Source organism: Microplitis demolitor, chromosome 1 (assembly GCF_026212275.2).
Source record: "Microplitis demolitor isolate Queensland-Clemson2020A chromosome 1, iyMicDemo2.1a, whole genome shotgun sequence".
NCBI classification, from domain to species: domain Eukaryota; kingdom Metazoa; phylum Arthropoda; class Insecta; order Hymenoptera; family Braconidae; genus Microplitis; species Microplitis demolitor.
This window is the reverse complement of record NC_068545.1, coordinates 15751794-15854148: the sequence shown is the minus strand read 5'-3', so window position 1 is coordinate 15854148 and position 102355 is coordinate 15751794. Positions and strand designations below refer to the sequence as shown.

At 34.2% G+C, this 102355-nt stretch overlaps 1 protein-coding gene across 2 annotated transcripts; it reads right to left on the bottom strand.

Moving 5' to 3' along the window:
• Positions 1-27680: 27680 nt before the first annotated feature.
• On the bottom strand, positions 27681-102072 carry LOC103576039 (uncharacterized). Of its 2 annotated transcripts, XM_014441143.2 has the most exons (11): positions 101484-101546; positions 100345-100447; positions 100140-100258; positions 99800-100045; positions 74430-74545; positions 73190-74362; positions 47081-47302; positions 46904-47013; positions 46578-46792; positions 29208-29452; positions 27681-29140 (listed from the first exon to the last, which is right to left on the bottom strand). In XM_014441143.2, the coding sequence occupies exons 3-11, from the start codon at positions 100157-100159 to the stop codon at positions 29058-29060; spliced, it is 2430 nt and encodes an 809-aa protein (XP_014296629.1). In that variant the 5' UTR covers positions 100160-100258; positions 100345-100447; positions 101484-101546; the 3' UTR covers positions 27681-29057. The 2 variants fall into 2 exon arrangements, with proteins under 2 accessions (XP_014296629.1, XP_014296628.1); XM_014441142.2 differs by lacking the exon at positions 100345-100447 and having other exon boundaries at positions 101484-102072.
• Positions 102073-102355: the final 283 nt, after the last annotated feature.

Here is a 102355-nt window from a genome sequence, read left to right as displayed (position 1 = left end):
CTCACGGCAGGTGGACGTCCGTTAGGCTTGTCGGCTCGATCGACTCTCTCCGATTTTGCTGCAGTCCTGTGGTTATATATTTTCAGCTCGGCCATTTTTGGCAACTTCCGGAAAATGGCCTCCCCACTTAATTAATTTTGGGACAGAAGTCCGAGCTTCTTCAATTAGCGCACCCGGCGACAAGTCGAAAAACTCTAACGGGTACTTATTTGGGGTAACGGCTCGGGTAACTGACCAGCCGTGGAAAACCACGATTTTCCTTGATGATAAATTAAATTTTACCCCATTAAAAACATAAAACGTAGCTGATTTAAGCTTGAAAAGCTCATCAAAAAGAGGGAAGCAAAGATATTTTCAAGCTCTAAGAGCTTGAAAATTTATTTATGCTAATGTTTTCGAGCTCCTTGAGCACGAAAACAGTGGAAGTTTTGGAGCTGATCCGCAGGGCTAACTGATGCCCAGATTTTCTTTTTCGTAATTCGCAAATATTTCAAGTCTACTCGATCAAATGACTTAAAACGTCTAGGGATGTCGACGGCCAACAAGCTCTTTCGATTGCCGCCTTAACCATCCAAATCGGTTCGTTAGTTAAAAAGTTACAAAGAGTTTATACACACACACATACACTCGCACATCATTTTGAAAATAATCAGAATAGCTGCCTAGGGCCTCAAAACGTCAACATCTGATGAAAACTCGATTTTTTAAAATCGGGGTGAAAACAATATCTTCTCGAATTTTTTTGGAAATCATCGATTTTTCAGTGGAAGTCAAACATTGAGCCATCGACGTTCTCGTACCGTTGGTAACAGGGTTGTGAAATTTTGTTTAAGTACACGAGAGGCTGCTGCAACAATTGTATCTTCGCCCATTTTGCCTTGTGAGAGGATTGCTCCAACTGCATAGTTAGATGCATCGGTCGTTAAAATAAACGGTTTCGAAAAATCGGGATATTGCAATATCGGAGCTGTACATAGTTTGTCCCGCAAGGTTTCAAAAGCTACCTGATGTTCAGGCGCCCATGAAAATTTTGCGTTTTTGCTTGTAAGATCAGATAGGCATTTAGAGATTTTTGCGAAATCCTTGATAAATCGCCGATAGTAACCAGCAAGTCCAATAAATTCTCTCACTTGTGTTGTGTTTTTAGGTGTTTTGAAACATTTGATCGCTTTAATTTTATCGGGATCAGGCTTGACACCGTCGGCAGATATAAGATGGCCTAAATAAATTACTTCTTTTTTTTAGGAATTCGCATTTATCGGCTTGTAGAGTTAAATTCGCACTTCGGAAACGTTCGACTAATTTTTCGAATTTAGTGTTATGTTCTTCTAGAGAACGTGCGTAAATGACTATATCGTCTAAGTAAACAAAGAGATCCGCTTCTTGTAACCCGCGTAAAACTAAATCCATTAACCTTTGGAACGTTACTGGAGCATTTTTAAGTCCAAATGGCATTCTATTAAATTGATAATGACCATGAGGAGTTGTAAATGCTGTTTTGTGCTTATCTTTAGGATCTACTTTTAATTGATGAAAACCCGATTTTAAATCAAATACTGAAAAATAAATCGCACCACCTAATTGATCAAGAATATCATTTATCAACGGTAGTGGATATGCATCTTTAACAGTTTTATCATTTAATTTACGATAATCTATATCTAAACGCCATCTTTTATTGCTTTTAGAATCAGCCTTTTTGGGTACGATCCATAAAGAGGAATTATATGGTGAGGTCGAAGGTTCAATAATATCCATTAACATTAGTTCTGTTATCTGTTTTTCTATTTCATCTTTCTGTGCTGGAGGGTGTCTGTATTGTCGAGTATTTACGGGAACGTGTGCAACTCTAGGCAGTGAGTGTCTCTCTTGTGCCGGTCGGCGCGCCGCGAAGCCGGCAGCTCCCCACTCTCAATCTTATGTCAGGCTCGTACCATCCAGACCTTTTCCAAATTTTAATTTCTAGAAACGGCGGGAGTCGGGGCCCCGTAGGATACCCACTCGGCGTGGGGACAATGGAAATGCGTGGGCTGAGAGCGCAGTCGAATCAAATTCAAATTTAATTACTAATTTACAAATAAAATTAATTTATTTTAAATTATCCCTGTTATACTCCTGTAGACTCTGAAGAGTAGTAGGATGTTGGTTGAAGGCTCTGCTGCTGTAGTGTGCGTAGCTGATAAGCTAACAAGGCCCCGATGACGATGATAATGTAGACAAATATATTCAAAAGGCTCCGATGACGTTGTAAGGGTGAATGTGTGATGGATTGTATTATATTTTCACAACAAAACTTTTAGATTAAGCAATTTTTATTCTTGATTTTAATTTTAATTTCATTTGATTTTATTTTTATTCGTTGTCTTATTAAATCTTAAATTAATATCAACTTGTGATGTTTAATATTTATTATTATTATTATTTTTATTTAATTTTTATTCAGTTATTTGTTATGATTAAAAAAAATTTTCACTATTTCACTTCCCTGCTTAAAAAATACGATAGATTCTCATAAAAAAATTTTTATGAGACTGAATCGGTAAAGTGTCCCATCGAAAAATGATAGTCCATATTAGAACCTATGAGAATATTCAAACCCGAGCATAATCCGATAGAAACTTACCAAATCCTTCAACTTATTTCTCATTCATTCTTATATAAAATTTATTGTACATGTTCACATTTTTATCGGAATGATTAGGAATGCGTCGTACTTATACATTTCGTAAAAAAATCAATTGAAAATATAGACGTCTTGTTTCTTCTTGTTGTAAAAGAATGAATGGGGAAATAGTTTTATTTTTTCACGTGAATTTGTTATGGGGTTTTATGAGATAATAATAAAAAAATGAGAGAAAAATCGTATATTTCTGTTTCTTAAGATAATTAAAAATTATTTGGAATAATTTAAATTTTGAAATTATTTTCAGTTGAATTGAATAAGAAAACAAAATGATTTATTTCTTTGTTAAAAAAAAAATAATTTAATTACTAGTTGACAACTCATTTTAACCCACTGAGAGTTATGCAGTAGACTATGGTTATAAGTTACATCGGACGCTCTACTCACTCTCACGTCAATTTCATTTTTTCGTGTAAGTAAGAGTATAGACAGAAATATAACTTATAACCAGAGTCTACTATATATTATTTTTCAACTTCGGTAAAGAAGAAATCTTTAATTATTTTCCAACATGTGATGGGACTCAAACTGACGACCCTTCGATTGAAGCTCTGAAAACAGTTCAAGTCACGTGCTTTAGCCCGCTCGGCCACCACATGCATTTGAAAATCGAAATTTATTCTTTTACTTAAAGCTATCCAGTCCTATATATGGCCAAGACTAAGCTTAAAAAAAATTATTTTTATTTATTATTGAAATTTTGATAATATGATGTTCTCTTTATTTTTTGTAATAGTTTTAAAATCATTTAATGCACTTTTTTAAAGAAAGTTACTCGATTGTTTCTTTTCTTTTTTCATAATCTTGAAAAATATTAGTCTTAAACTTTAATAAATTGATTAAATTACAAGAAAAAACAGAAAAAATTCGACTCGAATATTCCTAAAATGTTTTCCGATAAAAAATAAACACATGGTTGTTTTTAGTATTTAAAAAAAAATATAGCGTAAAAATTCATTTGTTTACAACAAATTGTTTGTTTAATAAACAAATGAAAAATTATTAAAAAATTATTTTTTTATAAAACAAGAGAACATGATAAATTATGATTAAAAGAAAAAATAGTTCATTAATATTAATACTAAGCAACAAAAAAAAATTGTTAATTAGCAAATGCGCTTTTTAGCAATAAAAAAATTTTTTCAAGGAACGATTTTTTTCTTAAAAATCATTATTTTCATCAAACATCATATTCCCAAAAAAAAAAATTTTTTAAATCTTATTAACAATACATTTGTTTATAATAATTATTTGAATGATGTAAGTAAAAATTTTTTTTAAATTATTGTTAAGTAGCTTTTAGCAATAAAAAATCAAACTAATCAAAAAAATAAAATTCCTTGAATGCTTTATTTACATCTTTATTTTTTCCATTCCTTAGGTCGTAAATAAAAAAGTGAAAAATCGAAATTTTTTAATTTTTCCAACGGCGATTTTTTCTAAACCCTTTCAAGAACAGCTCTACGAAGTGAAAAAACATCCTGGATTCTTAGTTTAGAAATAATCAGGGTTTTTATATAAACTTTGAACGAGTAAAAATGAACTAAATAACAAAAGCATAGTTAATTGAAAAATTGAGGTAAATTTTTTTTTTCGGTGGATTATTATTAATCCATGTGTTTAGAAAGAACCAAATTTTTTTTATTTCTTAATATTTATATTTAATCGGTAAAAATAATTTTTTTCGATTATGCTATTGATTCTATTAACGCGCGTGCATGCGCCGCAACCTGTTTTTAGTCCCATTTTTGGAAATTTCCTGCTCTTTGAGGATCTTTTCACAGATTTTGGATATCTCAAATAGTTATTGAACTATTTGTAAAAAATTACACCACTTTTTTTTTTTTTTTTTACTAAATTGTTAACAACTTACAATTTTTGCCAGGCCCAAATTTCCACTTTAATTTTTTTTTATAGATGCCATTTCGAATCAAATCAGACCTTAATCATAATTTTCGGTGGTCTTGGACAGATTTTCGTCAAAAAGGCACTTGTTGACTAGACTAATATGTTTTTATGCGTAAATACTGTAACTTACATGAGACAACAAGTCATTGAACATACAAACGGGAATATGATGAATTTTATTATTTTCTCATAAATTTCAATTATCAATGACACGATCATTTTCTCATACGTTCTTATTGAAACAGAAATTTTGTAAATTTTATTATTTTCTTTTAGAATCCAATTGTGACTGATAAAAATATTTTCGGATACGTTCTCATACAAACGGGAAGTTTATAAATTTTATTATATTCTCATAGGATCTAATTATTAGTGACAGGATCATTTCCTCATATATTCTCATTAAAACAAAAATTTCGCTAATTTTATTATTTTTTCATAGATTCCAGTTGTAAGTGACGAGATCATTTCCTTATACATTCTCATCCAAATAGAAATTTTGTCAATTTCATTATTTTCTCATAGAATCCCATCATTACTGACGGAATGATTTCTCCATACGTTCTCATTGAAACAAAAATTTTGCTAATTTTTTTATTTTATCATAGATTCCAGTTGTTAGTGACTAAATCATTTTCTCATACATTCTCGACTGAATAGAAATTTTGTAAATTTTATTATTTTCTTATAGATCCCTATAAATCCCGTGAATAATTTATCTCATCCAACCTTATAAAAACTCATTTTTTATAAACATTTGTATTTTCCGATAGATTCTTATAAAGAATCCCTTATCAGAACGTATGAGAATATAATTTTTTTAAATACCTCCTATACAATCTCATAAAATTCAGTAAGTTCTATGAGAAGAGGACTCCCGCTTCCCATAGAACTCATTGATTCTCATAAAATTCCTATGAGAATTTATAAGAAGCTATCGGATCGTATGAGATTTTTTAAGCACGGTTGTTACTTGGAACACTGAATTTAAATGTTAATTTATTTTTTTCACTTCTTACTCAATAGAATTTTTTATCTTGAGTTGATGTTTTGAGTTGATTTTTCTTTCCAACGTAAAAAAAATTTTCAGATTTTTGAAAACTCACCAGGAACTTCGGAGCTGGTCGAATCCGATCGCTGCCACCAAATTTAATAGAAACTAGCTGTTACGTTTTCGCTGCACGATATTGATGTTCAACTCAGCTCGATTTGTAGTATTTCTAGGTATTGGGTTCTCGACAGCAAAATCACCTCACGGTGACCCGAAATAACTGGTTTTGTATTAATACATTACGATAACTTTATTCACAAATGATAGTTATAGATTTTAGAAGTTGAAAGTATACACTTATAATACAAATTAAGTATGTTCAGTAATCAAACTTACAGAAGGTATGACTATGGACTTGATAGTTTTTATAAATTCTAGTTTGACTGAGTCTAATCTGACAGTGAAATTAAACGAGTGTTAAGAGCTGTCTTAATAAGAGTCATGAGAGTTAAGCCCCTCCTGCTCACTGAGCAAGGGTTTTTATAAAGTATTCTAATCACCAAAAATAGTGGGCTGAGAATTATTAAGTGGGGTTTAATTGTTGATCAGAGTTCACACTCATTGGTCATTGAACTCGTCATTGCTTATCAGCGCGAGGCGTCTGGGCATAAGACCCATGCGTCGAGCGCGAGAAGGGATTTAATCCTCGGCTGATGTAAATTTCTAAGAAAAGTTATTTATTTGAAAGTCAAAGTCAATTTTCATATCATCTGCGTTTGTTACAAATTATTACTAATATTTTATACAGCTGTGTTTTAAAATGATTAAATTATCTTCAGTTGAATATACTTTAGGATTAAAATGAAAAAGGTTCTCATACGTGGGATTAAGTAGATCCGGTGATTAGTTTATTATTTGGTTATTGATTTGAAAAATATACGTATGTTAAAGATATTCTTATGATATACAATTCAAATGATAGAATAGTTCTTATAATATATAATATACTCTTATACGTTGTTATAATTGTCTACTTAAGGTACTCCAATTGTTGGTAATTAGGGTGCCTTATTTTGGAAATAGACTATAGGTCGGTAAAATAATCTAGTGAGCTGAGAACGGGCCCTGCTTGACAGCCAGGATATAACAGTAGGATTGAAAAGAATGAAAATGAATTGACATTTTTGAATCTTTCTGAATCCTTCTCAATACCAAAATAATTCCATATTGGAAGGTATTGAAATGATGAAAGGTTGAATTTCTTTCAATACTTTTGGATTCTATTTTAAGTATTACAAAGTATTCAAATGATCAAAATTTCAGTTCCATTCAATACTTTCCAAAACCTCTATATGGATTGAAAAGAATTGAAATAATTTTTAATCCTTTTCAATGAGTATTTGTAATCAGGGAAAGTCTGTTTCAATAAACTTATCTATGTAGGCTTTTTCATTCTAGATTTATCTAAAACATTTATTTATGATTTTCATTATAATTATTTAAAAAAGAACTTTCAGAATGATGAGTCCAAATTAATGTATACAGATACAGACAGTCTCATCTATTATTTTACTGTACCAGATGTCTATAAAATCATCAAACGTGATATCTCTAAGTTCAACACCTCAGACTACCCCGCTGATGATGTTTATAATATACCATTAGTTAATGAAAAAAGTCCTGGGTTTAATGAAGGATGAGAATAATGGTGAAATTATGACTGAATTCATCGAACTCAGAGCTAAATTATACGTAGTTGAAACATATAAGAAAAAAAAAGGCCAAAAAGCGAGCAAAGGGAGTCAAGAGTCCTACTTTGAGAACAATCACGTTTGATGATTTCATGCGATGTCTTGAAAATCATGTGAATTTAACTAAAAAACAATATTTAATAAAATCAAACAAACACAATGTTAAGACGATTGCTCGAAATAAAATTGTACTGAGTTGGGCTGATGATAAGCGCCACGTAATTGACGGCAGCCACGATACCCTACCATGGGGTTATAAAAATAATAAAATGATTGTAGAGGATGATGATGATGATAACGATAAAACAATAATTGAAACAAGAAAACTAATGTAAACAGTTGTAAATAAAAAAAAGAGAACTTATGTAAATAGTTGTAAATTAGTTTAAGGTTTGTAAAAGTTATTTCTAAGTTTTCGTAAAATTAGTTTTAAGGTTTGAAAATAAAAAAATGTACATATACAATTGAAAATTTTGTTTTTATTTATTGAAATATAAATTTATATAATAAATTTTACAGGTCTGATTTATCAATCCAGGTGTTGTGAGAGCTGTCGAAGCCAAACCACTTTACATATAATTTATTTCCACGTTATTTTATAATTTTTTCTATTAGATAGGCATCTGGATGCTTGACTTTGAAAATCCTGAGAATCCTGAAAATCCCTTGACTCTGAAAACCCGCCTTCAATTGGCTTATCTTAATAGTCTATGAGTTTGTATATTGTTGGATTTGTATTCTGCACTGTCTTGATTGTAAAAATTTCAGTAGTCCAGTTGGCTGTGTAGTAGGGTGATTCAAAAAAATCAAATATTTTTTTTTAACTTCCGACATTGAAAGGTTGGTTCTCAGACACCTCTAGAAAATGTTCACCAAATTTGAGCGCTTAATATTAATGGGAAGATCATCCTCATCACAGTTTTCTATTTTCTCTTCATTCCCTTATATAAAAGACAATCTCTCATTATTCATTGATGTTTTTACCAAATCATCATACACGTTTTTATAGGAAATTGAATGCTATACAGAAAAAGGTTTAGTATGTTCAAACGATAACTTTCACCATTTAAAAGATATTTGAGATCAAAAATTGAAGAATTTGTTAAAAAAAAATTTTTTTTTTAATAATTTTCTACATCATTGAAAAATGATTATACAGTCGAGTCTCGTTATGAACCCGCATAAAGGGGTGTAGGGGAATATAATTCTAAGAATTTGTGTACCCCCACTCTGTCAGCGCAGGCGACAGTCGTGAGTTTAACTTCCCCTACTTTTTAAGCGTGTGAGTGTGTACGTGATTGTTTCCAGTATCTCGTTATGAGTCCGTTTGACTTGAGTGTTATGTTTCTTATAGTAATACAGCTATACAGTGTCTTGCTTATAAACAAATAATAGGACTAATATGATAAATAAACTCTTAATTTCTTTTCATGAATATACGGTCTCATATCGAGACTCTGAAATTAATTTTTTTTTCACGTTGTGGAGGGGGAAGGTCTTCCGTGGAAATCCTGGTTCACGGACTTATAACGAGCGGACTCATAACGAGACTCGACTGTATATAAATGAGCGTCTAGGGTGTTTATTTGATTTCTCTAACCATTTAGAAGATATTCCTTGCCGAATCCCAATGCGTTTGAATTTCAAAAGTTTTTTAATAACTTTTTTAGATTCATTAACTTAATTCATGAATTTTAAAATATTCCCGGGAACAAATGATTTTACCGAATTATATATAATTATATATAATTACTTATATATGATCAAATCCAAAAATTGGTCAGATCTGTTTATATATAATCATATATGATTAGATATAATCATGCATGAAGGAATATAATCATTTTTAAAAGCTCATTGAAAATATCTGAAAATTATTAATTAAGTGATTTAATTAGGATTTATTGTCTTCATTAATATAAATTTCGGTTAAATTTAAATTCAAAAAAAAAAAAAAAAAAAAAAATTACTATCCGTTGACTACTATTTTACTACGAGATCATCCGTCCAATTAATGTCCCACATCAATGCTTCTTAACTTTGGTTATCGATGGATTATAGTCTGATCCTTTAGTCTCCCGGACAGGAGAAATTATATATAATTAGAAATAATCATATATAATTATATAAAATTCTATATAATTTTATATAATTTTGTATAATTTTATATGAACATATCTAATTTTTTAAAATTTTTATAGTTAATTGTATATAAAAATATATAATTATATAAATTCATATATAGTCTTATATAACTATATATATTTATATATAATTATATAAATCTTTCTAATTTAATAATATAAAAATATGTGTAATCATATACTTTTATATATTATTTTATATAAATATATTATTTTATATTTAATCATACATATTTATACATTCGGCCGGAAATTTTTTATATAATTTTATGTAATTATATAAAATTTTATATAATTGAGGTCTAAGAAATTCTATCTAATGGGAATTTCTGAGAGAATAATATTAAGATGTACGGGTAGAATCATAAAATTTTTTGAAATAATTTAGATATGATGAAATAATGTAAGATTATTCGGAAGAACTGATTTAACAATGATTTATAACATTTTATAAAGTCTATAGAATTGTTTTAATTTACCGCATTGATAAATTATATAACGTATACAATTTTTTTTCAAATTTCTTAGAAATACATTAACAAAACCAAAATCAGTATGACACCGAAAAAACTTTGAAGATTTGACAATGAATTAAGTTATAAAAAACTGAGATATAAAATTTAAAAAATTTTAGTAAAGTTTAGAAAATTTAAATTTCTGATTTTTTTTTTAATTGACCAAAAGAACTAATTATTGTCCTGCTATTAGTGGGTATACCGCTAATTGTTTCTTTACTTTATGAACAATAATATAATTTACTACAATGCTAATAACAAAATCAATCATTTATTGATGTCTTTAATTTTCTTAAGTTCATTTAAATTTAAATAAATACAATTAACTCATGATGTTGTGAGATACAGCACTGTGGATAACAACTGAGACTTCGAACCAGAAGGACCCGGGTTCGAGTCCATGAGCCGACAGGATTTTTTTTTGTTTTTCATGACAATTATTGTATATATTACTTTATAAAGTTATATATAATTATATAAAATTATATATATATATATATTTAAAATTAGATCAAACCAAAACTCATATCTAATTTTATCTAAGCATTTATATAAAATATTATATAATTATGTATAAATTTTTTTTCCCGGGCTGTTACACACTTATAATTAATAGAAGTTTATGGCATTACTTAACTTAAATAATCAAATTGATACATCCTTCGTAAATAATGCACCTAATGATGAATTTGGTTTTGTACATAAATTACAATAAAATTCATTAGATACCTATAATTAAATCGATTTATCTATAAACTTATGAATATTCATATATAAATCGATATCGATTTATACTTTTAAATCGCTGTCGAAACCTTTGAACATTTTTTAAGTATTGGGGATTTAAGTTTGATTGATAATTGACAAAATAAAAATTTGATAACATTGATATTAAAAAATTGTCATATTATGTAATATATATGTTCAGTCATGAGCTTGATTAATTTGAATCAAGCTTCGTGCATTTCCGCTCGGTTCGGGAGTTGCCGAGCTCGCTACTGACTGAAGGTCAGAATAGTGCCGGGTCACTCGCTATTTGGGCCCGGCACATACAATTTCTAACCAAAATGTAAAATGAGCGAATAAACTAATTGGATCTGGTTTAGGCGAGGTGAATTAAACAATTAAAAATAAAATTCAAAACAAAAGTTACCAAAATTGGAACTACTTGTTACCTGGGTCAGCTACAGGAGCGTCCTGTGCTGGTTTAGAAGCAGCACCATCGTCAAGGTGCGTCGACGTGTGATGTGGCTGATCACAATGGCGGCACTTCTGCTTAGTCCTGCAGTCAGCGTAGCGGTGGCGTCCCAAACAGTTGAAGCAGAGACGATAATGCTGTACAATCGTTCTTCTGTTCAGTGGCGACGCCTTCTGGTAGCTGGGGCAAAAGAGAACAAAATGTTTCTCCCTGCAGATTGGGCACATGCCCGGTTCACTCGTACGGTCCTTGGGAGTGAAAGCAACGTAGCTAGCGGAACTGGTAGATGTAGATGGCGCTGCATTCGCTACACAACAACGCTTCCATTACTATCCAAGCCCATGTGCTTGCTCTCTTGACGGTAAACTTACCGTCATTTACGCTAACTAAGAAGAAGAAATGGCCGCATATAACTGGGCTACAACTCGCTGATCCAGACTTCTTGACATCACGACCTATTGACATCATTCTGGGTGCAGCACCAGCTGCACATATAATCAACGCTAAAATACGAAAGGGAAGTGACAATGACCCAATCGCTCAGTCAACATCGCTTGGCTGGATCATATATGGATCTGTGGCACCGCTACATCAAAATTGACAGCTTATGGTCATCATGTCGCTGTTGATGATCAACTACAAGACTTGTTAAGCAAGTTTTGGTACCAAGAAGAGCCACAGACAGAATTCGCTACACGCTATACTGAAGAAGAAGAAGAGTGTGAACAACACTTTGTCAATACACATTACAGACAGTCTGATGGTCGATATGTCGTTCGCTTGCCGCTTAAATCTTCGCCAAGTCAACTGGGTGATTCGCTCAGAGCTGCACAATACGCTTTACTACGTCTTCGCAAACGATTGGAAGCTGATCCAGTCTACAAGAAGTACTTCGACTTCCTGAAGGAGTATGAAGACTTGGGACACATGAAACGTATGAAATTAAAGGATCTACCACCGAACAGCTACCTGTTGCCTCATCATGGGGTTCTGAAAGAGCAGAGCACTTCCACCAAGCTCAGGGTGGTATTCAATGGGTCCTGGAAAACAACATCTGGCGTATTTATCAACGAGATACTTCATGTGGGCCCAAAGATTCAAGTTGACATCAGTGATGTACTTATTCGCATCCGCTGCCATCGCTATCTTTTCGCTACTGACGTAACAAAAATGTTTCGTCAGATCGCAGTTGACAAGGAAAATCATCATCTACAGTGCATACTCTGGTTTGACGAAGATGACATCCCAATAGTATTTGCACTCGCTACTGTTACTTATGGAACAACGTCGGCTTCATATCTCGCTGGAAGAGCACTTTTACAACTCGCTGAAGACGAAGGGAATAAATTTCCGAAGGCTGTCGAACCGCTAACTAACACACGCTACGTTGATGACATCTATGGAGGTGCAGATGAACTCGCTGAGGCAATCCAAGTTGCTCTCGACACAAAAAATATGTGTGCCACAGGATGTTTTCCGCTTGCCAAGTGGGCAAGTAATTCAACTGAATTACTCTCTCAAGTCGCTCCTGTTGAAGCCCAAGAAGATACACCAAGAGAGCTTGGGGATACTACCGTAAAAGTGCTCGGAATAACCTGGAATTCAACACAGGATAAATTCCAGTTCGGCTACTCGCATCCAGAAGCATCACCAACAACTAAACGCATAATTTTATCTGAAATTGCTCGCTTGTTTGACCCACTGGGGTTTTTGGCACCGATCATCGTGAGAGCCAAGATGTTCATGCAGAAGCTCTGGCTGCAGAACTTTGACTGGGATGCTACGCTATCACCGTCGCTTCTTCAAGAATGGAATTTGTTTCGAGATGAACTACATCAGATCTCGAAGATTCAGATACCTCGCTGGAATCATGTGAAAAATGGTGTATCAATCGAATTACATGGATTCTCTGACGCTTCACAACTCGCTATGGCTGCTGTAGTTTATCTAAAAGTTACTGACGCTACTAGAAGCTCCAATATTTCGCTAGTGTGTGCCAAAACACAAGTTGCACCACTGAAGCCTATAACTATACCAAGAATAGAGCTCAATGCCGCTGTCTTACTCGCTCAACTGGTACTCTACGTCAAGAAGGTTTTGAAACTTGAAAACGTTCCAGTTTTCATGTGGACAGACTCCGCTGTATCCTTAACGTGGATACGGAACAACCCAGCTAGATGGAAAGTCTACATTCGCAACAGAGTTACCAAGATTCAAGAATCGCTACCAAGTGTCAATTGGGATTTTGTTCCTGGAAAACTTAACCCAGCTGACTGCGCTTCAAGAGGTTTAACAGCAGCCAAACTAGAACAGCATTCGCTATGGTGGACGGGACCAAAGTGGCTCAGTCAATCAAAAGATAACTGGCCATCGTTTGATATCCCTACGCAGACGGTATCACATCTTGAAGAACGTCCAGGTCTGGTTTTTACCATCTTTAAGGCAGATTCACACCCGCTATACACGCTACTAGAAAAATTCTCTAAGTTGTCACCTTTACTTCGCACTCTTGGAATCTGTCTTCGTGCCATCGCTAAATTTAAAAAAGTGCCACAGTCCTCACTGGCCACACCACTCTCTACAGCTGACCTGGAACTCGCTAAGACTTTGTTGATCAAGTATACTCAAAGTCAGTACTATTCGCGAGAGCTGAAGCTATTGAAAGATGGTGATTCTCTACATCGAAATCATCACCTCGCTAAATTGATTCCCTACGTCGACTACAACGGAGTACTCAGAGTCGGCGGTCGCTTGAAGAATTCGCTGCTGGATGATGAACAGAAAAATCCAGCCATTTTACCAAGGTCATCACGCTTAAGTACGCTATTGATAGATCATTCGCATCGAAGAACATTCCATGGGGGAACTCAATTGACTCTCGCTAATCTACGGAGATCTGTCTGGATAGAAGGTGGTCGAGTTCCAGTCAGATCACACATTCTTCGCTGCGTCGTGTGCACAAGACATAGAGGTGTTCGTGCACAACAATTAATGGGACAATTGCCATCCGCTCGTGTAAGACCATCTAAAGCATTCTTACACACTGGAATAGACTACGCTGGGCCAGTAACCCTGAAGACCTTCCAAGGTCGAGGTGCCAAAACCTATAAAGGATGGATCGCTGTGTTTGTATGTCTCGCTACGTTCGCTATACATATTGAAATTGTCACCGATTACTCTACTGACGCTTTCGTCGCAGCATTTAGAAGATTCACTAGTCGAAGAGGCGCCTGCAGTATCCTATACTCGGACTGTGGTACAAATTTTGTAGGAGCAGACGCCACGCTCAAGAAAGAATAAAGTCAATCAAGTTTCATCTCAAACGAACTATTGGTGAATCGCTATTGACTTACGACCAACTCGCTACAGTCTTAACACAGATTGAGGCTGTGTTAAATTCAAGACCGATAGCTCCGCTATCTGAAGATCCTGCAGATTTAACCGCTCTAACTCCTGGACACTTTCTCATCGGTGAACCGCTAATCGCCGTACCTGGGCCCTCGCTACTGGAAAATAATTCAGCTACGTTGTCACGCTGGCAACAATTACAACAAATGTTCCAGAGATTTGGGAGTAGATGGTCATCAGAGTACCTACAACGTCATCAATCTATTTCGAAATGGCATAATCCGCAAAACAATATCAAACTGGGTTCATTAGTCTCGTTGACTGATGAAAGATTCCCACCATCGAAATGGCCGCTTGCTCGAGTACTCGCATTACATCCAGGCAGAGATGGCCTGACTCGAGTAGTCACGCTAAAGACCGCTACCACGGAACTTGTACGACCAATCGCTAAGCTGTGTGTATTGCCAGTTCACTCTCCAGAGGACAATCCAGTCGACACCGTCGCCAGCGCTGGGGAGAATGTTCAGTCACGAGCTTGATTAATTTGAATCAAGCTTCGTGCATTTCCGCTCGGTTCGGGAGTTGCCGAGCTCGCTACTGACTGAAGGTCAGAATAGTGCCGGGTCACTCGTTATTTGGGCCCGGCACATACAATTTCTAACTCAGGATCGTGTCAAGACGTCCTGAGAACCCGCTACAAGCTGACCAATCACAAAATTCGTTTTATATTGGTCAGCCCATGAGAGAGCTCGCTATCAACTGATACCTGTTGGCGCGCTTTTAAGCCAATAGGAAAATTCGTTATATGCAGCAAGGCTGCCACGTCGACACCAAGCTTCTCGACAACTCAACGACGCTACCAATATTCATTCTACAACGTGTCTTTGCTACTTGCAACCTCGTGCTTGAACCGCTTCAGTAATTAACTTGTGTGAAATTATAACTAAATCGCTACGCTAAATTATCCTCAATATTTAGACAGTATATCAAGGCCGCTATTTATTGAGAATAAATAAATTGTTCTTTCGCTAATAATTAATTGTTAATTAATTATTGTTGACTTAACCGTTACTGACCACGTGTAAATTTATACGTGAATAAAATAACTGTGAGTTTGCATTCGCTATCGCGTATTAATTTCTAGTCGCATTCGCTTGAACATAAGTTCTCATAATTTTTAAGGTCTAAATAAATGTAAATAAATCTATAATTTATTTTGTGATAAAATCTGTGTAATTTTCCATTGTTCAATTCACCTCGCCTAAACCAGATCCAATTAGTTTATTCGCTCATTTTACATATATATATATATATATATATATATATATATATATATATATATATATATATATATATATGTAGCGACCACGTCACTACTTTTATTATTTGATATTCATAATTTCGGATAAGTCCGTCAATAATTGATCGTCATCGATCGCCGAACATTTTCCCCCACGCGGATACGATATTCGGTAGCAACAGTACACACAAGTACATAGTGTAACGGGGTAAATTTGTATTTACCGCGTTCAATTAAGTTCAAAATAAAATCTATTATGTGTACTGTCGGTCATGTGACATTATTACTCAGGGTATTCCGGGTAGGTAGCGACTAGTCGTCCGGAAATGGAAATTTCACTTGCTCTCCCGTCGACCCCACTTAGAGTTAAGTAGGAGAGAAAAGGACAACCAAAGTCAAGAGTGCGTGAGCCATTATAAACGGGGACCGGAACGAGAATCGGGCATTAACCATCGGGACGTCCGAATAGTAGAGACGTGGGGAGAAAACAACGAAGTGACGCGATAACAGACGCTAAAACAGACGCCGTTAACTTAATTTTACCAGGTAAATTTTAATTAATAGCTTGAATTTACTGTGGAACCAAGCGATGATATTCTCAATTTTTATTAACAAATACTAGGCAGGTAGCCGGTATTTCTTATAAATAGTACTGATTGCGTCCGATTATAACAGGTTGAAGAAGAGAACGGATAGAGAGTTGAAGGAGAGAGAGAGAGAGAGGAGAGTATAGAGAGAGAGAGAGAGAGAGAGAGAGAGAGAGACGGAACCACAATAAGACCAAAATTAATTACGAGGACGATTAATAAGATGAGATCCGGACAAAGACACGACGAGAAAAGGATCTGGAGAATTTTAACTGTAGAGGTATTTATAAAATTTATTCCAGGCGGTAAGCCGGAAAATTTTATTAAATACTTAGTATACGTCTGGTAGCGTCGCGTCTTAACCCAAATTCTCGCAAATTAAATAATTAATTTCGTAAAATAAAATTATAATTTAAACTCTGAAGTAATTATGAAAATTAAGTAATTAATTAACTCCAGGCAGGTAGCCGGAGCCATTGCGTTAGTGGAATAATTCCAGGCTGGTAGCCGGAATTATTCTAGAAGTTTCCAGGTGGGTCGGGCAACACAGGCACCGGAAACTGTTGAATTTAGTCTTAGCTGCTAGTCGAATATTAATTAATTAGAAGTAAAATTAATAAAATAAATAAAATAAAGTAAAATTAATAAGAAATTATCTCGGGGAAATTATAAAAAGGTCCGCGGTCAAAGTCACGCAAAAATTAAATAAGAATAAATAAATTTAATTAATCAAATATAGGAACTAATGAAAGAAAAAGTATTAAGAAAAATAAGAATAATTATTGCGATGAGCCAGTACCTGAAAAGGAACATGTGATATAAGCGGAAAAGAATAATGGCGGAACTTGAGTTCGAATAAATTTGGTAACGTCGCGAGGGAATGACTGAGAAAAAGTCGTGTGGTAGTGAAATTACAAGTTATTGGTGATAAATGGGATAAAGGAATAATAATCAACAAAGTGGAAAAAGGAAAATCAATTAATAAATTAATTAATAATTATATAACTTTCTAAATTAATTAATTTATTTATTGCGGGAAAATTATTTTAAATTCAGTGTGTGTAAAATAAGTCCAGGGGACAGAGTGAGTATGTGAGTAAAATAAATAAAAATTTTAATGGAAAATTTAGTAGATAAGTATCGCGAAGGTTAAGCGATTTTTAGAAATTATTGAGTGAGTGTGTGAGAGAAAATAAATAAGGAGTTAAAGGAAAAATTAGTAATTAAGTATCGCGAAGGTTAAGCGATTCTTAACTATTGTGCGTGTGAGTGTGTGGAAATGCCAAAGGTAGTTGGCTAATTTTAGTGAAGATATTATTGCGGGAAATAAATAAATTAGTAGATTGAGTGAAATATTGCGGGTAAATAAATAAAAGGTTAATTAAGGTTTAAGGTTTATAAGGTATAATATTAAAAGGTTTATAAAAGGTTAATTAAGGTTTAGAAGGTATAATGTTAAAAGGTTTATAAAAGGTATAATGTATAAGGTTTATAAAAGGTTCTAAGTGAATAAGTTTATAAAGGTCAACAAAGGTTAAAAAGGTTATTGGAAAAATAAAAAGGTTTAAAGTGTCAATCAGAGAAGTAAATTATTTATAAGTTATCCTTCCTCATCCTTCTCTTACAATTAAACAAACTACACCGACCCTGACGATTTAAGATCCGGTTCTGGGAGGCCGTTATCACTTCCAGTGGCGCCCTTAAAAAGGTAATTTAAGGACGACCAGAGTAACAGCATAGCCCTGTTATAACAGTATAGTACACGTGTACAATTTGAGACATACACGACAACTAGCTAACACGTATCTAATGCGACCAGCATTATTTTGTATCATATAGTTAATTAAATAAAATTAATTATTTATTATTTTGTTAACACCAATAATTGGAGTCAGATAATTTATTTATCGTATTGATTCAGTTCCAAGAACCTCATCCTAGTCACTATATATATATATTGTGACGTTATTTTTCGCATAGGGGTCGAATCAAAGTGAAAGTCACAAGCACCAACTGACTTTATTGTAGTTATGAGTATGGTAACTCAAGACTTAGAATTTAGCTTACAGTAATTTTCGATTTTGATACAGATTTTTGATTTAAGATATAGTTTGAGAATTAATACAAAGTAACGTTTGGCTACAGTTATGGGTTTTTAATAAGAAAAATTAAGAATTAGAATCAGAAATATAGAATTTGAGTATGGAATATGGTTATGATTAAAGTTTGAGATAATGAAAAAGTTGAGTTTTGGTTTACAGTTTAGGAATTTTGAGTATGTGGAGGTCAGTGTTACTGTGAAGCGGGACTTGAATTAGTCACCCGGTATCATCTGATCATAGAACCTAGTTCTATCCCTATAAGACTTCTTGGTAGATTGCATAGGTCTAGCTGAAATGTTAGGGCTCCAAGATATAAGGAATCTGATGAATGAAGATTGGGATCAGTTTGAGTTTTGGTTTAGCAGGCCTCAACAGTAATTTTGTGACCGTTGCTGTTGTGGAAGCCGTTTAGTCATTTTTAATATTTTAGACTGACAGGCCTCAGAAGACAAGCTATGACCACTTGTATCGCCGAGGAAGTCATAGGTCACAGTTTTTAAGTTTTACGATCCCAGCTGAAGTCTGTTCCAGGAGAGCAACTACCAAGGATATCCATACTCAAAGTCAGGTTTAGTAAGTACGTTTGGTAAGGTATAAGCCTCCAGTTACCGATATAGTAGAATTTGGAAATTGATTTATGGATTTAGAATATAAAGGTCAATTATTGATAATGATAAGATTTAGTTTGTTATGGATTTTGATTATTGAGAAAAGAGAAGTCGAAGGGAGACTTTCGAAGAGTACGGACGTAAGCATTCGGCTCTGGTCGCTCAAAACGAGCAGACGTGTCCAGTAATGGCGCTACAGTATCATGGCATTGCAGAAAGCTACAGATTGAAATTATTATTACAAAAGTATTATTTAAAACAGTGTAAGTTGTTACTTGATATTTTATTCATCAGTAATTAGGTATGAACTAATTATGATAATTATTAATAATTAATTGAGTTCGAGTCAAATTCTTGAGATATCATACTACTGTTTTAATTAAAGAAAAGATTCAAGAACTGAAAGAATCATGAGAATATGGTTACAGTTTAGAGTCATGTTCACGATTTATTGTTAATATTATTTTATAAAATAATTATAAGAAATATGTTTAATTATTAAACCACTTGTCGTCTAATTAACATCAATATGAGACCCATGTACGTTAGTTTTAGTAGTTAGTTAAAGAAAATGTTCTAGAATCTTGATTTTATAATTTATTGTTTTAGTTACCGAATATTATTAGATTATTGTTTAGCTCTAGTGATTAATAAATTTATTTCTGATGTATTGTTACGCATCATTTAGATGTCAATTCAATTTTGTTAAGATTAAACTTTATTATTATTTGATTCAGTATTTTGTTATAAAGAAAAATTATTTGTACGATGCTACAGTAGTTTGTAATTGTTAAATAGAGATTTGAGATTATTGTTGTTAACTAAAAATTGCAAATTCACTAATGATCTACATCGATTTTGAATGATGTACTCCGGGCCACTCCCTCTCTCCATAAACCTACACACTGAGCGACACCATGGCATACCGTAACTCTGGTTTTAGTTTTCCAGTCTCTGTTTTTGTTTTTGCTTATAAGTTCTGAGCATTTTAGTTTAAGTTTTTATTCATGCGTGATTTTGGTGATAATTCCACAGATTAAAAATTATCCAGTTTTATTTATGCGTGGTTTTGAGATAGTTCCACAGATCGAAAATTCATCTAATTCTTAATAGTCTAAGAGCCGGTGGGAAATCGACCTTCACCCATCGGATAACCAGATGAGACATATTTTTTATCAAATATAATTTATTAACAAACATGCCTATGATGGCTTGGCTATCAAAAAGTGTTCATGGCTATTTTTAATTAAATTAATTTTAATCAATTTTTTTTCATCACGTTCACACTTTTGATAACCGAATGAATTTCATTTCAACTGATAGTTTTTAATACACAGAATATGCCTTCGTAGGCTTGTCTATTTATTTCTGTGCATGGCTACCTGCCAAGCAGATGTAAACAGGTAAGTCAATATAGGAAACTGTAGTGTTCTGATAACCAATCGAAATTGGTATCATAAGTAAGATATTTTAATTACAAAACTAATCGTATAGGCTTGTCTGCAAAAAATCGTTCATGAAATATTATTGTCAGGCTACAAAATTTTAAAATTGGAGCTATTTGATAGGTGCGAGAGAGAAAGTGGAGCGGCCGAGGTCCGTGTAGTAGAACAAGACACAACATAGTAGCTGCACGCTACCTGACCGCTGAATGTGTCCGAGTGCGCATGCTCAGGTAGAGTCGAAAATAATTTATTAGTAACAAAACAACACGTGCTAAATAATATTTATTAAGATGTCAAAAATTAGTAAAAAGTGTTTTTTGTGTGAAATGAAAGAGGATAAATTGACTTTAAAGAAAATTCTTTTAAAATATGTCATTTAAAATTGGCTTTCTGTAACGAGCAACCTGCAGTCACTACGTGACTACCTAAATATCGGTACGAAATTTATAAAGTACACAGAAAAAAAAGATTCCTTGCCAGAAAATTAAAATATTAATTTAAATAAAGAAAATAAATACGACCGTCTTTTTTTCCCGCGTAATTTTAATGTAATTCGAATGATATAGATAAATCGCTTTATCTCAATATTTGTCAATAAAAAAGTGTTTAAACTATAAAAAGACACAAATTCAAGTCAAGATCTTTTTAACGATATAAAATTTAATAACATTAACTCATTTTAGCATGTAAATATGGCGGGACCAAAATCTTCCTTATTCTCTTAATAATATAGATTATTCTCTATAATATATTTTAAATAATGAATATAAATTTTTTTATAATTTTAAAATTTTATAATTTAGCTGCAAAATGAAAAAAAATTTAGTTGAATTAATTTTTTTTTATTATTAATATATTTAATAATTTATTTTTCATTATTTTAAAGTCGTAAGTATTTCTAATATAATTAAATTAGAGTTATAATAAATTAGAGTTTAAAATTACTGTCGACTGTGATAAATCAATGCTGTCTCTGTCACTCACATGTATGCGAGCATGCGCACTCGGATACATTCAACGGTCAGGTAGCGTGTAGCTGCTATGTTGTGTCTTGATCTATTACACGGACCTCGGTCGCTCTACTTTCTCTCTCGCACCTATCAAATAGCTCCAATTTTAAAATTTTGTAGCCTGACAATAATATTTCATGAACGATTTTTTGCAGACAAGCCTATACGATTAGTTTTGTCATTAAAATATCTTACTTATGATACCAATTTCGATTGGTTATCAGAACACTACAGTTTCCTATATTGACTTACCTGTTTACATCTGCTTGGCAGGTAGCCATGCACAGAAATAAATAGACAAGCCTACGAAGGCATATTCTGTGTGTTGAAAACTATCAGTTGAAATGAAATTCATTCGGTTATCAAAAGTGTGAAGGTGATGAAAAAAAATTGATTAAAATTAATTTAATTAAAAATAGCCATGAACACTTTTTGATAGCCAAGCCATCATAGGCATGTTTGTTAATAAATTATATTTGATAAAAAATATGTCTCATCTAGTTATCCGATGGATGAAGGTCGATCTCCCACGGTCTCCTCTACTATAAGATTTACTGGTTTGGTGATTCCAGCGATAAAAATTACCTGGCGCGCTGTTAGTATTGAGACTGGAGGCTAAAGATAGAAAACGAAGTTGTAGCGTAAAATTTAGCGTATTAACGTATGCATAGATAGATTTTGTGTTATAAAATTGGCGCCCAACGTGGAGCTCCCAAAACAAAAGGCCCACAACACCTAAAAGCCTTGCATCATTTATCCATTTTTGTGTATATTTGTTTGCAATTTTTAGTTCTAGATTTTTCGGTTAGAATTCGTTATTCAAGTAGTTAAGTAATTTGATTTTTGAATTAAGGAATTATAAAGAAAAATAATTCCCGCTACAGAATATTAGTCATTATTAATCTGACAAATAAAACTATAAATTCCAGTTTATGTTTAGCTCATACCTTTGTCTAATCCTTAGAGTTTACAAAAATTCCGATCATAAAATATTATTTCATTTTATTTTGTTTCACTTTATTTTATTTTATTTTATCTCTAGCTTAAAATATTATTTAAGTTAGTCAAGTAAAAATAACATACATGGGGGATTAAATTATATAAGGAATCATATTTCGTACTTCGAAGTCTCGAAGAAACAAACATAAGTTAACGATTCTGTCATAATTCTCAGTATCGAGTGTAAAAACAAAATTCTCATTGTAATACACTCAAATAATCCGCTAAAGAATACCGATGAAAATATTCGTCTACAGGTCGAGGAACTACAAAGAGTCTCTGTTAAGTACTCGAGTTACAAAGGATTAAGACGTTACTGCGTCTATAAGTTACAGTGTTGTAGTGTAAACAACAAGTTGAGGCATGTGAACCTCTCACCCCCTATGGTTTGAGGTGCAAAGTCGAAGACATCGACCCGTGCCGCTACAGTTAGAGCGAGAGGCTCGCAATTCCAGAAAATCTCGGAAGTTGGCGGGGGAACGCAAGCCAGCCACACTTACCCTTAGGTGGGGTAATACTAGTAGTGGGTACTAGGGCCTCTGAGAGTCTCTAATTGGCTAAGACGCTCGGGTAGAAACTGATAACCAATTACAGACACCCAAAAGAATAATTAGGGGTACAACGAACATATCGACACCACCTGATAGAGTCATCGATTGTCCATCATTCCTTGGTGATTTTTCGTACACTTCAGACGTGTCTGCAGTTTCTTAAAAAAAGTTTATCAAAGCTCTTTGTGCTTAATAGCGTCTATTCTTCCGTTCAATTACGCTTAATACAGTTACTAAATAGTTATGATAGGTGGTGAAGGAGCCCGAACTGCTGATTAGCACTCTGAGTAAAGGAAGGGTGGAACAGCTAGTAAGCGCTCGCCCCTTATAAGGTTCTTAGACAAAGATTTATGCAAAGGTTTAAATTTAGGTTTTATTCCTTCAAACCGATGGAGACAGGCAAATCAGTCAGTTAATTGTACAGAGTTTTGTGCTCTTTGAGATCTTGCGATCAACTAACTGATCCTGCTGCTCTTCGATTAAATACATTCATCAAAGTGTTAACGGTGCATCTCAGGTTTTCTATGAGAGAATCATCGTGGCCCAGATCTCATGCATCGTCATCTGTTTAGACTATCTGCGAGCTACGGTAATTTTCTTTTCGCAAGAGATTTCCGTTACATTGTTGGTGATGGATAATATAATATCGCCAACAAAGTAACGATTTATTAATTTATTATTTATTTATGATTCTAAGAAGTGTCGAATCGTTTATTCGCCCGCCGTGGCGAATAAATAATTCGAAACTTCAAAACAAAAAGTTTCTAAAAATTTTATTTAAATTTAAGTAGAGCCAGAACGTAACAAAAGTTATCAAGTCTAGCAAAAGTAAGTGCTGGAAAAGCATTTGCAACGATCTTGACAATGACCCTTGGGGCCGCGCATACCAGACCGTCTACAGGGCCTTGGCAAACAACGCCCAATAGCCCCCAATGGACCCAGAGTCTGCGGTCAACTGAAGACACCGGTGCTTTGAAAGAAAAAGAGACCTGCAATTAGCCCAGCTGATGGACCGGAGAAAAATGTGCTGCGGCAGCTTGACGGCACTTTCACAGTCGTCACTGCGCATGGGAGAAGGCAGCGCACCAAAAATGGTGAAATCGAAGCTGCAAACCAGAAAACTCAGCGGGAGCCGGAGTCAATTCAACAAAAGCAGCCGGAGGAGGTACCATTTCAACGGGTGGACCGAAAGAAAAAGAAGAAGAAAAAGAAGAGCAACAAAAAGGAAGAGGCAGCCATGGTTCAGGGTATGGTAGACGACGGAACCAGGACCAGGGACGGGGCCGGGACCAGGACCAGGGACCGGACCAGGGACGGGACAAACGACAGCAGCCAAGGATGCCTAGAGGTCGAGAAGGAAGCAACGACCGGAGGCAGTGCTAACAGACCCAGGTAAGTCCCAATCCTCTGGTGAAATTCTGAGGGCTTTGCGCTCGGGGCTTTACCCGGAGGAATTGGGCTTAGGGGCTAAGGCCGTAAGGACTGCCAGAAAAGATGGTCTTCTTATCGAGTTCGAGAGATTTGTAAAAGATCGTTAGACATTCGGTAGAAGGATTACTGAGGTAGCCGGAGGAAGCGTGGAGGTGCGCCATCTCGTTCCTACCGCCACGGTGGTAGTAGACGGGCTGGACGCTGCTACGACGGTTGAAGAGGTCAAAAAGGCCCTGATGAAAGCTACCGATGGGAGTGTGCACGGAATAAATGTGTCTATCACATAAACCAACAAATGGGGAGCCGTCTGCGCTCTCATCGAGGCTGCTAAGACCTTGGAGACTTTGGGAAAGGTCAAAGTCAGCTGGTTGATTTGCCGAATCCGCGGCTGGGAGCGACTTGAGCGGTGCTACCGATGCCAAGAACTGGGTCATTTTGCGGGCTCGTGCAAGGCTGAGGAGGACCGGGGCGGTTGCTGCTGGCAGTGTGGTGAAGCGGGTCACCAGTAGAGGGCCTGTACCAAGCGTCCGCGCTGACATCTCTGTGCAGCAGTAGGGAGCGGGCGAACCTTTGAGCACATGGCGGGTTCTGGACGGTGTAAAAATGGCTAAGGTACTGTAGGCAAATCTACAACGATGCAAACTGGCCCTTGATCTGCTTTACCTGAGAAATCGTGACAACAGAGTTGATATTGTTCTTATTTCAGAGCAGTATCACTCTGTGTCTGGACCGAATTGGTACTGTTACCAATCGGGCCCAGCGGCAATTTGGATCCCAGATCAAAGTCGCCTTTCTGTGCGTGATAGTGCATCGGGGACGGGCATTGTGTGGGTTAAAACACCAGCAGTTACCGTCGTGTCGTGTTATTTCACCCCAACGAGCCTATTGCTAACTTCCGAAAGAGGGTCGACGAACTCGAGAGTATTCCGCAATCTTGAAGGAGAAACCGTAATAGGTGGTGGTTTTAATGCAAAATCGATCGAATGGGGCATGGAGTATAGCGATACGCGGGGAAATGAGCTCCTGGACATGCTGGCAAGCCTCAATTTTGACATCTTGAATAGGGGAAATACACCAACTTTTCGGAGATCCGGTGTGCGTTAGTCTATCTTAGACCTAACGTTTGCTACTGAATGGATAGTGGGTGTAATCTCAGACTGGGCTGTATTGGAGGAGTATACGGCGAGCGATCATCAGTAAATTTCGTACACGGTCCATAGTATGGGGGTGACTCTCCTACTTTTAGTTTATGAAATTGTTGATTTTATCTAAGTAACTATATGTTTCATATTGTTTTAGGGTTTACATTGCAGAATACAAAAAAAGAAAACCAGATGACGACAACAGAGCTCAATAGATGTGTCACATTGTTCTTGTACAATTTAAAAAATCCAGCGAAGAAGAATCAAGTAAAAGCATCAGAGAAATGAAAGATTAATAAATAATTCAAGATTAAAAATGTTTTTTAGTGTTATAAAAAAGTAATAAGTTTAAAATGTTGGCTGTAAATACTTTTATTTATTAATAAATTATTAATTTTGAACGTTATTTTATTAATTATCTAGCTAGTGATATTGCTGATTGTTTTGCTGCGGTGTTCTTGCTGTTTATTTTGCTGGTAATCTTGCTGTTTGACCTAATTGACTTAGTGGTTATCTAGCTGACCGTCTTACTGATGTCTTGTGAGTTATCTTGCTGATGTTTGCAGTGGTCATCCTTTCCAAGTGACGAAGAAGTGATGTAGGTAACGACGTGGTGATCTTGGTGAGCATCTCGCTGAAGGTCCTGGCAATCATCTAAATGTTTATCACGCTGGTAGTAGTGCTGGACATCTTGTGGACCATTTTGCTAGATACCGTGCTAGTTATCTTTTTGATAGTCATGCTGTTTATCGCAAAGATAGTTTTGCTAATGATTTTTCTAATGATTACGTAAGCAATATAGCTAATTAATCTGCTAGTATTTTTACCGATCATTCTAGGAGACGTCTTGCAGGTGACCTTGCTGTTTGTATCGCTGGTAATCTCTCTAATTAGCCAGCTAGTGATTTTGCAAGTATTCGTGCTGACACTTTTGTTGCTTATCTTGCTGATCGATTGCAAGATATCGGGCAAGATTGCCATCGAGATAACGAGCAAAATCGTCAGCAAGATGTCGAACGAGATCGTCAACAAGATGTCGAGCAATATCGATAGCAAGATGACGAGCAAAACCGTCATTTTGATGTCGATCAAAGCGTCACCAAGTTGACGAGCAAGATGGTGAGCGATAGCGTCAGCAAAATTATGAGCATGACCGTCAACTGGACGACAAGGGAGACCATCAGGAAGATTACCGTGCTACACCGAAAGTATCTGAAATTTTATAAAAAACATTTTTGCTTTCTATTTAAGATTTAATTGATATCACACTGTTAAAAATCGGAAGTGTATTCGAAGTGATCACGGATTTTATTTAAATCCGTATTCACTCCTTGGGATTCGGAGTTTAAAAAAAAACCACTCCGCATACAGCGTGAATAGGAAGTTTGTATTTTCTGCGGACTGATTTCGGAGTGGATTTTATTTAAATCAGAATTTTCTCTGATTCGGAGTTTCAATATTGAAATAAACTCACTTTCGGAGTAAATTTCATTCCGAAGAGGATTTAATCCACGTTAACTCCGCAAATTATTCATAGTAGCAAGTATTTTAAAATCTCATTCACTAATTTGGTTTGTTCGAAATCGCGATTGAAATAGGACAACGGTAGAGAGTCAGTCGAGCCGACAAGCTAAACGGACGTCCATCTGCCGTAAGCCTTGTCCAGGAGGCCGGAAACCAAGTGAAGACTAAGGAAATTCAGATTGACGCCAAGGGTAACATCCAGTGAAAAGTGCAAAATTTATTGTTAGCATAGTAGTGCTGTGGGTAAAATAATTCTCAGCAAGAAAGCGAGAATTAGTAAATTAATTAACACCGAATGTAAAGTTATAAGAAGCGTTAACAATCCTGTGTCTTCAATAGAATAAGTTTTCGGCAGGAAAGCCAGAATTAACTATTAAATTAATTTATTATATTAGGGACGTAGCAATTAATTATAAATTTTAAAAAAACATTTCATTAGAATAATTCGTAAAGTATTATTTTTTTTTATTTTTATTTACTTGTATTACTCATAGTGTTTTACAAGACTTTACTACATTCAAATTCTCCCTTTTCTCGCCTCTTTTTAATTTTTGCGGCTGTGGCCCGACTTGTGCTTATGATTGTACTGCATCATTACGATGATGCCCTGCTACCTCCCTCGTGCAATGGAGATGCAGTGGCGTAGGGAAACCACAGAGAAAACCTAGCCAGTACAGTTTCGGTTTGGGTGAAGTTCCAGTGGTCGATGAAATTCCCATTTTACCGATCAGTGGATCTTCATCCCGCGCCTAACGATCAGAGACCTTCGTTCGAACCCGACGCGTGGCTAAACGGTCACCCAACCAAGTAGTGATTCTGCTCGATGCTACTTAACTACGGTGATCACCTGAGCCACGCGCGTACCGAACGGCTGCCTCAGCCGCTAATAATTCGTAAAGTAAAAATTATGGAAATTGAGATTGGATGGAAAGTCAGTAAGTGAGTCCAAAGTCTAAGAAAAAGAGTCCAAAGTAGAATCATCGGCTTCACGTAAGTTTTCACAGTACAATAAATCCAAAAAGGAAAATTTACGTGAAATTCAAACGTATTGATAAATTATCGTATAGAATTACAATAAAATTCATTAGTGGAAAATTAATAATAAAGAAATGTAGTCCGTTGGTGTAATGAAAAAAGTGTGTAAAAAGGGGAATTTAGTATATCGTAAAGCGTGTGTGTGTGAGTTAAGTCCGGTGGACAATTAAATAGATAAATGTGTGTGTGTGAGGGAGGGGGGTGATAGAATAATTCCAGAGGACTTAAGTTTTTAAATTAAGATCCAGGGGATCAGGCCGGTAGGCAATTAATAATAATTTAAGTCCAGGGGACATTAGAATTAAGTTCAATAAAGATCCGGTGAATCAGGCAAGGTGCCGTTAGTAGTTATAAGAATGATAAGTCCAGGGGACTCATTAGTAATCAAGGAATAAAAGTTCAGTGAAGAAATTTTATAATAATTAGAAGAAGAATAGAAGCCTGGTGGGCAGGTTGTTATTGGTTAAATAAAATCTGATTTATTATGTTAATTAAAAGTTGTGTTAAATAAATTTAATCCCTCATCCTCTCTCACTCTTGTATATTTCAACGGCCCAGATTTTTTAAATTAATATCTCCGGTTCTGAAAAACCGAGTATTATCTTCAAGGTTAAGATATACCCTGTTATACTTTTCAGGTATACTTTTCAAAACATTATAACTTAATGAAAACGAGTTTATGAAGTGATAAATTTTATTTTAATAAATCATTGATATTTATATGTTGAAGTCTTGAAACAGTATAAATGCCCCATCATATTTGAATTTTCAAAAATTATTGTTCTTCAGTATAATCTATTATTTTCAGGCATTGTTGTCAAGTAGAATGCCGTTAAGTTGTCCATATCAATTATTCGAGATAGTGAATCTATTAAAAATAATCTTAGTATAGGCGTTTATAAGTAAAAAATTGTAATAGAAATTTGTATTCAAACCTGAAAACCCTGCTGAATGATGTATGTATCGTACTGGACGAGCGTAAATCTGTTTAATTGTTTTTCTGAGTGTTGAAATAAAATTACGTGTTGGATTCCATGTAGGGCTCCAATCTTCCACTGCTCCAGCATTGAATTCTTCTGATAACTCAGTAACAGGAAAGATACTTATTATTTTATATTGGTTTGTATCAACGTTCCACATAAATTGACAACCCGTCATATAGCTTCTTCTTTCTTGTGAACTAGCAAATATATTATATTAGTTAATAAATGTAACGAGACCGAGGTCTGCCTCCATTTTACAAGAGACTGTTGCCGCACCCTTCTGGGCATACACGTAAAATATATTATAATATTAAGGTCAATATGATTATATAAGCTGTTAAATTATTAATTTTGCATTTTTTTTCATTTCTAGAGCCATTTCCACTTTTGCCTTTCAACCGCAACTGTTTTCTTCTCTTACTCTCTGCCTCTATCGTGCGGCTGTAGCCCGACTTGTGCCTGCTGTACTGCATCATTACGTGATTCCCTACACCCCACCTTGCAGTGGGAGTGGAGCGGCAAGGGGAAACCACAGAGAAAACCCATTGCCAGTACAGTCGACACACAGACTTCTGTTCAAGCTCAACGCGTGGCTAAGCGGTCACCCAACTAAGTACCCTAGTGGCAATTTATCAATTCTAGAGCAAATCTTGAGCAAGTCAAGGAGAATACAGCGAAATATTATATCTGTATATACTGTGATTTCAAGATCTTGACTAAGATAGCTACGAGGGTAGTAACCCTGCTTAATGCTACTTAATTTGGTGATCGTCCGAGTCACACGCTAACCAAATGGCTGCTTCTGCAAACTAATGAGTCCCTTGGACTTTTCAATCTTATAACTACTAACGGCACCTTGCATGATTCACCGGATCTTTATTGAACTTAATTCTAATGTCATTATTGAGTAAATCATTTTTTTAATGAGAGGTATTACATTTTAAACTTCTCGCTAAAAAAATGGAAATTTTCAATAATAGAGGGAAGTTATTGGTTTCAGTTCGATTTCCGAAAACCGAGTTTTGAACACATCTCGATGTTTTAAGTTCCTAGGAAGCTATCCTGACTATTTTTAAGAGGATGTCCGCGTGTATGTATGTGTGTATGTACATACGAAAGTTTGTAAATATTCTAAAACTTTTGAACTGATAAACCAATATAGATCTTTAAGGTGGTATTCGAAGCGGCTTCTTGAATCCCAGGTGCTGTAGAAAAATGAGCTTGATCAGCCGGTATGTTTTGAGTTATTCAAAAAATAGAATTTTATGAGAAATGTTTTTTTTTTGGACAACTTTTAGTATACTTTATGGATTGATTGCAAAATCTAATTAGCTCTATTACTCAATAAAACGTGCCAAATTTCCTCCTGAGATATCAGCAGTCAAATGAAAAAGTATCCTAATGTCTTTGATTATCGATATTTCAGCAACTATTGGTCACATAGTCATGTTGAGGACAGCTCTAGAAACTAGAATGAATTCCCTTACAAGCCTTATTTCTGATTTTTGAAAAAAAAAATCTGAGCGACGGTAGGCCCTGTGGGCCAGCCCAACACCTTCCGGCTGTTTTCAAGCTCAAGAGGCTCAAAAGAATTATTGGGATTACATTCTCAAGCAATTTACTTTTACGTTCAAGTTTGAAAATTTAAAAATCAAAAATAATTAATGAACAAGCGTTTTTTTAATTTTTATTCACGATTTTGTTCAACGAAACAATTGTATTCAGGCAGAAATTCATATAACTGATCAAAATATAGATTAAAATGAGTTTTGACTCAGATGAGAGCATTAATATATAAAGTATTCAAGGAAAATCTTCGAAACGGTGATTTTTTTATTTTCTTGCCGATAATATCATTTAAACTAAAGAACATGGTGCGTAACATTATGTGGTGATCGAGAAAAAACATAAAGACGTAGAGCTGGTATGATTTTTGGCCTATGAGGTAAATTATATTCGGAGTTATCCGGGAAAAGGCGGTAAATTGTTATTTTTGTGATTTTACCACGCCCATATCTTTTGATCTGATTAACCGATTTTGACGTTTTACGTGATAATCAATGCATTCGTTTGTTATAAAGCTGCCTAGATTTAGGGATGATAGGATAAGTCACTTCAAAGATACCGTTTTTCTCTATTTCTTTCGCCAACGATATCTCTCGAACGAATTAACCAATTAAGATGGTTGAGGTGGCATTCGCCACGCTTTATTATGTTCCAGAGCTGATTAGATTTTAAAATCAACCAAACCAGCCGTTTCCAAAAAATTGAAAAAAAATAAAAAACAAATTTTTTTTTGTATTTATTTAATACCTTGAAATCGATCAATCTGGAATTTTCAGGAAAATAAATTCATTTGAAAAATATAGAAAGTTCAAATCCACACACACACACACGTGCGCGCGCGCGCGCATACACACCGATAATTCGACATCATTCTGAAAATAGTTGGAATAACTTCCGAGGACCTCAAAACGTCGACATCTGATGAAAATTTGATTTTCGAAAATCGGGGTGAATACAATCACTTCCCGAATTTTTGAAAATTTACAATTTTCTTAGCGGGAAGTTCAAAATTATTTTCCATCCATAATATCGATTTGAAAAACATACAAAAATTGACTTTTTACGGTTTATTAGTCACTCCACCGCTACTTTGCTAATATTGATGGAAAGGTTAATGTTGCCACGTGTAGACTCTACACTGCCGAAGTGTACAAAATTGATAAAAATAACATAAAAATCATGCAATTTTCCAAAATAAATTTTCTAATAATAATAATAATTTATTTAATATCGTAAGATGGACGGTGGCGATAGAAAGGATCAACTAAGAGTTTAAATAATTTGAACTCTTGTAATAGAGAAAAACTGGCATATTTTTGTTATTTTAATACTTTCAAGGTGTATAACAGCTCACCCAACACATTTTTGCAAGTAGTTTGGAATGTATCCGTCTTCCCTTGCTAGTATAGCGTTCGACTGAAGCTCACAACACAGTTTAACGCCGGTGCGTACTAGTAAGAGATGTAGTCTAAGGCAAGAGTGCGTTAACATAGCCTTACTGACGAGTCTGTTAACGTACTCAGGACACTACAAAAAATCATGCAAGTAGGCATATACCTTGGGTTCGGTTGTTGATTTATGAGTCAATACACTAAAAAACAAGTAATGTATGTAAAAAATGCAGTGTAGCACGGAATAAGTGCATAACATATTGATAACTAGCCAAAAAACCTTAAAATATAAAAAGTTGGTAGGTTGGCAACACTGTTATTGATTATCCGGGAAAAATGACATAAAATGTTATTTTTTAAACTTTTCATTGTCGATACCTTTTGAACTAATTAACGAATTTTGACGTTCAATGTGACAGTCAACGCGTTTTATTGAATTTTAGAGCTGCCTAAGTTAAGGAATTGATTAGATGAGTTAATTCCAAGATAATTGGAAAATACCGTTTTTCTCCATTTTTCTCACCAACGATATCTCTCGATCGAATGAACCGATGGAGATACTTGAGGTGGCAATCGACGCGCTTTTTTTTATTTCAGAGCCGGCTAGATTTTGAAATCGTGCCTGAAAAATTAAAAAAAAAAACGAAAAAAAAATCTTTTTTTTTTATTTCTTGAATGTCTTAGAGTCGTCTAATCAATCAATCTGAAATTTCCAGATAAATAGACGGCCAACAAACTCTTTCGATTGCCGCAAGAACCATCTCAATCGGTTAATTCATTAAAAAGACATGGAGAGTTTACATCCACACACACACACACACACACACACACACACACACACACACACACACACACACACACACACACACACACACACACACACACACACACACACACACACACACACACACACACACACACACACACACACACACACACACACACACACACACACACACACACACACACACACACACACACACACACACACACACACACACACACACACACACACACACACACACACACACACACACACACACACACACACACACACACACACACACACACACACACACACACACACACACACACACACACACACACACACACACACACACACACACACACACACACACACACACACACACACACACACACACACACACACACACACACACACACACACACACACACACACACACACACACACACACACACACACACACACACACACACACACACACACACACACACACACACACACACACACACACACACACACACACACACACACACACACACACACACACACACACACACACACACACACACACACACACACACACACACACACACACACACACACACACACACACACACACACACACACACACACACACACACACACACACACACACACACACACACACACACACACACACACACACACACACACACACACACACACACACACACACACACACACACACACACACACACACACACACACACACACACACACACACACACACACACACACACACACACACACACACACACACACACACACACACACACACACACACACACACACACACACACACACACACACACACACACACACACACACACACACACACACACACACACACACACACACACACACACACACACACACACACACACACACACACACACACACACACACACACACACACACACACACACACACACACACACACACACACACACACACACACACACACACACACACACACACACACACACACACACACACACACACACACACACACACACACACACACACACACACACACACACACACACACACACACACACACACACACACACACACACACACACACACACACACACACACACACACACACACACACACACACACACACACACACACACACACACACACACACACACACACACACACACACACACACACACACACACACACACACACACACACACACACACACACACACACACACACACACACACACACACACACACACACACACACACACACACACACACACACACACACACACACACACACACACACACACACACACACACACACACACACACACACACACACACACACACACACACACACACACACACACACACACACACACACACACACACACACACACACACACACACACACACACACACACACACACACACACACACACACACACACACACACACACACACACACACACACACACACACACACACACACACACACACACACACACACACACACACACACACACACACACACACACACACACACACACACACACACACACACACACACACAATCGGACATCCTCCTGAAAATAGTCAGAATAGCTTCCTAGGACCTCATAACATTGACATATGATGAAAATTCGATTTTCGAAAATCAGGGTGAAACTAATAAGTTCCCAAATTTTTAGAAATTTACAATTTTCTTAGCAGGAAGTTAAAAAAAATACAAAAAAAATGTGTATTGAGCGGCTAACATTATCAGTTGATTCAATAGATGGATTGATCAATCAACAAATCAACGTTTCTAAAATAATAACAAAAAAAACAGCTGTACTAGGACGGTAAAGCGCAAGCGCCTCTGGTCGGATAAATGTACATAATAGGAATAGATATATTACAACCCATGTTAATTTTACATAGAAATATGTAGATAAACAGTCTCTTGATTTTTTTATTCAGAGTTACCTAGCTATTCACGATAGGTGATTTACAATTCTTTCGAAGAATTCAAAAAAACAAAAAAATTTGACTCAATTGATAGATTTTTCGCAAGTTTCAGTCTATACGGGTTTCATACACTTGACAGACAGGAAATTTTTTTAGACTATTTTGATGTTCTTCTGTTTTTATTGCACTAAAAAAAATTTTGATAAGTATGGAATTAATCTCCATTAAATTATCATCACAATAGTATGTAAGCTATCTTAATTCCGTGAACTAACAAAGATATAATAATTGGAATAGTTGCCGAAGTGAGGCAAAAAAAAATTTTTAATCGTAAAGCACTCTCTGATACTTCGCATCATGCGTCCTGCAATATCTCAAAAACTATTATAGATACAGGAATGGTCTTTTGTTCGTTTTAAAGCAAACGCGGGGCTATTGAAAAATAAAAATATTTTTGAAAAGAATTTTTAAGAATAAAAAATTTATAGAATTTTGACTTTTTAAAAATTGTCAAAATCGTATGGCGACACAAAATTTTGGGCTCAAATTTTTTACTACAATACCTTTGAAGAATTTTAAGAGATCCTGAAAATTTCAGAGAAGTTTTTTTTGTTTCAAAATTATGAATTTTGGGAAAAAAAAAATGATTTTGTTTTTAGCCCTGAGTCCAACATATTTAAAAAAAACATGTCATTTTGAGTCAGAATAAATTTCGTCGGGCCAATATGGAGTTTCCAGGAAGTCGTGGCAGGTTGCTCGACTCTCCACAAGAACCATAATCCAGAGTATAATAGCCCATTTGATTCACGTGTATCAGTCCAGTATATTCGTGTGTGTCAGTCCAGGGGACTCGTGTGTGTGTGTCAGTCCAGCAGACTCGTGTGTTCACGAGGTCGCTATAGTGACAGGTTCCGCTCCAGTAAGAGAAGTTCCCCGTCATAAATTCCCGATACCAAGAAACCTCAAGCAGATGAGAAGATTTCTTGGTATATCATCTTAGTACTGATGATTTATAGTAGAGTTTGCTACCGAGGCTGAACCCCTGACTAGGCTGACCAAGAAAAATGTTTCATGCCACTGGGCGGAAGAACAGCAAAAAGCTTTCGAAATCTTTTATCGATAGGTTTTCTGGACGATTCATAAAATTTGGAATCGATTGTTACCTATATTGTCAAATCGATTTTTTAAAAGTTATTTAGGTCTTTAAAAAAAAAAAAAAAGAATAAATTACAAAAAAGATAAAAAACCAAATTACTCTGAGTATCTGAGCGGCCGCTTACTATTATTACTATTTGCTTTACATTATTATTATTACCCCGATTTTTCTCCGACAACGGTTTAAGGGGAATGGCGCACGCGCACTATCTCGGAGTTGAGTTCAAGTCTCTGTAGAGCTCATATTTATTTAAACTTGTAAGCTAAATTTTTTTTTCATATCAATTCCTTGGTGGTGGCAAAATTTTTGTATGCAATCAAAATATTTTTTTTCTTATTTTAACTATTTTTTAATGCAGAAATTCGAAAAACTCAATATAATTCAAATAAATTCCAAAAAAATTTTTGGAGCTAAGCTGATTTTTTCCCTTATAGCAGATAACAATAGCTGTAATTCGAAAAAAACGAAGTGAATCAAAAGATTTTTCGAGGAATTACAGCAATTTGTTTATAAGTGCTCGAGTGGAACCGCGTTTTTTTTTTCATTAAAAAATTAATATCTCGAAAACTAGTGGTCGTAGAGACATCAGGTTGGGCTCATTTTGTTCGTTATTCAATTCTCTAAATTTCATAAGCAGCATGTCTCGACTACCTTTGAGTAGTTTCGGAGATATTTTAATTTAAAGCTCAACGCAAAAATTCTATTTTTTAAACAAAAAAAAGCACACCTTCCTACATACACACAAATGTTTAGAATATTTTTCTGAGTATAAAAAAAAAAAAATCCAAAATCGGACCATTTTCTCGAAAAGTTGCCAATAAACCACTTTTTTCCAGGCCGACTGGACTAGGAGGTACGAGACCCGTGGTATCTGCGTAAAAGCCGAGATATCACGCGGGCGCCCAATCGATTTCCCGACTGGCGGGTATCACCACCGGCTAAATCATTCCATCGACAATGAAGTCGACGCCTGGAAATTGGTGTTACCTAAAGAGATGAGAGAGAGCGCTCCAGGAAAATCATGAGACCCTGCAAGCAGGTCACCTGGACGTGGATAAGACTCATCACCGTTTGGCCTTATACTACTACTGGCCAAACATGTTCCGAGATGTGACGAAGTACGTGCGAAGGTGTGATACATACTCGTTTGCGATGCTCGAGGAAGTCAAGGTTTGCTAACTTCGGATATCACGGGGAGCGACATTACGGGAAGACCCGTGAGTCTACAGCTTATATGTGGTGGGGGAAGAATGGATGGAGAAGTGAGGATGTGAGAGTGACTGAAAGTAGTAGAGCGTGCGAGTGAATGAAGTGGGAGACTGGAGAAGAGTAGTTGAGGGAAGACCATGGTGTCAGAGAGTTGGGATGCGGAGTCGTTCGAGTACGAGCAGATCCAGTAGTCGAGTTGGGAGCCTTGGAGCGAGTGGTGTGAGTCGGAGAGCCGCCAAGGTAGGCCTCGACCACACCCTTGACTGATGTCGTTTTGGAGCTTGTGGCTCTGAGTTTAAGGTTCTTGGAGCTGTTTGTCGTGATATTTGTCGTCCTGATTTACCGCATTAATTATTTTATTTTATTATTTATCTGGAAGTGTGTTAAATTATGTGATTCGTCGTCCACGAGAGGTTCCGGGTGTCTTACTCAGGTATTTATTCATTTAATGGACCGAGAGTAACTCGACCGCGGACCGTTTAGGCCACTTCATTTAGTTTTCTTTTCTTTATTTTATTTTAATTAAATGTAATTAATCGACTTCTTCCACGTCCTAAGAACCGCGACCCTCTCTCTACAACCTAGCATACTGAGCGCACCAGGACATGCCGCTATCCCCGTTCATTGCTCTCATATCCGAAGGATTTAGATATTAGGTTTTAATTTACGTGTATGTTTAGACCGGTTGCCGATACCGGGGAAATAAAAGTCAGCTGGCGCCTGTCAGGATCTGGAGGAAATGAGAGGAGTGACCGGTGGGTGAAGTGTAACGTAGCCCGGTTTGTGTAATTTGAGTTCCAGTAATTGAGTAATTTGATTAAATAAAAATTTATGTATAATTTTGCTGAGCTTAACAAGTACCCGAATGTTTTTTTTTGTTTATTGCACAATTCAAAAAATCAAATTACTGACGATAGCAAAATTAATGTGTCAGTCGTGATATTGGTGTATTACAGAGTTATTTTTGTTTTTTGGTGAGTCGAATAAACGAAATGTGTTATTGTGCGGTTTAGATAATTGATACTCTATAATTACGCATGATAAAGGAACGACAACTTTATGTGATCGAGTTACGGTGAAAAAATATTGCATTCTTTTATTTTATTTTATTTGGTGCATTTCTGAAAATTTTGAATTATCTGTATCTTATTTGCTACGGCAGTCAAGCCCGAGTGTGTATCATATTGAGACGTCATTCGTCAGGTATTAGATTAAGACTCACCGTTGTATGTGTGGGAGTGTGCAAATAAAAATAAAATGATATTTTATTTACTTTCGTTATCAAAAGTTTTGTATCGAATTTAAGCGAATCGTTTTGTTTACTAAAACTAGTACAATTATAATTTTGTCTAATATTATTATCGTTGAATAATAATAACCGAGAAGTACGAGCGAGTGTTACCGATTTGTGTGATCAATTTGTATGATAACTAAGATGTGAATTCATATAGGAATTCATTCAAGTTTTTATTCAACGCATATGCGCTATTCACGTTTTATCATGCCTAGAATCTGAATCCTAAATGGCCGTTTACCGACTGGTAAAAAATTATTTGTCAAAACGCAATAAAGATGTCTACCATTCCGGCCATTGTGACGTAATAAAAATAAACGCAACTATCTTTCGGACTCTAACTGAATATTGGGCAATTACAACTCCCTGTTGTTATCCATCGAGCAGCCAAGATCGTGATGTCCAATGTTTTTAACGTGGAATTAAAACTTTGACATTGAATTTGAATTTCCGTTAAATTAAATCAACATCCCTGTAATTTTGTCATATTCTTAATATTATAAGTTTTTTTTTCACCATGTCACTAAACAACTATTTAGGCTTCGCATTTCAGGCAATTAATAAAACGTTAATAGCACACATGAGTTGAATAAAGTTATGAGCGAAACATGTAGGTTTAATCATAATCCGCCATCCGCGATGTGTTAGCACTCGTCTCTAATGCGCAGTATGCGTTATGAATAATTTACCCTACTAGTTACGCCAATAACTATTAAAGCTGCCCTTAAAGATATCGATAATCGAACCAACGACAAAACGATATTTTTTCATTTGAACGCTGATATTTCAGCAATGAATTGTCGTACAAAGACAGTAAATGAATTTGCTAACCAAGCTTTTCATTGGTTTTTTTGAAAAAGTTTCCCCAAGCCTGTAGACCAAAAAAAAACAAATTATTTTAGAAAATTTCTGGTTCAAGCTATTTCAAATAATTACGCAATAATCATGGCCGAAAGAAAAAAAATTGCTAAAGGATCTTCAATCTAGAGATTCCAAGCTTAAATTTGATTTCTTTAATTTTTTGATGCGGTCGGAAGTTTGGAGGTCTTGCTCTTAATGTCATTTTTACTTACTAGAGTAATAAAGAAGGAATAAGACGCTGAACGAAGGCAAGTTGCAGTGTCCGAACCTCTAATCTCGTAAGTGGTTGGGGGGCGTAAGGAATAATAATTAAAAAGAAGAAAGCTCGAAAGCGAAGACGGATACAATCCTGAAGCAATGCGAAAGCGGTCCCAGGGTGGTGAGTCCGTGCCAAAATGATATCTCCTGGATAGCGCGCTATCCCTACGCCAAAATAAAAAAAAACACACATACATACATACATGCATACATACTACAAGGTTGGCCAAAAAGGAGCTTAATAGAGCCATCAAGAAAAGTAAAGGCAAGCTGTGGACCGAAATCTGCAACGACCTCAATAACGATATTTGGGGCAAAGCCTACCAAATAGTCGCAAAAAAGCTTGGTAGAACCCTACCGGAGCCGCCAAAAAGCCCAGCCATGATGAACCAGATCGTTGCCGAGCTTTTTCTAAAGCATTCAGCGCGGGAGAAGGGTCACCACAGAAATAACGCTGAAGTGCTGCAGTTCACTATTTCGGAACTGCAAATCGCAGTAAAAACCCTGAAACTCGGAAAAGCCCCTGGTCCTGATAGTATATCAACGCAGGTAATTAAACTAACTGCCCAGAAATCCCCCTACATCCTGTTAAATAAATATAATGCATGCCTTGTAACTGGAACGTTCCCTCCCGTCTGGAAAAGACAAAGACTCGTCCTTCTCGACAAAGGAAAGGGACCTTCGATCATAGCGTCATCATACAGACCGCTTTGTATGCTGGATATAACTGGGAAGCTGCTTAAAAAACTAATTCAAGCCAGACTCCAAAAAGATGTCGAATCCACAGGAGATTTTTTCACAAATCAGCACGGTTTCCGGAAAGGACGATCTACCATCGGGGCTATCAATGAGGTTGTAGAAATTGCAACAAGGTCGTGGGTGGGCAGCCTAAAGTCTAGGAAAGTTTGTATACTCCTCGCACTGGACGTAAAGAACGCCTTCAACAGCGCATCCTGGGAGGATATCCTTAAAGCGTTGGGGAAAAGATTTCAGGTTAAAAGTGATATCTTGACCATGGTAGACAGCTATCTGGACCATCGAACACTCATCGTGGAAACCACCGAAGGAACAGAGAGCCACAAGATAACAGCTGGTGTACCACAGGGCTCCGTGATGGGACCTGACCTTTGGAACACCGACTATGATGAGCTGCTCGGTATTCCTTTACCCCGACAGGCTCACAGCGTTTGCGGATCATATCGCAGCTACTATTGTCGCAGACAGCGTTGAGGAGGCCAAGGTACTGGTCAATTTCACCATCGATGCGGTCGCGCCCTGGCTAGATCAGCACCATCTGAAGCTAGCCAAACAGAAAACGGAGATGGTAGTATTAACACGCCAAAAATGGTTCCCTGAACCGTTTAGCACGACCGTCGACGGTCTGACGCTAACGTTTAGAAAGTCAGTCCGCTTTTTGGGCGTTCACTTAGACGCAAAACTGACATTTCGCGAGCACTTAGAACGCACGTGTGCAAAGGCTAGCAAGACCGTATCTAGCCTATCCAGAATTATGACAAATATGATCGGCTCGTGTGCCAAAAAGCGGAGAGCTCTCCTGGAAGTGGTCCACTCAGTGCTGCTATATGGAGCTGAAATATGAGCACAAACATTGGAACGAAAGACGTATCGCAAAAAATGGCAGCAGTGCAGCGGTGAGGAGCCCTTAGAGTAGCTTGTGCCTACCGCACAGTCTCCGAAGACGCGGTGCTTGTCATAGCCGAAGCTCCGCCTATAGACCTACTGCCGACTGAAAGAGCCAAGCTTTACGACCTGAAAACTAATGGTTGCGACCCAAGAGAAGCAAGATCTAAAGTAAGAAAAGAAACCTTGGAAAAATGGTAGGGTAGATGGGAGACATCAGTCAAGGGCAGATGGACAGCACGCCTTAACGTGCAAATACTGTCCGGATGAAGCCGATGATGTCGAGCACACCTTCTTCAAGTGCACGCCCTGGAAAAATTTAAGGGACGACACAGAAACGTCCCTGGGAAAAGCCCTAAAACCGCAAAGCCTCATAAACATCATGCTACAAAGCGAAGAAAACTGGGTCAAGATCACAGCGTATGCGCAGCGCTTTTTAAGAGTGAAAATCGCTGAAAGGGACCAGTAAGACCTTGAGCAAGCGTCATGTGACTCAACGCGGACTGGGTTGAAGTAATGCTAACGCGGTTCCAACCCAGTCTTCCCTGCTTTACGCAGGGAACGAGAAGAGGAGGTTTTTTATTGAGTAAAAATCTCACACTACCAACCATCATCTTCAACTTACACCCGTCGGTGTCTTTTGAAGATTTTTCCTCCCCCCCCCCCCCCAACCCAAAAAAAAAATGCATACATACAACCCTTAGGGGCTCACACCTTGTGGGTACAGGAACTGGCGATCCTAGGGTCCCTAGCTAGATTTACGCCATGCTTCACCTTGCCTGGGGCGTAATCTTCTTTTCTTTCCTGTCTGGTCTCTCTTGACCAACTCTACCTTTTCCATTTCTACCTTCAACACTAACTAAGATCATGAATAGCGCAAGTAACAGTATTCAATTTACGGAGCAGGGGAGGGATACCCCAGCCGCGGCGCTGAGTGGTGATTTAACAGGCCACTCGGCGTCGATATTAAGCGACTGTTTGACGCCCTTGGTGGGTCACTTGGCCAAGGGACAAGTTAACGTCATCGCATCAAGTGATGAAAGCGGGATCTGCGATAAGCAGCCCAGCAGCATCTCGACTGACATGCAGAACGTAGAATACATGCAGGAAATTCAGAAGCTTGAGGCCAAAGAGGCCGCTACTGTTGCGAAGCTCGGCAAGCGTATAGACACCATTGTGAAAAACTCGAGAAATGTCTACAAAACTATCTGTGATGCCATTAAGGATGCTACAGTGTATATACAACAGTTGACTGATTTTAGAAGCTTGATTTGGGAGGCTTTGACAAAGGCAAGGAACGTATTCCACCAAGACCTTGACCACTTTCCTGAGCGAATTGAGACGCGGTTAAGGAACGAAAACGTGTGCAAGGTGGCGACACCTACGGAAAAGGTATAGAAAGAAGCCAGCACTCAAACTACTAAATGAAATAGACCACTTCGCGTCTACCCCAGTGGCCGAGCTGGTACAACGCCGGATAAAATACCACGTGGGAAAAACAAACTCGATGCGTTTCTTGTCAATAGTAACCAAGACCCAAAGAAAAGAAGGGTCTCAAGCCCACCCGAAGCTCTGAATGAGAAAAAACGGAAAGTCAGGAACTCTGAGTCGATGACTACTCTGGGTCAATGAATACTCGGAAAAAGCAATATAGAAAGCAATGAAAGCCGGAAGCTGTAGCGGTGAAGCTGAGAAACAAAGAGTCGTATGCCGATGCCTTACGTAAGATCAGATCTAACATAGACCCACAAAAATGCGGGATCCAGATAAGCGGTATACGACCACACGAGCTGGAGGGCTCCTGATGGAAGTTAAGCAAGGCTTTGGCAATATTTACGAATTTAAAGAAGCCGTAGCAGAGGCCATAGGAGATGAAGGATAGGTACGGACAGTGGAACGCAGAGTTATATTGGAAATCTTCGAGTTGGACATTGCTACAACCAAGGCAGAAATTCTAGAAGGAATCTGTGATCTATCAAGCCACGCACGCTCGGACCAGACCAGTCAAATCACTACGTGAAAACTTAGACCGCACACTGAAGGCTATTGTGCTTACCTCTATCGAGACAGCCGATACCGTCACCAAAGCAGGGAAAATACAAATAGGCTGTGTATTATGCCGGGCAAGAGAAAAACCGATAGTTAAGCGTTGTTTCCGATGTCTAGGCTTTGGCCACACATCTAGCCTGTGCACAGGGGAAGAGACGTCGCAAAAGTGTAGGCTCTGTGGAATAGAGGGACATAAAGTAGCAAACTGCAAGAATAGTTACCACTGTGTTATCTGTAGCGACAATAAGGCAGAAGGAGGGGCAAACCATATATTAGAGAGCTCGAAATGTCAGTCTTACAAGGCTGAGGTTATGAAAATGCGGAGATGATTAACTGCCTACAGATCAATCTAGGCAGAGGACACGCAGCTCAAAACCTGCTAATGCAGATATCTGTCGAAAAGCAAGTAGATATTCTATTTGTCTGCGAACACTATAAAAAGGCAAATTCCGGGAAATATTCGGAAGACTCTACTAAAAAAGCGGCTGAGGTTACTAAACCTTATTATGTGTGAGCTGCAATACTAGGAACCAGATTCTACAGCTGCTATTACCCACCTAGTCTATCAGTGAAAGCCTTTGAGCAGCTGATCGATGACCTTGAGGATAATATCAGGGCAGCTACTTTGGCCAGAATCATCGTTGCGGGGGATTTTAATGCTAAATCACCAGTGTGGCGATCAAGAAGTACAGACCGTAAAGGAAGTCATTTGGCTGAAATGGTAGCATCTCTTGGATACACGGCCCTCAACGAAGGTATCTCAAATACCTTTAGAAGAGGCATGACGGGAACCATTATAGACGTAACATTTGCTTCACCAGGACTTTCTCGGTATACATCGGATTGCAAAGTCTTAGAAGACTACACACTTAGTGACCATCAGTACATCGAGTTCAAGATAGCACTAACCTGCGGCAAGGAGCCCTTTACAAAACCATCGCAAGCAAGAGGTTGGATACTTCGGAAGCTGGATGAAGGAGCATTCAAAAAGACCCTGACGGCTAAAAGCCAAACTGGTAAACTAGCCCAGCTAGCAGACTCAGGCAATCCTGAAGAAAAGCTAGAAGGAAGATGCAAAGAATTAAAAGGAAGAAGGACACCGCACAAGCTAAACTAGAATATAAAGAAACAAAGAAAATTCTGAAGGCAGAAATTGGCCGAAGCAAAAGAGAGTGCTGGAAAAATCTCTGTAAAGCAATCGACGATGACTCCTAGGGACTCCCATACAAGATAGTAACTAATAAGCTGAAGAACAGCCAACCGACGCCAGGACTTGGCAAGCTAGAACGTATGGCTGTTATCGGGGGCACACTCTTTCCTCAGCATCAATCCCGACCACAGATGCGTCATGAAGAAGATATGCCAGCCCTATTCAGCCTCTCAGAACTGCAGAATGCTGCCAAAAGACTGCCACCACGTAAGTCACCCGGGTTAGATAATATCCCTGGTGACATATTAAAAACCGTAGTGGAAATTTGGCCACAGCAACTACTAGAGACCTTTAATGCTTGCCTTAGCAAAGGGGAGTTCCCAACACCATGGAAGAGACAACGCTTGGTTCTTATTCCGAAGCCAAACAAACCACCTGATGACCCGTCATCGTACAGACCTCTCAGCATCTTGGACGTAATAGGAAAGCTACTTGAGAAGCTACTGCTGGCCAGAATGGAGGAACATCTCAAAAACGTAGATGAACTTTCGTCCAGACAATTTGGTTTTACCAAGGGTAAATCGACTATCGATGGAATTAAAGCCGTGGTAGATATTGCGGAAAAAGCTAAGCAAGGCACGAAGAGAAAAAAAGGTTACAGCGCAGTAGTAACGCTAGATATACATAATGCTTTTAACACAGCCCGATGGGATAAGATCCTTGTGGCTATGGCGAAAAAAAAATTTCTACCGCACCTGATACAATCAATCGACAGCTATCTGACAGAACGGGTCTTGTTCTATGATACTGATGATGGACTGCAGAAATACAGGGTCACTGCAGGAGTTCCCCAGGGCTCGGTACTTAGCCCTTTTCTATGGAACCTAATGTATGATGAGCTCATTGAAATCCCATTACCTGAAGATACTCTTATAGTAGGATTCACTGATGATATAGCGCTAGTGTTGTTTTCTGACACTACAGCGACACTAGAAACACAGCTTAATCATAGTCTACGTTGGGCAAGCTAGTGAATTAAAGAGAATGGGTTATCTCTGGCAGTAAACAAGACCAAAGCGATCCTCGTCACAGACAGACGCAGTTATAAGCTTCCGGAATTCCACCTAGAAGGCTGCGATATTGCCCTACAAAAATCGCTGAGATACCTCGGGGTGCAACTAGATTGCAGGCTTACCTATAAAGAGCATGTAGCACAATGTTCGTCTAAGGCCAGTAAGGTTGTAGCATCCCTGACCAGAGTAATGATGAATGCGACAGGTCCTAATTCCCAAACAAGGAAATTACTGAATAACGTGGTGCACTCCACAATACATTATGGATCAAAAGTATGTTCAGAAGCCATGGCAAAGTCAAACCTACGGAGAATGGTAACATCGGCTCAGAGAATGAGCATAATTAGAGTGATCTCAGCATACAGAACAATTTCGATACTTGCAGCACAAGTAATAGCAGGCATTCCGCCAATAGATCTCCTGATAAGAGAAAGAGCGGACATCTATGCAGAACTTCCAAACCATGAAACGGACAAATGAGGAACGAAAGCTGGCAGATACAGGAAGTAACCTACATTAAGACTCCGAGGAAGGTAAAAACTAGATAAGAAGTGCCACTGCCTGAACTCCTAATCTCTATGAGGACGGTAGACGTAAGGTAAAGGGCAAGATAAGAAGGAATTCTTCTTCCAAAAAGCAAAACAACACACACTGAAGTAAAGCCTAAGGAGTCCCGGTGTTGCTGGTATCTGAGGGTTCACTTGAGGATGCGAGCATCCTCTACTCCCGGAGAAAAAAAAAACATGCATACATACATACATACAACACATGATTTTTTTCACGTGAATCTGCTTACGATCATCACATATTAACATCAGGCTATTCACGCGATTTTTGATTGGTATTTCTGTTGTTGATCACAAACTCCTGATGAATTAAAAGTAGGAAAAAGAATGAGATATAATTAGTTAAACTAAAAATCCTTTTACCCGATAGTTTTTATGTAATTTTCATCAGCTTCAATTTTCATCATAAGCATGCAAATAATGTCACCGCTTATCGCACACACTTCTACTATTTCAATGTCATAGTCAATGCAGTGCCAATATTTCTTTTTAAACTTTTTGCATATCCATTCAGCAATATGATGTGAAAACGTTTCAATGTCAAAACTAAATTGATTTATTGATACATATGGCAGCATCTAAAATGAAAACATGATCAATTTTAACGATATTTGCATACATTTAACAATTAGCGATTAAAGTATGCGACAAAATATATAAATAGATCAGTATGAAAATAAAAACATTACTAATTTTTCTGCCTTGTTATTGCTAATCATTTGCATTCGTACATATCCTGATCCGTGTACGTCCATTGGTAATACACATTGATAACTGACGTTTTCTCCCGTTTCATCGTCTGGAATATTTAGCTTGGCTAAAATTATTTTATTTAATGAAATTCACAAAACTGTATTTAAACACACCTTCAACATCAGTAATTACTGATTTTATTTCATCATCCGATTCAATATAAATTCGCTTAAAGTGATTTGTACATTTAATTATTGGATAAGGAAAAACGAAATTTGAGGTCAACAGAGGATCGTCCCGGGATGAGCAATCATACTGAGTATGAATTCTGTTATAAGTGTTCGCAATACAGTGCAATTGGTTCTGGCTTATTAGTCGGAGTACTGATTTCTTTACTATGAAAAAAAAAAATAACATAATTTAATGATTGTATATGTTGCAGTAACTGGCATCTTCAATTAATATCACTCATACACTATAATAATAACACACTTATATTAGAAATAACAACACCACAATTAACAGTATTAATAGAAAGCAAGAGAGAGATATAGTATATTGAATACAGATGTTTGCTGTTTAGTTGTCAATATAAGACTGACTGACTTTAGTTGCGTATCTATAAAACAAGAGAAGAAGGCATTTGTTTTCTAGTTATTCAAATATTTTGAAACATCAGTTTCACATCCTTATAATATGTTGCGGGTGTGTCAAAACTAAATTTTTTTTTTTAACTTCCTGCTAAGAAAATTGTAAATTTTCAAAAATTCGGGAAGTTATTGGTTTCACCCCGATTTTCGAAAGTCGAGTTTTCATCAGATGTCGACGTTTTGAGGTCGTAGAAAGCTATTCTGACAATTTTCAGAATGATGGCCGAGTGTGTGTGTGTGCGTGTGTGTGTGTGTGCGCGTGTGTGTGTGTGTGTTGAATATTTCTCTCGGATATTTCATATTTTATTGTTTCTGATATGAGTCAAAACTTATTTAAATCTTGATTTTAAAATTTTAAACTTCAGCATAAAACGTAACTTACGTTACGTAAAACGTTAGAGCTTGAAAAGATCATTAAAAAAACCGCATGTAATAGCATTTTCGAGCTCGAAGAGCTCAAAGATATATCTACACTAATGTTTTCGAACTCCTTGAGGTCGAAAACAGCGGGAAGTTTTGGGGCTTTCGGCAAGCAGGGTCAACCAACGCCCAGATTTTTTTTTTAGGTCTCATAGTCTCAAGAGTTTTTTCAGAAACTAAAAAAAAATTCTCCTAACCTCGATATCTCGAAAATGGAGCTGGTGGTTTAAATGTTCATTTTCCCATTTAAAATACACGTAAAAAAATTATTCTTCAGTTTTTCGAGGAAAAATCAAAGAAAAAATTTTTTTTCCGATTTTGACTTTCATACCCTCATAGGAAACCTGATTCCCTACAAAAATGTCCATAATAGCCATGCTCGTAACTACAATACAAAAAAGTTACAAGCTTCCAAAGTTCGAACAAGTTCAAAACATCGGTCAATTTTTCCAAAGATCGTTGGATAAAAGTTACTTTTTTGAGCGAAATGTATGATTTCAGTCCAGCTGTTTTTGGAGCTCGAAGAGCTCAAAAGTTTATCAATAATGACGTTTTTAAGCTCTCTGAGCTCGAAAATAGCTGGGAATTTCGCCCCCAGGGTCCAACCGCTTTTCAGATTTTTTTTAAGTGCCTGTGGAATAAATCATAGTTTACCACGAAAAAAAAATTCGCGAAAGAAAAAAAAAATTCCATCTTGATTTCAAACTTAGCTCATTGAAAAATTTCATTTCCCATTTAAATAACACAGGAAATTTTGTTTCAACTTGGAGTGTTTTTACACGTTAACAGATCAATAGATTGAATATAATAGCACACATTTTTGTAGGAAATTGAACATTCTACAAAAAAGGTCTTATCATTTTTTGATAAATCTACCCGTTCATAAGTGTTTTTTAGTTAAAGTTAAAAGTACAATAAATTTCGATATTATTTGACTTTTTTGGCGAACTATTGAACTTATAACAAAATGTCATGGGACTTTTTTTGTAGACCATTTATGACTTCTCTAAATTATGTCTTGAAAATTTTTCGACATTTTTATTTAATTACGCTCTTTACTTTTTTGCATTTAAATAATAATTTCTTAAAAAAAATCATTGAAAAAAATTAATGCACTCATTCAATAAACAATGGCTCTGATTTAACTGTTTTTCCTCGTGGCTTGATGAAATCGCAAACAACACCCATAGGTTATCAGCTGTATGCCTTTGAACGCAAATATTTACGTGACGGCATTACTGGTTTGACATTATCTAATTATTTCCTAGCAACAACATTGGATAAAATCAAGGCTGTAAACGGTGATTCCGTCCATGATAAACTACTATGTGCGTTCACCGACATCACACGGCCTGATCCGTCCAACAATAAAAAGAGGAAACACTCAACGGTGCACCATATTCGTACAACACCTGGTCTACCCGTTTCCTGCAAAGCCCACGACCTATTGTCCAAGAAATAGAAAATTACTCAGAAAGAGTTCCGAAAAATGATTGGCCAACGCATTTGTCAGCCTTCACAGAGTAGCTGATCTTCGCCATTATACCTAGTTGATAAATACGCGTTGCAGTACGTTAATGATTTTGCCACCTATTTACATGGAAAACGAAGCTTTTCGGTCGTCGATTGTGGCCATTATCACTCCGTTTGACGTATTCTCTATGATTATGGACTAGTGATAAACGTTTTAAAGTGCCAGCAAGGCAAAATTGAGGTCAAATCTCTTGGTTATTCAATTAATAAACACGGCATTACACCATCGATGGAAAAAGTTGAGGCCTATCGGTAATCTTAAGCCTTCAAAACCAGTTAAAGTTCTTCGTGGATTTCTAGGCACAATCAATTTCGACAGAAAGTTCATGAAAAACGTTTCGGAAATTTGGGCACCGTTACATAAAGTACTGGAAGGGCCGAAAATCAAAGGATCGCATCCTGTCAACTGGACAGCGGATTTGCGAAACGCTTCGATGTCACTCAACGATCTTTCGCTGATGCAACATTTCTCGTGCACCTAAAAACCGACGTAGAATAGACAATTTTTACTGATGCATTGGAAATTGGGTTCAGTGCCATTTCTCGAACAACGTGTAAATAATGACTGGCAGCCCCCGGACTTCATTAGTTGAAAATTACAGCCATCGATCCGAAAATCGTCGACCTATGATCGAGAATTACATGCAATCTATGAAGCTGTGAGAGATTTCCGGCATATTTTCGAAAGTCAGTACATTACGATTAACACCGATCACAAACCGCTTTAACACGGATTCCAGCAGCGTGCGGAGAGAGCATTACCATAGCAATTCCACCGATTGAATTTCATCGGCAATTTATGGCTGACATCAGACATGTGTCGGGTAATGACAAGATTGTCACTGACATATTGTTGCAAATCGAAATAGTGTCTACTGCCACTACATCGAAAGAACTTGTTAATTCACAAAACCAAGATGTCGAGTTTCAGCAGCTATTATAATAAACAACAACGCTGAAATGGAAACGCGTAAATTTTGACAATTAATTAATGTAGCGGGACCGAAGTCCACATCCGTTTCACCGAAGGCCGTTTCTGCGCCCTTTTGGGCATACACGTGCTGCGAGGTCACCCCCATCTTCCGACCCAAGTGACACTCTTAGCCGAAAAACATAGTCGAGTAACGATTAAGATGGACATTAACCGGAGGTATAATCAAAAATCCTCAATGCGCGTGGTATCTAACCACAGCCACCAGGATTCCATGCCTCTCTTGGGCCGAACACTACTATCGTCTCAGGAAATAAAGAGACTCTGTGTCAAAGTGGGCTTGGAAAGGCCCTCCGTGATAGCAGTTTCCCAGCGCTGGTCAACACGTTGCTTATGGATAAGTGGTGAGACGTAACTTCTCTTCATACCCTATGGAAAGGGTCTCCTCCACTTGTTATCTTTCGGGTTTCAAACAAACTATTATCCACTTTTTCAGTCCCTGATGAACTATCTACTTTCCAAACTTATAGGCGCTCTGATTGCTCAAGCGAAATCAATGCTTAGAGCAGCTCGGGGGATAAATTTTTACAACGGCTTAGCATTGCACTATGACATTGCCTCAAGTACAGTGCGACCATATGTTCCAGAACCACTGAGAAGAAAAGTGTTTAACTCACTACACATGCTCGCTCATCCTGGAATGAAAAGATCACTTAAGTTGGTCCCGAAACGATACGCCTGATCACCGATCAATAAAGACTGTCGTGAATGGGCGAAATCTTGCATCGATTTTATAATCATTTATAATTTTTATTGAAACTGAATAGATTAAAACACACACTACGCCGTATTATCCGTAAGCTAACAGTCTCGTTGAACAACTTTATCGTTAACTAAAATCAGAGTTTTTGTGTCATGAAAAACCATGGTATGATACATTACCAGCTGTGTTACTCAGCTTACGCGTCGCATAAAAGACATACTGACGACACCGGCTGAATTGGTATACGACTAACTGGTGAGTTACTTACTCCCACCAACAAAAAATCATCTCATGATATCGTCAACACTTAAAAACGTCAGTTTAATTTATTGGCACCAACCGATATGTTGCCTCACGACAAGCATTTTGTTTTCCGTTTCAGGAACTTTAGTACTTGCTTTCACGTATTGCTACGCATTGACCAAGTCGGACCATCTTTCTCACCACCATACAAAAGCCTATATCGTGTAATTAATCGACACGATAAATATTTTGTCGTTGATTTCGGACGAAAACCAACCATTTAGGGTGTGCAAATCTGAGTCGAATCAAATCGAATATATCTATTCGATTTGAATTTCTGAACTATTATAAATTTTTCAAATTCGAAACTATTCGAATAATTTGAATCTTTTAAAATTATTCGTAATTTTTCTAATTATTCGTCAATTTTAGAGTTATCCGAAAGTTTGTGAATTATTTGTAACTTTTCAAATTGCTTGACTCTAACTGAGAAAATTTTGCTCTGCTTTAAGGTATTCAAATTTTATTTAACAGAAAGCTTACTTTTTAAAGTAACCAAAAATAATTTTTTATAGATTCTTGTCTAAGCTCTATTTACTGCCGACAGAAATTTTAATTATTACAGAAATTATGACAATTTTAAGTCGTTCCAGAGATAATTTTAGAATTATTTGTAAATTTACGAATAATTCAAAAACCTACGAATAATTCGATTCGCAGTTGAAATCGAATAGTTCGATTAGATTCGATACAAACAATTCGTAAGTTCGAACTATTCACACAACCCTACCAATCACAATTTCGGTGGACAGATAAAAGTCGGTCTATGAGGCCAATCCAATCGACACGATGACGAAAACAGACTCCCATTAAAACAATAAAACATTATAGTCCGAGAGCTGATGAGCAATTTTGGGCAGGTTCTTGAGGCACTTAGCAAAATTTTGTGAGGGGCTCTGAAAGACCCCTAACAAAGATAGTTAAGGTCTGGCTGGAGGATAGCGGTCCCCCGGCAACCCTTGAATTTTTGAAAAAGGAAAATTTCCTTATTCAAAAAAGGTTTTTGAGGCATTTTGATTTTTATATATATTTAAGTTAGATATGTAAAGAATTGATTTATGAAAAAGCCAGATCAATTAGTCAGCACTTAATGTTAGCCAGACGAGTAAAAAATGGTTAGTAAAACAAAGTCAAAAAATGTTTTTGAGGCACTCAGAAATTTTGGGAGGGTAATATATATAATTAAAGATAGATAATCCCAAAAAGCCTGATCATGTTGATGGATCTTTCAATCTACCAGATCGTCATTGAAGTATCACGTAAGTGCGTGTAAACAGCACTATGTGACCCTTAAGGTGCGAGAAAGAGCCTATATCGGCTGTGCCTCTCGCTCAAGACGACTACGACGTGATTGACTCTCGCAAAACCACATGACCTACAATGCCCATGCGGCGATCTATTCAATAATTTCGAAGTAAATAAATAATTTTGAAAATAATAATAACAGTAATAATAGTAATAATAAAATTTAAAATAATATAATAATAATATTAATAATAAAAATAATAGTAATAATAACAATAACAATAACAATAATAATAATAATAATAATAATAATAATAATAATAATAATAATAATAATAATAATAATAATAATAATAGTAATAGTAATAGTAATAGTAATAGTAATAGTAATAGTAATAGTAATAGTAATAGTAATAGTAATAGTAATAGTAATAGTAATAGTAATAGTAATAGTAATAGTAATAGTAATAGTAATAGTAATAGTAATAGTAATAGTAATAGTAATAGTAATAGTAATAGTAATAGTAATAGTAATAGTAATAGTAATAGTAATAGTAATAGTAATAGTAATAGTAATAGTAATAGTAATAGTAATAGTAATAGTAATAGTAATAGTAATAGTAATAGTAATAGTAATAGTAATAGTAATAGTAATAGTAATAGTAATAGTAATAGTAATAGTAATAGTAATAGTAATAGTAATAGTAATAGTAATAGTAATAGTAATAGTAATAGTAATAGTAATAGTAATAGTAATAGTAATAGTAATAGTAATAGTAATAGTAATAGTAATAGTAATAGTAATAGTAATAGTAATAGTAATAGTAATAGTAATAGTAATAGTAATAGTAATAGTAATAGTAATAGTAATAGTAATAGTAATAGTAATAGTAATAGTAATAGTAATAGTAATAGTAATAGTAATAGTAATAGTAATAGTAATAGTAATAGTAATAGTAATAGTAATAGTAATAGTAATAGTAATAGTAATAGTAATAGTAATAGTAATAGTAATAGTAATAGTAATAGTAATAGTAATAGTAATAGTAATAGTAATAGTAATAGTAATAGTAATAGTAATAGTAATAGTAATAGTAATAGTAATAGTAATAGTAATAGTAATAGTAATAGTAATAGTAATAGTAATAGTAATAGTAATAGTAATAGTAATAGTAATAGTAATAGTAATAGTAATAGTAATAGTAATAGTAATAGTAATAGTAATAGTAATAGTAATAGTAATAGTAATAGTAATAGTAATAGTAATAGTAATAGTAATAGTAATAGTAATAGTAATAGTAATAGTAATAGTAATAGTAATAGTAATAATAATAATAATAATAATAATAATAATAATAATAATAATAATAATAATAATAATAATAATAATAATAATAATAATAATAATAATAATAATAATAATAATAATAATAATACAAATAATGATAAAATATAATAATAATGAAATTAAAAAAGATAATATAATTAAAAAAAGTAATAACAATAGCAATGAAATTCAAAGCAATTTAAGAATGAACATAATAATAGTAATAAAAATAAAAAAAAAAGGTATTTTTTACACAAATAAAAAAGAATTTATTTTTTTTATTACTATTATTATATTCATCATTAAATTATTTAAAATTGCATTACTATTGTTATTACTTTTTTTAATTATATTATCTTTTTTAATTGCATTATCATACATTGTTAATTTCATTAATCTACATTATCATTTTTCAAAAATGTTCATTTGTTTAAGAGAAAAAACTTGGGCAAAGTTTCCATTTACTGCGCAAGTGCTACAAGGATAGTACCGTTCGTCAACTTGAGTGTGATAGAGAAAAAAATTCAGACCCCTCTTAAACAATTATCAGGATCTATTAGAAAAAATTTTTTTCTTTCTTACGAAGTTTTTTTTACAAAGTAATGATTCACCGTTGTATTATATCCATTCATTCACCTAATTACTTATTTATATCATATATAAATGGGGCATTCCACGCCAAATCGGACACGATTCTGCTTTGGCATCTACGATTTTTTTGATAGTTTTTTATGTTATAGTCCCCATTGAGAAAGACTTCTATGATTTTTTTCAATTTTTTTGTCCAGCGGTTTTCGAAATATTGATTTTCGAGAAAAATCGATTTTTTTTCAAATGCCCACTTTCTTAACATGAATCAGTAAAAATTTCATTAATTACGTTAGTGAAGCTATATTCACTTTATAATCAATGTATTTAAACAACAAATTATTGAATTCTCACTAATAAATTTAATACTATAATTTTCACTAGTAAATCAATGATTTTCACTAATGAATTAGCGATATTTTCATAATTTCTACTAGTAAAGCTGTTATTCACTTTTTAATTTGTGAATTTCACAATTTCACTAATTAAATTCCAGTAATAAATTTGATGCTACAATTTACTTAGCAAATTAATGATTTTCACAATTAAAGTAGTGAAATTGTCAAACACACTGGTCATGTTTGGTCAGAAATGATCATGCTTAATCATAAGTTGTTACTTCCAATCCCTGCATGAACGTTCATGATTGATGCAAGAGTATTCGGATTATTGATACATGGTCATGCGTGATCATGAATGGTAATGCATGATCATCAGTGACTTTTTGTCTTTCGTTTTTAATATTAAATGACTTCTAGCGTTGATCATAAATAATCATATATACACTTGATCATGTACAGTCTTGTGTATGTCGCTATTCACGTGAGTCAGTATTTATTCCATTGACTTCTGTGAAAAACAAACTAAATCTTTTACTAGATATCAATATAAATATAGTGCTATTTTTAACAATTCTGATTAAAAATTCCAAAATAAAAAAATTGAAGTACAGAACGATGATATATTTTATACGAAGAGTACGTCAATCATTATTTCACGGATTTTTTATTCCTTCATCAGTTATTCTGTAACGGGGTAAAATTCGATTAGATTAAATAATTCAAATTTAAATAATTGATTTTTCTCGCGGTTCTAGAGTCAGTAAAATTATAAATAAAATTTGGAAAATATAAATTGAATTTTGGGGCAATTAGTGAATCAAATAAAACTGTGCGTGTGTGTGTGTATGTGTGAGTGTGTGAGAAAAAACTAATTCGAGGGGGATTAAAATTTCAATAAATTGGTTTTAAATAATTAGATCCAGGGGATCTGGCAAGTTGCCAGTTTTATTTTAATTAAGATCCAGGGGACCAGGCCGGTGACCAACTTATAAAAGTCCAGGGGACTCATAATTGTAAGAGTATAAAGTCTGGTGGACTAAATTGTGGTATAAATAGTTATAAGTAAATATAGTAGCCCAGTGGGCAGCATTGTAATTAATATATAAAAGTTCATAATTCTATTGAATAAATTGTGTGTTAAATAAATTTTAATTCCTCAATTTCCTCACTCATATAAATAATTCAACGACCCTGATTTTTCTAAAATTAACATCTCCGGTTCTGGAAGGCTGAGACTTATCTTCCAGTGGCGCCCTTATTAAGATCAATTAATAGAGAGGCCAGACTTAGCAAGGTTGAAATATACCCAGTTACAATTCTTTGGTATCATAATGAATATACTATTTACACTTACGCGATCACATGCGTATGTCAGCGTGTGATAGGGTAAAGTCACAATGTGTTGATAGATTTTGTTTAAATAATTTCGACGGTTGTCTGGTGACTCAGTATCACCCTGCATGTATATACTATATATTGAGTAAAATAGATATAATTAGTAGAAAAGGCTAGCTAGTGGCTAGCGGCCCTTTAAATTTTACGAATTAGGTAAAGAGGAAGCACCGATTGACGTCAATTATCAGATGATCTCCTAGGGGAAGGGAAGGCCCGGAATCAGTATAAAAGGGGCTGTTTTCGACCAGAAGAGACAGTTAGCAATTGCTTTCCTCAGAGTCCAGACATTGAGGAATAGACGTGATCACGAGGCGGGTCGCCCGAATCACTAGCAGTCAAACGGCAAGGCAGGTAGCCAGCCATACAGTCCTTAGACTGCCGAATACACCTCTGGGAAAGCGTGGCGGGTCAGTCACGTCCTAGACTTGCTCAACGTCCGCCCAATCAACCCCGGAACGAGGAAGAGAGGCCAGGAAGGTCGCACCCCCAAGCCTGATGCGCGGGACAAGAGGTAAAGTTAACGGAAGTCAGGGCAGGACGCCTGTCTCCGATTTTTTTATTATACGGTGGGACCCAGGGGATCCACGTGTGCTAAGAAAGCACATACAGGGTATGTGCGTTCAGGTATATGTGCCTGGGTGTGTGAGCAGTGTGTGTGTGTGTAAAATAATTAAATAAACTACAAGAATAACTCGACATTGTGTATTGATTACTCTATCCACCTTTCCCACTTCTAATTTTAATTAACTCCGGTACTGGAGGACCGAGGTAAATGCTTTCAGTGGCGCCCTTTCAGAAGATCGCTAGAGTGACAGGTTCAGCTCCGGAAGTAGAGGTTCCCCGTCATGAGTACAGTGAATAGCATCAAAGACTTTACATCGGAACGATCCAGGTTCGAGCCCAGCAGTCACCGGGATTTTTTGATCAATCAAAATCATGTATACTTCCTCTAAAGAATGATTCTAATACATTAGATTACGTTTCAGATCTAATTAAAAGTGTCTTATTTTTAACTCCCCGCTAAGACAATCGAAAATTTTCAATAATTCGGGAAGTTATTCGTTTCGGTTGGATTTTCAAAAACCTAATTTCTATCAGATCTTGACGTTTTGAGGTTCTAGGAAGATATTCTAACCAATTTCATGATGATGTCCGATCGTATGTATGCGTGTACGTACGTATGTAAATATCTGTAACTTTTGAACGGATGAATCGATTTTGATCGTCAAGGCGTCATTCGACGCGGCTTGTAAATATTTAAAAGCTGTGGAAAATTGAGCTTGATCAGTAGAGTGCGTTCGAATATATTCCAAAAATAAAATTTTTTCAAAAATGTTTTTTTCAGATAACTTTTAATGTGCTTGATGGATCAATTCCAAAATCTAATCAGCTTTGAAACTTTATAAACCGCGTCCAATGCCACCTCAACTATCAAAATCGGTTCATTCGTTCAAGAGAAACCGTGAACGAAAGAATTAAAAAATATTTTTTTTTGGTTTTTCTGAAATTTCTCAAAAACGACTAGATAAATCAATTTTAAAATCTGATCCGCTTTAAAATTCAATAAAACGCGTCGATTGTCACCTCAAACGTCTCAATAGGTTAATTCGTTCGAAAGATATCGTTAGAGAAAAAATGGTAAAACACCTTTTTTTTCCGAAAACAACGGCATACAACAGTATTATCGAGCTCGAAGAACTCGAAAATGTATTCACAACAATTTTTTCGAGCTCCAAAACAGCGGGAAGTTTCGGGGCTGGCCCACAGGGTCAGCTAATCAACCGATTTTTTTTCGCAATATAATTTTTTTATTCACCGATCAGATCAGTGGATTCTCATATTCACTTTTCAATTTAATAGATTCTCATATTCACTTATCAATTCAGTGGATTCCCAAATTCACTAATCAAATCAATGAATTCTAATACTTACATATTCATATAGTGAATACTCACTTATTGTGCGTGATACGATTGTAGCATCGACAAAAAGTGAATATGCATTTGGAATCAGAGACAAGTCACTAATTCATGTTTAGAGAGCAGAACTTTGCGGAAAATGAGCCGATTGGGACGTTTTTTTTTTCTTTGAAATTTTCCTTTTTACGACACATTCAGAAAATAAAATCAAAAAAATTTGCAAAAACGTATTTCTATGAAATTTTTAAACTTTGATTATAAAATGTTGATTTCCAAAAAACACGTTACGATCGATTTTCTTGAGAATATTTTCTTAAAAACTGTCACTTACTCCGCAACTTTTAAGTCTAGTTCCTTATTGGGCAAATGATGGGATTATTTTATTTCGAATTCTTCAAAATTTCATGTTCAGTGAGAGGGATGTTTTTTTCTTTTAATTTCCGTATTTAGACGCACTTTTACACTGTAAAAAATTTTCGAAGTGAACTCGGAGTAAATGCGGACTGGATGACTTTTTATTTATTCACTTTCTTTCAGAGTTAAATTCACTCCGAAAGGGAGTTATCGTAGAGTGGATAATTTTTTATTTATTTAGTTCTCTCGGAGTGAATTTCACTCCAACGAGAAGTTTCGGAAAATATTAATTATGAAAAAAAATTACTAAGACATATAGTGAGCTTAGGTCTTTGATATTTTGACATTTATATTGAGTACCCGGGAAAAAATCAGCATGCATGATCGAGCATGGAACATGCATGAATCAAGCATGAATCATGCAGTTATATTTAACCATGCACGATCATGCATGACGAGGAATAAACGGTCACGCATGATTCGTGTAAAGGCATGCATGAGCATACAGGGCTATACATGAACATGCATGATCGTACATGGAGATGCACGATTCATGGAAAGTCATGCCTGGCCATGTATGAAGGACAATGAACGTTCATGCATGATCTTGTATGGCTCAGTATAATTTTACATGATCATACATGACCATGCCCGATCTAGCAGAGCCATACTCAATCATGCATGATCATGAATGATAATAATTCGTGGAAAAATCATGCATGCAAGTTCTGCTTGCCCTGGCGGATTTGAATCACGGTAGAAATACCGTAAAAGTGTAAACACAGTGAATGCACGGTGGGTTTGTGTCATTTTACCACCATGAATCCACGGTGTATCCACCGTGATTACACAGTATACCCACTGATATTTATAGATAGTAATATAAATCTTTATAGTTCAATTTCATATAAATATATAAAATTACATTCTTTTGCATCTAATCTTCTATATTTATCTATTCAGTCAAAAAACGTAGATATAATTTTATTAATTTATATAAAATTTTATATGATCATGTAAAGTTTTAAATAATTGAATTCTAGCAAATTCTATCTAATAGCAATTTCTGAATGAATATTATGCTTTGCAGGTGTGTGAATCATAAAGTTTTGTGAAATAATTAAGATACGCCCATGTAACATAACATTATTCGATAAAACTGATTTTATAATGATTGATAAATCTTATAAAGTTGATGAAATTTTTTAATTTACCGCATTCATGAATGTTATAAAGAATACAAATTTTTTTAAAACTTTTGGAAAGGCGATTTCGAAGTTTCAATAATGAATTTAGTCATAAAAAACCGAGATATTAACTTACGAAATTTTTATTTAAGTTTGAAAAATTTCAACTTCTCGTTTATATAATTGACTAAAACAAGTATTTATTGTCTCGTTATTAGTGGGTATACCACTATTGGTCACGTTACCATATGAACAATAATATAATTCAATATGACGCAAATAAGAAAACAATTATTTATTTGATGTCTTTAATTTTCTGAAGTTCAATTTTATCTAAATAAATTCAATCAACCTCATGTTTCAAGTGTGAGATTTGGCACAATCGGTACCAGATCAGACTTAACACTCAAAGGTCTCGCGATCGAGCCTACTACTCTGCGGTTATTTTTTTTTCTTTTTCGTCGTAATAAAATTTGTGGATACATCATGGGACCATGGTAGGTACACCGTGGAACCATGAGAGGTACACCGTGTAATCACGGTGGTAAAATAGCACAAACCCACCGTGTAACCACGGTGGATCCACCAAGATTCCACGATGTTTCCGCCGTAATTCAAAACCGCCAGGGTGATCACGCATGATTCATGCAAAGTCATCGTCAATCATGCATGATTATGTTTGACGGAGAATAAATAGTCATGAATTGGCATGTATGATTGAGCATGGTTCTGCATGGTTTCATACAAAAGCACTTGTTCACGCATGACATATGCAGTAGGGTGGGCCAAAAATCCGCTTTTTTAAAATTATAATTATTAATAGCAAAAATATCGTTTATAAGGCTTAGAAAAAAAATCCGGGCGTCAGTTGGCCCTGCGGGCTAGCCCCAAAACTTCCCGCCGTTTTCGAACTCAAGGAACTCGAAAATATTAATGTGTATATTCTCGAGCTCTTCGAGCTCGAAAATCTTATTGCATGTGATTGTTTTTTTATGAGCTTTTTAAACTCTAACAAGTTACGCTTTATGGTAAAGTTTAAAAGTTTAAGAATCGAAAATCATTAATGAACAAGCGGTTTTTAAATTTTAATTTCCGATTATGTTCAATAAACTAAATGTATTGAGGCAAAAATCAATGTCAGTGATCGAAATCAAGATTTAAATGAGTTTTGGCTTAGGTCAGAGCAATAATATATAAAATATCTGAGAAAATTATTAAAAACTGTGTTTTTTCGATTTTTTTGTTGATAATATGGTTTAAACTAAAGAACATGTTTGATGGCATTATATGATGATCAAAAGAGACCAGAAAGAGGAAAAGTTTGTAAGATTTTAGACACATTTTAGTACATTACATTTTGATTTATCTGGAAAAAATAACATAGAATGTTATTTTTTTAACTTTTTAACGCTGATACCTTTTGAACTAATTAACCGATTTTAACATTTGAGGTGGCAATAGGTGCATTTTACTGAATTCTAGAGCTGATTAGAATTTAAAAACGATCGATTCAGCCGTCTTGAAGATATTTGAAAAAAACTGTTTTTTACCATTTCTCTCTCCAACGATATCTTTCGAACAAATTAACCGATTGAGATGGTTAAGGCAGCATTCGACGCGTTCTATTGAGTTCTAGAGCTGATTTAATTTTGGAGTTTATCGTTCAATTTCTTTTTGAGAAATCAATAAAAAACTAAGAAAAAAAAAGTTTTTTTTTCGTAATTCGCCAATATTTTCGAGTCTACTTGATCAAATGATCTGAAATTTTCAGGAAAGTTGACGGCCAACAAACTCTTTCGATTGCCGCCTTAAACATCCAAATCAATTCATAAGTTAAAAAGTTATAGACCATTCACACACATACATACATACAGACGCTCGGACATCATTCTAAAAATAGTCAGAATAGCTTTCTAGGACCTCAAAACATCGACATCTAATGAAAACTCGATTTTCGAAAATCGGGGTGAAAACAAAAACTTCCCGAAATTTTTGAAAATCATCGATTTTCTTAGTGGGAAGTTCAAAATGTGTGCGAAAAGCAAAAATTTTAGGCAGATGTCTTAGACTCGCCAAATGAAGTAAAAGTTTAAAGTCGAAAAAAAATTCATTCAGGTACTTATTTTGATAGGAAATTTGATTCTCTACATAAATGGCCCTTTAACAAAAATATGAAAAATTGATAGTTTTGGAGATAATGACGATATTATATCAAAATTTCACTTTTTTGCGATCTCCATTCTTTGTAACGATGAATTATAGTAATGTTACTCACATTTCTAATTGGATTTCTAATTGGAAATTTGATTCTCTACAAAAAATGTCCATACGAAAATAATAACTTGATGGAGAGTATAATTAATGAAAGATATGCTAAAATGTTCAATAAAATTGATATTATCTCTGAAACAAAAAATTAGACTTAATTTCTTCTTGAGACCTTTTTCATGGAAAATTATATGACCTTTAAAATATATCCACAAATAATCACTACCGATACAAAGTCGCCAAGCTTCGAAATTTTCCAATAGATCGGCTAATGCCTAGTTTGCAATGATTGGTCAATAAATGGCTAACTATACTGGCCCTTGCATGGTGAATCATTGGCAGCTGTCTTTCTGCTTATAAAAACGGCGCACAATTACCCGCCGTTTGTTGGCCAACGGTTTGATCGAGTGCGCTTGATACCGAGCTTTGGCCGATGATTGATTGCTACGATTGGCCAATGCTTACGACTGCCATGCTTGGCATACCGTTATCATCCGATATTTAGCCGATCTTCGGCCGATGCTTGAAAATTGGCAGCCATTCATGACCGAGTAATGGGCTGATTCTTTTTTTTGTTTGAGTATACTCACTATAAAAACATATAAAAATATTAAAAAACATTAGTATCTTTAATATAATGGCCATTATTTCGAAAAATTTCGATTTGACATTATTTCTTCAAAGGACCTTTTTTGTAAAGAGTAAAATTTCAAGTGAGAAACATACTGAAACTACTAAAATTCATTGGTAAATGCATGGATATAGCAAAACGTGAAATTTTGACATAAAATCGTCATTATCTCAGAAAATTTCAATTGGACATGATTTTTTCAAAGGACCTTTCTTGTAGAGAATCAAATTTTCAATGAGAAATATACTCACATTACTATAATTCATCGTTAAAAAGTATGGAGATCGCAAAAAAGTGAAATTTTGATGTAAAATCGTTACTATCTCAAAAACTATCAATTTCTCATAATTTTCTTAAAGAATCTTTTTTGTAGAGGATCAAATTTTCTATCAGAATAAGTACCTGAATAATTTTTTTTTCGACTTTGAACTTTCCCTTCATTTGGCGAGCCTAAGACATCTGCCTAAAATTTTTGCTTTTCGCACACATTTTTTTCTAAGCCTTATAAACGGTATTTTTGCTATTGATAATTTGAATGAAAAAACAGCGAATTTTCGGCTCACCCTAATATGTAGTCAAACTCAAACGTGCATGATTACGCTTGACGGGCAAAGACTGGTTATGCATAAGCATGCATGAGTATGGCTTTGTATGATCATACATAAGCATGCATGATGCATGCAAATTTATGCTTGATCACGAATGATTCATGCAAAGCTATATTCAAACATGCATGACTGGGAAAGAATGGTCGTGTATGAGCATAGACGATTAAATACGAGTTTGTATTAATTAAATGACACAAATTTATAATTATAAAGTTGGATCATAGATGAATGGACGTCACGCCTCTTTTTAATTAATTTTTAATTTATTTAATCAATATTAGCAGAAAAAAATGAAATTTTATTCATTGCAACGAAAAAAATAATTACTTACAAATTATTATTTTGAATATTCTAAAACTTTGGCATTTATATGACATTATATTATATATTTAAATAATTTCCTACACGCTTTTGAATACTAATGGATCGCCCTTCTTATGGATATTTAACATTGAAAATCGTTTCTTTCAATCAGGGTAATTTAAAATAATCTAATATTTAATTCAATTTTAAATGAATTATTTAAAAAAGTTTGGAAAATCCAAAAGTGCATGACTCATAATGCTCATTTGATTATGAAATAATAAAATAAAAAAAAAATAAATAAAAAAAAAATCAAGTTAAATTAATTTTATTATTGATAATTAATAAAAAACAAAAATTACCATTTTGCAATTAACAAACGGTAACCTCACTTTGATTTCACAATCACGTGCAGCCTCGCAATGTGTTCTATATAATAAAAAGTGATACACAGGCGCCCCTGGTGGAATAAAATGTACATAATATCTATAGATATAGATATATCACCATCCATGTTAATTTTACATGGATATATATAGATATACAGTCTTGTAGTTTTCGTTTTTTATTAATTGTAATTAAACGACACTGAATTAATTAATCATTCGCATTCAGTGACCTACAATTGTCGATTAGAATTTTTTAAAAAAAAATTTAACTTAAATAATGGATTTTTTCACAAGTTACAGTGTTTCCGGGGTTTCATACATGACGGACAGGAAAGTTTTTTCACCTATTTTGGTGTTTTTTTCCGATTCTATTGTAGTAAATCAATTTTTAAAAAGTATGGAATTAATCTCTATTAAATTATCTCGACAATAGTATGCAAAATATCTTAATTCCGTGAACTAACAAGGCTATAATAATAAAATAGCTATCAAAATGAGGCGAAAAAAATGTTTCGATCGTAAAGCACTCTCTGATGCTTCGCATCATGAGTCGTGCAATATTTCAACTAAATAAAAATTGTATTGGATATTTTCGAAAAATCTAACCAACAATTAAATTTTAAATATATAAATTAGTATATTCTGGGATTGATAAATAACTATTCGAATTTGACTTTTTTGGCTTAAACGGATACTAAGCAAATCAAATTATTCAATAAAAACTTCGTTTAGAAAGTCTCATAAAATCCAATAAATTCTCATAAATTCTCATTGAATTTTATGAAAATGGATCAGTTTCAAGGGAAAGGATTGTAAACAAGTATAGGATTTATACAAGCAGCTATTAGAGTCTATCGTTTTTTTTTTTAAGTAATAATATCAAAATCAAATGTATTTTAAACTTACTTAAATCATTTATTGTTAAGTTGCTTTTGAATAGCTCAGCTTACTTAGTATCCATTTAAGTTAAATTTGGATTTATTGTAGCTCAAGTAATTGGAATTCAAATAAGTCTAATTTAAATTATTTTTCTGACACAGATTTGAATTAAAAATAGTTAAATCAATATCCATGATTAAAAACTTCGATCGAACCGATTGAATACGATTAACCGATTAAAAACTCCGATTGAAACTGATTGAAAACGTCTTATCAGATTTAATCGGAAATTTCTGATTGACATTCAATCAGTTTCAATCGGAGTTTTTAATCGGAAACTTCCGAATGATTCCGATTAAAACTGATTAAAAGTCAATCGGAAATTTCTGATTGACTTTCAATCAGTTTCAATCAGATTTAATCAGATATTTCCGGAAGGTTTCGATTGTAAATTAATCGAAAATTACCGATTCCCGGGAAAAAATAATTTTATATATTATTAAATGGTAAAAAATTAAAAAATTAAATGTATTAAAATCAACGTTGAATCTATATTAATAATTAGATTTCATGTGATGAAGTAATATAGGATATACTATATTACCACCAAAAATGGCACTTGTCACTCTGACAAAGAACAGAGGAGTACTCGTGTCAGAATGACTTCCAAGTCTGGAATATAATACGTCTGAACTACGTTTCCTACCAGGGACACTTCACAAGTGGTAGGCGCTATCTAGTGGCGAGCACCGAACTACTCCCACTGCTATTACCTAGGACTGGTGAATTTCCTCTTCTTTACATATATCTTTTCTCCTAAGAAACTTTTCTCTTGGTTCAAGCAATTTTTTTTTCTATTAGTTAGAGCGTACGAAAATTATTCTTTTTTGTAGGCAATTTTATTTCCTACAAATTATATATGATAAATTTTTTTTTGAATTCTGCATTCTCTTCTGGTTATTTCCGTTTTAATGTCGAGCTCTTAAAATCGATCAAAACACTTTTTTTATGAGCTTGACATTAAAATGGAAATAACTAGAAAAAAATGCAGAAATCGAAAAAAATTAATCAATATTAATTTGTAGGAAATAAAATTGCCGACAAAAAAGATTTCATGACATTTTATGATAAGTCCGATAGTTTCGCCGGAAAAGTAAAAAGATCTCGAAATTTACTCTATCTTGACTTCGAGCTCAGATAACTTTTGAACGGATGGATTTATCAAAAAATGATAAAAGACTTTTTTTGTAGAGCGTTTAATTCTCGACAAAAATATGTCTTAAACTTATTTGCTCAATGAGCCATCGCCGAGGTATAAAATTCCAAACTTAAAATTTTTTTTTCCCTATGTTATTTAATTGGAAAATAGAAAATGATGAATCGCCACCTTTAAATATTAATATTAAGGTCTCATATTTTAACAGGTTCTTTGTCTAGAAATACTCTGTCGATTTTTCAGTGTTCTTGGAGAAAAAAAAAAAAGTCGATTTTTTGAAACACTCTACTATACATAGAAGCCAGAGATTTTTCAGTGCCATTTGTTATTTAGACTGGGAAGCCAGTGATTGTTATTTAAGTATTGGCTGAATATTGACCCAAGACTGGCAATCCTAGACTTGTCACTTGAGTATTGGCTGAACATTGTCCTAAGACTAGTAAACTAAGGCTTGTTACTTGAGTAGTGGCTGAATTGTAGCACAAGACTGGCGAACCGAGGCTCGTCACTTAAACGTTGGTCGGATCTCGGACCAACCTTTGGAGACCGAGTTTGGGTAGCCCATTATTGTGCAAAGACCGACCCCGTTGTCAATATTTTTTTAACCTTCAAGGGCTCCACCAGAAAATGAAAATTTTTTTTTAAATTGTTTTCATCATTAATAATGTACGTCTTTCTCTTGACAACTATTTTAGTTTTATGATACTGAAAAGAAAATTTTTCAGGTGTAATAAATCGTTCCCACTTGATTAGCTTAACCCGTCAGCACTCCTGTTATGAGCATTTTGCTCACAAGACACTATTCAACTTTATAGGATGTTGATGTCACGCAAGCGAGACACTAAAAATCACGGAAGTGCTGACGGGTTAATTACTAATTGTTATTTAATAAAAAAAAAAAATAGTTCTATATTTCTTATTTATCATCATTTTGGACCCAAAAAACGTGTTTTTGATTTTTTAGATTACTGATTATTTTGCATTATTCAAAAAATTTTATCAATTAAAGAATAAAATATTATTTTCGAATATTTTTAGTGGCCAAATTTTGCCCAGCTATAGAAAATTAGCCGAAAAATGGATAAATATATTAAATTCTTTTTAATTTGACGATTAAAATATGAAAGAATCATTTTTTCAGAATTTTCGACTGGTCCATTTTGCCTTATGTGTTATGGGTAGGGCTAAAAGTGGGAAAATATATTGAATTTTTTTAAATTTGACGATAAAAATTTGAAAGAATCATTTTTTTAGAATGTTCAGCTGGTCCATTTTGCCCCAGATGTCATGCGTAGGGCTAAAAATGCACAAATATATCATATTAATAGTAATTATATGAAAAAAAAAAAAAAAAAAAAAAAAAAAAAATGTTTTTATAAAATTTTGGGGGCATCCCGTTTTGCCTACCCTAACCCACTTTTGCCCCCCCTCCCCACTATACTAAGGTGATTTTTTTGTTGCGACTATTTTTTTTTTCACTTCCATCCCGAAATTTTGTTGAAAATACACCCAAAAAAATTTTCTGGAAGTTTGAGCCCTTAATATTAATATTAAGGATATTAAGTACTTTACCACAGCGTGTAAATATTTCCCATTTAAAATACACGGGAAGTGATTTTTTTCTTTTCAATTTTTATAACTCAGCGGTATTTTATGGTATTATTTTGTCAAAAAATGGAATTTTTTCAGAATTAAATGCTGTACAAAAGTGCCCATTGTCGCGAAATCGTAACTCATACTGGTAGGGTAGTACAGACAGCTAAACCGAATTCTTTTTATAGGATTCTTGTTTCTTCTCTCATTATCTCATAAGCAACAAGACCTACAGAAAGAATGTAGATCATAATTTTATAGAAAATTCAATTTTCTACAAGAAGATCCTTACACAGAAAAAAGAATTCCTCCAAATAAGAAAAATTTTGATTTGTGAAATGAAAACAATCATTTTCTTGTCCCAAAAACTATCTTATTGGCTCGAGAAAATTTTTTCTCACCCCAAGAAAATTTTCATTTTCAATTCATAATACAAAGAATTTCTTAGAGCAAGTAATAATTTTCTTGGGTCGAGTAAACATTTTTTGAGCCAAGAAATTCTTTTATTCTGTGTAGCACCAAATCACTAACATCCTGATATCTGGGTAATTTATTTAAAAATAAAAAAAACTTCAGAAAAATATAATTAAAAATTTTTTTTCTCTAAAATTGCAACTTGATCGATAAGTAATTACTAATTAAAATTAGGATTAAAATAAAAAATCAATATTTTCTAAGATTTGATTTGACATTATATGAAAATTCAATGCTACATAAACTTCAATGATTAATATCTCAGAAAATATTGATCTTAGTTATTTGGTGCTACACAGAAAAAAAGAATTTCTTGGCACAAAAAATTTTTATTCGGCCCAAGAAAATTTTTAATTGCTCTAAGAAATCTTTTGTATTATGAATTGAAAATTAAAATTTTTTTGGGGTGAGAAAAAATTTTCTCGAGCCAATAAGATAGTTTTTGGGACAAGAAAATGATTGTTTTCATTTCACAAATCGAAATTTTTCTTATGCGAAGAAATTTTTTCTTCTATGTAAGGACCTTTTTGTAGAAAATTGAATTTTCTATAAAATTATGATCTACATTCTTTCTGTAGGTCTTGTTGCTCATAAGATAATGAGAGAAGAAACAAGAATCCTATAAAAAAATTCGGTTTAACGGTCTGTACTACCCTCCTGTGAAAAATTAATCGTACATGACCATGTATGAATGCTCCATGCATGGCCGTATATAAAAATTGGTCAGACATGGCCATATATGAGCATGTATGACCATATATGACCGTACATGGCCATGTATAGCTATACATGGCTTGATAGGCCATATATGACTATGTATAGAAATTTTAACTAAATTAAAAAAAAAAATTTTAATTTTATTTTTTTAATTATTTTGGCGACGCAGAGATTATCAGATATGCGAATAATTGAATTCCTAATCGAGATGGAAATTTTTAATTCACAGAAAAACCGCTAGACTTATTAATAACCGCACCCGCTTTAGTAAGATTTGAACCCGGGACCTTCCGTACGGGAGACCGACGCTTTGAAGACTAGGCTATGCGACCGACAGTTACAACAAAGTTTAGTTCTGCTACGTACGGTTCAAAGAATAGAATCACTTTCGAAAAAGCAAAATATAATCATCAATATGCTGTTAGTGATATCAAAAAATTTTCTATTTTTTTAACACCGCAACATTCTGTATGTAAGTAATTGTAATAGTCGAAAAATTAATCTTACATAGCCATGCATAACCATACATGGAGCATATATGGCCATACATGAACATATATGAACCATACAAGGCCATGTATGGCCATACATGGTTTTGTATGACCGTATATGGCCATGCATGACTGTATTGAAAAAGTTTGTATGTCCACGTATGACCATATATAAACCATATACGGCTATGCATGGTCAAGTATGATTCATTTATCACAAGACGAGCGTTCGAGGCGTGCATTCCGGTAAAAAATGAATCATACATGGCCATGCATGGCCGTATATGACTCATGTATGAAGCATATATGGCCATACATGGAGCATATATGACCATACATGGACATACCAACTTTTTTAATACAGTCATGCATGGCCGCATATATATATATATATATATATATATATATATATATATATATATATACATTATATACATTATATACAGTTATACATTCTATATATTATTTCTGAAAAAATAAATTTTTTTTCAAATTTAATTTCTCCCGCGACTATATTCAAGTGCCCTTCAGGCGCCCCAAATAAAGTACAGACCTGATATTTACACCTGTCAAAATAAAAAATTACTAAATGATAAATTTCATGCTGAAATTTATTCAAGATATTACGCTTAGCAGACAATTTATAATTACTGTGAGTTATTTTTAAAATTTTCTACATATTGTTAAAATTACGAGTACGTTGCCGTTTTTTTTTGATAAATGTCTTTAATAATTTGTAATATCCTTTGTAAAATAAATACGACATTGACAGTTCAAAGTCATTAAAAATTTAATTTCTTAATTTCATGTTTTAGGTTATTTTTATAACATCTAATGATTTTTAAATAAAATCTTTATTTTTTTATTTATTTAAAAATTATAAATTTATATGTTTTATTTTTTTTTTATAATTTTAATTTAATTTTGAAATTTTTTTGTGCTAGGAATTTTTTTAGTTCGGGTGCTCGCCACTCATTTTTTACAAAAAAGTGGGGGGGCACCCTTGGAGAATGCCCTTAAATAGGTCAATATAACCTCAACAGAGAGGATGTCAACTGCATTTACGTAAATAATTTTAAATGATGTATGCATTATTATCATAATTATTATCATTATTGGAATTATAAATATTTCAAATAATTAAATAATGTTTAACGGTGGAAATAGAACTCAATAATATTATTGATATCATGAATCAAATGAGAAGATTCACTCAGTGAATATTTCAAATTTAGCGCGCACAATGAAGCCGCCATTTTTTCTCTAGTAAACTTGGGAGAAAGAAAGTGTCCGTCTAAAAGCAAAGACAGATAACTAATCACAATGTTAAAAAGTTCATTTTATAAAACCCGTGTGGTAAATCATTCCGAAACTTTGTTATAATATACTTTAGGTATCAAATTATCGAATAAAAAGTTTTTTTTTGTAGGTGGTTTGTCAATTTCTTACAAATTACTGATTTCCGGTAAAATTGAATAAAGACAACCATAAGAGCCCGTGTATAATTACATGATTTTAATTAATTATATCTCTTAAACGACGTGGTAAAAAATTCTGATTTTTTATTTTCAAGTATATTTGAATATAGTTTTTAAAATAAAAATAAAAAAAATGGGGGTCAAATTTGAGAGTTGTGGGTGCCAAACTACCTTAATAATTAAAATTAATTTAATTGTTAATTCTGCTTCTAATGTATAACTAGAATTCTTTCTATTCATTGTTTAGAATAAAATTAAATAACCACATCATGATTGAATTCAAATTACATATCATGTTTTACAACTGAGTTTTCAAAAGATGTTAAGAATCATAAACTAAACGAGGTAGGTGAGCCTAGTGGACAGCGGATGTGCTTCATAACACGACGATCGTGGGTTCGAGACCTGTTATGGGTAATATTTCAAAAGTCATTTTCAGCCAACAAACGTTAACTATACAACAATACTAACAGAATAAGTTAATTTAAAATCGAATTATCGTTATTTTTATTTTTTTTTTAAATAATTCTTGGGATTGTGCCTGGACAGGCTTGATCATGTCTGAATATTCGCCAGCTATGAGCATGTTTTGTCAAACATGATTATGCTTGGTCAAGCATGATCATGCCTGAATATTCACTAGCCATGGACATGCGTGATCTTGCATGAGAAAGCATTATCATGCCTGAGTAAGCATGACCATGCATGAGATTAACGATTCATCATTCATGATCAGGTCTAATGATTTTTTCCCGGGTACGGAAATAATTTTGAGCTCCCTTTTCATGTATTCACGCGAAATGAATTTTAAAAATGATAAGCAGCTGATAATAAAACTGATAAATATAATTCCACTGAGTCACAAACTGTCATATGACTTGCATCAATCATACCATGAAATAACAATTCATATTGTACCGAAGAATAAACTAGTCCTATAAAAACTATGCCACTATAGCTATTCAATAATTTAATATTTTCACAATATGTTATAAATATGAAATTATAATTTAGTGACTTACTAAAAAATTTTATGAATTAAAAATATAAAATTCTAAGTTTATTTATTAATGTCTGAATCAATAATTTATTGGAATAATTATGTTCTAATTCACAGCTGTTTCTATTAAATATAAATTTATTTAAGTATCAAGGTAGTTCACTCACAAACCGACTTTTCATAAGAATCTCATACAATTGAAATATTATATCAAGGTAGATATCCTGCATGTAATTTTTAAAAATCACAAATTTTTACCGCTTGCAAGGCGAGATATTGATAATCAAAGTGTACACAGTTAACATGTAGTAGCTCGGACTAACCTAAGAAAAGTCATATTTTCACGTATATTTCAAATTTTTTCACTTAAGAATCTTTTCAAAAACTAGCAGATTACTGAAAAAAAATTTCAAATTTAAAAATAGATAAAAATGTTCATACTCCCGATTAGTAAGATAGTTATAAATATTCGAAGAAATCTGTCTCAAAATTTCAAACGAAAAAAAGCAAGTAAGCGATTTCAAGTAAAAGAGTGAGCAACAGCACACACTATAGGTCGCGAGTGAACTACCTTAAAGCTCCGGACCGGACCGAAATTCACTCCCAATCTTCTACAGTGTAGAAAAAATAAAAACGGAACGAAGTTTTCTGACTCGAATTTCCATACGATTTTCGAGCTCTAATCATTAAATGTTGATTTTTGAAAAACATGCAGCAACCTATTTTAGTACAATGAACTGAAACATTAAATTTTAAAAATTAGAAAAAAACAGATTCCATAATTAGCCCATTGTAAGGGACTAGGCTTTAAAGTTGCGGGGTGACAATATTTTAGAAAAAATTTTCAAGAAAATCGATCGCAACGTATTTTTTCTTAATCAACATTTTATAATCAAACTTTGAAAATTTTATAGAAGTACAGTTCTGAAATTTTTTTTAATTTTGTATTCTAAAAGTGTTGTGAGAAAGAAAAATGTAATAAAAAAAAAAAAAAAAAAAAAAAAAAAAAAAAAAAAAAAAAAAACGCCCGAGATGGCCCATTTTTTGCAACGTTACGGGCATTTGAAAAAAAAAGAATGATTTTTTTTTTCAAAAACCGGTATCCCGAAAACCACTGGACGAAAAAAATTGATAAAAATCATAGGAGAATTTTTCAATGGGTACTATAACATAAAAAATTATCAAAAAAAATCAGAGGTACAAAGACAAAATGGTGTCTGATTTGACGTGGAATGCCCATACATAACATTAAATGTTAAAATTTTATATCAAATATAACCTGATTTAACTGGCTGGAAACTATATAAAATATTTTGATTAGAAGCAATATCGTCAATGTCATTATTTCCACGTTTACTATGATGCCACTTGCTATGATCAAACTCTAATTGGTTTCTGATGTACTTAAAAGGAACAATATTCTCAGTATCTTCAGTTTCTTCGCAGAACTCATACTTTTTATCTGCAAGTTGTCTTTTCCGAAATGAACTGAGTTTTTCGCAAGTTTCTTGGGTATCATCGATAAATTCATAAGCTTTTTCTGCTTCTTCTTTAAGTTTATGATAAATATGAGTTCCTGGAGAAGACTGTAAAGAAGTACGTAGAGGAAAATTGATGGTAGTAACGCACGATACCTTTTTATCATCTTGGGACATATCAGGTTGTTGAGACGATAAGCGCTTATTTTTTTCACACCCGTAAGCAGTTTCGAAAGTTTGCGTTCTAAAAATATTTGAAGACGATGTAAAGAGTGTTTCTGATTTCTTTAAATCAATTGAAGAACTTTGAGGAATCAACTTAGTTGAATAAGGTAAATGATTTATCATAGGTATTGATTCATTATTATAACTTAATTCTTGAGACATATCTTCATAGAAATCTTCTGAGATTTTATCTCTTACAAGAATAGACCGTTGCTGCGAAGTATTGATAACATTTTCTTTATAAATACAGAAACACTCAACGAAATCTAAACATTTACATGCTTTTATATTAAAACTATCATTAAGTTTAGAATTACGCGATTCGAGAGTGGAAATTTCATCATAAAACTTTTTTTTTTCGATTAAAAATTCTTGATCATGTGTATAATTGGAGTTAAGCGACAACTCATGAAACGCGTTCGAAGTAACAGCTTCATCAGTTGAATAAATGTGATACGCTGTTCGTATATCATCGAGTTTCTCAACACCACTAACATTATTCTTCACGATATTTGATACAGCATTTTGTTTCTCATAAATACGTTTATCATTATTTTCAGGTACATGTAAATGAACTGTAAGTACATGTAAAAAATTTCCGGTATTTATGACCACGTGGTTCCAATAATTGAGGCATACAGAGGCACGAAATCGCGGATAAGGAGAAATCACTTCATACGTAGTGTGAACTGTTAATCCATGGAGCAAGCAATTACATCGTCTACAGCCATCCCAATTACCTGCCGGTTCTGCGTTAACATAATAAAAAGTATAATTTAAATAAATTATTCGTTTTTTATGAACATTGTATAGTACCTTCTTCTTCATATGAAGCGGCAAATTTTGCACAATCTTTACAATTCGCTAAAGAAGGCAAAGTTGTGAACGTTAAATATCCACGAGCAGTAGTCTGCGTAAGTTCCCAATCCGAACTGCAACAGGATATGAAAAAAATTATTGATAACAAAAAATATCGGTTTTAACAGTAATTAAAATCATATATATATATATATATATGATTTTAATTACTTTTTTAGTTTATATATATAAACTAAAAAGTTATGGCAATGCTTCTTTATACACTAAATTACGGGTCATCTTCTGGTGCATAATTAAATAAGCTGGAAGACTCATAATCTTTAAAAATTATTAAAAACAATTATTAGAATATATTTACGAATATATGGGGTTTAAGAAATCAAATAATATTAGTTACGTAATTATCATGAAATTTAAGTGAATGTATCCGACTCAACCGAAGAATCATAAAAGTTGAACTCCTAATAACTATACTCCTTCAGAAAGCGTAAATACAAAATACTCAACGCCATTATTGAATTGAAACTCATACGTCTTCACGATAAATTCTTTGAAACTATTTAGGATAATAATTTTGTTAACTTTTATTGTACCATTAATTTTCAAACCAACAAAAATTACATACTCATATAATTGATTAGCCCTGATGCACCGATGGCGAATAGTAATGATATCTCGCAAATGCATTATTATAAATGATTCTTGACAGCACTCGGTTTACCAAATGTCAAATCCATAAATAAACATAACGAACAGAATTAAAAAATTTATTTTAAACAAATAACAATCGAATAGAATAAATTTAGTTACAATAAAAATTCATTACTTTCAAGTCAAAAAAATATAAGTTTCCGATAAGTAATTACCAACACATCATATACTAAAACCTTCTCCGAAACACGCTGCATCTTATGATATAAGTATTATTTCGATTGGTTCAGTAGTTTTCGCAGTATAACCGAATAAAAAAATCGGCTCTCCATTTATTAGTTTAGATATATATATATATATATATATATATATATATATATATATATATATATATATATATATATATATATATATATATATATATATATATGTATATATTAGGGTGCTTCGTTTCCGGCGGAAGTATTTTTTTCGTTGCTCATGAAGCAAAATATTGTTTTTTATGCTAAAACGAAAATTCCTGCCAAGTTTGAGTTCTTAATTCCAATCCTAAGTACTTTCCATTTGATTTCCAAGATTTCCCATTTAAAATACACGTAAATAAAATAACTTTTTTTTAACTTTCTAATACTCAGATGTGTTTTATGATATCAACGCGGTTTTGGTCGCAAATTGTAGAGCATTTGGTATTCTTCATAGTAACTTAGCTGTAATTCCAGCTGTTTCACTGGTCCGCTGGGAAAGTCATTTTTCCTATGAAATTGACCTTTATTGGCCTGCAGAACGAAAATCAATCAATGCACACCAAAAAAATTGATGAGAATTATATAGGAAATTTTATTCTCTTCAAAAAAAGCCCTATGAGTCAAGTCGTTAAAGTCCATAGTTTCCGAGTTATAGGAGTTTTAAAAATTTAAAATATATAATTAAAAAAAAAAACAATGGCAATTGCTATTTTATTTTTTAAATTATTAAAATTTTTTTTATCATGCACGGTTCCGGAGTAATCTTAAGAAAACTGACGAAAAAAAATTTTCAAAATTTTTGCTCGTCTTTCAACAAGTCTATGGGCTTCAATAAATTTCCTTAGATAATCTGACCGTATGACTTGTGATGGGATCGGTGTGCGGACCAGATTTTTTTATTACGATTGTGATTTATCATTATTATTATAACTACTACTACTATTATTATACTATGGACTATATTCAACTATTACTATTATTTATGATTTCTTATTACTATTGACTAGTATTTGTGATTTTCTTATTACTATCATTATTACTATTATGATTTATTACTATTCTATTGACTACTACTACGAGTATTAGTTACTATTTTATATTAATATTTCTATGACTTATAACTAGTATTATTATAATTACTATGATTACTTTTGTTTGCTTATGACTAAACCCAAAACTATGGTGCTTACTCTAATTACTATTTGTACTTAAAAACTTTTTTTTATATTACCTATGACTAGCTTAACTACGATTATAACTATTACTACTACTACTTAATCACTACATGTTCAACTATGATCTACTATTTGTGATTCAACTACTATTGATCTCTATTTCTTTTTCAATATACTTTACACTATTACTATAATTATGTGATTTATTATTTACTATGGCTGTGTTATATTATTACTAAGATGTTGTGTGATATTACATTGGTACGAGTGAATAAGTATGAGTATAGGGATACGCGCCAAGTGAAAATTATTCTAAATCCCGAGCCGACAAAATCAAAGGGAAAGAAAAAACGTGAAAAATAATTCCATGTGAATCTTTTAAAAGATTCAAGAGATCGAAAGAAATATAAAATAAAATAAAATTATGAGAAATAATGTGTGAGAGTTGAAATTAACTTAGTATTTTAATCGTGTATTCTTCCATTCTCTTTCCATTCGCACGCGAGTGCGTAAGCCGTACGGCTAACTTCTCCGTATTCAATATTTGCTCAAACTCTTAAACACATTCTTTTTCTTTCCAAATCATTTTTACATTTCGTTTAAAGTATATTTTTCAATTCTCGTTGATATTACCGCACAAAAACTTAGAAGAAATTCAGTCTCTTGACATATTATTTTGTAATTTTCTGTTTCCCTTTGATTTGGTCGCACAGGGACTTAGAATAATTTCTCGATCACCACGCTTAAGCAAGCGACGCTAGAGGGCGATGAAATTTATCCCTTTTCGTATGTGTGGCGGATGGATCAGGTAATAAAAGCGCTCGTAAAGGCCGTATTGGAAACTTAGTCTCCTGAGACGTTTTCTGGAGGAAGATCATTCCCTGGACAACATCTGGAACTTCGACTACCCCGAGTCCGACCGGACCAAGGTAAGCGAAATTTGATTCTCGGGGAGATTTGAGGGTCCCCACTCTGAGGCCTTCTGCCAAGGGGTGGTAGGTGAAACTAGCCGATTACGTGGAGGTTAGACGGAGACCATCCGCTTACCCTCGAGGAAGGGGAATTCGTGCAGGGCCGACGGGAAAGTCGACCAGACACCCCTGAAGCACCCGGGAGAGAGTAGAACCACGTCACTAGTCCGCGTAACTTTTGTGTGTGTGAATTGACCGCGTAACCGTGATTTAAATAATTAAAAACCGTAATCAATTATTGTAGAGGTAGTAGAACCAGGGCTCAAAGCCCATGTAGAGTGTTGATTTGAATAAAATTTAAATCGCCATATTTAATATTGTCTGTCTCTTTGAAGACCCCTTTGGTTTTCCACCCTGGACTCCGGCGAGCAGTACCAGAGCCAAAGGGGGTAGGTTGTGTTTCTAATTTGCTTACTAAAAGTTACTACCATTTATTTTTACCATCGGCATTAGCGTTACCCAAAGCGTACCACGTGGAGGTTGCTCGGTCGAATTTACGCTTTTTACACACATACCGACGGTAAAAAAAATTGAGGAATTTTTTTGGGCAATGATAAATCATTACGGATACAACAAGAAAAAAAAAATTAAAAAAAAAAAAAAAATTTCAACATTTTTTTTTTTTAATTTTTTTCGATAATCAATCTTTTTGATCAAAGAAATCAAGATTATTGGTGAAAAAAAAACATTTTAAAATTGAAAAAATGAACAAAAACCGACAAACTACCAATTATGGTGATTTTTGGCAAAATCGAGAAATTTAAAGCTTCGGGACACTGAGAAAGAAAAATCGCAGCGCTTTGAAATTTTCAGGGTTTTTTCAGGACACATTGAGGTTGAAAAAAAACGACGATATCCTTTGTTTATCCGTTATATCTAAGGTTATAGCAAGATTTCCAAATATCCTTAATTATTCGAATTTTTACCTGTTTTTTAATAAACATTATTGCTAAAAAAAACTTTTTCCATCAAAAGCCACTAATTTTGTCTTTTAGAGAATGTTTTTCGGTTTTCAAAACCCTACTTCTATTCTCTGTACGACCAATACGTCCAGAGTTATTAATTATCATAGCCAAAATGGACTTTTTTGCTTTGATCAATGATAACTCGGCGCCAAATAGTTGTAGAGACTTTTCGAGGCCACCAAATTGAAGGGCATAAAATTTCCTGAAAGATTCATACGGTCAGATTATCTAAAAAAATTTATTGAAGCCCATAGACTTGTTGAAAGACGAGCAAAAATTTTGAAATTTTTTTTCGGCAGTTTTCTTAAGATTACTCCGGAACCGTGCATGATAAAAAAATTTGAGGTCCAGATCTAAAAACTAGAATATTGGGGCTACAATTTGCGTTTTTCGTTTTTCACTCTACGATCATTTTTCACCGAGTTACAGCATATTGAAAATCACCCAAAAATTTCGATTTTTTTTCTATCCTTTAATTTTTGGGACCAGTATATATATATTAGAGTGGTCCAAAAAAAAACCTTCTTTTCCCATCATCTCAAAAGTTTTTAAAAAAAATTACCGCCAAAGGCCAGCGTGATACTTTAATTCCATGAGGCGCTCAATCATTTTTTGTTTTTGTGTATGAATAGCATGTATAAGTTTTTTTTTTGTTTCCTTCAGTTAAAACTACAAAAAATCTATTATTTTTATTTTCATGAACATATTCGTATAGGAAGTTTAATTTTCTACAAAAAAACTTTGATATAGTTTTATCGTAATCCTAATTGGTAAAAAGTTATCAAGCTTTGAATACTTGTAAAACTAAGTAAATTCTAAGAAGGATGATTATAAAGCAACGGTTTGTAGTCATTTACGTTACTTGTAGATAATTTATTAAATTTTTATGAATCTGAAATAATTGTTAGCTTTCTGGAGCAGTTTTTTAGAAACTGCAAGATTTATTTATAAATTTGTTAAATTATTTATTAAATTATCTATAATATAATAAACATATTTTTTGTTATTAATAAACGGTGAATTATAAATAATTTTTAAGAGCAAGTTAGTATTACGTATGTAAATACTAGCTCGCTCTTAATGTATTTATGTAGAAGAAAGGGGAGAGGCAAAATGGGCCACTTAAAAAAAAAATTTTCAAATCCTCAATTTTTTTTACTTGTTTTTCTTTTTTATACTCCCTTGCCAAGTATTTGACCTTAATTTGTTCTGCCCATTAAAAATTAAAAATTAAAAAATGTGGAGCAAAATGGACCCCCTCAAAAAAATTTTATAATGTGAGTTTTTCAGCATGTTTTACTTTTTTTTCATTCTGCTGAGTTTTTGCTGTTAATTTGCTGTATCTATCAAAATTAAAAAATCCTAAAAAGTTGGGCAAAACAGGCCCCCAACAAAACTCAACGTATGTTTCTCGTTTGTTTAATGTTTTGAAACTTTTTACTGTGTATTTAGTATAAAAAGCGTTGAAACTTTTTACTATGTATTTAGTATAAAAAGGGTTGATAGTGAAGATTTAGATCTTAAAATAACTTAATTTTAAGTTTTTAATCACTCGTGGTAACAACTAATAATTTCATGACTTGATCACTTATATTTTAATTATTTTCGTTTATATAGAATAAATTGTTTTTAAAAAAAAATTATAGTTAGTAATACTGTTGAATTCGTGACCTAGTTTTCCCCTTATCATAATTCTTTAATCATTTCTGTTAAAACAATTTTATGAATCCGTTTGGCTAAAAAATATTTGTAGGTTTTCAAAGTCTAAGCAGCCCACTTTACCCCCCCCCCCCTTCAGAAACTTTTCATGTTAAAAATTTTAGCGGGCTCATTTTGCCTACAAATATTTCGAGGCATCCAAATTCTCCTATATCAAATTTTATTTTTTGCACATAGAAAAAATACAAATTACATAATTAAATCTATCGTATCAAACTTCTGACGAAAGAGATGCTGCTCTTATAACAAATTATTTACATACACAATAAAATTCTCAGTAATTTAATATTATAATTTATGAGAACAATTTAAACTTAGGCATCAGAAAAGAAAAAAACGAAAAAGAAGACGAAGAAGTTAATATTAAAAATAAGTAATAAGTACGAATCAAATATAAAAATGGGTTAAGAACATCGATGAACTTTTTCATTAATCATTATTTTTTCTTTCTGTTTAATATTCTTTTTTTTCTTTATACATTTATCTATAATACCATCATTAATTCATCTTTCATTTTACACTGAGAAAAAAAAATACTTTTGTTAAGAACATTTACTTGATACAAGAACATATATTCTTGATAATTTTCAAGAATATATAATTTTGTCTCAAGAATTCGTAGAATTGAAGGAAATAATTTTTATTAAATTCAAGTAAAGCTATTCTTTTATTTACTTATAATATAATATCAAAAAAAAATTTGATGCTCTTTTCTCAAGAAGTTGATAATTAATAATAATAAAATAAATATTTTGAACGGATTTCTTGAACCAAGAAATTCTTGTTTCGAAAATAGTACTTTTTTTTCTCAGTGTACGTTACTTAATTAATGTCAATCGTGTCGAGTTATTTTACGTCCAAGAGTTTCATATCGAGCAATATTTTTTAGCGATGACAATTATTGATTATGTTTATCAATATAAATACATCTCATCTTTATATATACATATATATAGTTCAATTTATACGGTATAGTTTTATCAATTTAAGCGGCTGAGGCAGCCGTTCGGCACGCGCGTGGCTCGGGCAATCACCGAAGTTAAGTAGCATCGAGTAGAATCACTACTGGGTGGCTGGGTGACCGTTTAGAGACGCGTCAGGCTCGAACGAAGGTCTCTGATCGTTAGGCGCGGGATGAAGATCCAGTGATCGGTAAAATGGGAATTTTATCGACCACTGGAGCTTCACCCAAACCGAACTGTACTAGCTAGGTTTTCTCTGTGGTTTTCCTACGCCACTGCACCTCCATTGCACAAGGGAGGTAGCAGGGCATCGCAAAAATTAAAAAGAGGCGAGAAAAGGGAGAATTTGAATGTAGTAGTCTTGTAAAACACTATGAGTGATACAAGTAAATAAGAGTAAAGTAGTTTTATTAATTTCTCTATACTAGACCCGGTTGTGCGGTACGTGAATTCCATAGTTTTTTTTTTATTTTATTTTTCTTATTGTCGAATGCTTCGCATATTGTACATTGAAAATGCTCAAAATTATACAAATAATTATATTTTTGATGAGCTTGATGATCATTTGATTTAATTAAATTATCATTTCAATTTATTACTTGAAGATAAGCACAAAATGATACGATTAAATTATAAAACGTATTATCGCTTAAATTTATATAGCGAAAGATAATGGCGGTCGTCTTCTCGACACAAGGCAGGAAAAAATCAATGCGCATGTGCCGCACTACGCATGATCGAGTTTAAATTTATAGCCGATCTCCTGATGTGCTATAATAACAGTGAACCGGAGCAAAGAGGCTATATGACTAGGATGCATGCTCTTTGGGGCGATATGCACCCTAACCTCAGCTACTTTTCACAACAACATCTTCGTGATTATGCCTCTCATCTCCGGCGAACACGGAGATCACTGTTAACTAACAGATGGTTAACTCACCGTCTGTCGTTTCCAGCACAGCCACATCAGGAGAGACGCCGTTTTTCCGAAGACGCCGACGATGATTTTAACACACGGCAAGTATGTATCTCGAAGAAAATACATTACCAAAAATACCTACTTGACACGGAAAACCACGAACTATTTGCTCGGATTCAGGAAGACTCTTCTTTGCTCACCATCAATCAAGCTGTCTATGATGCTACTTCCTCACTCTTACCTCCAGCAAGAAGAAATACTTCTTCTCCTGAAGCTAAGATGAGAGGGCGCATTGGGCAGCTTTCACTGAAGATTGATGATCTCCGGAAACATGTCTCCCACATTCAGTGTGTGATTGAGTATGTAAATACACGTAAAGCGTTTACATCTAAAGTCCGCCGCATTGCGGCTGGACTACGATATCAGCATCACATACTGAATAAGGAGAATCTTCTAAACATCAAAGAAGGTTCCCTTAACAGGTTGCGGGCTCTAGTGACCTAAAAAGTCACTAGAGAAAAAGCTGAAGCGGCTTACCGATAACGGAGTAGAAGCTTTTTGGTCCGAGTTGTATGGTGATCAACCGAACGTGAATCGTGACACTCCAGCTCTCAACGACTTCGAGGCTTTTGTCGACAACATCGCAACGACAATGCTGATGGAGAGAGCCCTGAAGTCAGCGTGGAAGAAGTTCGTTCAGCTCTGAATAATGATAAGAACTGGGCTGCTCAGGGTCCGGATGACATTAACTTGTTTTGGTGGAAGAAACTAACTTCTACCCATAATCATCTGGCTCAGATTTTTACAGCGTTTTATCAGAGGTAATGAACCAATTCCATGCTGGCTTGTAGAAGGGCGAACCATGCTCATCCCGAAGAAAGGTGACTTGTCTGACCCAAAAAACTACAGGTCTATCACCTGCTTGAATGCGGTTTATAAGATTTTCACTAAAATCTTGAATAATCGCATTCTGCAGGAGATAGACCCTGTATGACAACAGACATACGAACGTGGCAGTAGAAGAGGCCTGTCAGGTTGCAAAGAGAATCTGTTAGTGAATTGTTGTGTTATTCAAGACGCTATATGCTATCAGCGCAACGTCTCAATGGCCTGGATTGACTACCGTAAGGCATTCGATTCAACATCTCATGAGCTTATTTTCTTTCTACTCAAATGCCTTCGGGTCAATCGCGATACAGTGGGATGCATTCAGCGTACGATACAACTTTGGCGAACACGGTTCCACATTAAATGTGGCAACGACAAACGTGTAACCGAAGTTGTTCAGTACAAACGAGGAGTCTTTCAGGGAGATTCTCTGAGCCCTCTGCTGTTTTGCATCTCACTACTGCCAATATCTGTTGCGCTACGCCGCACCCGTGGATACTCAGTGGGTCCACCAACTGATCGGAAGTATTCGACCACCCACTTACTCTACATGGATGATCTGAAGGTGTATGAAATCGAGTTAGTAGATGGGAGCGTCATTGACCATCTTGACGCCGGAGAGTCGTACAAATATCTAGGGATTGACAGGAGTCCTATGCAGAATGTCTCGAAAATCAAAACGACTCTCTGCAGCGAGTATGTGCGGAGACTCCGGAAATCTGGTCATCAGAACTTTCCGGGAAAAACAAAGTCTCTGCAACAAACATGCTTGCCGTCCCGGTACTTCTGTACTCTTTCAGTGTCCTTAAATGGGCCCGAAAAGAACTCAGAGACCTCGATATCAAGACACGCAAAGTCATGAATATGCATCGAAGCATGCACCCTAAATCCTCAGTCACCAAATTATACCTTTCCCGGAACATCGGAGGGAGAGGTTTACATAGCTTGGAGTGTCTACACGATCGTTTGGTTTTCGGTATAACATACGAGATTGTTAATTTCACTGCAAATGAAGACGACTTCCTTATGCGAATTGTTCATAGTCATGAGAATAGACATAAGGGAGCGTTTTTATATAAGGCAGCAATTTACGCGGCAAAATCCCTCGGTCTTGGAAGAGTAAACCCTCTTATTGACCTCCCTAAGCAGGAGTTTAAGAGGGTCATCAGCAATGCTGAGCAACAAAAACTGCTCAGCACACACATGGACAAGCCCATGCACAGCGTATTCTTTAAACACGTACTTGAACATGGCTTGTCCGAGCAGCTGACGTTTTCCTTCCTTAAGTCAGCTGGCCTGATGTCCGAGACTGAGGGATATATTTTTGCCTGCCAAGATGGTGTTATTAACACTCTCGAATACCGTGCTAAAGTACTCCAGGTGCAGCTACCCGACACTTTGTGTAGGGTTTGTAAACAGCATCCAGAGACGCTTATGCATCTTTGGTCAGCATGTCCTGTGTTGGCAAGAAATGCATACGTCCAGCGTCATAATGTACTTTATTACCATCTTAGACATACGCACGGAATCGATAAAACACCAGTGCTGCCTTATTTGCCAGGAGATATTCCGCAAGTTGTTGAGAATGACGGTTGCCGTATTTATTGAAACGTGCCATTCGCAACAACGCGGAAAATCGACCATAATAAACCTGATATTGTGCTCTTCGATAAAACCGCTCGTAAATTTATGTTATTGAGTTTTCAGCTCCGGCTGAATATAACATCACGGTTAAAGAGGAGCACAAACACGAAATATATCAGGATATCCTGTTTGAAATTGGCAAACTTTACCTAGACTATCGTGTCAAGCTTGTCGTACTTATTGTTGGCGTCCTAGGAGGGATGAAACAGACTTTTGTGTCTGCGTTGGCTAGAATCCCAACTTGTTTATCGCAAGTTGAGTTTTTGGCATCGCGGATGCAAAAGGCTGTCATACTCGGATCTCTCCGTCTCCTAAGGCAACAAAACTTGGCCTGCTGCGCATGCTGATCATCTTGTTGATGAAGCATCGCAGTAGTAATGATTTGGCGCTCAGGTGAGGCCCTCGGTAGAGTCGGACACTACCAGGAATAACCCCCTGAGCATTAAACAAAAAAAGAAATAATAATAATAATAATAAGAAAGAAACGTAAGTGTTTCGTGGGTGGGTGTACCGACTACTTAGCTGCTAACTGTCCATCACACGAAAAAAATGTAAGTCGAGCTAGTGTGGCTGAAGAGAATTACCTCATCGAGCAGATTGAAGAAGCTAGGAGCGTATCCATTAAAGACAAATGGTGTCTAGATAGCGAGTGCTCAGCTCACATGTGCGCCAATGAAGGTACTATGACAAACATTCAGGAATGTTAGGGCATCGACCCTAAATATGGCGAACATGACATTAAAAAAAGTAAGTGCTAGAAGCAACATAAAAATAAATGCCTCCACTGGTGAAGATGTCGTGCAGGTAAATCTAAACAATACTTTACTTGTTAAAAACTTTCGTACGAATTTAATCTCTGTATCAAAAATTACCAACAATGGTCGGGATGTAATTTTTAGAAAAAATGAGGCCATAGTACAGGATGAAAACGGGAACATGAAGATGATCGCGGACCGGATTGGCAACTTATACTATTTACGGGAACTTAACGAGCAAGCAAATACCGCCGTCACAGTTGAGAAGCGCGATGGAGTTATAGACCTATGGCATCGGCGACTAGAGTACCTGCATATGAATGCAATCAAAAGTCTATCAAGAGGTCTGGCTTTAGGTATGACACCAATTACAACGAGCGCTGAGTCGTCATGTGACGTATGTCACAAAGGGAAATTGACAGCCAAACAGTTCAATCGTCGCGAAGAAAGAAGCAACAAACTGTTGAAGATAGTTCACTCTGACGTCTGTGAACCTTCTACACGGAAAAAAACCCTAATTAAATTTACTATAATAATATCGTAATTTGTCCTATTGATTATTGTAATGGTGGACTAAACTTTCAAAATTATAATTTTTACGATGTAGCGTTGGAAATTTCATTCAAGAAATAATACTTCAGACAAATAATACCAAGTCTTAAGCTCTTTAATATAAATTACGATGTAAATATCGTAAAATTTAAAGAAAAATTAGAAATAAAATAATAAAATAAGAATCGTTCGGACTTTGGATTCGAGCCCAAGTCCTTTCGAATGCGAAGTGTCCGACGCCTTGGACCACTCGGCCACCGAAGAGTCTACACTTTAGATAGTTTTTAACGTCCATATAAACGATTTGAATAAACAGTCATAAGTTATGAGAACGTCTCTTGCGCAAGATGCAGTTAATATTTAACAATTACGATACAACATCGTAATTTTTATAGCTTGCATCGTATTATAAGAGAGGCAGCACTGTAATATTTATTTTATTCAACAGTACATAGAAAGATAAATATAGGAATAAATATAGTTTTTGAATTGTAATTTTTATTTCTTTTTTTTTTTACGATGTTAACATTGTAATTTTTGAAGTAATTTTTAATCTTAAAAGTTTTTGTTAAAATTACAATGTTTAATAGTAAAAAATATAACCCACATAGTAAATTTTGAAATAAGATATTTTAAAATTGGAGTTAATAAAAGTCTAGTCCACGATTACGATATTAACATCGTAAATTTTGCTAGAATTTTCTTTCCGTGTAAAGTAAGGTCGGAAGATAAGTCAAGATATTTTGTAACTTTCGTAGACGATTATAGCAGCTGGTGTCAACTATTTTTCTTGATGAGTAAGGCCCTAGTACGTGAAGCATTTATACAGTTGCTACGTTTTGGGAAATTACCCAATATTAATTAAAAATAAAAATAATTTTTAATTATTAAATTAGACCCCCGCTGGGCCCTGGTTGTCAATTATTTTATTAATTATTAATTTTATTTATTTTTCACGATTTCAAAATGTATTTCCCGACCCGGTCTCCGTATTGTTTGAGAGGATGCGGGATCTGGCTAATCCTGGTCAGCCGATGGCAGCACCCAGGATTGGATTAATTATTAGGTCGCCGGTGTTAGCGTTCCTAATAATTGGACAGGAGGTGAGGAGCGCTAGTATCGGCATTCCTCAATGTACGGTTGAAATCTTAGGATACCAATGGCACCCCAAAACAAAGGGTTAATCGATTTAAAATTAATTGGGGAGTTTATTAATTATATGGAGAGCAGAGGTTTGAGCTCTATGAGCTCTTTTCCAAGACTGACTATTTTGTAATTATGAAAATACAATAAAGCCAACAGAGTTGACAAAATGTTGACGCTGCATCTCAGGCTCCCTGTGAGAGAATCGTCGTAGCCCGGGTTTCATGCATCGTCATCTATTTTGACAACCCGCGAGCCACGGCGACTCTCTTATCGTAACCGATTCCGTTGCATTGCATAAAATTAATTTATTAAAAATAATTATTTTAATTTAATCAATAAAATATTACGGGAACGTAACACAGTATAAAAACGCAATTGAAAAACAAACAGGATTCAAAATATAAAGATTGCAGCCTGATAACGGGCGCGAATACTGCAACTTCGCATTCGATATAAATACCTAGAAGATGAAGGCATACTGAGGTGCTTGACGATACCGCATACGCCTCGGCAGAATGGAGTTGCTAAACGTATGAATAGAACGCTAATTGACATGGCAAGGTGTCTGCTTATACAGTCAGATTTACCAACTTCACTCTGGACCGAGGTAGTCGCAACGGCGTGTTATCTGCGCAATCGCAGTCCCAGTCGAAGCCACGACACTAAAACTGCGTACGAGTTGATGCATCAAAAATTGCCAGACTTGAGACACATAAGAGTTTTCGGCGCAACAATACTTGTGCTGAACAAATCGCCAAAAAGAGCCAAGTTGCAGGACAGGTCAATTGAGGGACGGCTTGTGGGATATTCTACTACGGCGAAGGCATTCAGAGTTCGACTTAACACAGGAAAAATAATCGTAACACGAGATGCAGCCATAAACGAGGACTACGTGCTCAATAATTCCCAAAATGGACCAGTAGGAATTGAATACAACACCCCAAGTGCTGAGAACGAACTAACAAGACATTTTGAACCAGTGGCAGACTGAGATGAGTGCTCCGAAGATCAAGCGCAGAAACGTGGGGGAGGAAGGCCACGCATACAGAAGACCGGACAGCGCGGAAGGCTCAAGACGCAGTATCGTTTCATCAGCGTGTCCAGCAGGGCCTCAAGCTGTGCTTTAAGTCGCACTGAATAACCAGCTAGAGATGAAAACCAGGCCCCAGGTGACACTCAGGAGCCTAGCAACTACGTTGAAGATGCCAACGACGAAATTTTGGAACTCGATTATGAAAATAACCGCGGAACAAAACGGACACTAGAAACTTCCCTAATTCAAATCGATAAGAAAGCGAGAAATGGAACCGAACGATAACTGTGACTTGGTGGAAAGTAAGGAATTAGCTAATCTCGCTGAAGAGTTCGCATTTTCAGCAGATGCGCAACTACAGGAAGCAATTGCTGGACCTGATGCAGCGCAATAGAGACGTGCAATAGTTGATGAGGTGCATGCGCACCTAGAACATAGGACCTGGTCATTGGTAAAGCGACCGGAGCGAGGGAGAGTCATCGACTCCAAAACCATACTAAAAAATAAAGTTAACGCTAATAGGACTATAGAATGCAGCAAAGCTCGCATCGTAGCGAGGGGTTTCACACAGTGGCCTCGTTTTGACTTCGATGAGACGTTTGCACCGGTGGCACGCTTGGAGTCAATCAGGATTAGTGATGTAAAGCTAAGCATGTGCTCGTCAAATGCTCGTCAATTGCTCGTCATTTGACGTCAATTGACCAACTAAAAAAAATGACCACCGGTCATTTTTTTAATTTAATGTCGATTCCCGCGAAATGAGAATAAAAAATCTGGGCGTCGGTTGACCCTGCGGGCCAGCCCCAAAACTTCCCGCTGTTTTCGACTTCAAAGAGCTCGAAAACATTAGTGTAGATATATTTTCGAGCTCTTCGAGCTCGAAAATGCTATCACATGCAATTGTTTTTTTACGATCTTTTCAAGCTCTAACAAGTTACCTGTTATGCTGAAGTTTGAAAATTTAAGAATCGAAAATCATCAATGAAGCGGTTTTTAAAATTTAGTTCCTGATTATGTTCAGTAAAATAAGTGTATTGAGGCAGAAATCAATGTCAGGGATCAAAATAAAGATTTAAATAAGTTTTGACTCATGTAAGAAACATAAAATATGAAATATCCGATAAAAATATTAAAAACTACGTTTTATCGATTTTTTTTGTTGATAATATGATTTAAACTAAAAACCAAGTTCGATGACATTATATCATCAAAAGAAACCATAAAAAAGATGAGTTGGTATGATATCAGGCACATAAGTCAAGAAACATTGTTGATTGAACTGGAGAATTATTCATCGTTAAATTTAGTTTATCACCTAAGAAATCTACCAATGGTCGAGATTCTGATATTGCAGTTGTTCGCTGTGTAAACAAACACGATCAAACATTGATTATAGTTGTTCTTTACATTTCTCCCAATAAAACTGTATCGAATATCATAAAATTTATTCATCAGCAATTACTTCACTTCACTAATGAAGGTTCAAGTCTTTTAAATACTAATTACCATGAGATACCATTAATTCTTGCTGGAGATTTCAATGTTAATTTTCGTTCAGAAGAATCTCGACCATTGATTGATTTCTTAGGTGATAAACTAAATTTAACGATGAATAATTCTCCAGTTCCAAATTTACAGAGTAGAATTTATGTTTCTCATTTCAGTTATCATAAACCAATCATAACATATTTGAAGTATGATACACGGAAAGAAATTTTCTTTAAAAATTACCGTTCAATTCACTGTAATCGTGGGACATAATGCAGTGCTTTTATTGATTACCATTTTTGAAATAAAAATTAGGGGAAAATTTATTTATTCAGTGGTAGACTTCATAAAACTTACCGAAAACCGAATAAAACTTACAGTAGACTACGGTAAAATTTGTTGAAAAAAAGTGAAAAATTATCTGACTTACCGATGTCATGTCCAGGAATTTTTAATTACTTTTATTCAAACTTTTAATAATTATTACGGTAACGCGTTTGGAAGACGCCCGGACTAACTAATGTATTTTTTCAATTGAGCAAGAATACTCAATTGTTTTAATTGTTTGTTTTAGGACTTGTTTCGATTGCAAGTCTTACTCTCTCACTATCTCTTTTCTTTGAATTGAGATATGTTTGTGGGGTATTTTATGGATAAACATAGATTATTAAATTAATTAATTAGCAAAACTTTCCCCAGGATGGCTGTGATAATGCATTAAGTAGGAAATAGATATCTCAGAAAATCAAAATCAAGACTTATTACTTCGCTGATATCAATTAGTGTCGTTTTCCCTACCTCCTTCTGTACTACCTGAAGCCGCCGGCGAGTCAGAAGTCCTGCGACCTTGAATCCGGAAGTCCACTTGGATCAGGGCAGACTTGACCTGGCGAATCTCTGCTTCTCTCTTCTCTTTAGTAAACTTCTTCTATTCTTTTATTTATTTAAGTTAAAAAAAAATTGAATTTTCCAAATGGATAACGGAGAAAATTCTCACTTGTTCAAAATTTTTGGTTTTATTTATTTTTACTTTCTTTTGTTTATAAACTGATACACATATGAACTTAAACTATTCGACGTTTTTTTTTATAGGATTACACAAGGTAAACACTTACGAAAATAATCAAAAACACCAACACTTTTTTTTTATATTTATTATTTATTAACCCAACTACACAAATACGCGTATAACTACACAATGATTTTATATATTCAACGACTACACCCAAAACTACGATTTAACCAGAGCAACTATAACTTTTATTTTCTTTTGCGTTAATAATTAAAATATTTTTTTTTTTTCTTATGAATATTTAATCAATTATAAGTAAGGATACCACTATACCTAAGAATTGACTCTTCACTGAAAACTTCGAAATCAGTTCCGATCGGAAAGCAAGCCTGTGCGCGGTAGAGTGATTCTTAAATCTTTTCTTAAGACCCTGCAACCATGGGGACCGGTCCTAGGTAGGGGTTCTTTTTGGTGAATTGCATCGCACGAGATGTACCGTTGACACGATTCAATATACATCAACGCTAATTGTGGGTGTATCACGCATCATACTAACTTAAAAGAATTACGTGGGGAAATGAGGAAGATCTAGAGAATGAGAGACCAAAGAAACTTGGCGCTGATATGTATATATTTATATATATGCATAAAATTTTTAAATTATTATTTTTAACTTCCCGCTAAGAAAATCGACGATTTTCAAAAATTTCAGGAAGTCATTGTTTTCACCCCGATTTTCGAAAATCGATGTCGACGTTTTGAGGTCCTAGGAAGATATTCTGACTATTTTCAGAATGATGTCCGAGTGTGTGTGTGTGTGTGTGTGTGTGTGTGTGTGTGTGTGTGTGTGTGTGTGTGTGTGTGTGTGTGTGTGTGTGTGTGTGTGTGTGTGTGTGTGTGTGTGTGTGTGTGTGTGTGTGTGTGTGTGTGTAAACTCTTTGTAACTTTTGAACTAATGAATCGATTTGGATGGCTGAGGTGGCAATCGAAAGAGCTTGTTGGCCATCAACTTTCCTAAAAATTTCAGATTATTTGATCAAATAGACTCGAAAATATTTGCGAATTACGAAAAAAAAAAAATTTTTTTGTTAGTTTTTTATTGATTTCTCAAAAACGACTTATACGATCGACTTCAAAATCTAATCAGCTCTAGTACTCAATAAAACGCGTCGATTGCCACCTCAAACATCAAAATCGGATAATTCGTTCGAGAGTTATCGCGGGAGAAAGAAATGGTGAAAAACGGTTTTTTCTAAATATTTTCGAAACGACTGACGCGATCGATTTCAAATTTTAATCAGCTCTAGAATTCAATAAAACGCGCCGATTGCCACGTCAACTATCAAAATCGATTGATTAATTCAAAAGATATCGGCGAAGGTTAAAAAAAGAACATTTTATGTTATTTTTTCCGGATAAATCATAATATAACGTACTAAAATGTGCCTGATATCATACCAACTCATCTTTTTTATGGTTTCTTTTAATCATATAATGTCATCGAACTTGGTTTTCAGTTTAAATCATATTATCAACAAAAAAATCGATAAAACGTAGTTTTTAATATTTTTATCGGATATTTCATATTTTATTGTTTCTTACATGAGTCAGAACTTATTTAAATCTCGATTTTGATCCCTGACATTGATTTCTGCCTCAATACACTCATTTTACTAAACATAATCAGGAACTAAATTTTAAAAACCGCTTCATTGATGATTCTCGATTCTTAAATTTTCAAACTTCAGCATAACAGGTAACTTGTTAGAGCTTGAAAAGATCTTAAAAAAACAATTGCATGTGATAGCATTTTCGAGCTCGACGAGCTCGAAAATATATCTACACTAATGTTTTCAAGCTCTTTGAGATCGAAAACAGCGGGAAGTTTTGGGGCTAGCCCGCAGGATCAACCGACGCCCAGATTTTTTTTTTTTTTCCAAAGTCGGACTTAACACCGACAAATTATTAGGTCGTGTTATTCGTCCCACGATTACAGTGAATTTAACGGTAATTTTTAAAGGAAATTACTTTCCGTGTAGTAATCAAAATATTGTTTTAAAATGTGTAGTGGTCAACATTAATATAAATGTATATATTACTATTAGAGTTACATCGTCAATAAATGGTTTTTTAAAGTCTCATATGATGTATTTATTTTTAACTTAATCGCCATCTCGTCCAATATCAAAAAAGTTTTACTTCAATCGCGTGTGAATGTTACACGCACTGTCGTTTTTTTATTATTATTTGTTTACTATTATTAAATTGAATATTTTTTATTAATTATTTTTTTTTTCAAAAGCATTTGATTGATTTATTTATGAACTATTTATTGACAAAATCAAAAATATTTAAAAACTGGATGGTACAGAAACGGGACGTCATATTGCCGTAACCGACTTCCGTTGTATTGTCATCTAGTTACCTCCTAGTCGCGCCTAAAGAAGTTTTACTTCAAAAAAATTTTTTTTTTCTCGGAACCAGGCTCAAAAGTTTCGTTTAGATGCCACAATAGGCCTCGGAAAATATGAGCCCTTATTGTTAATATTAAGGTTGTCCACCTCGCACTTTTCGATTTCTCATAAGAATAACACAGGAAAAGAGTTTTTTTTTGTTTTGATTTTTGTACCTAATGAACCATAAATTGCTCTGCAATTTCCATCGAAAATTTTTATAGAGAATTGAACGCTCTACAAAAAAGTTCTGATATCATTTTTTGATTAATCAACTCATTCAAAAGTTATTCAAGGTCAAAGTTAAATTCATTATCAATTTAGCCGTTTTTCTGAATGATTTGGCAAAAATATTGTTTTTAGAAAAAATGTTCCCCAAATATTTTATAAAATACTAATTAGACTTCTGAAGATAGTTAACCAATATTTTTCGGTATATGATAATGATGGATGAAGTACTTAAAACAATTTATTAATGACAGTTAGCTCTATAGATATTGGTAATCAGTTACTTTAAAATTGTCATTTCAAAATCGATAATCAGACGGCGCTTTAATAAACGTCTTGTTTACATAAGTTGTGGAAACTTGTGAGCAATTAGTGAATATTCATAATTTTCAAGTTTAAATTTTCTTTGTAAATTATATGATAGCATTGAAAATAAATAAATTGATCAATATTATTGGTGATCCAATGGAGGATTTCGTTGAACGTAAACTTCCCTCAACAAAAGAGGTTATTGCGGTATTTTTTTATCATAAAAATATTCTCAAAGTAAATTATAGAGGAAGTCTTCAAAAAATCATTATATATAATAAAACTAAGTTGATAAAATGTGCCTGCCGATAAAACTCAAAAAGGAGTCCCAGCACGATAAAGGGACTTATATAGTATGATAGCCCTTTATTCCCCCTCGAACAAGAAAGTTCCCGTTATAACCTAAAGAGTGTGTCTTTAAAGATATAAGGGCTTTTCCAACCCTTCAACTTGGAAAGTAAGTGTAGTGGCGCCATCTGTTGTCGAATAGTTGAATTTCATTCATTGTACACAATATGGACTTAAAAGAACGATTATTTGGGGCGCGAAATTTAAAATTGCAATTTCAATAAAGTCTTAAATTACATTTGTTACTATAATAAAGTTATTAAATTTTGTGTATTTATACAGCAGTAGCGAACTTATATGATGGAGTTAAAGCGACACCATTCTATAATATAAAAATATTCTAGAGATAAGATTAAAAAAAAAAAATTAATTTTAAGTGATATTCGACATTCAAATATTTTAGAACTTATCAAATCGTTTTCGAAATTTTTAGAACAGTCCAGAAAATTACATACATTAATAAGTACATTACCAAAAAAAAACCCAGCGAAGCGGGTGTTCGCATGTAGTAATTAATAAACTCGAAAAAAAGTGGTCAGAGGCTGGCATCCCAACGTATGGGAAAAAAATATGCGTTAAAAAAATTTTAAAAAATATTAGAAGAAGACAAAAAATTACAAGTCTTTTCAACGAAAACGGTCTGCAATACAGAAAAAAATGACGCAATTTTTCATCAAAAATTAACAAATTTATTCAACATTGCCAAAGTAAATGTCGAAAAATACCTCACTGATGATAAAAAGTTGCTCTTATCAGGTCAGCGATCAAAAAGTAGATTCGATTTGTTTGATAATGTTGTTCGATTGAGATCAGCGGAAAATATTGAAGATGCTATGGACGTAGAGTCTGTTGTTAAGTTCTAGATCAACTGCTATTTCAATTATTCATGTATTACTGTTGCAATATACTTTCAATAATAATTTTTAGATACAAACGAACCTGATGCTAATGTGGCTCTACACGGAAAAAAAAACAGTAACCTTGCTGCGCCAAACACTAATGCAGTCAGTATAGTATATAAAATAGCAAAATTTCTTTCAAAACCGTAAGAATTACTCTAACGGCAGCAATGGTTACTGTCTCCGACTACAGTCAGCAGTATTGTGCACATTACGGGGATAGCAGTAGTAGTTACTCTACAAACATCAATTGTTTACCTCTCGGAGAGTAACTATCACTCTTTATACTCGTCTCTTTGCGGTACAACAGAGTTATGAGTAGTTGATACTTCACTTTTGTGACTAATGCCGGGCGCAATAACCAGTCATATCACAAACCAGAATCACAATCGCACTGCGCAGGCTTCACAGTAGCATGGCGCATGCTTTACCAGAAAATAATATGAAATTAATTTAAAAAGTTATTGAAAGTGTGAGGTTATGTTGCAAAAATAAGAAATATATCAAATACTTATAAGTGTGTTTCTTATTTTTATAATTGAACAATTAAAATAAATAAGTGTCAAAAAATAAGTGCAACATAACCTCACACTTTCAATAACTTTTTAAATTGATTCTGGTTTGTCTGGCGATTGTGATTCTGGTTTGTGATATGACTGGTTATTGCGCCCGGCATTAGTCACAAAAGTGAAGTATCAACTACTCATAACTCTGTTGTACCGCAAAGAGACGAGTATAAAGAGTGATAGTTACTCTCCGAGAGGTAAACAATTGATGTTTGTAGAGTAACTACTACTGCTATCCCCGTAATGTGCACAATACTGCTGACTGCAGTCGGAGACAGTAATTATTGCTGCCGTTAGAGTAATTCTTACGGTTTTGAAAGAAATTTTGCTATTTTGTATACTATACTGACCGCATTAGTGTTCGGCGCAGCAAGGTTACTTTTTTTTCTTCTCCGTGTAGCAACTCAAAAATCTTCATTATTTCAATCTAACCTATCAGCAACAACATTAAGTCATATATCTACTGATGTATCTGATTTTGAAAGCCAACTTAGCCAACCGAAACAAACTCCAAAATTTAATGTAATGACACCTGAACTCTGTGCTGCACGATCGATCACAAGTGGCTCACAGGAATGCCATTTTTATTTTAGCTGCTGCGTACAAAAGTGTAGGAATCAATCTATCAACTCTTAATCTGAGTTACAGTACAATTTACTGAACGCGAATTAAATTTAGGTTAGATATCGCTAAGGATTTGAAATCTGAATTTCACACAGACGACCGTTATGTAGTGCATTGGAACGGGAAAATTCTCAGTGATATCGCAAGTACGAAAACTGTGGACGTTCCAAAAGCTGACGACGGAAGTGCTCTTAAACAAGCTTGTGCTGTTATTAACACTTTGAATCAGTGGAAAGTTGCTTCATGTGTGAAAGCAATGTGTTTTGATACGCCACCTGTAAATACTGGTATGATTCATTGAATTTTTATAAAGTTTGTATAATTGGTTTATCTTTATATCTTTTTGTGATTTAGGTATTTACAAAGGAACTTGTGTTTTAATCGAAAAAGAACTTAGCAGAAAATTAGTATGGCTCCCATGTCGCCATCACATAGTAGAGATTATTTTAAGAGTTTTTGAAGTTTTGGAAGACGACATCGGGTTCTAACGTTCCAATATTTGTTAGATTTAAAAATTACTGGGACAAAGTTGATCAATCCAATTATAAAAGCGGAATTGAGGATGAAACTGTAGCAAATATTTCAATAGAAAAAAAAGCTGAAATTGTTACTTTTATTAACAACTGCCTACGGCTACAAATAGTTTATTACTCTTATTGAGACTTTTAAATCTTTAAATTGCAATTGATTAATTGTTTTTTTTTTTTTTTTTTTTTTTAGATGTCACAGCCTCGAGATGATTATCAAGAACTTTTACTCTTATGTTTAGTGTTCCTCGATAGTTCTTATGAAAAATCATTTTCTTTTAAACGACCTCGTGCAATGCACCATGCAAAAAATTGCAAAACAATGACTTAGAATTTATGAAGAATTTGATTCATTCTAAAAACATTGATCCACCAGTGTTACAACGAGCTTGTCAGAAAATGATTAAACACTTGTAGAATTTAAATGAAGAATTGACCACAATCTCATTATTTGACGATAATGTATCTGTTGATGTAAAGAAAAAATTTTTTGCGGCAATTCAAAATCGGGAAAGTTCTACACCAATGCGTCAAAGGTATGGGATTATGGAGCAAAATCTTGAATCTTTATTGCAAAAAGATTTGAGTGACTTTGTCTCCAAAAATTCGCTAGAACTATTTGAAAAATTCGATTTGCCATGCGATTTTTTGGAGGATGATGTTTCAACATGATGCAGTAATGATTCATATAAGGAATTTTCAGAATATTTCAATACGTTAAAAGTCACTAATGATGTAGCTGAACGATGTGTTGCTTTAATTGAGGAAAACAACAATTACCTCACAAAAGATGAGCAACAACTGCAATATTTATTGCAAGTAGTTCGCGAACATCGGCAGAGATATCCAAATCACAATAAGACAACTCTTCAGCAAGTTCAATTTCATGTAAATCTGTAAAAATCATTTTTAGACAAAAAAAATTCAAATTTATAAGAAGTAATACATTTTTAATTTGTTATAAATTTTAAGCAATTAATTCATAATATTTGTTAGTCATAAATACATATATGTTAAATAAAATCACTTGTCTGTTGGTCTGAATTATGAAAACGCAGAAACACGAATAACTCTTCAGGCCATGAATAAAATTTAACTTATTTTTATGTGCAATCTATTTAAAAATGAATTTTCAATAAAATTACAGAAATCTTTAATGACAAAGGATAATAGTTTTATTTTTTTGAACTCTAAAACCTTAGAAATAAACTTTCAATTCATTTTAAGACCTTGAAACTAATAAAATTAGGAGAATTATAAAAAAAACGGCTAAATTAATAATGAATTTAACTTTGACCTTGAATAACTTTTGAATGAGTTGATTAATCAAAAAATTATGTCAGAACTTTTTGTAGAGCGTTCAATTCTCTACAAAAATATTCGATGAAAATTGCATAGCAATTTATAGTTCATTAGTTACAAAAGTCAGAACAAAAAAAAAATTTTACTTGCATTGTTTAAATAATTGTCATAAACAAATGTATTGTTAATAAGATTTAATAAAATTTTTTTTGGAAAAAAAACACTTGATGAAAATACCGATTTTTGAGAAAAAAATCGTTTCTTAAAAAAATTTTTGTATTGCTAAACAGCGCATTTGCTAATTAACAATTTTGTTTTGTTACTCAATATTAATATTAAGGAACCATTATTTTTTTTAAATCATAATTTATCATGTTCTCTTATATCAGAAAAATTTTTTTTTCATTTATTTATTATTTGTTCATTAAACAAACAATTTGTAATGAACAAATAAATTCTTACGCAATATTGTTTTTTTAATACTAAAAACAATCATGCGTTTTTTTTGTAGAAAAATTTTTTTTTATTTTTTATATAACTTTTTAAATTATTGTACACTTGGACTTGTCGCTACCTTTCTGTTCTTCTTCATTGCTATTAAAATAACTTATTGAAGATACGCCTACAACACCAAGTCTTTTTTATTTTCCATTAATCATTAAACAAATTGAGCTTTGAACCGGAGCTCTACCTCAATTGCTTAATGAATTATGAATAAAAGTAATTTTTATGAATACTTATTGATACATACAAAGAAATTGTTAATTAGCAAATACGCTTTTTAGCAATAAAAAAAAATTTTTAAAAAACGATTTTATTCTTAAAAATCATTATTTTGATTAAGCGTTTATTTCGCAAAAAAAAATTTTATTGAATCTTATTAAAAGGCATTTGTTTATAACAATTATTTAAACAATAAAAGTAAAATTTTTTTTTAAATTATTGTTATGTAACTTTTAGCAATAAAAAAACAAAATCATCAAAAAAATAAATTTTTTTGGTTGCTTTATTTACGATTTTTATTTTTTAATGCTTACATCATTAATAAAAAAGTGAAAAATCGAAAAAAAAAAAATGGCAACTTGTTCTTTTAGGTTTGAGATTTTTTTTTTTTTCGACATTTATTGAAAATTTTATTTTTTGTTTTGTCTTTTTTTTGCATTTGATGAGTAAGGAATGCAAATCTAAAAATGACTTTTATATTATAATTTAATTAATGTCAATTGTTAAAATAAAAGAGTTTTATTACAATTGGGAAATTTTTTTCTATATTCACTTGTAACTTGCAATATCAAAAGATCAAATAATATAAACCGGCACTCTTTGTTCGCAAAAAGGGAATACTATGCCGTAATTAATTTACTTATAAAAATAGTTTTTAGACTCAAATTTTAATAATTCAAGCAATATAATTATTTTTAAAGAATACAATTATGATTATGTGAGGAAATTTTCAGTTAAATGCAAATAACGTACGACTTGTAAGAAATATCGAAAATTTTCAGAGATAAGTTATAGATAATGAAATGGTCTACAAAAAATGTCCTATAAAATTTTCCTATAAAGTTGATGGTTGCATCAAAAAATTAGAAAAATGTAAAAATTTATCATCAATCCAACTTTAACTTTAAATAACTATTGAAGAAATAAAAATATCGAAAAATTGTTAGAGACATTTTTTGTAGAGCATCGAATTTCCCTAAAGAATATCTACTAAACATTTTAAAGTAATATTCCCACCGTAAACAATAACAATTCAAAGTTTAAAAAAAAATTTTCCCATGTTATTTAAACGGGGAATAGAAAATTGCGATGCAGCAGTTGTTAATTTCAATATTAAGAGCTCAAACTCATAATATTGTTTTTTTGTCATTTCCAATAATAATTTCGAAATAATGAAGAGAAAAAAAATTAGTCACTTTTTTTTGAAACAGTAATACATAATATACGGAATATATATTAATATACATTTACACATATACTTACTATAAACCATGGATCACAATTTTATTCTTTTCCATTGGCCACTGAGCTATGACGATTTCCAATTCTTTGTTAATAGTATAGTTACCAAAAAGAACAACTTCAGCAACTTTATGTGCTAATTTTTTTGGTGAAAATATCCACCAATGCAAACGATATTTGTAAAGAGAACCTATTCCTCTTAGATCAAGATTATATGTATATGTGAGAATAAATTGACCACATTGTGTTAGGCCCATAACGATATGTCTTGAATAAACAGAAATTGCAACAACACATTTAGAATGTTACTAAAAATTACACTAATTTTCAGGTATTTACTTTTAAAAGATTTTGTTCATACCCAGCTTGAATGGCAGACATTGGAATGACTTGAAGAAGTGATAAATAACCCCACGATGGTATTGTTTCGAATATTCTGTCTTGTATATCATTTTTATACTGTGATAAGCAGCCTCTAATCTACGAAAAGCATCGCTTATTCATAATTGATTAACTAAATGCTACTCAGATATATATGAAACATAATTGTTATTAAAAATATTGACCTTAATTAAAAATTTGAAATAAAATTTCAATTATATGATATCGAGGATATTTGATTTACAAATCTTACAAACTTAAGAGCTCCCGAGCACTGAAACCAATCTGCTAAAAAGCGTGAAATTTTTGTGGCATACATTTCTATGAATCTATTGATTTGTATATAATAACATGCATGATAATAATTGTTTATGTTCTTTTAAGCAGACAAAATTCTCTAAACCACATGTTTGAACGAAACGTATTTTAAACTAACTTTTCAAATATTGGTGGACTATAGCAACACGTAAATCATCAAAACAATTGATATTAAAAAAAAAAAAAAAAAAAAAATAATCATTAAAAATCTAGTCATTATATGCGAAGATGTTAATAAATAGAAAATTTAAAATAGTAAAAAATAAAATATGGGCTGGAAGAAAACCAAACAGTTGAAAAAAAAAAAATATTTAGACACAAGTGAGTTATGAAAAATAGTAATTTTTTTTTACTATCAATAGTTACAGATTAATTTCATGAATGAAATTTAAATTTTTTGTTGAATGTAGATTATTGACAGCTCAAATGTTGTCGAAATACAACAAGATTTTAAAAATTAATTTGCATTACTTCTCGCATTAATATCAAACTCAGAAGACTATCCGTTTAGAATAAAATAATTAATATCATGTGTTTCATCACACACGAATTGATTAACTTGAATTCGTAGTGCAAAAATTCTTTGAATTTTAACTTTTTTTTTTCAGCGCTCGCGGGTTTTTAACAAACATTTAAGCAAGTATTAAACACCTTGATTAAAAAACGATTCGAAACGATTTGCAATGTTAAATGCCCACAAAAAGGATGCTTTGAAAGTATTCAAAGGATTGAAAAGCATTAAAAAGTATTTAAAATTTTGTTTTTCTAATCATTTCAAATCGTTTCTTTTATAAGAGCAGTTAAGAACAGAGATAATTAAAAATGATGTGCAATTTATTCCTCTGAGAATCACGTAAGTTTATGAAACTATGGTTTTTAACCAATTTTGACTCAAACCGAATTGATTTTGATTTAAATTTTTTTCTTAATCAATACAAAACTAAAGTCGTTTCATAATAGTGTTTGACAAATATTTACTAAGTTATTGGAAACAATAAATTTTTACCTCTCTTGTGATTAATTTTTGTATTAAATGCCTTTTTTTTCTTAAAGTATGAATTCGAGGTTTTCGACCAACTACTACGAATTTAGACTGATGATCAGCTAATATGTCTGAAGGATTATCATCTGAAAACTCACAGGTGATATCAGAAAGATTTGCCATAATTAATTGATATAAAAACAATATTGTTGTAATTTTTCTCCACTATACTAAACAGATCGTGTATAAAACATCAAAAAATTAATAACTACTGAATGTTGTAGTACAGCTACTAAAAGCATTTTCTTTAGATTACAGTCAGACTACTGAGAGCGTGCTCTGTTACAAATAGTAAGGGAGCAGGAATAGTGATTGTTTTCCTCTTTTCTGGACTGACAGCTTTCAGTGCTATGAGCCAGTATCTGCCATAAAATAGGAATCAACTTGATTATAGAAGCGTATATTTTATTGATTAATGAAGCACTGTAATTTATTTATTCAGATTCTGCACTTCTAGGTTAAGTTTAAATATCTATTCACATCTCTACACATGTGTTACAATACAACTTTACTTCAAATTCGTTTATTCAATCCCATCTCCCTCCAAATCGGATTAGCTCTACCTAGTGATGAAGAATGACCGTCATTTGAGTTTTGGTCACAAGACGGTCCGCTAACGGTCTTGTGACCGACGGACCTAAATGACGAGGGTGCCATCTTTTTGTCCTAACAACCAGTTCTTTCGAGTCGAAAAGTATTTCGATTGAATATTATGACCGGTATAGTTAAGAGTCAAATGATGTTAATAATGACTGTATTTATTTCTAGTGGATGTTTGAGACAGATTTGTATTTAGTCAGTTGCATTTAATGTTGTTTCCTTTAAATACAGATGGC

Coding starts and splice junctions, on each gene's coding strand:
- LOC103576039 (XM_014441142.2), bottom strand. CDS start 101,642: ATGGCAAATCTTTCTGATATCACCTGTGAGTTTTCAGATGATAATCCT. Junction 100,259..101,483: donor AAAAATTAATCACAAGAGAG/GTAAAAATTTAT, acceptor TGCTTTTCGTAG/ATTAGAGGCTGCTTATCACA. Junction 29,453..46,577: donor AATTACATAAAAACTATCGG/GTAAAAGGATTT, acceptor TATATTTGCTAG/TTCACAAGAAAGAAGAAGCT.